Source organism: Hylobates moloch, unplaced genomic scaffold, assembly GCF_009828535.3.
Source record: "Hylobates moloch isolate HMO894 unplaced genomic scaffold, HMol_V3 SCAFFOLD_3, whole genome shotgun sequence".
NCBI lineage: Eukaryota > Metazoa > Chordata > Mammalia > Primates > Hylobatidae > Hylobates > Hylobates moloch.
Window position 1 is genome coordinate 96,781,896 of NW_026652278.1, and position 106,662 is coordinate 96,888,557.

Sequence of the window (106,662 nt, forward strand, 5' to 3'; positions counted from 1 at the left end):
ATTGTCCTCTACAGCTACTCAAGTGGTCATCTGATTCCTGTTGGAATCAGACGGGTTTGAATAACCCACAGAAAGTCGGCAGCAGAACCTAGAACGAAAACAACAGAAATCTTAACACTTGCTTAGCCCTGTTCCGTGGAAACTGTAGAGGTTGGTTTCTTCCTCTATTCTACAGCCATTTTTCATAGGTTTATTCCAGCCTGTCTATCGACAACCAACCAATTTTGAAACATTTAACGATCTTGGTTGGGAAAACACTGGTGCTTTAAAGAATTACTAGTGTTTTGATAATTGTTTTTATGGCATGTTTGGGCACACCACATAATTTACTTAAATAAACATCCCAATGTGAAGTTAATTAAGTTCTGAAGAGAGTTAACAAAACTCTCAAGAAATAGATTATTAAAAAAACTGCAACCAACTTGGTTCTTGGCTGTCACAACTTAGATTTAGATTGCTATAAGTATACTTAATCGTGCTTACTGCCAAATACTGTATTTCTGTGTTTGTTCATAAAAATTTAATTTGAAATGCATGTAAGGATGATACAGCCTTTTTATAAAAGGAAGTTATTATCTGTGATAAAAGCAGTTGTTGACATTAGAAATGCAGACACAAGGATCCAGACGGGAAATGTAATAAAAAGAAAACAAATGTAGCAGGGGAGGGGGGGTTAAAAATATGGCAAAACAAAGCCAGATGTTGGCTGCAAAAATCTGCCCACAGGCAAAGCTGGAACTCCTACCTTTCATATGGGCCATCGTTGGCCATTAGAAGTAAAATATCCACCCTGGCTAACACGGTGAAACCCCGTCTCTTCTAAAAATACAAAAAATTAGCTGGGCGTGGTGGCTCGCGCCTGTAGTCCCAGCTACTAGGGAAGCTGAGGCAGGAGAATCGCTTGAACCCAGGAGGCGGAGATTGCAGTGAGCCAAGATCACGCCACTGCACTCCAGTCTAGGAGACAAGGTGAGACTCTGTCTCAAAAAAAATAAAAATAAAAAAATAAAAAAGTAAAACGACCGCAGATCTAGAAAGCAAAGTGGACGATTCAATTCACAGCTGCCTGCTGAATGCAACCTCTGCAAGTAGAGGTTGAACATTTATTCAATGAGGAATGAACAAATGAACACTGCTTCTATTGTTTTCTAAACACTGCTTCTTCTTTCTTTCTGGAGACAAGGTCTCATTCAGTCACCCAGGCTGGAGTCCAGTGGTGCGATCATGGCTCACTGCAGCCTTGACCTTCCAGGCTTAAGCTGATCCTCCCACCTCAGCCTCCTGAATAGCTTGGACTACAGGCGTGTGCCATCACACCTGGTTAATTTTTTTACTTTTCTGTAAAAACAGGGGTCTTAGTATGTTGCCCAGGCTGGTCTTGAACTCCTGGGCTCAAGTGATCCTCCCGCCTTGGCCTCCCACTGCTTCTTTTAGTGTCTCAGGATAATTGACTGTGGATTTCCACACTGCTGAGCCTTCTTGTTTCCATTGCCGCTTCATCAGACGTTCTCCAGTGGGGCTCCCACACAGTAGTTTAATGAACAGACTTTAATACTATTCCTCACAGAGCTGTAAAGACATGAGGCTGTGTGGTAAAAACTGGTACTTCAACACATTTTACTTAGGCTCAGATAATCTGTTAAATGTTAGATTCTTTCAACGAAACCCATGGCAGGTTCTCCCCTCCCCACATCCATACAGTTGTCATCCTGGAAATTATTCTCACAGATCACCAGGATCCTGTAAGACTCCCCAGGTTCACCTTGATGTTCACCAAAGCAAGTTGTTAATGATGTAGTCAGTGGCAGGTGTCAGTGCTGGGTTTTGGCTAATGTTTTTAATCTTTCCTGTAAGACAAATGTGTTTTAAAACCTGTCTTTTACCAGCCCCTGCTCCCCGCCCCTCCCCTAGGCTGTCTAGAGTCGCTCCTTAATGTTCAAAATAATTCCATGCTTATGCAAATAATGGAAAACTCACAGATCTCCCAAAAAGGGTTTCTTAGGGCCCGGCACAGCGGCTCACCCCTGTAATTCCAGCACTTTGGGAGGCTGAGGCAGGCAGATCACTTGAGGCCAGGAGTTCCAGACCAGCCTGATCAACATGATGAAACCCTGTCTCCACTAAAAATACAAAACTTAGCCAGGCATGGTGGCGGACACCTGTAATCCCAGCTACTTGGGAGGCTGAGGTGGGAGAATTCCTTGAACCCGGGAGGCAGGGAGGTTGCAGTGAGCCAAGATTATGCCACTGCACTCCAGCCTGGGTGACAGAGCAAGACTCCATCTCAAGAAAAAAAAAAAAAATCCTATCACTCAAGACAGCCCACAATCTTGAATATCATGAAGCCCCTGCCTTTTCCTTCTTCTCTCCCTAAGTGAATTGCTGGAAGACTCAAATTTTAATGAAACTAAAAAGTATGAAAACTGTGGGAGGTGTAGAAATAAATACTTGGTCCTGCCTGAAACCCACAAAAATTCCAGAAGGGAGGCAGCACCCAAGGGTGTACACAGGACATTGTAGGAGAAGGACTGACCTCGAGACCCAGAATGATTTGCTAAATTTCCAGCATCTGTGCCTTCAATAGCACAGAAATGTTTCTAATAACTTGGTTCACAACAAGAACCAAACGTTTCTTCAAATATTGCCATGAATATTTTCTAAAACAACAATGGCCACATTAATAGAAATCAGACCTGGAAATACATACCCAGGTTGTTATAAGGATATCCAGATTAGAGAGTTTAAGAAAGTTCAGACCCTTAAGCAAAGTTTCCTGTGTGATATTAGGAATTGGCAATTGAGTCCCACAGCCTTCGAGTCTTGTGTTGAAACTCTCAATCCTAGAGAGCCTCTGTGTGGAAATCTGTGCCTTTCACTGTCTCCCCAGCCCTCCTTCTCCGCTGATGTGGGTAGACACACACACATACACATGGGCGGCTAGCTAGTTAGATTTTGGCCAAATAATGACCTTGAAATGGGCACTTTCAAATCTGGGTATGAACACATAATCATTTCTTCTTGTTTTTTTTGTTTGTTTCTGTCCTTTGTCTATACATAAACATGCTTATTTTTAAAACATGGAATTATTTTATATCTAGGATTTTAGCCTAATTTTGTTGTTGTTGTTGTTGTTGTTGTTGTTGAGATGGAGTCTCGCTCTGTCGCCCAGGCTGGAGTGCAGTGGCATGATCTCGGCTCACTGCAAGCTCCGCCTCCTGGGTTCACACCATTCTCCTCCCTCAGCCTCCCAAGCAGCTGAGACTACAGGCGCCCACTACCATGCCCAGCTAATTTTTTGTATTTTTAGTAGAGACAGGGTTTCACTGTGTTAGCCAGGATGGTCTCGATCTCCTGACCTCGTGATCCAACCGCCTTGGCCTCCCAAAGTGCTGGGATTACAGGCGTGAGCCACCACGCCCGGCCACCTAATTCTTAAATGTTAATTATAAAATGTTTATTATAAAACATTTAAAAATCAGGTTTTAAAATGGCATAAAATAGATGGAATAAAAGTGTTTTATTTCATCATCTATTTTGCACCCTTTTAATAGTTCTATATTATTTCATTCTATGTATGGATGTACCACAGCTTACTTAACCAAGCCATCATTGTCAAACACACATCTTTTACACAATTTTACAAGGTGCTATGCTAAGTGTAAATTTTTACACATATCTATGACGGTTTTGTGATATAAGCAGACCTACTACATCAAAGAATACAAAGGTTTCAGGACTTTTGAAATTTATTTGTAAATTAGCCACCACTTATGTTTTACATTCCCAGCAACAATATGTGATTTCTCACTCTTCCAAACACTAATCACTTTTTAAATTTTACTAACTTGTTAGGTTAAAAAACAACACCTTGTTTGGATTTGTAGTGTGTTTCATTATTAGGGAAATTGAACCTTGTCATTTGGTTAGTTGGTTGCTTCGGTCAATAATAAGACATTTATTGAATGCTTACTATGTTACTAGTTCTAAACTGGGGAAGACAAATGGTTTGCAAATCATGTAAAGAACAATAAAATACCAGGATATATAACAAGAAGAAAACAAGACTCAGAAAGGACAATTGTTTTAAGAGTTGAGCTCTAGAAAGGAAGTTAGACTGATGCATTTTTTTCTCCTTATAATCTTCTATTTTTGTTGTTGTTGTTATTTTGTCTTGTTTTTGTTTTTTGTTGTTTGAGACAGAGTCTCTCTCTGTCGCCCAGGCTGGAGTGCAGTGACACAATCTCAGCTCACTGCAACCTCTGCCTCCTGGATTCAAGCAATTCTCCTGCCTCAGCCTCCCAAGTAGTTGGGATTACAGGCATGGCCAATACACCTGGCTAATTTTTGTATTTTTTGTAGAGATGGGGTTTCGCCATGTTGCCCAGGCTGGTCTGGAACTCCTGGCCTCAAGTGCTCAAGTGATCCTCCAGCCTTGGCCTCCCAAAGTGCTGAGATTACAGGCGTTAGCCACCATGCCTGGCCAATCTACTCTGTTTTTAAACTTGTTTTCTATATACACTATACACCAAAAAACACCTACATACGTACATCTTAAAGAATTATAGAAATAAAAAAAACGACATTAAAGAAATGAAACATAAACCCATGTGCCAGTCTCCCAGCTTAAGAAAGAAAGGTAACTGATTATTCTGCAGCCTTATAAATACCTCCACCCAGAAACAGGTTCTCCTCTTTTTTTCTAAAAGATAAGTACTGAGCTTTATATAAACCCCCTCCTGAATTTTCTCTAGAGATTTTAACATATGTGAACATATCTCTGATTAACATATTGTTGAGTTTGGCCTGTTGTTGAATCATATATAAGTTCCGCAATTTAGGGCTTTTTTTGTTTTGCTTGGTTCTCTTTTTTCATACACTTTGTTCTTGACCTGTATCGAGTACAGGTTTTTCATTTTCAGTGATATAAAGTCTTCCATTACTTAGTATACATCAATATACTTATCCATCCTGCCATCACTGGACATTTGAGTTCAGGTTTTTTTCTTTTTAGAATTATCACAAGCAATATTGCTATGAAGAATCTTATGCATGTCTCCAGATCACAAGTGCAAGAGTGTCTTTAGGGTATATACTAGGTTGAACCACATGAAATTGTCATTTTTGTGTGTCACGGACAGTCTAATTACTCCCTTACAGGGTCTGCATGTGTTTGACTTAATTCCTAATAAATTATTTTATAAAATGGTTTTATCAACTTGCACAAACACAGCAGTGTTTGAAAGCTCCCTTTGTTCCACATTCCTGTCAATACTTGGCTTTGCAAGACATTTTGATTTGGGCCACTATAGAGGGTGTGTAGTGATGTCTCATAGTGGTTATCATCATCCTGATAACCAGTGAGGTCGAGCATTTTTCATTTGTGTATTAGTTATTTATGTCTTCCTCTATACCTGTTCATATTTTCTGCCTTTTTTTAAATTGGAGTGTTTATATTTTCCTTATTAATTTATAAACATTTAAACAGATGAGTATTCTGTATACATATTTTTATATAAAAGGTTGAGTATTCTGTGTACATAATATACAGAATATACTTTATATTACAGAATACTCATCCTTTGTCCTTTATGTGCTGAAATATCTCAGATTATGACTTGTCTTTTCAGTCTCTCATTGATGTCTTTTGAAGGACAGAAGACCTTGATTTTATTGTGATTGAATTTATTGATATTTTCCTTCATGATCTGTGCTCTCTGTGCTTGTTAAAGAAATTCTGCTCTATCCCCAGGGTCATAAAGATATTCTTTCTATATTTTTTTCCAAGTACTTTAAAATTTTACCTTTCACATTTTGGACTGTAATCCACCTTGCCCTCTGACTTCAGCATTGTCATCTGAAAACAGACTGTGAGACAGTTTTCGTGATTTTTCCCATACACATGACCAACTCTCCTGGTGCCACTTGTTGAATAATCTGCCATTTGTACACTGATCTGCAATTGTCAGCTCACTCGTGGATCAAGCTGCTATATTTGGCAGGCCTTTTCTTGGGCTCTGTGTTCCATTCCTGTTGTCTCTCTGGGCTAATAGGCACTATCTTAATTGCTAAAACTTTATAGTAAGTCTTGATATCTTGTAGACATCATGTATCTTGTAGATAATCTTGATATCTTGTGCATGTCCCACCTGGTTCTTTTCAAGATTGTCTTGGTTATTCCTATCAATTTACTCTTTTATTTAAATTTTATCACCATTGCGGTGGCTCACGCCTGTAATCCCAGCACTTTGGGAGGCCAAGGCAGGCAGATCACCTGAGGTCAGGAATTCAAAACCAGCCTGGCCAACATGGGGAAACCTCGTCTCTACTAAAAATACAAAAATTAGCCAGGCGTGGTGGCATACACCTGTAACCCCAGCTACTCAGGAGGGTGAGGCGGGAGAATCATTTGAACCTGGGAGGCAAAACTTGCAGTGAGCCGAGATTGTGCCACTGCACTTCAGCCTGGGTGACACAGCAAGACTCTGTCTCCAAAAAACAAATAAATAAAATAAATTAAGTTTAGAATTTGCTTACGAAGTTCTGCACAAAATATCCTTTTGGCACTCTTATTAAAATTGCATTAAATATCTTATCATTTTGGGTAGAATTGCCATTTTTATTATGTCTTTCTTCCATGAATATGGTTCTCTCTCCATTTATTTAGCATTTTTATTATAACTGAATACAATTGTGTGATTTTCTGCATGAAGGACCTGCACAGCGTTTGTCAGATGCATGCTGGGTTATCCTGCCTCTGCCTTCCAAGTGTACCCTCCATCCTTCCTACCATGTCATGTGCCCAGGAGACTGACTCTGTGGACAGCATCCACAGGCTCTCTGGATCCTGACTCCCTGGAATGTTGGAAGTAGAAAGCAATGGGTGGGAGATCAGAGGGCAGAAGAAGAGTGAATTGGAGGTCAGGCACGGTAGCTCATGCCTGTGATCCCAGCACTTTGGGAGGCCGAGCCGGGCAGATCACTTGAGGTATGCAGTTTGAGACCAGCCTGGCCAACATGGTGAAACCCCGTCTCTATTAAAAATACAAAAATTAGCCAGGTGTGGTGGCGCACGTCTGTAATCCCAGCTACTTGGGAGGCTGAGGCACAAGAATCACTTGAACCCAGGGGGCAGAGGTTGCAGTGAGTCAAGATCGCACCATTGCACTCCAGCCTGAGCGACAGAGCGAGACTCCATCTCAAAAACAAAAAACAAAACAATAAAATAGAAAAGCCATGCATAGTGGCTCACGCCTGTAATCCAGGTACTTTGGGAGGCTGAGGCGGGTGGATCACCTGAGGTCAGGAGTTCAAGACCAGCTTGGACAACATGGTGAAACCCCGTCTCCACTACAAATAACAAAAATTACCCGGGGAATGGTGGCAGGCACCTGTAGTCCCAGCTACTCCGGAGTCTGAGGCAGGAGAATCACTTTCAACCCAGGAAGCGGAGGTTGCAGTGAGCTAAGATTGCGCCACTGAACTCCAGCCTGGGTGAAAGAGGGAGAGACAAAGTCTCAATAAATAAATAAATAAGTAAATAAATAAAAAGAGTGAATCGGGTCTTACTTCCCAGCACCTTCTCTACCAGGCAGCCGGTAGGCAGTGACTGTGCTCTTCTCCTGAAACAAACACCTCCCGCTCGCAGCTCCAGCTAAAGCTGAAATTTGCTCCAGATTCTGCTTCCCATTCTTGCCTCCCAGGCCTGAGGGTCCCTGGCTGTTACTTCCCCGGGGGTTTGACCATCTTCGCTGGTATCCCTTCGCCCTGCCCAGACCTTTGCAGTCATTAAACTGCGTTGGAGTTGCCACCTATTTCTTGTAGAGACCCTGCCTGATACAACTGTGAGTGCATGAAATTTCTCATGCTTTGTAAATTCTTTCGCATTTTCCACATAGAAAATCATATCATCTGCAAATAGTAATTTTTTTTTTTTTCCTTTCTGATTCTTACACTTTCTACTTTCCTTACACCGGCTTGTGCTCCAGAGCACTGCTGGTCCGCAGTGGCAAGAGCAGCCACCCCTGTTTCATGCCTGATTTTTAAAGAGATGGCTTTTCATAATTCTCTACTCATAAGATGTTTGCTGTCGGTATAGGGATTTCCATGCTAAACTGTGCTTGCTAAGATTTTATCATGAATGGTTTATGAATTTCCTCAAATGCTTTTTCTGAATCTATTACGATCACAGGATTTTTCTCCTTAAGACTATTGATATGAGGTATGACATAGTACATTTTGTAACACTAAATCAATCATTCTAGAAATAAACACTACTTGTTCCTTGCTTGCTCTGGATTGCCATTTAGGATTCTTGCCTTTAGACTGGTCTGGGGATCTTTTTTCCTCCTAAATGTCCTTGTTTGCTATTGGAATCTGGATTACATTTGTCTCATAAAATAGGTGAAAATTGTTCTGTCTCTTTCTATTCTTTGAGTTTGTATAAGCTTGAAACTACCTGTTCCTTGAATATACAGTAGAAACTACTTATAAAAACATCTGGGATTGGTGTTTATTTTGTGGGAAGATTTTTAACTACTGACTCAAATTCTTTAAAAATTATAGGGCCCTTCAGGTGTTTATTACTTAAATCAGTTTTAAAATTTATACGTTTCTAGGAATTTTTCCACTTAACCTAAGTTTTTAAGTATTTGATATTTATTTGATATTTAAATACTTAAAAACCTAAGTTTTTAAGTATTTGACATTAAGTTGACATAGTTGACATAAGTTGATTCCCGTAAAATATAATCTCTGCTGCATTAGCAGTAGTGAACTTCATTCGTTCAGGTATTGTTTGTCATTTCTCTTTTTATTGATCTGTCTTACTAAAAGTTTGTCATTTTAAGCAGCTTTGGCTTTGATAATTTTGCATCTTTGTTTCTTATTTTATTTCTTATTTCTATCTTATTATTTCTTTCTTCTTATCTTCTTAAGATAGATACATAGCCTTTCTTCTTTTTCCAGTTAAGCATTTAAGGTTAGAAATTATACTCTAAAATATGACTTTAGCTATGTCTGCCAAGTTTCAACATATAATATTCCTGTTTCATTCAATTTTTACTATTTTCTAATTTCCACAATGGTTTCCTCTTTGAGCCATGGGTCCTTTTTATGTTTTATTTATTTATTTAGAGACAGAGTTTCGCTCTTGTTGCCCAGGCTGGAGTGCGATGGCACGATCTCGGCTCACTGCAACCTCTGCCTCCCGGGTTCAAGCCATTCTCCTGCCTCAGCCTCACGAGTAGCTGGGATTACAGGCGCCCATCACCGCACCCAGCTAATTTTTCTATTTTTAGTAGAGACGGGGTTTCACCATGTTGGCCAGACTGGTCTCGAACTCCCGACCTCAGGTGATCTGCCCACCTCAGCCTCCCAAAGTGATAGGATTACAGGCATGAGCCACCACGCCCAGCCCATGGGTCTTTTTTAACATTACATGATAAGAGATTTATTTTAAGTTTATCTTTTAAACACTAATTTCTGGTTTATTTGTATCGTGCTAGGGACTTTGAGATTTGTAAGCTTGCTTTATGACCGGTTAAGTATAGGTGTCCCTCAGGGGCATTGGTTCCAGGACCCCCGTGGATTCCAAAACCCAAAGATGCTCAAGCTCCTCATATAAAATGGGAGTAGTGTTTGATTATAACCTATACACATCCTCCTATATACTGTAAATCATTGCTAGATTACTTATGGTACCTAATATAATGTAAATACTACGTAAATAGTTGTTATACTATATTGTTTTTAATCAGTAGTTTTTCATTGTTTTTGTTTTGTTTTTATTTTATATTGTTTTGTTTTGTTTTCATTGTTTTATTGTTACTGTTCTTTTTTTTGTTTTTTCAAATCTTTTCAACTCAAGGTTGATTGAATCTAAAGTTGTGGAACCACAGATACAGAGGGCCAACTGTCATCAATTTATAAATTGGCCTATGCGTACTTAAAAAGAACGTGTATTGACCAGGAACTGGGCACATTTTACACACACACACACACACACACACACACACACATACATACATACATATATATGTATGTACATTTCTCAGTAGATTAATATTGGTAATTGTGCTGTTCAAATCATCTACGTCTCCAATGATTTTTTAGTGAATCTATCGCTAATTCCAAGAGAGAGATGTTTTAAAACCTCAATTTATCCTTAAAACTGTTAACTTAGGCTTTACATGTGATTCAGTGCCTATAAATTTAGAATTGTAACGTTGTTTAATTGAAATTTCTACCATTATGTTGAAACTGTAATAAATTATTTTTGCCCTTAGGCTACTTTGTCTTGACATGGTCCTATCTCCCAAGTCACTGAAGGCATCAGCATCCTGTGCTAGTTAAGTAATAACCGGAAATCTGGAATACAGAACCTGTCTTTTAGTAGTCACTAAATAAATTATTGTTGAAATAGTGAATGAATGGATGGATGAATACACCCAACTGACTGCCTGAATAGACAGTCAAAACAGCCTTCAGCTGAAGAGAGAAATTATATTCCCACCATTTGTTTTTCATCCTCAAGCAAAAACCACAATACTGTAGCCAACACGAGAGTCTGTCCAATCAGTGCATTTCGCTAGAGAAGCAATCTCCCTCTCCCTTGCAAAATGGTGATTTTAAGGAAAAACCTTAACACTCTTTCTTAAGGAAAGTGCTTGGATAGGTTGGAAATTGGGTAAAGCTGTCAGTGACTCCATAGGGGGAAAAAAAAGTTATATTTGCTGCCCCTGGTTGAAAATCAAAACAAACTTAGAACCAAACATTTTTATGGTCCGGAAAATGTGTGCTTGAGAAGATGCAGAGGAGTCCAGCAATTAAAAAGATATGAAAACATTTCATTTCTCTTGCATCGAATTAGTTTGCTGTCTGCAAATTTCAGAGACAAAATCACGTGGGTTTTCAGATCCTGTGTCTTATTGTAACAGATTTCAGGGGTGTGGGGTGGAGAAAGAGAAACAAAGACTAATGGAGAAGAGAAAAATAGAAGGAGTCAGACACAGAGAGGGAGAGAAACAGGAAGACAGAGAAAGAGAGAGAGAGTTAGAGGCAGAGAGAATCCGATGGTGTATGCCCACTAAGAAACGTGCTCCCAACTGGCAAAGGGAGGGAAGGAGAAAGAAACCCTCCACCACTGAAGTTTGTTTGCCTCACTTCTTTAGCTCTGGAAATAATAGATAAGGAGGAAACAGGGGGACTGGAAGGGGAGAGAGCAAAGGGAGGTTGTAAAACACTTTAATACATTAAGCTGAGGGAGGATTCCAGTGCTGTCGCTGAGGTTTCTTTCATTGATTAAGACCAGCGCCAGCTAAAAGGGACAACAGCACGATCCCACATCCTCTCCTTTCCCTCTATGACTCCCTGTCCGTCTTTCACCAGCTCTGTCAGCCTGCATGTAAAGAGGCCTTCATCATATCTCAGAGTCCCAGCCCAGGAAGCAGAATCAAGTGTTCATTGCCCCTCTGCCTGACAGGCCTCGCATTTCAGCAGTGTCAGGAAGCAGATGGAGATAATCTTTGCTTCTAGCAGAGAAGAGAGGAACCGGCAAATTTACATTAAGAGACCCATCTCATCCAACAGTCATCATGGGGATTCCATAACATTTGATTTCTACCCAAAGAGAGCACTCATCTCAGTCCTGCTCTGCTTACAGTAGGGATCGTTGTGCACTTGTCTTTGAAACCCCAGGCTCTCCACTCTGCTGGACCTATGCGGCATTGCCTGATTCATTCATTTCAGGCTCCTCTGAAGCCTGACCAACCAGAGTCTTGTTCATAGAGGAAGGACTCTGTAAATTTACAATCGAATTCAAACTGGGGCCAAGTAAGGGGTTGCGTAGCTCCCTAGAAGTAAAGCTTAGATCTCTGGGATCTCACTCCAGGGCTCTTTCAACCTGACCACACCCGTATCATTCAAAAAGGCAGCTAACTTTTTCCTTCTTCCAGACAGCAAGTGTCCACTAGCCTGGCGTCAATAACAATCTACTATTCAAATGACTCCCTGTTTTCCTATTTCCCTTGTTGTTCATTCTGGTCTCTTTCTTCCTACTTCATACTTTGCAATGTCTAGAAACTATTACTGAGTTTATGACACATAGAGGAGATCATCTCCTGAACTGATCAGGCTTGAATGGGTGCATGGACGAGACACACAGATCATCTTTATTGAGGGGGTTTGACTTTAAGAATACACAGGAAACTGAGACAGCCCAAAAGCAGGCTCAAGCAGCAGTACAGACAGGCAAATCGTGGTGCTTCCTAGTTCATGATGTACATCAGTCCCTGGGGAGAGCTGAAACAGTGCTGGCTTAATGCTGCTCAGAATCCAACCTGAGCTGTAGACCCATTTCACGTGATTTTCCTGGCCCAAGAAGCCAGGTCAGTTTGCCGCTGTCCAGTAAGGAGTCATCCCGTTGGGCAGGATGTTTTAGCTGTTAGGTCTCCCTTGTATGTATGTATGTATGTATGTATGTATGTATGTATGTATGTATTTATTTTTAGATACAGAGTCTCACTCTGTTGCCCAGGCTGGAGTGTGGTGGCACAACCATAGCTCATGGCAGCGTTGAACTCCTGGGCTCAAGCGACCCTCCCACCTTGGACTTCAGAGTAGCTGAGACTACAGGCATGTGCCACCATGCCTGGTTAATTTTTTTGTAAAGATAGGGGCTTGCTATGTTACCCAAACTGATCTTGAACTCCTGGCCTCAAGCGATCCTCCTACATCAGCCTCCCAAAGTGCTGGGATTACAGGCATGAGCCACTGTGCCCAGCCAATCTCCCTCATTTAGATCCTCAGGTTCTAAACCCGTATCAGTCTCTTGAGTCCCGGACAATCACTTGGTACCTGGGAAGGAAGGCTGGCACTTAAGCGTGCCTCACTCCTCTCCAGGACATCTCTCCTAACAAGTAGAAACTATTTTTCAACTTTCCCATAAGCATTATTAATCTGTTTTCTTCTCACTCTCTTTCAAGTCGTTATTCAACTCTTCTTTCCTCAAGCTACTCTGTCATTTACTCCTCAATAAAGTCGCTCAATTTACTTGCTCTCTATTCTGCCAATCAATTTCTAAAAGGTCCTTCCTCCCATTACAACAAAGTGGTACCCAGAAGCTCTGGTCCCTACTGTGTGCAGGAATCTCTCATGCCATGTCAATGTCCTCTTCCCATCATGCCAACCCCATCTCAGAGATCTGCAGATCTGAGTACACATGGCATAAAGATGGCAACAGCAGACACTGGGGACTACTAGAGGGAGGAAGAAGAGAAGGGGAACGGGTTAGGAAACTATACCTACTGGGGACTGTGCTTAATACCTGGGTGACGGGCTCAATCATTCCTCAAACCTCAGCATCACGCAGTATACTCATATAACAAACCTGCACGTACACCCCCTGACTCTAAAATAGAAGTTGTTTGCCAGGTGTCATGGCTCACACCTGTGATCCCAACACCTTGGATCGCTTGAGCCCAGAAGTTTGAGACCAGCCTGGGCAACAATAGGGAGACCCTGTCTCTACAAAAAAATTAAAAATTAGCTGAGCATAGTGACACACGCCTGAAGTCCCAGCTACCTGGGAGGCTGAGGTGGGAGGATTGCTTGAGCCCAGGAGTTCGAGGCTGCAGTAAGCTGTGATCACACCACAGCACTCCAGCCTGGATGATAGAGTGAGACCCTGTCTCAAAATAAATAAATAGATAAAATTAAATTTACTAGTTGAAATTTTTTTTTTAAATCACTAGTCATATGTTTTATATCCTTTTGATCTAACTTCTAAGGTAATTACTAAATAATTACATTATAATTTAATTAAATGATCAGTTTCACAATTATATTTTTATTAGAAATTAAGAATACTTAAATTATATATATAAAAAAGAAGTCTGCAGGTCGCTGCTGGCATAAAATTCCCAGCGAACGGTTCATGTTTTCAGTTGGCACGTTTGTTACCCCACCCCCTGTCTAATCGGGAACATACTCATCCTTCTACATAGGCAAAAATATTAGTAACCTGCTGAATATTACTTGTTCTCCATGTCAAAGCTGTCATGTTCAGCCAACCACATAGGATAGCTTCCTCCTCTCTGCACTGTCCTTCAATAGCCTGCCCAACGGGAGAACCACACCGACACAGGGAAGGCTATGTCTTCCCTGGGGAGACCACTTCCTCTCATCATCTACATCAGTCTCTGAAACAGGTTTCTATCTGACCTGCCTGGGTCTCACGCCCACCCTGTGGTGGGAGTGTTGTTGATTGCAAGCCATTAGTTGACTGACCCACCAGAATTATACAAATGCCAGAGTAGTAAATCCTAAAAGGGAGGAATAATCTGATTCAGACAAAATAGTAAGAGATGAGAACTTTTATCTGAGGAATACAAGTCATTTTAATTAACAAGTCCAGAGAGACATTAAAATTAGACAGCAATCATATTTTACTCCCCGCTTTGAGCTATGTATTCATCTCTTGAAACAACTTGCTATTGCCACAAGTAGCTATAAATTAACCTAATAATGCTGCACTGGACAGGTTCACAATGTATAGTCAATCACAAATCAATGTTATTTCTGTAAACCGATGAGAATTCCTGACAAGTAACTTCATATCAGGCTACTCCCTGTCCCCGCCTCCTTTTTATTTATTTATTTTTTTTGAGACAGAGTCTTGCTCTGTCACCCAGGCTGGAGTACAGCGGTGAGATCTTGGCTCACTGCAACCTCTGCCTCCTGGGTTCAAGTAATTCTCCTGCCTCAGCCTCCAGAGTAGCTGGGACTACAGGCGCACACCACCACACCAGCTAATTTTTGTATTTTTAGCAGAGATGGGGTTTCACCATGTTGGCCAAGATGGCCTCGATCTCTTGACCTCGTGATCTGCCCGCCTCCCAAAGTGCTGGGATTACAGGCATGAGCCACCTCACCAGGTCCTGTCCCCCTTTTTTTGCCTTTAAAAGTCTACTTGTAACTGCTGCAACCAGAGTATATATTCAGGGCAACTTGAATCTGAATCTATGCTCCTAGGTTGCAATTCTCAAGCTTGGCCCAAATTGTGTCTCTACTTATACCAATTTTGCCTCAGCTTCTCCCTTTTAAGTTGACAGAGAGATCCACTGTATAGGTCATTTGAAGGTAATAAAAATGATTTTCTCTGTAGTATACGATTGATATCATAATGCATCTGTACACAAATCCCCTAAAACCGTAACAGGTATTTTAACATATTTAAAGGAAGCTTCCCTCTTACATGTGCACATATACACACATACAAACTCCAGCAAAAGTGTTCATTTAAAAATTCACTGAAAAGCCTATTAAGAAGCATTTTCACAAGCAAGTAAATCAAATGTGACTTTATTGGATATCAAATCAGCTCACTCTTTGTTTTTTAACGACTTCTTGTGTAAACTGTAAGAGAAACACTCCTCGGGCTGGCAGAGGAGATGGGAGTTTGTTTAGGAGCTGTCTTGCTCAAGGGCTATTTTTTAGACACTAAACTCTTTCTTCTGCTTTGGGCACAGAAGCAGGGGGTTACATGAAATGAGTGAAGCACAAATAAATTTCTTAAAGGGGTGGGAAGGGGGAGAGGGAATAAAGTCTGTGGGTTTTGATATATAGTGTGGAGAGTACAGGTCAGGAGGAAAAAAAAGGGTCATTCAAACAAAGATCCCCAAGAGGCCTACAAATGTGTCTCATTTTTGAGCATTATCCATTTTGGGGAAGGGGGGTTGTCGGATGTTGATTTATGCACCAGGCCACCAAACGTAACGTTTTGCCAATTTTTTTTAAAGGAAATGTGGTCATTACCTTTGAATGAAATCCAGCTAGCCAGCTTTCAATCATGCAGGAACTAGCTGTCCTGGTGTGAGTTACCCAAATCCTTTTCCTAGCTGACCTGTTTGTATGATTACGTCACCCTGAGGAGAGCAGTGGAGGGGGAAGAACTTAAGAGTTTTAAAATCTCAGCTTGGGTAGTAAGGACGTAAATCCGTAGCTAAATGGGAGTTATGGGTCAAGGATTGAAGACCGTCCTCTCTCCCTGATCCTTCCACCACTTCAGAAACTATTAATATGGCCGGGCGCGGTGGCTCATGCCTATAATCTCAGCACTTTGGGAGGCCGAGGCGGGCGGATCACGAGGTCAGGAGATTGAGACCATCCTGGCTAACACGGTGAGACCCCGTCTCTACTAAAAATACAAAAAAATTAGCCGGGCTCCTGTAGTCCCAGCTACTCGGGAGGCTGAGGCAGGAGAATGGCGTGAACCTGAAAGGCGGAGCTTGCAGTGAGCAGAGATCGCGCCACTGCACTCCAGCTTGGGCGACAGAGCAAGACTCCGTCTCAAAAAAACAAACAGAGAGAGAGAGAAATAAAGAAACTATTAATACATCTCCTAGGAGCTTTTCTTACTGAAATTAAAAAGGGAGAAGGGCTCCGGGGTGCGATGGTTGGGCGAAGGGGGATCAGAGTTTAAGAAAATAAATCCTTCCAGAAAAGGAAGCCAAAAAAGACTCCATTTATCGCGATAATGATGAATTCCTGAATTCACTTGACTGTTTCCATATTTCTCCATCTTTCTATCTTTGCCCCTTTTTATTTATATGTATGAGCTCCTTATATATTATGAATAATAATCTTTATCAATCATGTAGCTTCAAATTTTTTACCTGAGACTGATCATATTTTTCTTATTTCACTGCATTAAACCTTTTACATTAACTAAATTTGGGTAAAATGTCTTTATGAAAAATGCATCAGCTCTTGATATATTGGTTTTAAAAAACAATGTTTAATGGCTTAATAATGAATATATTCTTTTAAGTTTTCATACAATATAGAAGTATATCGACTACAAAAAAGAGCCACTTTTACCTCCTCCCTCCCCTGGCCCCAATCACAACATGCACCCCCATAGAAAGCACTATTACAGTTTGGTATGTAAATTTTAGGCTTTTTTTCTATGCAGTTGTACATGTGCATCCATACATACACACAAACGCACAAACACACACATGGGAGGTATATAAATAGCATTAAACTGTACGTATTGCTCAATGTGCACTTTGTCACATAAAAATATGTCTTAATGGCCGGGCGCGGTGGCTCACGCTTGTAATCCCAGCACTTTGGGAGGCCGAGGCGGGCGGATCATGAGGTCAGGAGATCGAGACCACAGTGAAACCCCGTCTCTACTAAAAATACAAAAAATTAGCCGGGCGTGGTGGCGGGCGCCTGTAGTCCCAGCTACTCGGAGAGGCTGAGGCAGGAGAATGGCGTGAACCCGGGAGGCGGAGCTTGCAGCGAGCCGAGACTGCGCCACTGCACTCCAGCCTGGGCGACAGAGCGAGACTCCGTCTCAAAAAAAAATATGTCTTATTAATCTTTCCATGTCAGTACTAAAGTCTCTACCTTATCTACCTTAGCCTCTCTCTCACTGTCTCTCTTTTTTTTTTTTTTTTTGGTTGCCCAGGTTGGAGCGCAGTGGCGCGATCTCAGCTCACTGCAATCTTCACCCTGCGGATTCAAGTAATTCTCCTGCCTCAGCCTCCTGAGTAGCTGGGATTGCATGCGCCACCACGCCTGGCTAATTTTTTGTATTTTTGTAGAAACGGGATTTCACCATGTTGGCCAGGTTGGTCTCAAACTCCTGATCTCAAGTGATGAGGCTGAGGTAAGTGGATCACTATAGGTCTACCTTAGTTTTTACAGGTCTACCTTAGTCTCTCTCTCTCTGTCTTGTGTGTTTTTTTTTTTTTTTTTTTTTGGTTCACTCAGGTTGGAGTGCAGTGGCGCAATCTCAGCTCACTGCAACCTCTGCCTCCAAGTTTAAGCGATTCTTCTACCTCAGCCTCCCAAGTAGCTGGGATTACAGGCACACACCACCATGCCTGGCTAATTTTTTGTGTTTTTGTAGAGATGGGGTTTCACCATGTTGACTAGGCTGTTCCCAAACTCTTGACCTCAAGTAATCTGCCCACTTCGGCCTCCCAAAGTGCTGGGATTACAGGCGTGAGCCACTGTCCCCAGCCACTTACCTTAGTCTCTCTTACTGCTGCATAATGCTGTGTAGTGTTGGAAATATCACAATTTGTTTCCCTAATGATGGACATTTAAATTGAAAATTTTTTGCAATTATAAACAATGCTGCACTGAAAATCTTTATCCATGCCGCTTTGAACCTGTATACCTTTGTACATGTGCAAAGAATTCTCTTAGACAGAAATACAGAAGTGGAAGTGACAATGCAAATAAAATAGATATTTTTACTTTTAATAAACACTGCCAAATCAATCTTCAAAATGCTATACCAATGTATACTCCCCCAACATGGAATGCAACAGAATTTTTTTGAATTACCCAGCTAATGGGTGAAAAATAATCGATCTTCCTTACTTTGATCTGTGTTCACTGTTTACTAATGAGATTAAGAATGTTTTCACATGTAGATTGGTTTATTTAAGTGAATCACTTGACTGTTTCCATTTTTATCCATCTTTCTGCCTTTTTTCCTTTTTTTATTTGTATGAGCTCCTGACATATTATGAATAATAATCTTTATCAATCATGTAGCTTGCAAATGTTTTATCCAAGACTGTTGATCATATTTTATTTATATCACTGCATTAAACCTCAATTTCTTTTTTTTCTTGAGACAGAGTCTCACTCTGTCACCCAGGCTGGGGTGCAGTGGTGTGATCTCAGCTCACTGCAACCTCCGCCTCACAGGTTCAAGTGATTCTCATGCCTCAGCCTCCTGAGTAGCTGGGATTACAGGCATGCGCCACCACACCGGCTAATTTTTGTATTATTGGTAGAGACGGAGTTTCACCATGTTGGTCAGGCTGGTCTCGAATTCCTGACCTTGTGATCCACTTGCCTTGACCTCCCAAAGGGCTGAGATTACAGGTGTAAGCCACTATGCCCAGCCCAAATTTTTATTGTTGGCAACAAATTCAAATTTTATAAGTGGTGCCAATCTTTTTTATTGGCCAGGTGAGGTGGCCTATAATCCCAGCTCTTTGGGAGGCTAAGGCAGGGGGATCACTTGAGGCCAGAAGTTTGACACCAGCCTGAGCAACATAGTAAGACCCTGCCTCTACCAAAAAATAAAAATAAACATAAAATTTTTAATTAGCCAGATGTGGTGGTGTATGCCTATAGTTCCAGCTACTTGGGAGGGTGAAGCAGGAGGACTGATTGAGCCCAGGAGTTGGAGGCTGCAGTGAGCTATGATCATTGCCACTGCACTCCCACCTGGGTGACAAAGCAAGACCTTGTCCCTAGAAAAAAAAGAAATTTAAATCTATTTTATTAATCTGTGTATTTTCCATTCTATATAAACTAGCAGATCGGCTTGTCAAATTTCATAAAATACCCCTGTTATGGTCTGAATGTGGCCCCCCAAAGTTCATGTGTTGGAAACTTAATGCCCAATGCAACAATGTTGAGAGATGAGACCTTTAAGAGGTGATTAGGTCATGAGGGCACTACCTACATAAATGAATTAATGACCTTATTGCAGGAGTGGGTTAGTTACCTCAAGAGTGGATTCCTGATAAAAGAATACATTTGGATCACCTTCCCTGTCTTACGCTGGCCCTCTATCTTGTCCTTCCAACTCCTGCCATGGGATGATGCAGCACCAAGGCTCTCACCAAATGCTGGCACCATGCTCTTGGACTTCCCAGCCTCCAGAACTATGAGCCAAACAAATTTCTGCTTATTATAAATTACCCAGTCTGTGGTGGTGTTATAGCAACATAAAATGGACTAAAACAATCCCTTTGTAATTTTTCATTAGCTTGCATTGAATTAATAGATGATTTAGAAAAAAATTGACATTTTCGGAATTTTTATTCTTACCATCCAAAAACATGATATGTGTGCTCATTCGACTTTTCTTTTGTCCTCCAATAAAATTTTACATGTTTCTTTGCATTAGGTTTATGTCTAGAATTTTTCTCCCCACAGGTTTGAAATGAACTTTAATTAGCTTTTGTCTCCAGAATTCCCCATTGATGCCTGGGCTTTAGGGTTCTCCTCAGCCCCTCCAATTTGAAGGTCCAGTCTGGAAAGAAGAGACACAAGGGGGACAGAAGATTCCCTAGCACAAAGTTGCAGGGGGGTGTCTCCCTGGCAAGAGATCCCAGGGCCCAATGCCTCTCCAGCCCAGCCACAAGTACTCAGAGTGTCAGAACATATTTTTGTAATGAGAAGCGTGGGCCCTGCCTCTCCCAACTCATGGAGCAGGTGGGTGTCCTGCAGCCTTGGGGGCCACTTCAGTGGGGCAGTGAGCGTGGGCCCAGCAGAGGCACTGACAGCGAGAAGTGGTCAAACAGAGGGTTGCACACCACCATCTCCCTGTTCGGGGCCACGCCTGGACACCTGTACACCATAAAGTCACTGCTTTCATTCTGATCTGCAGAGTCCAGCTCCTCAGGAGGCTCTTTCTGCAGCTCCAGCCATGGTATCTGTTACCTCTGGTGCTGGTGGTGATACATTTGCATGCTGGGCACCAGCTGCTGGTTGCAGGCTGTGTGGAGGCGGAAGAAGAGCCAATTATTGTACCACCGTAACTAAAATCCTTCCTTCCTTCCTTCCTTCGTCCCTCCCTTCCTCCTTCCCTCCCTTTCTCCCTTCCTCTTTCTCCTTCCTTCCTTCTTGTCAATTCTTTTACCACCATAACTAAATTACTTTCTCTTTCTTTTCTTTTCTTTTTTGTTGACAGGGTCTTACTCTGGAGTTCAGTGATGTGATCATAGCTCACTGCAGCCTGGAACTACTGGCCTCAAGCTCTCCTCCCACATCAGGTCCCCCAAAGTCAGGTCTCCCAAAGTGATGGGATGACAGGCATGAACCACCACACCCCACTTAAAATATTTTCAAGACTTCCTCTAAGTGTTTATTGATGGTACATTGAATTACTAATTTTTCACCCATTCACTCAACAGGCGTTTGTTAAATGCTTACCATATGGGGTATTGCAATTCTGTTTCTAGAAAGGATGCTGAACTAAACCCCAAGAGAGAATTCTCAGGTCTCTCGCAAGAAAGAATTCAAGGCAAATCCAGAGTAAAGCGAAAAGCAAGTTTATTAGAGAAGTAAAGAAATAAAAGAATGGCTACCCAATAGGCAAAGCAGCCCCGAGGGCTGCTGGTCGGCTATTTGTATGGTTATTTCTTGATTTTATGCTAAACAAGGAGTGGATAATTAATGAGTTTTCCTGGAAAGGGGTGGGCAATTCCCAGAACTGAGGGCTCCTCCCCTTTTTAGACTATATAAGGTAGACATTGCCATGGTATTTGTAAACTCATGGCACTGGTGGGAGTGCCTTCTAGCAGGCTAATGCATTGTAATTGGCGTATAATGAGCAGTGAGGACGACCAGAGGTCACTTTTCTCTCCACCATGGTTTGGGTGGGTTTTGGCCAGCTTCTTTACCACATCCTTTTATCAGCAAGGTCTTTGTGACCTGTACTTTGTCCCAACCTCTTATCTCATCCTGTGACTTAGTCTTTATTTCTTAGAAAGACTTTATTTCTAGGAATGCAGCTCAGTAGGTGTCAGCCTTATTTTACCCAGTCTCTATTCAAGATGGAGTCGCTCTAGTTTAAGCACCTCTGACAATTTTGATTGTCTACTGTTGGCCGGGCAAGGTGGCTTAAGCCTGGAATCCCAGCACTTTGGGAGGCCAGGGCAGCTGGATCACTTGAGCTCAGGAATTTGAAACCAGCCTGGCCAACATCGTGAACTCCCGTCTCTATTACAAATACAAAAATTAGCCAGGCGTGGTGGCAGGCACCTCTAGTTCCAGCTACTTGGGAGGCTGAGGCAGGAGAATCAGTTGAACCCAGGAGGTGGAGGTTGCAGTGAGCTGAGATCGTGCCACTGCACTCCAGCCTGGGCAGTACAGCGAGACTCCATCTCCAAAAAAAAAAGTCTTTAGGGATACAGACAAATGCTTGAGTTTCTATGTTCATCTCTATACAAGAAGCTATAGGATGAAATATCAGAGAATAAATTTTAATAACCAAGGTTGAATGGACAGAGAAGGCCACAAAGTTTCAAGGAAAAGCAAAGCACTTAGAAACGTTTCCTAGTACATTTTCAACCACATTTCAAATGTCTCCTACATAAAGTAACACAGGAGAATTTTCTTTTGAGTGGTGGCCAAGGCTTTTCTCTTCCTGTGGTCATGCCATCTTCCTCACAAAGAACCAAAAATGCGCAACTGTGGGTCCCCTTCCTCCACTCACCTGCCAACCCACCCCCTTGTTTTGCATTTGATGCTGTGAAGTTCAGAGTTAACTTGCTTGGTCAACCATAGCAATCTTACAGTGCATTATCGGTATTCTCTTCCCACCTACCTGATTCGGTTTTCGCTTTTGTTCATGTTTTAAATTTGGTTTTCCTATAAACTCCCAGGAAGCAAGGCGAGGAGGGAGAAGAAAATATTCTAAGTATCTGGGACACTAGTTGGTACAAAACAGGTTCGAAGGAGATTGTTCCTTCACATTCCTGAGACTCCCAAGGACAAGGTCAATCAGGTCCGCTCCCCTTCTCCCTCCCCGCTCCTGCCCCCAGCCTAGGTTCAGTGGAGACCATGTTACACCTACTGACCGCCAGCCTTTCCGCTCTGGGGCTGCGCTTCTCTCCCTAAGTCACCTCTGACTTCCCAGCCAGCAACTATGTTCTTTCCGGCTGCCAGGGACAGACAGGACGTGAATCCTTTCATTGTAAAGACAGAAGTATTTTCTTGAGTTTCTTTTTTCTTTTTGAGTCTTTGGAAGGAGAAAAGCAAGGAACCTTCTTTCAAGGCCCGAAACAATTTTAAAAGTTTTGTGCTCATGGCAAACAGCATTTCTCATTCTGTTTATGTGTTTTCTGCCCCACAATTCTGAATGACTCAGATGACAAAAAAAAAAAATCCAGGCCTGGGGGAGGGGCACCCACAGGGGTGGTTGTTGCTTTTCATATTGTGAGGCATAAATGATACAAAATGCCAAAAGAAGCTGGAAACCAATTTTAACCTGAACTGCAGGTTTGCATTTTTGCCATTTCTCTGCCTTCTCTCTGTCACCTCCATCCCACCCCCACATCCAACTTAGCTTTTCTATTGCAAATAGCCGGGCCCAGGATTTGAATGAAAGCAGAAGCTGTTTCCTCTGCTTACGATCTGCAGACAACTGCATCACAATTTGGGTGACTTTTGCAGATGCGCCACCAATTGTGAAATAAATAACTTATCTGATTTATGCCATTTGAGTAGAAGAAAACTACGAAATAGTAGATAAATTATTATTGTTGTTCATTTATGCACAAGAAACCTCTTTATTTGTATCTATTATTTTGTGAAGGCCATAATTAGATGAATAGCTGGACTTTAGATTTTTGTATCTTTAGGCTCGAGCAAGAGTACAATAACAAAGAATTTACAAAAAATAAAAAGTAATCAGGACAACCTTGTAGTAGATTTTTGACCCTTGAATAATTCAGAACCCAAAATCTACGAGAGCCACATTCTATCTGAGACAAGGAGAAATGATTCTTTCACTGCAAGAATTTCTTAAAAAATCAACTGACAAACTTTCAGCTGAAAGGGAAATCTCCCATCGAGTTTATTGAATGACAGTCATTGTTACTTAAAACAGACTCTCGTGTTCGGTTCTGATTGCAAGGTTGTGCAGTTTTTCTGTTTTTAAAACTGATAGCATTCAACGTGGCAAAGGAAAGAATTCCCTCAGCCATTTTCATAGTTATCTACATTTAAGTTCTCCCCTTAATAAAGAAGTCCTTTTTTTTCTTCAGCATCATTATTCTTTAATAGCATTTTACCTGATTGCAAAAGTAACACCTGTGCATTGTAAACATTTTGGAAAATCCTGAAAATCACAGGGAAGAAATATACAAATCATTTGTTTCTCCAGCACCTACCAGTAACTATTCACATTTTAATGTTTAGTCTTCTAGTCTGTACTTCTCACTATGAATATATTCATATTCTTCACAAAAATAAGAATATGCCATTTTCGCTTTTTCACAAACCATTACAAATCTTCACCATCCTGGTTGCAGGTAGATGCCATCTGATGCTGCACCATAATTTTTTCCACCGATTTTTTCCTCCTAGGCATTTAGGCTTTTCCCGGTGGCTCCATGAACAATGGAGTTCATGGTTATAGTCATGAAGAACATAGAGTCTAATTCAACTCACCCTTTAGTGACACTTCTACCCCTGTGACCAAGAATTCTCCTGGCGAGGAAAACAGAACAGGAAAATATTTCACACACTTTTGGGTGAGGCTTGGCTAAACTAGATTTTAGTGCACTTATTAATATTTCAATGGCGAACTCCTCATTGGCTAGGTATACGTTCAAGCAGCCAACCAAGAAGGGGGAAGTTCTCTCTTGAGCTTTAAACATATATTCTCTATGAAGGTACGCCTTCCCTCATTCCCTAAAGAGTAAGGAAAGCTCATTTGAACTTTTATACTCCTGTTTTGCTCTGAACTCCATTATAATGTTTCTCTCAATTGTCCCCTTTTCCATAAAACTTTCACCCACTTCCCCCTCGACCATCTCGCTTGGCCCAGGCCCCCACAACACCAGATCTGCTCCTGTCCCGGGGTAACTATCATTATCTATTATCTTAGGGCTATTTTAAACAAACCCCTTTTATCTTTTCTCCCAGTTTTTTTTTTCCTCCATTAGAGTTTATGTCCAATTCAACTTGGTAGCCCCACGCAGTAGGCACTCAATAAATATTTGTCGAATGATTCTTTCAAGGCATCTCGGTCACAGCACTTTTTCTGCATTTAGGTCTCTCACAGGCTGGAGGCCACAGTTTAACAAAGCCAGGGCAAGGTCAGAGGGAGGCCGAGAAGGTGCTTTCAAGTTGAGTAATGAAAGGCGATGTTAATTACTGACATGGGCCATTTAGAAGGAAGAAAAATGCTATCTCTTATTAATTTTGCTGAAATGGACACACTCTTGTCAGTGGCTAATGGTTAACAAAGCCATTCTTTGCTAAAAGACAGGGCAGGAAAACCTCAGTTACAAAAGGACCAGAGCAGCCACAGTGGAGAAACTTCCTGCCCCTACACGCCTGCACCCGCCAGAGATAACGTCTTTCACCATTTTTTTCCCCATGTATAAAGTTAGACGGAAAACCATCAAGGAGAGGTTAAAAGTTGCATTTCTACCAAGATGTTTATGATGGGCTTACAGGGAAGCCAGGCTCCGGCAAAGGACAGAGGAATCACGTTTACATTTTAATGGAGGGAGGCGGGAGGTGGAAAGAGAAAAAAAAGTCAGCTTGTGGAGTGGGAAATCCTCATCCTGTTAGTGGCCAATACTAATTCAATCAAGAAGAAAGGGTTTGTTGAACAGACGCTCTCCCTGCGACTTCAGCCTGCCGGATCATCTTGGTGGAAGTTCATAAATGCGTCTCAAATGCTCCCAGCCTTTCAGTCTGAACACGCGGTTTTGGCAGTTGTGAACTTCAAGTGGAACTATTTAAGCTGATCAGAGGAAACAGGCTGACAGTGAGCTGATTAGAAACCTCTTAGAGACCCTTCTTTAAAGAGGGAAAGGAGTTCTTTTTTTCCATCATCTTTAGAGAGCCAGGGGTGGGTAATAAAAAAGAAAGGTTGCAAGTGGGGTGGGAGTGGGGGTTGTGGGGGAAAGGAAAACATCCATTTTAGGACACGAAGAAAAACAACTGCTTTGCCAGCCCTTTCCCAACCTCCTCGCTCTTGTCAATTTCTGCTTTGAGGGAATGTTTGAAGATAACAGGAAAGGAAATCATGAAATGATATGGCAAGGATGAGTGAGGCTTAAAGAGACGAACGCAAGCTGTTTCCTTGACCCAGGCTTATCTCAAGCCTGCCAAAAAAATAACCATCTATCACACACCCATAAATAGATTAGGAACATGGGAGTAAAATGCTGCTTTTAATGATAAAGCGATCGGTGAGTTAGTTTAGAAAACAACCATCTCAGACATCTTAGGCTTAACAGATGCACACAAAGGTATACGTTTGTCTCCAGGGGTGGGAGGTGGGGGTGAGTTCTTGAACAAGCTGAATGTGTTTTAGGAAGGAAGAGCTCCACTTGAGAAAAGTTATAAACATATGAACATTCAGAAAGAACATTTCAAAACCTCTCTGGGGAAAATAGGAGTTGCTGACAATAATAGACATGCAGGGAGCGATTCCACTGCAAAATCTAAAAAAGTGAGAAAGCTACCTCTTTGCTAGCCACAAAGCCCTTATCAGCAACAAAAAGTTGAGGTTAAGGATTTGCTTTCCAAACCGATACCCCACAGTTGACCTAAAATAGAGCAAGCAGTCAAGTTTCTCGTTGGGGCCCTTGAGAAAAAGTCTGCAAACCTGATCCCTGCTGAAATACTCCAGGAAGAACCAGATTCTCTGTGTTACAGCCCTTAAGATCACAATAGGAGTTTCGATTCCAGACCTTCAACTGAAAATGAAGTTTACAAATTAGCTTTGAATAAATATTATGCTTCCAGTCTCCAGTAAAGAGCCACAGCTCTGAGAGAAACCAAATTAGAAAAAGACGCGATTCAGCTCCTAAACACACAGAACCAAGCCCAAGCCAGCCTAGCCTGGCATGTTTCTCTTCTTGCTCTACCAAAATAGCATGGTGATGTCATGCTTTCATTCGTCCCCCAAAACCAGCCACCCTGCCCTCCTAAAAATGGCTTGATGCACTTCTAAAGGGAAAAAAAGGGGAGTCAAAAAATTTTTTGAAATAAACTTTTTTACTGTCAAGCAATAAAAGACAATCTTTTCTTTCCTGTTTACTTTGTCTCCCAGACTCTGTGTGTGTGTGTGTGTGTGTGTGTGTGTGTGTGTGTGTGTGTGTGTCCCAAAGTCCCTCTGAAAATCATACAAGAAGGAAAAGCCTTTTCCAAAATAATTTATGTAGTCTGACTTCTGAGGCCTTCTCGTGTTTGTAAATTTTCTCTTTGTTCTTTGCCAGTGAATGCACCAGACTCAGGATTAACCAAGGACTTATTTAGGAGTCCTCTGAAAAATATAAGCATATTTGTAGGGAAGAAGACCAACTTAAAGAGACTGCTAGACATCAGGGACATAGATCAGTGATTCTCAAGGCTGTTTGAGCCTCCAGATGAGAGGTGACAGCATGCTGGCAGTCCTCACAGCCCTCACTCGCTCTCGGCGCCTCCTCTGCCTGGGCTCCCACTTTGGCGGCACTTGAGGAGCCCTTCAGCCCACCGCTGCACTGTGGGAGCCCCTTTCTGGGCTGGCCAAGGCCAGAGCCGGCTCCCTCAGCTTGCAGGGAGGTGTGGAGGGAGAGGCGCCAGCGGGAACCAGGGCTGCCTGCGGCGCTTGCGGGCCAGCTGAAGTTCTGGGTGGGCGTGGGCTTGGCCGGCCCCAGACTCGGAGCAGCCGGCCGGCCCTGCCGGCCCCGGGCAATGAGGGGCTTAGCACCCAGGCCAGCGGCTGCGGAGGGTGTACTGGGTCCCCCAGCAGTGCCAGCCCACCGGGGCTGAGCTCGATTTCTCACCGGACCTTAGCTGCCTTACCACGGGGCAGGGCTCGGGACCTGCAGCCCGCCATGCCTGAGCCTCCCACCCCCTCCATGGGCTCCTGTGCGGCCGAGCCTCCCCGACGAGCGCCACCCGCTGCTCCACGGCGCCCAGTCCCATTGACCACCCAAGGGCTGAGGAGTGTGGGCGCACGGCACCGGGACTGGCAGGCAGCTCCACCTGCAGCCCTGGTGCAGGATCCACTGGGTGAAGCCAGCTGGGCTCCTGAGTCCGGTGGAGACATGGAGAACCTTTATGTCTAGCTCAGGGATTGTAAATACACCAATCAGCACCCTGTGTCTAGCTCAGGGTCTGTGAATGCACCAATCGACACTCTGTATCTAGCTACTCTGGTGGGGCCTTGGAGAACCTTTATGTCTAGCTCAGGGATTGTAAATACACCAATCAGCACCCTGTGTCTAACTCAGGGTCTGTGAATGCACCAATTGACACTCTGTATCTAGCTACTCTGGTGGGGCCTTGGAGAACCTTTGTGTCTAGCTCAGGGATTGTAAATACACCCATCAGCACCCTGTGTCTAGCTCAGGGTCTGTGAATGCACCAATCGACACTCTGTATCTAGCTACTCTGGTGGGGCCTTGGAGAACTTTTGTGTCTAGCTCAGGGATTGTAAATACACCAATCGGCACTCTGTATCTAGCTCAAGGTTTGTAAACACACCAGTCAGCACCCTGTGTCTAGCTCAGGGTTTGTGAATGCACCAATGGACACTCTGTATCTGGTTACTCTGGTGGGGCCTTGGAGAACCTTTGTGTCCACACTCTGTATCTAGTTAATCTAGTGGGGACGTGGAGAACCTTTATGTCTAGCTCAGGGATTGTAAACGCACCAATCAGTGCCCTGTCAAAACAGACCACTCGGCTCTACCAATCAGCAGGACGTGGGTGGGGCCAAATAAGAGAATAAAAGCAGGCTGCCCGAGCTAGCAGTGGCAACCCGCTCAGGTCCCCTTCCACACTCTTTTGTTCTTTGCAATAAATTTTGCTACTGCTCACTCTTTGGGTCCACACTGCTTTTATGAGCTGTAACACTCACCGTGAAGGTCTGCAGCTTCACTCCTGAAGCCAGCGAGACCACGAGCCCACCGGGAGGAACGAACAACTCCAGACCCGCCGCCTTAAGAGCTGTAACACCCACTGCGAAGGTCTGCAGCTTCACTCCTGAGCCAGTGAGACCATGAACCCACCAGAAGGAAGAAACTCCAAACACATCTGAACATCAGAAGGAACAAACTCCAGACGCGCCATCTTAAGAGCTGTAACACTCACCGCGAGGGTCCGTGGCTTCATTCTTGAAGTCAGTGAGACCAAGAACCCACCCATTCCAGACACACAGATACTTGTAACACTTTGAGATACAAAAGCTTTGGACTCACTAGGGACCTGTCGAATCATTTAAGTAAGCCCCAACCATCTGCATCATTCAAAAGAAAGCCAGGTAGCCATGTGTGGGGGCTCATACCTGTAATCCCAGCACGTTCAGAGGCTGAGGTGGGAAGATCCAGGTCAGGAGTCTGAGATCAGCCTGGGCGACATGGTGAAATCCTGTCTCTACTAAAAATACAAAAAAAGAAAAAAAAAAAAATTAGCCAGCCATGGTGGCAAGTGCCTATAATCTCAGCTACTCAAGAGGCTGAGGCAGGAGAATTGCTTGAACTCGGGAGGCAGAAGTTGCAGGGAGGCAGAAGTTGCAGGGAGGCAGAGGTTGCAGTGAGCCAAGATTTTGCACCACTGCACTCCAGCCTGGGCGACAGAGTGAGACTTCATCTCAAAAATAAAAAAAAAAATAAAAAAAGTTAGCTGGGCATGGTGGCATGCACCTGTAGTCTTAGCTACTCGGGAGGCTGAGGCAGGAGGATCACTTAAAGCCAGGAGTCCAAGGCTGCAGTGAGCCATGATCCTACACTCTAGCCTGGGCAACAGAGCAAGAAAAAGGAGTAGGGAGCTTGGAGAGAGGTGGCGATGGTTAATGGGCACCAAAAAAAAAAAAAAATGAATAAGACATACTATTTGATTGCACAACAGGGCAACTATAGTCAATAGCAACTAAATATACATTTCTAAATAACTAAAAGAGTGTAATTGGGTTGTTTGTAACACATAGGATAAATGTTTGAGAGGATGGATACCCCATTCTCCATGAATTGCCTGCCTGTATCAAAACATCTCATGTACCCTACAAATATGTACACCTACTATGTGCCCACAAAAATTTAAAAATATATTTTTAAATTAAAAGGAACCCAGGTGACTCCGAGGCTCATTCAGCATTAGGAAGCACCCATCAGACTTGGCATGAAGGCCCATGTTCCAAACAGCAAGCTCTCATGTCCGTCTCCCCACACCAAAAAGCAGTACCTTGTCCCAGCTCTTTTGGACACAGAGGACACCAGCTATTCCAGCTAGATTCATGATTTCAGAACACCCCCTAAAGTAACTTAGCATCTCTCCCACTTCCTTCATTTCTCATAAGTTGCTATAGGTTGCCTTTGATCTCGGAGTAGACTCCCTATAAAAAGGAGGCAAAGTAACTGAGATGAAAAACAAACTTTGCCCAAGAATCCAATAAAAGATAAGTGGAGAGGGTCGCTGCCAGAGATAGGAGATTTCATTCACTAAGTCTTAAGACAGAGGCAGGGTAATGGTTAATCACTTGTTTGAGTCAAACTTACCCCTAGTTAGGAAGGCTGGCTGTCATTTACCTGAGGGTTACATTAGAACAAAAACAAGTCCAAAAAAAAGATGGTTTCTAAGAATAAAAATATCTCTCTTTTTGGGGTCTTCTTAACTTTGTCAGAGTGCTTCCACATCTATTGTCTGTTTTTATAACTAATCCCATAAATAACTACATATTTGTTTGTTTTGTTTTCTTTTGAGACAGAGTCTCACTCTGTCTGCTGGGCTGGAGGGCAGTGGTGCGATCTTGGCTCCCTGCAACCTCCGCCTCCTGGGCTCAAGCAATTCTCATGCCCCAGCCTAATGAGTAACTTGGATTACAGGTGCAGGCCATCGTGCCAGCCTAATTTTTGTATTTTTGGTAGAGATGGTATCTCACCATGTTGCCCAGGCTGGTCTCGAACTCCTGGCCTCAAGTGATCCACCTGCCTCAGCCTCCCAAAATGCTGGGATTACAGGCGTGAGCCACCACATCCGGCGATATTTATATATAAGATCTATTAACCAGCCTGTAATCCCAGCACTTTGGGAGGCTGAGGCGGGCGGATCATGAGGTCAAGAGATCGAGACCATCCTAGCAAACACGGTGAAACCCCGTCTCTACTAAAAATACAAAAAAATTAGCTGGGCATGGTGGCGGGCGCCTATAGTCCCAGCTACTCGGGAGGCTGAGGCAGGAGAATGGCATGAACCCAGGGGGCGGAGCTTGCAGTGAGTGGAGATCGCGCCACTGCACTCTGCACTCTGGGCTACAGAGCAAGACTCCGTCTTAAAAAAAAAAAAAGAAAAAAACTATTAACCAAGCAAATTTTAATATTGTTGTCATTCCCCAGCTTAAGAGAAATGCAGGAAAATTTTCACGGGATTATGAAATTGGTTTCTAAATACCAGTATTTTTACAATTTATTTTTTAACTTATCAAGTGCAATATCACCAGTATGTTTGTTATTTATTTTTAACTTAATTTTTATTTTATTAAGTAGAATATCTGTCAGAGTTACTTTAAAAGCATTAAGACTTTGGCCTAAGTTGGACCATTGAGGTAGGGCATGTTTTCAAATTTCTGTCTTTGATCAGTGCTTTTCCTAAACCACTACAAGTAAATGAGAACCTCATCAACCTTAAAGATATGACAAAGTAAAGGACGTTTTAGTGCCTCCCCTGGTAAACCATTTCTATTTTCCTTGACTCACTGTCAGTGACAATGTAGACTTGATACCTAATTATACACTTAGATTCTTATGAAATTACTGAAATGGCTTCGTTGTCTGGAGTATCACCCGAGGTTCGTGGTCTCACAGCCAAGGAGAACAAGGACACAGGTGCACAAAAGAGTGAGGTTAAGAGCAGAAGTTTAATAGGCAAAAGAAAGAGAACAGTTCTTTGATGCAGAGAGGGGTCCTGGAGAAATGGTTTGCCAGTTCCGCGGCGAAATGCAGGGGGTTTTATAGCTGAGCTGGTGAGGAGGTGGTGTCTGATTTACATAGGGCAAGAAAGACTGGTTGGACCAGGCGTGCCATTTGCATAGGGTGCACATTTCTGGCCGCCCCACCCTAATCTTTTATTATGCCTGGCCTGCGCCATATTGCCCATTGCTTTACTGTACACATAGTAACAGTACACGTGGTAACAAAAAAAAAAGGGAAGATGGAGCTTCCATGTTAAACATTCCTGGTCCCCAGGTAGCCCTTTTCTGTTGGCACAGCTGCCGGCATTCCCCCATGCAAGTTTCCAGCTTGCTTATCTATTTTTGCAGCTGGATTTTTCAGGGTGCTCTTTGTTAGAAAAAAAAAATTTCTTGGGTTGCTTTTTTGTTAAAAGGGAAGTTCTGCCAAGGACTCTGTTGCCCTCACTCTCTGCCTAATTTCTTTCTACCTCCTATATCATTACCTTGCATGTGATCTCTGTCAAATGAAGTATGTCTACTTTCTGTGAACTTTCCCAGCAATCTTGGTTTCCAGCCTTTACTTCACACAAGTAAAGGGGGCGTTCCTCAAGCGCCCCCAAGTTCTCTCAGACTCCTCCAAGAATTTAGTGAAATGCCTAGTAGGAACAAGGGCAAGATAGTGTCTATAGTCTACAGCGACTCAGAAAACCAAAGGAAAGAGAGATCCCTCCAAAACAGGCTCACCAGGAAACCTTAATGGCAGAGCCAGGTTCTTTGTTGTTATTGATGTTGTTGAGATAGGTTCTCATTCTCTCGGTCACTCTGTCACCCAGGCTGGAGTGCAGTGGGGCAATCATAGCTCACTGCAACCTCCAACTCCTTGGCTCAAGTGATCCTCCCTCATCAGCCTCCCAGGTAACTGAGACTATAGGCATACACCACCATGCCCAGCTAAAAAAATTTTCTTTTTTTTTTGTTTTTATTTTTTGGGAGATGAGATCTTGCTATGCTGCCCAGGCTGGTCTTGAACTCCTGGGCTTAAGCCATTCTCCCACCTTGGCCTCCCACAGTGCTGGGATTATAGGCATGCGCCACTGTGCCTGGCCAAGGGAGACAGGTCTTGATCTGGGCTTTAAAGGATGGATCAGGATGCAGGGAGGAATCGATGACTTTGTATCAGAAAGCATTCGAGGTTTACCTGGAGCAAGAACAAGCATAGGGCGTGGTGGGGGGCACCTCTGGGAGGGAAAAAGCAGCTAGAAGATTGTTCTCATTTGAGAGACAGTTCTGTGGGAGACTCCTAGAAATACAGTTGGAAGGAAAAGGTGGCAGAAAACCCAATAAAGCCTGAATGCCAAGGTGAGGGCCTTGGAAATCATCAGAAAGGCCACTGAGAGCCACTCCTCACTTTTAAAGAGAGTGATATTTAAGAGGGTTAAGTTGGCAGCCATATGCAAGATGTGTCAGAATGAGGTAAATAAGCAAACTGGGTGAGAGGCAAAAGGGCCTCGACCAAGGTTTATTGATAAGTATGTTGCCCAAGACTGAGTCAAAAGTCTTGCTAAAGTCAATCTAGATTAAATCTGTGCCTTGCCTTTAACCTAGCAGGCCAGTCAAGATCTCCAAGGAAGAGATGAAATTCCTCAGAGCAGGTCGTGGTTACAAAGCCAAATGAGTTGTTATTCAGTTTGTGTCTCTGAGATGGGCACATACGCAGATGTGCTGATTATTTCCCTCTTTCCACTGCCTATCATTTCCTGGCCTAACTGTCTAAAAACAAGAGAATCACAGAGTCTTAGCACTGGATATAACCTCAGCAATCATGTGGTTCCTATCATGCACTGGTACATTATTTTGCACTGAGAGCCGACCATGTGACCAGAACTGTGCTGGAAGAGGGAAATGGAACATAGTAGTCTCAGGGGAGGCAGAAACACCTCATCACCAAGCACCCCAGCTAGTCCAACTCCTTCATTTTACAGATGGGTAAACTGAGACACAGACACATTAAGTGACATATCCACATTCACACAGGTATTTGCAGATCCAGGTTAAATATGCAGACAGGCCAGGCGCAGTGGCTCACGCCTATAAACCCAGCATTTGGGGAGGCCAAGGCAGGAGGGTCACTGGAGCCCAGGAGTTCAAGATCAGCCTGGGCAACATAGCAAGATCCCATCTCTACAAAAAGTAAAATACAATTAGCCAGTTATGGTGGTACATGCCTATAGTCCCAGCTACTCAGGAGGCCGAGGAGGGAGGATTGCTTGAGCCCAGGAGTTCGAGGCTACAGTGAGCTATGATCACACCACTGCACTCCAGCCTGGGCAACAAAACAACATCCTGACTCTTAAAAAAGAAAATACAGACAAATAGAAATATACACGGAGACTTTATATATATGTGATGTATGTGCAATATATACATATGTCTTTGTGGGTATGTATGTAAATATATATGTATATATGTAAAAGCTCTGTGGCTATTGTGCCTATCAAAGAGTTAATAAGTGGACACCGTAATCTGGCAAACACAATGCAGATAGCAAAGCTTCCCTTTGATTCAGTTACTTACAGGAAACATATTAATGATCTTTATCACTGGACTCCCTCAGGAGAAGTAACCTGGGAGCAGAAAGGGATAACTTTTGAGAAGCACAATCATTTATTAACACGCCCACCATCCCTTAAGTATCAGTAACTACAAAGCATTCCACTCTCAGAATATACTTTCCCATCTTGGGATGCTTTCACTTAAAACAGGCAAAAATTGGTTGCATTCTGCACCAAGGGGCAGCCCTGCCGAATTAGGTCCTGTGGTTTGTTTCCAAGGTATAGCCACCAAACCTCTCCATTCACAGGATTTTTGTAGATTTGGTTTTATCTCTGGACAAGGGACCAGACTCTGACAAGCTGCAGAAATCACCCCTTTCTCACAGAATAATGAGAAGATTGGAAAAGCCATTTAGTAATAATTTGATCAGCCAATTTTCCTCACCAGTGGGCCTTAGCACAATTGCCTTAATTTCTCCCCTGGGTTGGAGGGGTGTGTGACTGATGGGGACTCTGGTGGTGTCTGCGTGGCAGGACGCACACACATGCAGGGCTTACAGCCGACAGAGCTGGAGCAGTGGCCCTGAAAGGCTTAGGGAAAATAGTTATGTTTCAGCTACAAACAAGGCCAAACCTGGAGGTGAAAAGACAATCAACAAAGCCACAATGTTGATACTCCTGAAATGGAAACAGCTGTCTCTGAGGGAAATGTTGGCTATTCCTCTGTAGCACAGAGGCTGTATGGCAGCCACCCACCCCTCTGATTTCTCAGCAGAGGATTAGTGTTCATGAGAGAGAAGGAAACATGAGACAAACCGAGTGACAAACCAGGCAGAGTCTACCTGAGAGAAGAGCAAAGGGGAGGGAGAGTAAAAGGAAAAAGCACAAAGAAAGAAGAGTGAGCAATTCTGCAGGAGAAATACTCCCAAGTTAGCAGAATGAAACAACCACAGCACACTGCATGAAATAACAATCTGGAACTTGGTGATGGTGATCCCTCAAAAGATCTTGGAGGAATCGAATATGATTCCAGCCTTATTCTAAAGAAACTTGGTCAGTTAATGAAAAAAAAAAAAGGTCTTTGGCAGAGTGAGGCCAGTTGCAGGAGTATTCAACTGAAATGCATATGGTTTGGATGATTTTCAGCTAAAATGAAAATTTAGGATTTCAAGGTATACTTAAGAGGTTTCTTTTTTAAAAAAAACCCATCTCAAAAGATAGGTTAAAAGGAGAGGGAGTGAGAGGAAACCAATTGTACCAGTAGGGGTGGGGGTAAAGAAGAAAACAGAGAAGGAAGAACATGATGCAAAACTCAAGTGAGACCAGAACATTTTCACCGGGAAAGCCCTAGTTTTAGTTTTTAATATATATATATTTTTTGAGACAGAATCCCAGGCTGGAGTGCAGTGGCGTGATCGCGGCTCCCTGCAACCTCCGCCTCCCAGGTTCAAGAGATTCTCATGCCTCAGCCTCCCGAGTAGCTGGGATTACAGGTGCGCACCACCGTGCTCGGCTAATTTTTGTATTTTTAGTAAAGACAGGGTTTCACCAGGTTGGCCAGGCTTGTCTCAAACTCCTGACGTCAGGTGATCTGCCTGCCTTGGCCTCCCAAAGTGCTGGGATTACAAGCATGAGCCACCACACCCAGCCAGTTTTTAATATATAACAAAACTTATTTTTTTTTTTTTAAGAGACAGGATCTCGCTTTGTTGCCCAGGCTGGAGTGCAGTGGCGCAATCATGGCTCACTGCAGCCTCAACCACCTGGGCTCAAGCAATTCTCCCACTTCAACCTCCCAAGTAGCTGGGACTACAGATGCACACCACCACACCCGCTAATTTTTAAATGTTTTTGTAGAGATGGGGTCTCGCTATATTGCCCAGGCTGGGCTCAAGTGACCCTCCCACCTCCCTATGATACAGGCATGAGCCACTGCACCCAGGCCAACAAATGTTTCTATATAAAAAGAGCTCAGAGTACGAAAAGGTTGCAGAATCAAGAAGAGTTGAAGAGTTCTAGAAAGTAGTCTCCCATGTGGAGCTAGTCTTAGAAAAGAGAGGCTAAATCCTGGATGCAGACACATGGGCAGCCCAAGCTCACTATAAGGCCATATGTTAACCTCCAGTCCCAGAGGCAAGCGGTGAGCCCAAATGGGCGACGCCCTTGCAGAGCCAGGACATGCTCCTGAATTAGATTTTTGCATACACTTCCTTGATTGTTACCCATGATGTCCCAGGATGAGGGAGAACAAGAAGCATTTGTCCTTTTGTGACAGAGGGTCACAGAAACAAGAAGCCAGGGTGAGGAGGGAGTGGAGAAAAATTATATGTTTGAAGGAAGAAGATGGAGAGGCAGCAAGGATGAACATTAAAGGAGGAGGGGGGAGAGAATACAGATCTAGAATTTCTAAATTACCCTTGGCGCAAAGATCTGGTTTACCACTCAAACAGTATAATTATAAAGTTGGTGTAAAGGAGACCACGGATCTGGTTACTAATTTCTTACTAGCAATAGCATCAAAACCTTCTCTGCTGGTAGCTGGTCTCTTGACAAAAACCGTGTGTCTTGTACATGATGTGACCTATAGGGAGAACTGGTTTTAATCAGGCTGATCTATAAAATGGTATGCAGTTGTGGTTTTGCTTCTCAGATGTCAATCCGAGCAGAGGAGAAAGTGAGGGTTGGAATTGTCAAAGTAACCAAGGTTGGGGGGCGGGGGGGGAAACACTTTACATAAATGCTCCCTTGTCTTGTAGATGCAATGTATAGGCTAAGTTTGTCAGAAAATTCAGTGGGAACCCTCTGGTGGATTTGAGAAAAATTACCAGAAACATTCCTGTTGTTCATGGTTTTTGGACCAGATTCTGCCCAGCCTCAAAAAGGAAATTCTGGCTTGGTTACAGCCTTAAATGGGTGCTCAAATCCCCTGAACATTTGCTGCAAAAGTACTTTCATTTTTACTCCATTTTGGTTAATAAGAACACCAGGCATCAAAGTCACATCCTGGCCTTATCCCTGTTTACCTTGGCAGTGATAGATAAAGCCAGAGTTCCAAAGATTATTCATTTCTAAGGTACAAAATTCCCCTCTCCCCTCTGCCTTTTTTTTTCCCCCAGAGACAGGGTCTCATTCTGTCCCCCAGGCTGGAGTGCAGTGACTCAATCATAGCTCACTGCAGTCTCCAACTCTTGGGGGCAAGCGAGCCTCTCACCTCAACCTCCTGAGTAGCTGGGACTACAGACATATCCTACCATGCCTGATTGATTTTTTTTTTATTTTTTATTGTAGAGATGAAGGTCTCACTATATTGCTCAGGCAGGTCTTAAACTCCTGGCTTCAATTGATCCTCCCATCTCAGCCTCCGAAAGTGCTGGGATTACAGCTATAAGCCACTGCACCCAGCCCCATTTTTTTTTTTTTTTTTTTTTTTTTTTGAGACGGAGTCTTGCTCTGTCGCCCAGGCTGGAGTGCAGTGGCGCACTCTCGGCTCACTGCAAGCTCCGCCTCCCGGGTTCACGCCATTCTCCTGCCTCAGCCTCTCCGAGTAGCTGGGACTACAGGCGCCCGCCACTACGCCCGGCTAATTTTTCTGTATTTTTAGTAGAGACGGGGTTTCACCGTGGTCTCGATCTCCTGACCTCGTGATCCGCCCGCCTCGGCCTCCCAAAGTGCTGGGATTACAAGCGTGAGCCCCGCGCCTGGCCTTTTTTTTTTTTTTTTTTACAAATTTTACAGAATTTGTGCATGGCAGACTTTTTTTCTATGTAATTATTACTTTTGTTTCCTAGGGAAATGCTAAATTGCAAATGTAGGGTTTTATTTATTTATTTATTTATTTTGAGACAAGGTCTCACTCTGTCACCCAGGCTGGAGTGCAGTGACACCATCACAGCTCACTGCAGACTTGATTTCCTGGACTCAAGCCATCCGCCGACGTCAGCCCCGCAAAGTGCTTGGATTATACGCATGAGCCACCACACCAGACCCTGCAAATATAGATTTTTGAAAAAACAACTGCAACATTTTAGCCCTTTTTAAAATCAGGACCCCTAGGTCTTTCCCAATATAACTAACCAGCCAGTGATTCCTCACTCACCTACCTTTTTTTTTTTTTTTTTTTGATACGGAGTCGCACTCTGTCACCCAGGCTGGAGCGCAGTGGCACGATCTTGGCTCACTGCAACCTCCGCCTCCCGGATTCAAGCGATTCTTCTGCCTCAGCCTCCGGAGTAGCTGGGACTATAAGTACCCGTCACCACGCCCGGCTAATTTTTGTATGTTTAGTAGAAACGGGGTTTCACCATATTGGCCAGGCTGGTCTCCAACTCATGACCTCGCTATCCGCCCACCTCAGCCTCCCAAAGTGCTGGGATTAGAGGCATGAGCCACCGCGCCCAGCCCACTCCCTTTTAAATGCAAATCTTCTGTGGGAGGATTAAGTCACTGAGCCCACAGGGAACTGTGCTGGGAGGGGAAGTGGAGAGTGTGGAAAACCGGTGGAAAACAAATCTGTGGCTAGCTTGTAGGGCAGATGCCTGAGGCTTGGGGAGACTGGGAAAGCAGGTCTCTAAAAGGAACTTCATCCTTTTTCTCCTAGGCCTCAGATGATGCTAGAGTGCTGCCAGAAATTGCAAATAATTCTGGCTCACTTTTGTATTAGTGCAGCTGCGTAGACCAGAGTCTAGAAGAGCAAAAACAACGACAATAAAATTCGGTGTGTCCTTGAGGCACTCTCATGAGATAATATTAAATATACAATTAAATACTACTCATTGTTTTTTCTCACAAATATATACCCACCACCTACCAGGAACTGTCCCAGAACTTGATGAGGAAAAAATGATTTTTATGCCATAACTAATCATATCGTAATATGCACTAGAATAAGCAAAGAACGTAAAATAGGATATCATGGGGACATTCGAATTTATAATCCTAGGAGTGACATGTAAGCTGGGCTTGAAAGAATAACCATAATTTTGCTGAACTAATAAGTAAGTTGTGGAAGAGAGTGCTAGCTGATTAGGAAAACCTCTGTTCTCCTTCTAAGCACGCAGCTAAACTGTTTTCCATCCGTTTTTTGCCGTTAAGTGTGGTCATGTGACTGAGTTCTAACCAATTAGAATGAGACGGCAAGGGATGTGTAGCTTTTTCAATCCTGGCCATAACATTGTCCTTCGTGCGCTTGCTTCTCAATGTCCTTTCTCCTTTCGTTAGGTAAAATGGAGATGATCCCCAGGGCCATCTTGGAAGCAGTTTTTGAAGACGGTAGAGTCTCGGGCCGCGGCTGTTTAACTGCTGAAAGACTAGGAAGGGGTCCGTTTCATTAACACGTTCAACCAAAGAGCGCTGTTAGGTGAGCAAAAACAAACCAGTTGTGTCTGAGCCAACACCCGTTTGTCTATGGGTTGTAGCAGTTGGTCCACCTAATCAAGGAAGTGCTGAGAGCACAGGACATGAAAAGACACAGCGCTAAGGTACACGGCACATTCCCGAAGGTACAGGAGAGGCAAGAAATGAGACGGGAAAGGTGGCCTAGGACCAGGTCGTGAATGACATGATAACTAGTTTTGACTTTTTCTTGTAAGTCAGTGGTTCTCAACCAGCGGCAATTTTGCCTTCCAGGGAAGGGAACATTTGTCAAAATCTAGAGACATATTTGGTTGTCTTCACCAAGGGGAGGAGGAAGGGAAGTGCTACTGACATCCATGGGTTGAAGCCAAGGATGCTGCTAAACATCCTACAATGCACAGGACGGCCTCCCCCATCAAGGAATTACCTGGGCCAAGCAGTGGTACTGAGATTGAGAAACCCTGGTGTAGGCAGTGAGACACTAGCAACAATTCTTTTTTTTTTTTTAAGCTGGAGTCAGCGTCTCGTGCTGTTGCCCAGGCTGGTCTTGAACTCCTGGGCTCAAGTGATCCTCCCGCCCTGGCCTCCCAAAGTACTGGGATTACAGATGTGAGCCATCGAGCCCAGCTACAGCAGTTCTTAAAAGGAAAGTAACATAATCATATTTGTGTGCTAGATAATTATAACAACATAGAGGATTCATTGAAGAGAGAGACAGGAGATGAGAAAAACAATTTCATCCTTTGTTTATCAAGGACCTATTATGTATACTTGATCATGCCTCAGGCACTACAGATTCAAAGATGAATAAGAGTCCAGCAAGGGAAATAATAAGTACCTTTATGGGACTTGGGGAGACTCAAACTCTGGCCTCGGGTCTTCCATCTCCATGAACTTCTTAATTAAAACAAGAGAAGGGCCTCAACTAGAGCAGGGGTTGAGGACATCGAAAAGAGAACCTACTTGAGAAACATCTCAGAAATGAAATGAACCAGGCTGAGTTTTGGAGTGGATGTAGAAGTTGAGAGCAGTGAAAACCAAAACTGAAGTCTTTATACTGGGCAACTGCACAGATAGTGCTGCTAATAGGAAAATGCAGGAGAAGCAACTGACTTAGAGGACTGTCTTGCATGCTTTTCTTTCTGAGAGAGTAAATATCAAATTCCTATAGGACAGGTACAAGCAACTCACATAAAAATTGCCAACAGCCAATAAATTGTTTCTTTTTTTTTTGAGACAGACTTTCACTCTGTTGCCCAGGCTGGAGTGCAGCAGCAAGATCATAACTCACGGCAAACTTGACCCCCCCGGCTCAGATGATCTTCTGGCCTCAGCCTCCCAAGTAGGTAGGACTACAGATGCATGTCACCACGCCAAACTAATTTTTTAAATATTTTGCAGGCCGGGCGTGATGGCTCAGGCCGGGCGTGATGGCTCACATCTGTAATCCCAGCACTCTGGGAGGCTGAGGCGAGCAGATCACCTGAGGTCAGGAGTTCGAGACCAGCCTGGCCAACATGGTGAAACTCTTCTCTCTACTAAAAATACAAAAATTAACCAGGCATGGTGGTGGGCACCTGTAATCCATCTACTTGGGAGGCCGAGGCAGGAGAATTGCTTCAGCCCGGGAGGTGGGTGTTGCAGTGAGCCGAGATCATGCCATTGCACTCCAGCCTGGGTGACAGAGCAAGACTCTGTTTCAAAAATAAATGAATATACATATTGAATATGTCTATATTCAATATATTCAATATTCAATATATACATATTGAATATATATATAGAATATATATGTTCAATATATACATATTGAATATATCTATATTGAATATAGAAATATTCAATATGTATATATATTCGTACATATTTATATATAACATACATATATATTCAATATATATATTGAATATATATTTTTTTTTTTTTTTGGAGAGATGGGGTCTCACCTTGTTGTACAGGCTGGTCTTGAACTCCTGGCCTCAAGCAGTCCTGCCTTGGCCTCCCAAAGCGCCGGGATTGTAGATGCGAGCCATTGCACCTGACCCCAATAAATATTTTAAGAATGTTTGGTGGAAGCTAGGGGTGAGTTGCACCAGAGGTCTCATATCCAGAGGTCTGAGAACCAGGAGAGTCAATGGTGTCACCCTCAATTTGAAGCAGAAGGCCTGAGAATGAGAGGAGAATGGGGCTCAGGGGGCGCTGGAGCAAGTCTGGAGTCTGAAGGCCAGAAAACCTAGAGTTCTGATGTCCGAAGACGGGGGGAAAAGATGGATGTTCCAGCTGCAGAAGAGAGAGCAAATTTGCCCTTCCTTGACCTTTTTGTTGTATCAGGGCCCTAAAGTGGTTGGATGATGGCCATCTACACTGGTGAAGGCAAATCTTCCTCACTCGGTCTCCTGATTCAAATGCTAATCTCTTCCCAAAACACCCTGCAGACACACCCAGAAATAATATTTTACCAGCTATCTGGGTATCGTTTAACCCAGTTAGTTGACCCATAAAACTAACAATCACATTGGCATTTTAAATACATATAAAATCATTTACATTAAAATAGTAATACATACAAGTATATTTGTAATCAATATAAAACATGTATACGTATTTAGATATGTATGCTCTGTAATTCAGCAATTTCACTTCTAGGAATAAATTCTACAGAAATAAACAAATGAATATATTAAAAAGTGCTCTACACATTTAATGGAGTGTTGTTTATATTTCATTGGAAAAAAATGTCCATAAATTGGGGATCGGTTAAATAAATTATAGTACTTTTTGAACTAGATGGAATACTGTACAGCCTCTGAAAATAACATACTCATTGAATGCAAAGATATTCACATTAATAATATTAACAAATTAACATTAATTAAAGTGACCAAAAGCAGGCTATTAAGCAACCCATATGGTAGAATCACATCGATATAAAACTGTATACATCTAATAAGAATAGAAATTTTTAAATTGGTAAAAAACAGAAGGCAATCATGGTTGCCTCTGGGTGACAGGGTTGTATGTGATTTTCACTTCTTGGTGAACCCGCTAAAGATTCAGTTTTTTTGTTTGTTTTGCTTTTCAGATTTCCTGCACCACAAAGTTCCTTTCACTTAAAAAACATTTTTTTATATTACACCATCTTTATTTGTGCCTTAGAGTCTAAGGCTATCAATCAAAGTTCAGTAAGAACAGTTTGAGCATCAACTAATGAACAGTAGCTAAACCAGAGAGCAGTCAAAAGTGTTTTAAAGGGAGCAGCATCAACTGATGTTCTGCCAAGTCTCTGGGTGTTCAGGACCACGGTGCCCCGGCACTTCCAGGCCCCTGTGGGCTGCAGGTGGAGGCCGAGGAGCCAAAGGGCTGCTCAGGAAAGGGTGGAACTTGGCCTCGCAGTCAGCTGGCTTCTGCCTATTGTGGTCATCTTCTTTCCAGAGGTCTTGCTATCTCAGTGGACGTGGCGGTCATCCAGCCGTCCTGGGCTGTTTTCTCATAGAAGAGGACCTCCCTCTGAAAACTGTGTCATCCTTCAATTCCTGGGCCAAGTCTTGGGACACATCTTTTCTTAAAGCTTGCTGATGTGACAAGAGCAGTTCCATTTTCCTGCACTTTACGAAGTCTCTGAGGTGCAGGCAGTAGACACCCTTCTCCATGGACTCCCCCTGAGGCTCCTTCATGTGTTTTCAGGGCAGTTCAGGCAGAGTGGAAAGCGTTGGCTGCAGCTTCGGGAGGTCCCTCTCCAGCTGTGCCTTTGAACCCTGCAAAGAGACCTGCTCGCTGAGCAGACCTTGGACTTGTGCTGTGAGTTCTGTACTCGTCTGGGTTTCTTCTCACAATTGTATGTCTGCTTTACCAGTCTTTCCCTCGCGACATTCGAAGGAAGCAGCTAAATCACCGTTGTCCTTCATTCTTGCAGCAGGACTTGGGCCACGATGCTGGGGTACAACCCTGTTCTGCTTCCCTGTTCCTCTCCACTGCCAAGTCCTCATTTTCCATGTTGTCTTTCCTGGTGCAAATGAAGGGTGCTCAGCAGAGCGTGAGTCACGGAAGCTACTCGCCTACTCCAGTTCGAATATTCGGGACTTGAGGCCTTCTTGTCTTTTTTTTTTTTTTTTGTGGCGTCTGATTTACAACTTCTTGGTCGGCCAGCTCTGCGGGTTGCTGATGGTCCATGCTGTCATTCACATCGTCCGTGGTGTGCACTGGAAGATCTCCATGCTGTGAAGCATGCAGGATGTGCTTCACATCAGTCACTTGGGAAAGTTCAGGAGGCTGCTTTTTCATGCTTTTTTCAGAAGCTCACCTAGGTTAGGTCCTGATCGGAAGACCTGCTCATTTCCATTAGAACCTTCAAGCACAGTATTTGGAGCAATCAAGGACTGGCCCCAGCATGGCTAACAGGTAGCTACCACTGGTGTGGGCTGCTGGCTGCATCTTGGCACAGGCTTTCTGTGGGCCTCAACTTAGACTGAAGCCCTTTGGGCCAGCCCTTCCCTCCTTCTCACTGCATGTCGTCTCCTGACCAGAGAGGCCATCAGAGCAGTGCACGCCCAGCTCACCCAGAGTATCCCTAGGGTCACTGGCACTGGTCCCAGGATTCTGTATATCACTAATTACTGCTGCCCACAGGTGGGCCAGCAGCAGTTGAGGAGGCATTTCGTGGTGAGCAGCAGGTCCTCCGTGGCTCTTGAGGGCTCCACAGCTCTGCCTCTATTCTCCACTGGCAAGTGGGCCACAACTGACCACTCGGAACTCTGCAGAGTGTTCCACCTCTAACACAAACAAGGGCTCGCCAACCAGGGTAAACCATCCATTATGCTGGGGGAGGAAAGGCACTGCAAGTTCTAGAAAACTGTGTCCCTGATTTTGCTGTGCAAATAGAAAGTGACATTACTTAACACAGTGCCTTGGAAGAGTGGAAAGAGTTCACGGCAGCCCCCAGCTCAGGCCACTCCAGGTTCCACCTGGCCTTACAGCATAGCTAGAGGGTCAAAGCCAGTCAAAGCCCTGTGTCCACGCGCGATCCTCTCAGGGCAGCATGATGGCCCGTCCCTGGTGGGGCTCATTACCCTGATTTCAAGTTTCCTTCTGCTGCAGGGAAGCCTGGTCCCGCCTACAAAGAGACTGTCTACCTTGCTAGATTGAACTATAGGACTATGTTTTCTTCATCTCTGTAACCCTAGCAGCTCTCCAGATACCCTTATACACTAGTGGCATGGTCATTGCTTGTCTTGTTTTCTTGTTGACTCTACTCTGACTTAGGGCACGTCGATTTCCCCTCTAGATCTCCATATTCAGATCTGTGAATGAGAGTAAGTGGGTGAAGGCCCCTCTAGCTTTAAAACTCCTCCAATACAGACAGACCACTGAAACCGGAAGCAGAAGCTGAGTGTGGTGAGTGGAGCATTTTCCCTGGCATGATGGAGGGGACCTATGGATCTGGCTATGAGGGTGGCATCTGGCCACTTGAATGCCTCTGCAGAACTGGACCCTAGTTTTCAAATCAGACTCAAGAATGATCTTTAGTGTGGGTGGTTTTGTGGGGCATATATTTTTTGAGACTTTGTTATTGACACAACAGCTTCTGGAAGTCTTTTTGACAGAGAGTATGCACAGGTGCGGGCTCCATCTGCTTGGCAGCCGCTGTCTGGTGACGGTGAGGGCTGAGAGCTGGACGGTCCTGTTAGAAAAGCAGCATGCCAGCCTCTGGCAATGAGCAGAGTGACCCGACCTCGTCTCTCCTTCCCCGTGGAGCACTGCGAACTCTTCCCCAGACCGGCTTCTCGGCTTCCCTTCACCCGCTCCCACCAGGTGGCTGAGGCCACTCTAGGATTCCATTTTTAGTTGTACTTTTTTTTTTAATTGATCATTTTGTGAGCATTTTTCTCATGAATGCAACAGAAATAACACAAGTCCTTAAAAATGTAGGATCTCTCAGCTCCCACAAAAACAAAGAAGGACTTAGGAGAACTATGTAATTCTCTGCATATTTAAATTGTTAGCTCTAAAAATAGATTCGGAGAAAGGGTGGACACATGTTCCAATTTTCTCGTAACAGTCCTGGGTTATGCCTGTTATCCTGGCATAGTTATTAATCTTGTCCCCTTTCACTCTCAGACTCTCCTGGTTTGGAGGATAATTTCATTCTATTCAAAGAGGAATCTACAAAAAGGTGTCATCATCTAACCTGTATTCATATAAACATTTTCCAGTCTCACGGTTCTGTGTACCTCTCCAAACCCCTCAATCTTCTAATCATTTTGTGTATTATTTATAGGAAAAGAGCACCAGCTAAAATACCTTGCCCTTGGATTTCTTCAGCCAGCTGCTGAAGTAATTTGTCTTAGTCTTTACTGAAGACTGAATTGTATCATTAAGACTTTCTTCTAAGTCCTGTTGTTTTGACTTTTTGACTCTATGCCCTCTGATACATAAAGTAGCAATAATTTCTACAATGAACTGTTGTATTTGTTCACGAGAAATTCTTCCCGTTCCTCACGTTTCTATTCAGTTTCCTAAAGGTATGTATTTGAAAAGTTGAAAAATTGCCTGGCCCGGTTACAGTTTAATGGGAGCATTTAAACATACTTTTCCTACAAAGCTTATCAGTTAGTTACTTAACCTTTATGAATAGGTTAAATATTTTCCACAGTATTTATATAAATATGATACTTGGTTTCAAGTTAAATCTAATAAGAAGGAAGTTATTCTTGACTTAAATTACTCCCATTTCTTTTCATTTGTTTTTATCTTCCTCTTTTTTATGACCACTTGACTAAGAAAGAAATTCACAAAGCAGATGTGGAAATGTCGCTTCATAAATACAAGATTCAGCCAATACACTGTTGTTGTCCCTGTTTTAAGAAAAGAAAAGGTAACTATTCCTCCTGGATGTATGCTTTGGCCATGAAAGTGAGGTCTAAAATCAAGTCAAAGGGCTGTGTCAAGTTTAGAAAAGAAAAAAAAAAAGCCCTGGAAATGAAACGATCTCCGTGCTGAATTCAGAGTTATGGTGCAGAGGCTTGTGTGATGCACAGAAAGCATCCCAGTGTTCTTCAATCCCAACAAAACACTCCTTGTTCCCGCATCTCCCAGAGGCTCCAAGCACACATAGGCTCCTCACTCTCTGCCAATGGGGAAACACTCTGCTAAGTGCTTTATTCATTCCCAGATGCTCTATTTATTCATTTTTCAACAAAAAGTGGCACATTGAATATGTATTCCTGGAAATCACCTGAAATCTATTCATTAGGCTTTTAGCCAGTCTCTCATACACTTCCACATCCCAGGAGCCACCCCCAGTAAACCCAAGTCTCCCATCAGTTCCACAATCCAATGCCTTAGGATACAGCAGTGGGGCCAGAAAAAGATCTTTAAGCCAAGTCTGCATGGTTTTAAGAAATCAGCTAGCCCTACACATCACCTTTGACGCTCAGTAAAACAGTCCCCTATCTATGACACCACCCAAATTATTGCCCTAGTCTAGGGCCTTACGCCTCTGCTTTCTATTTTGCTGAATTCAGAACAGAAGATTTAACCAGCATGAGGCTGACATAATCTTGTGACCTGGGACAGCCCCTGAAAGTAGGCAGGTGTTTGGGCAAAGCTTCAGTACCAAGGAGTTACTAGTTTGCAGCCTGAAGCTGAATCATCTCACGACACCCTTGAGACAGTGTGACATTCAGAGTAAAGAGCACAGTAAAGACCACAACAGCTCAAGTGCCATATTGCACCCAGCACATTCTATTTTTAAAAGAAAGAGCCAAATTACCACTCTACCCATCAATCCCATTACTTGGTATATAGCCAAAAAAAAAAATAAATGGTTCTGCCAAAAAGCCACCTGTGCTTGCATGTGTATTGCAGCACTATTCATAATAGCAAAGACAGGGAATCAACCCAGGTGCCCATCAATGGTAGACTGGATAAAGAAAATGTGGTACGTATACACCATGGTATACTACAAAGCCATAAAAGAAAATGAAATCTTGTCCTTTGCAGCAACATGGATGCAGCTAGAAGCCATTATTATTATTATTATTTTATTGAGACAGGGTCTCACTTTGTCACCCAGGCTGGAGTGAAGTGGCACAATGTCAGCTCACTGCAGCCTCAACCTCCTGGGTTCAAGCGATCCTCCCACCTCAGCCCCTCAAGTAGCTGGGACTATAGGCACACACCACCATGCACGGCAAATTTTTTGTATTTTTTTGTAGAGATAGGATTTCCCCATGTTACCCACACTGGTCTCAAACTCCTGAGCTCAGGTAATCTGCCTGCCTTAGCCTCCCAACGTGCTGGGATTACAGGCATGAGCCACCACGACCAGAGGCCATTATCTTAAACTAATGCAGGAAAAGAAAACCAAATAACACATGTTCTCACTTATAAGTGGGACCTGAACACTGGGTACACATGGACAGAAGGATGGGAACAACAGACACTGAGGACTCCTACAGGAGGAGGAAGAACAGGAGGCAAAGTGAACCATTGGGTATTGTGCTCAGTACCTGAGTAATGAAATCAATTGTACGCCAAACCTTAGCATCACGCAGTCTACCCAGGTAATAAGCCTGTACATGTACCCCTGAACCTAAAACAAAAGTGGAAATTATTAAAAACAAGGTATTTATTTACATATCAAAATTCAAATAATTTTTTTTAAAAAAGAACTTACATAGAGTTCAACAAATGGAGAAAGAAACTCCCCAGGAAACACACCTAGAAGTGTCCAAAACCAGAACTGCAAACACAGACTATTATTATCCTTGTTTTCATTTTTAAAAGTTCTAGTTAGGAAAGATGACGGTTCTAGTGTTTCAATTTACTAATAAAATCAGAAATGCCACTAAATACGGTCAATAAAAATGTGACATCTCAAGGAGAACAGGTCATCTGAAGTCTGGAACATCCACAGGCACAAAGGAGTGTTTGGAAAAAAAGTTTGGAGACAACGAATTATCCAATGAACGAAGAGAAGAGGGGACAATGTAGACTTCGTTTTATTAATGCCTTCAGGTAAAAAGCATGCTATTAGGAGTCAGGGATGTAGGCTTCAAGTCTTGCTCTGGAAGTCATTCAATGTATGACCTTGAACAAGTAATTCAAGCCCCCTGTGTTTGTTTTTATTTCCACATCTATGAAATGAACTTTAGATTTGATCTTCTCTAAAATCCCCGTTCCGCTCAAAATTTCTATTGTCCTGAGAAACACTGGATTTTAAGTATAAATCTCAGGAAAATCCCGGTAGCATTTCAAAGACCTGTGAAGCTACAACGCTCAAGGAAACCTTTGTCCTGGTCTTCTGACCTGATCTCCCAGAGCTGTGTCTTACACTCTCTCTTCCAGGGGTTGGCAGTGGCAGAGTGGGCAAAACCTGGTGTCTCCAACATGATGGGTAAATGTCAGATGGAGAAAGCAGGGAATCCATAGATAAACACGGGAGGAAATGGCATGAGAGTCTAATCAGGCTTACAGGTATGAGCACTGCACCTGGATTTCTTCTTCTAATTTTGAAAGAAATTAAAACATTATTGCAGGTCCCTAAAAACCACTAGGGCCTTGGGCACTGTGCCTCCTAAAGGAGATGCGGGCTCTGGGCTCTGACTTCCGGTTGTGCAAAGGCTCCATTTGGTGGTTGGTCGCGGAGGAGGGGATGTTGTCTCCTATACATTAAGGAAAGCCTGATCCCAGAAACAGTGAAACTCCTCATCTACACTTTTAGGGAGCAGTGAGGGGTGAGACCATAAAACAACACAAACCCAAGTATTGTAACTCATATTCGCATGCTTCAACACATCCTTTGGTGATGCCTAAATAAAATGTACGTGTATATACAATTACTCCAGTTAGTGACACATGAGCTGATAGGCACAGTCGAAGCCCGGTGCTATCATCCAGTCCTGGGTAAGTGCATTAAAGTCTCTGTCTGTTTCCTCATTTGTAAAATGAGACGATGAACATCTGTAATCCAGAGGGCTCTTCTGAGGACTAAATGGAGTAATATAAATAAAGAACTTAGCCCCATAGCTGGCATATGGTAAACACCGGGTAAATAAACGTTAGCTAAAAATTGTTCAGACCGCCATCATCACTATCATCGCTGCTACCCATGAAGACGACAGAGCAAAATGGTTTAATTTAGAACCAACGTGGATAATCCAAGAGGTCTCTTGCCACATTCACATCATCTCAGATAAAGAGTTTAAGATCCAACTATAATTATCTGACTCTTATGTTTGGATAGATTCATAAGACAATCGGCTGATGATACAAAGAATAACACAATGTATGCAAACAATAAAGAACATAAAGAAAAACCCAGGCAACAGAGCTACTCTCTAAAGCAGCTATGGGAAAAAGAGAAAGTATTCTCTGTGGAAAACACTGCTGACTATTATTCAAATGGGGGTGATCACGCCCCCAAAACAGAGTTGTCTAAACAAGGACTAGACACAATATTATGTGCAACCTTCACCCCTGCCAAGCACAGCTGAAGAGAAACCACTTATATCCCCAAAACTCAGCAACAAATTTTTCATCAAGCAAAATAGCAAAAGAGAGGAAAGTCGAAAACTGAGTTTGCCGTCATGTATTTGGAGCATTTGAATGCATGCATGCTTATCAGACTGAGAAACGCACTATGGAGGAAGTAATTCAAGAAATTGCAATCAAGTATTTGAGAAGGAAACCAAAGTTAAGAGCGCATGAATTCTACCATAGGAACTGCAAGAAAAACAAACAAACAAAAAAAAGTATTCATGTCCTGGTGGGGAACAGATAACCCCCGAGGAGATGAAAGAGACTCTTGCAGAGAAATGAGACTCACAGATAAGGCAAGGGAGATGGGCCCGTGGAGCCAGGTCAGTAAATAGTGTAAGAAATCTAAGTGACAAGAAACATTCAAAGGGATGTACACACATCGCTGGGAGGCAGCCCTTTTCCCACAAGAAGGGAAGATGTAATCAGCATGAGCTAAGGATAAGAAATGACTTCACCCCTACCCAGAATCACTTTTGCCTTGCCTGCCTTTTACACCTGAAACGGGAGACTGTTCTTGGTGGCGAACAAAAGAAATGGGGTGGAAAGTATAACAGTTTTCACTCTGGGCAATTAGAATAAAGTTAGCTGGGGCTAAGAACTGGGGCTGGCAGATGCAGTCAAATGCTCTGTGCAGATGCTTATTTGAGAGAGAAAATGAGACTGTTTGACCCTAAGATGGGAGAGTCAGCGTATCTTAGCATGCAGACTGAGAAGGAGGCAGGACGCCAGGTCTCACCCAGGAGGCTGGCTGCAGAGAAGCTGGGCAGAGTGGGCCCATGGGAAAGGGGAGTCCTGCTCCAAGATCTTGGAGGGCTCAATGGGGTAGAGCCATGCCTGGAAAGAGGGGGCCTCAGCTAATGGTGCCCTTCCACCACTTGTCACCCCCACCCCAAATGGACAAGAAGACTGTCCCACGGGATTGGTGGGAAGGAGGAGGAGAGAGAGGTAACACCATTATATGTGCAAAGGCGTTCTCATTCTTTGCTGCAACCTCCCTTCAGCCCAGCTATCAAGAAGTTAGGTCACAGCCACCACCTGGTCCTGGTCCTCATTATTTTTCCCTGGACTGTTGCAATAACTTCCTTAGAGGTCTTCTTCTACATATGCCTAGCCCCTCGACTCATCCTACACCCCCAGTCTCTCTGCTGTACAGCTGCCACCAGAATGATCTTTCCAAAGCCCAAATCCGATCATGTCTATTTCCCTCTTAAAAATCTCCAGTGGTAGGCTGGGCGCGGTGGCTCACGCTTGTAATCCCAGCACTTTGGGAGGCCCAGGTGGGCAGATCACGAGGTCAGGAGATCGAGACCACAGTGAAACCCCGTCTCTACTAAAAAATACAAAAAATTAGCCGGGCATGGTGGCGGGCACCTGTAGTCCCAGCTACTCGGAGAGGCTGAGGCAGGAGAATGGCGTGAACCCAGGAGGTGGAGCTTGCAGTGAGCCGAGATCGTGCCACTGCACTCCAGCCTGGGCGACAGAGCAAGACTCCGTCTCAAAAAAAAAAAAAAAAAAAAAATCTCCAGTGGTTTCCCATCACCTGTGGCTGTCAGCAAACTATGACCCTATGGGCCAAATCTGGCCTGTGAACTAAGAATGGTTTTTACATGTCTAAAGGGTTGTAAAAAATTAAATTTAATTACAAAAAATTAGCCAAGCATGGTGGCAGCCGCCTGTAGTCCCAGCTACTCGGGAGGCTGAGGCAGGAGAATGGCGTGAACCTGGGAGGCGGAGCTTGCAGTGAGCTGAGATGGCACCACTGCACTCTAGCCTGGGTGACAGAGTGAGACTCTATCTCAAAAATAAAATTTTTAATTTAATTTAAAAAGAAATATGTGACCAGGCACAGTGGCTCACAACTATCATCTCAGCACTTTGGGAGGCTGAGGCAGGAGGATCACTTAAGACCAGGAGTTCAAGGCCAGACTGGGCAACATAGCAAGACCTCATCTCTATAAAAGAATAAATAAAATTAGCCTGGCAAGGGGGTATGCACCTGTGGTCCCAGCTATTTGGGAGGCTGAGGCAGGAGGATCACTAGAGCCCGGGAGTTCAAGTCTGCAGTGAGCTGTGATCCCACCACTGCACTGCAGCCTGGGCCACAGGAGAGACCCTGTCTCTAAATAAATAAGTAAATAACCGTATGTGACAGAGAGGTAGGTCACCCGCAAACCTTAAAATGTTTACTATTTGGCCCTTTTTAGAAAATTTGTCACCCCTATGATTTGGGTAGGGAACAAAAACAAAATCTAAACGTAAGAAGATATATGAGACATTTTTTGATCTTGACTGCCTGCCTCTCAGCTTTCTGTCCTCATCCTTCCTGCTGGAATTTTACCCTCAACAGCTATGGAACCACACATGGCTCCCAAAATATGCCAGGCATTCTCATTTCTCCTGCTGTCCTCTTCCTTTATCCTTGAATGCCATGCTCCTCGCAAACGTGAACTCATTAGTCAAGCTCCAGCTCACAGACTGCGTACTACGTGAGTCTTGTCATTTATTTACTTAAGAGCCTGGCCTCTCAAGCCAGGACACTGGGTCCACCCCTCTCAGTGGCAAGTGTCACTTGGTCTGCAAATGCCAGCTCAACTGGAAACTTCCTGGGAGCAGGCTGCAGCATCTTATCCTCCCTGTAGCCCAGCATGTGGCCTGAAACATTGTCAACGTGCAACAATAAATAAAGCAATCATTACCAAATTACAAAGAAATAATTATTTAATAATAAGTAAACACATATTGCATTTGTTGCCAAAGGTGACTTCTGTATTAATCATCTGTATCGGTCTCTAAGTCTCTGTATCATCTGTACGTCTGTAACAATCATCCATATCAATCTGTAACAATCATCTATATCCGTCTCTTTAGGTCTCAGTTTGCTCATCTTTAGGACAAATTTTAACCCAATGATTTTTAAGCCCTGAAGGTATATTATTCTATGAGAAGGAGAGTTTAAGATGGAATGCTAGCAGAAAATTTCTTGCCTATGTCTCCTCAAAGAATTTCAAGAAGCAGTACTGTCTCAGAGCTCAGGAGACAGTTGTCTTTGATTTCTGGTGAGTCTTTGCCAAGAGCTTTTTTTGAGAGCCTAAGCTAAGGTGCAGGGATAAGTTAGCAGAATCTCCTACAGAGGCCTGGCTGTGAAGGGCAAGTCAATGTTCAACTGGCCTGGTGCTGAAAAGCTAATCTGGGGATGAGCATTGAACCTGGTTTCTCTCCTGTCATTTGCATTCTCTCTTTTTCACACCATAGGCAAGAGTCTGCCAATCAAAACTCTTGTGAAGGTTTGGTAAGAAGGAAGGTGGTAGCATGGCTTAGCTTTTTGATGGTAGATATTTATTCTATTTTAAAAGGACAAAGGCCAGGAGTGGCAGGTCACATCTGTAAACCGAGTGCTCTGGAAAGCTGAGAAGGGAGGATGGCTTGAGGCCAGGAGTTTGAGACCAGCTGGGACAACATAGCAAGACCCTGTTTCCAGGAAAAAAAAAATTAAAAAATTTGCCAGGTGTGGTGGAATGCACCTGTAGTTCCAGCTACTCAGGAGGCTGAGGCAGAAGGATCACTTGAGCCTGGAAGTTGGAAGCTGCAATGAGCTATGATCATGCCACTGTTCCAGCCTGTGTGACAGAACCAGACCCTGTCTCAAAAACATAAAAAATAAATGACATAAAAGTAAAAACCAACATATAAATTCTTTTCCCATTCATAAACCCAGTCCACCTCAGAATCACTGTTTTTGGTGTTTTGTTTTGTTTTGTTTGAGATGGGGTCTCATTCTATCACCCAGGCTGGAGAGCAGTGGCACAATCTTAGCTCACTGCAACCTCTGCCTCCTGGGCTCAAGTGGTTCTCATTCCTCAACCTCCCAAGTAGCTGGGATTACAGGTGCACACAATCACTCCTGGCTAACTTTTTTTTTTTTTTTTTTGGTAGAGACAGGGTTTTGCCACGTTTCTCAGGCTGGTCTCGAACTCCTGGGCTCAGGAGATCCACCTACCTCGTCTCCCAAAGTGCTGAGATTACAGGCGTGAGCCACCACGCTTGACCAAAATCACTGTTACTGAGTTCCTGTGTCTCTTTCCAGAGATATTTTATGCATATAAGAACACATATTAGATATCTATCCTCCCCCCTGCCTTTTTTACACGAATGGTAGCATTCTATTCATGCTGTAATGTATTATGCTAGTGTAAAAGTAATTGCGATTTTTGCCATGGAAAGGAATGGCAAAACCGCAATTACTTTTGCACCAACCTCATACCTCGCTATGTTTGCCTAAAACTATATTCTAGACTGATACACTGAAGGGTGGCTCCCTAAAGGTGTTCACATCCTAATTCCTGGATCCCATGAGTCTTACGTGGGAAGAGGGACTTTGCAGTTGTGATTGAGTGAAGTATCAAGAGAAGGAGAGGTTATCCCGGATTATCTAGTGGCCCAATGTAATCACAAGGGTCCTTACAAAAGGGACGTGGAGAATGAGATATGATGATGGAAGCAGATGTCAGAGAACAAATCTTTGCTGCTGGCTTTGAAGACAGAGGAAGAAACTATGAGGAGGCAACCTTTAGAAGCAAGAAAAGACAAAGAAATGGATGCTTCCCTGTGATGGTTAATACTGAATGTCAACTTGATAGGATTAAAGGATGCAAAGTATTGTTCCTGGTTGTGTCTGTGAGAGTGTTGTCAAAGGAGATTAACATTTGAGTCAATGGACTGGGAGAGGCAGACCCACCCTCAATCTGGGTGGGCACCATGTAATCAGCTACCAGCTCAGCCAGAATAAAAGCAGGCAGAAGAACGTGGAAAGACTAGACTGATTTATTAGTCTTCTGGCCTACATCTTTCTCCCATGCTGGAGGCTTTTTAGAAAGCATTTCTGGGTTTGATACTTATAGAGGTGACTTTGAAGTCTAAAAAAAAAGTCAACTAATTCACTTCTTGCATGATGATTAGAAAACTAAAGTTTGGGGAGGTCAAGTGATTCGTTGAAGGCAATATACTTATTTAATAATAGAAATGATATTGTATACAGATATAGAGTTGCCTCGTAACCACCACAGGTTTGACCTGCAAGAGTCCTCTTATATGAGGATTTTCTTCCGCCTCTACCACCCCTGAGACAACAAAACCAACCCCTCCTCTTCCTCCCCAGCCTACTCATCATGAAGATGATGACGATAAAGACCTTTATGATCATCCACCTCCATTTAATGAATACTAAACATACATTCTCTTCCTCATGATTTTCTCAATACTATTTTCTTATCTCTAGCTTACTTTATTACACAAATACAATACAGAATACATATAACATACAAAATATGTGTTAATTGACCATCTGTGTTACTGGTTAAGGCTTCCAGCCAACAGGAGGCTATTAGTCATTAAGTTTTGAGGGAGTCAAAAGTTACATGTGCCAGGTGCAGTGGCTCATGCCTGTAATCCCAGCACTTTGGGAGGCCAAGGCTGGTGGATCACCTGAGGTCAGGAGTTTGAGACCATCCTGGCCAACATGGCGAAACCCCGTATCTACTAAAAATACAAAACTTAGCCGGGCGTGGTGGAAGGCGCCTGTAATCCCAGCTACATGGGAGGCTGAGGCAGGAGAATCGCTTGAACCTGGGAGGCGGAGGTTGCAGTGAGCCAAGGTGGCACCACTGCATTCCAGCCTAGGCAACAAGAGTGAGACTCCATCTCAAAAAAAAAAAAAAAAAATTACATGTAGGCCGGGTGCAGTGGCTCACATCTGTAATCCCAGCACTTTGGGAGGCCAAGGTGGGAAAATTGCTTTAGGTCAGGAGTTCGACACCAGCCTGGCCAACATGGCGAAACCCCGTCTCTACTAAAAGTACAAAAGATTGGCGGGCATGGTAGCTCAAGCCTGTAATCCAAGCTACTCGGGAGGCTGAGGCACAAGAATCGTGAATTCCTTGAACCCGGGAGGCAGAAGTTGCAGTGAGCCAAGATCACACCACTGCACTCTAGCCTGGATGCCAGGGCGAGACTTGGTCTCAAAAAAAAAAAAGTTATATGCAGATTTTCATGTGCACAGGAGTTCAGCACCCCTAGTTCCTGCATTGTTTAAGGATCAACTGTGTGTGTGTGTATATATGTGTATATATATACACACATACATATATATACATATACGTATATATGCATATATACACTATGTATATGTGTATATATACATACATATGTTTGTCTTCTTTTTACTTCAATCGTGTGTGTGTGTGTGTGTGTGTGTGTGTGTGTGTGTGTGTGTATGCTCAAATGATTCCTAAGCCATACCAGGCTGCCTTTCAGGAGGAGCTATGGATGAGTTTTCTCTAATATGCCTATTGGTAAAACTTTACTAAGGTATTAGGTCTCTCTCTCTGAGGATCTTAAATGAAACATGAACAATTTAAATGAGTGATGCTTTTTTATAAACTCATGAAATATCGACATCCCTGGTTATCCATTCTGTTGATGGAGATGTCAGTGAGAATAACTAAGAGCAAATGTTTCAAAGGACAGGCAATCACTTTGGTTGGACATGAGGAAAGATGGCCAATCTCAGGCTCAGGGAGGGATCATGCAGACCTACCTAGAAACAGGTAGGGCTCACCTGCAGTCATTGCTTGTGAAAATTACATACAATTAAGAAGTTGACACTGAAGTGCTTTTGTGGTTTTTATTCTAATCACCCCAGTCCTCCATCTACAAAAATGTCTAAAATCAAAGTTAATTTGCACAGCACAGAGAAGACAAAATGAACCCAAACTTTACAGCATTATTTTATGAAGACCACTCTAAGAAACAAGGTCTCCAGTAATCCTGTCTGGCTGTTAAGGCAATTAACTAGGAGTGGGGTGCTGGAGAGGGAGGCTGAAAACCAGATTATCTCCCAGGGAGAACGAGAAGTCACAGACATTTTTCATAAATTTTCTCTTCTGGCAATTTAAAAACCAGAAAGAGATAAATGAGTGACAGATCCAACCATGCCTGTCTTTGCCATGACGAATCCATGGCTACCATCCCTCTAATCAGCAGGAAGTAGTCTCCTTTTTCTTTTAATGAGGTCACAGTCATTAGTCACTCCAGTATTATCATCTGATGTCATTATGATTGTGTTTCAGGCAGAGATTGGGTGTGGCAGGGTCTCACTTTGCATCAAATATACAACCACCAGTGATTTTGGGGGTGAACATGCTTGAACTCAACTCCAAATTCCAGCTTTCAGATGGGCAGGAGCTCCTCCATCCCATAGTACAGGAAACAGTTTTCTTCGTTGTGCACACAGTCACAAGGAAGTGGATGGATCCATCATCATGTTCTCACTGGGCGCAGTGGGACACTCCTTAGTCCTAGCTACTTGGAAGCCTGAAGCAGGAGGATGGCTTGAGCCCAGGAGTTCGAGGCTGCAGTGAGCTGAGATCATGCCACTGTACTCCAGCCTTGGTAACAGAGTAAGACCCTGTCTCAAAAAAAAAAAAAAAAAAAAAAAAAAAAAAAAGACTGCTCTTCTCACTTGTTCCCTGCTGACCCTCAGGAAAAACTCCTGTTTAACCACAGTCTAAGTGATGAATACCTGCCCTCCCCAAGATCCAGGACCCGAAGCCAAGTTTCCCTGCACATCTCACTCCCTGGCCACAAATGTGGTCTGTCTCAGCCTTGTTGCCTTGAGAGGAAAAGATGAGGAAAATTCCTGTTCTGTCCAGCTCATCCCCTCTGATGACTTCAAGGTCAGAAGGTTTTCCATCCTGCATACAGAGTGCATTGAATCTGTTGACAGAGTTGTCAAAGTTAGCAGGTTTTTTAGCAGTCTCCCCATCAGTCACAATTATTGAACTTTACTTTAGCATTTTCAGTGCCACTTGCAAAATCAAAAACATTACAACATGCATACTTGAAAAACAGAGTTTGCTCTTCAAAGAGCTACTTGTCTGCATTGTTTTCAACAGTGACTTATTCCTCAACTTCTAGTTAAATTTAACTCATGCTGTGTTAATTTCATCTTCATACCTTTTTTTTTTTTTTTAGAGTCTTGCTTTGTCACCCAGGCTGGAGGTGCAGTAACATGATCAGGATTCACTGCAGCCTTGACCTCTCGGGCTCAAGTGATCCTCCCACCTCAGTCTCCAGAGTAGCTAAGACTACAGGTATGCACTACCACACCTGGCTAATTTTTGTATTTTTTGTACAGACAGGGTTTTACTGTGTGGCTCAAGCTGCTCTCCAACTCCTGGGTTCAATGGATCCTCCCATCTTGGCCTCCAAAAGTGCTAGGATTACTCCCAAAGTGAGCCACTGTGACTGGCCTCATCCTCATACCTTTTTAAAGCATGTTTTCTACTATGTGAGGATAGTAGGAAAGTGGGGGGCACTTTCCATCCATTCCCAAGCAATCCCACCTGATCATCAAGTGATCCTTGAATCTTCTATACTATTTGTGAATAATCTAATACAAATTTCCTATACAGCGTAGCTACACCCTGCCTGGGACTTCATGTCACTATTTCATGAAGGGCTATGTTATCTGAAATTAGAGTAGAAATTTCTTGAGAACAAAATATTCATTTTTCACCTCTTTCACATGCATGTGTCCCTGCTCATCCATAACTGCCTCCTATCAATTATCATGTTCCCTCTGTGCTGAGGGATAACAGCACAAAGTGAAAATGTGCTGAATTCAATTGATAAGCCGAGGCCTTGGAAAAGAGAGGCAAACCCAGATGTCATCTGTGAAAATTTCCACATTCCTTTTTAAACTTGAAATTACTCCAAATGAGAGCAATAAACATAAAAGTGCTCCTATAACCCTCTCTCTGCATCCATTTCAATTTGTACTTCATTCCTAGGAACATGTTTTTTTTCTTTTTTCAACAGAGTTGTCCAGGCTGGAGTGGGCTGGCGTGATCATGGCTCATTGCAGCCTCAACCCTCCCTGGGCTAAGGTGATCCTCCCACCTCAGCCTCTGGAGTAGGTGGGACTTCAGGTGCAGGCCACCACGCCCAGCTAATATTTGTACTTTTCGTAGAGATTGGCCACATTGCCCAGGCTTGTCTTGAACTCCTGGGCTCAAGTGATCCACCCGCCTGGCCTCCAAAAGTGCTGGGATTATAGGCATGAGCCACTGCACCAGGTGAGAAACATGATTTAAAGCTAGCTAGCTAGTTATTTTTCTCTGCTGGATTTTTATTTTCTCCGCAAGAATGAGATCTAGAAGAAATGATTAGAATCTTATTTTCCCAGCAGCTGACATTCTATCCCAGCCTCTCAGACCTGATGAGCCATTAGAAAAGTATGGTTTCATCATAATCACAGCAAACACTCATTGACTTCTATGTGCTAGACACTGTATTAAGTGTATTAATTGCATCTCATCTAATCTTCACAATAATTGAAAAAGACAGGAACTACAATAACTCTCATGTCATAGGTTGAACAAACCACAGGGCATAACAATTGAGTAACTTGCCCAAGCTCATACAGCCTGTAGTGGGTGAAGCCAAAATTCAAATCAGCTTTGTTTACCTCTTGCTACTCAAAGTGTGGTCCCTAGACCAGCAGCATTGGCACCACCTGGGGACTTGTTAAAAATGCAAAATACCCAGTCCCACCCCAGATTTACTGAATCAGAATCCCTGAAATTGGGGCCCAGCAATCTGTAGTTTAAAAAGGTCTTCAGAGGCTGGGCAACACTTTGGGAGGCTGTAATTACAACACTTTGGGAGGCTGAGGCAGGTGGATTGCTTGAGGCCAGGAGTTTGAGACCAGCCTGGGCAACATAGCAAGACCCCCATCTTATACGCTTTGGCTCTGTGTCGCCACTCAAATCTCATGTTGAATTGTAATCCCCAGTGTTGGAGGTGGGACCTGGTGGGAGGTGTTTGGATTATGGGGGTAGAGTTCTCATGAATGGTATAGCACCATCCCCTCTGTGCTCTTCTCATGACAGTGAGTGAGTTATCCTGGGATCTGGTTGTTTAAAAGTGTGTAGCACCTGCCTCTCTTCCTCCTGCTCCAGCCTTGTAAGATGTGCTTGCTTCCCTTCGCCTTCTGTCATGATCACAAGTTTCCTGAGGCCTCCCCAGCCGTGCTTGCTACAGAGCCTGTGCAACTGTGAACCAGTTAAACCTCTTTTCTTTATGAATTACCCAGTCTTCGGTATTTCTTTATAACAGTGAAATAACAACTAATACACCATCTCTATAAAAAATAGAAATAAAAATATTAGCCATGCCTGGTGGCTGGGAGGTCAAGAGTGCAGTGAGCCGTGATCATGCTACTGCACTCCAGCCTGGGTGACAAAGCGAGACCCTGTCTCAAAGAAAAAGTTCATGTTTTAATTATCAGGAGCTCTTCTTGTTCTCTGACTGTTCTTGGGTCACAACTTGTTCTTATTTTAGGAATGTAATGTCATCCATATCATCCTAAATTGTTCTGAGAACTCTAAAAAAAGGGGTTTTTTTAAGTTATTTTTAGTTTCCTGAGTTATATCTATTTTCTTCAGAATCTGTTGTTCTATTTGTTCATATTAATCCTTCCCTTTTCTGAAATTGGCATAATCAAATATCTAGTGTTATATCTGTATCAGTCCATCTCACACTGCTATAAAGAGCTACCTGAGACTGGGTAATTTATGAAGAAAAGAGGTTTGACTCACAGTTCTGCAGGCTGTACAGGAAGCATGACTGGGAGGCCTCAGGAAACTTACAGTCGTGGCAGACGGCGAAGGGGAAGCCAGCACCTTCTTCACACACAGCAGAAGAGAGACAGCGTGAAGGGGAAAGTGCCACACACTTTTAAAACCACCAGATCTCATGAGAACTCACTAACTATCACAAGAACAGCAAGGGGGAAATCTGCCCCCATGATCCAATCACCTCCCACCAAGTCCCTCCCCTATAATCCCCAGGGATTACAATTCAACAAGAGATTTTGGAGAGCCAAACAGAGCCAAACCATGTCAATATCTATGGCTCAAGACAAAGCTGATTAGTACAGATAGCATGGGTTTCTCTGGACTCTTTCTTAAGTGAGAGAGTTCTGTGCATACACTCGGTAAGTGAGTGGGAGTACTGTCAGGCAGCCTTCCCTATTGTATAGACCAGGCAACCTAGAGATCCCCAAGATTGTTAGGGAATAAAGAACTTTGGCGTAGTTCACACCTGAGCAAAGCTGCCTTACTTAGCCTTTGTTCCTCAGGCCCAGGGTTACCTCCAGCTTTTTTCTTTAGGCCCAGCACCTATATCCCCTTACTCTAAAGGGTTAGGGTTCTTTAGAGATTACTTGGTTTTATCCACTTGCCATAATTTGCCCATGTTTGCTTTGAAATTGCACAGTGGACTAGAGAAGGAAGAGAGGAGAACGAAAAGCTCTACTTGAAGAAGGGGGTTCCAAAGTCCTGAATTCAGAACTTTAAATAAACACTCTAATGGGTGCCCTCTGACCCATCCCTGTCCTTTGTGTTGGATGACTCTGAGCTTGGAGCTTCTCCAGCCCTCTCTTATCTCCAGAATCTCCTCCTCTGTTTTTACTTTTGTTTGCTTTTCATATTTGTCCATCTGCTTTCTTTCTACCAGCGTGTATTTCATGCTCTGTGATTCCTTTATTGATGTCCAGCACTGTGGTTTCATTGGATAGATTAATAGACAGACAGACAACAGATGGGTAATAGTTTCAGTCATTTCAGTGGGACCCTGAGAAAGCATGACGGTTGATATGTATGCTCACTCTCCCTTCTTGAACAAGAAGATACTCAGCAAAGATTGCGGCATATAGAATTTTTCATTTTAGAAGTCGTCTTTACCTTTTCCTCCTCCCACCCTATCAAATTATATGTTTAGAAAATTATCAGATAAATACATATATAATAAATACATTACCTAGTAAATACTTATTTTATTTTATTTATTAATATTTATTTATTTTGAGATAGGATCTCTGTCACCCAGGCTGGGTTTCAGTGGCATGATCCTAGCTCACTGCAGCCTCTAACTCCTAGGTTCAAATAATCGTCCCACCTCATCCTCCTGGGTAGCACTACAGGCACACACCACCATGCCTGGTATATTTGTCTGTTCTCACACTGCTAATAAAGACATACCTGAGACTGGGTAATTTATAATGAAAAAGAGGTTTAATGGGCTCACGGTTCCGTGTGACTAGGGAGGTCTCACAGTCATGGCAGAAGGCAAAGGAGGAGCAAAGTCACATCTTACATAGCGGCAGGCAAGAGAGGGAGCATGTGTAGGGGAACTCCCCTTTATAAAACCATCAGATCTCGTGAGACTTATTCACTATCACGAGAGCAATCTGGGAAGACCTGCCCCCATGATTCAATTACCTCCCACCGGGTCCCTCCCATGACACATGGGAATTATGGTAGCTACAATTTGAGATTTGGGTGGGGGCACAGTCAAACCATATCACCTGGGTAATTTTTTAAAAAATTTTTTTAGAAACAAGGGTCTCACTATGTTGACCATGCTGGTCTTGAACTTCTGGCCTCAGGTGTTCCTCCTATCTCAGCCTCCCAAAGTGCTGGGATTACAGACATAAGCCACCATGCCTGGCCTTAGTACTTCTTTAAGTATATACCTACGGACACACATGAACATAATGGGAAATGTTAGAAGCCAACTTGTAGTAGAAACAAAAGCCTAGCTTAAAAAAAATTACCATTTGAGAATTTCAGGTATCATGAAAGTACAAACATTCAAATATTTTATGGACATTTTCCTTTTATGGGGAATTTTATTGCATGAGGTCAATTAAGGTTGAATCTGAACATCTCTGAACCCTAATACATCTACCAATCAGATGAACTAATAACTTTCTGGTGATATTTGGTGACCAGCTGAGAAAGCAATGTGGTATTTTAAGAAAGGTGATAGACCAAACCAAACTAACCACATCAGGGTAATTCTATACATCTCATTTTTCAAAATGTCTATGACTGTAGGAATCTCTGAAAGTTTATAGAAAGGAAGTATTGATAAATCTATGTGTATTTCAAAGAAACTTCTAAATCAAACATTTTGCCTCGTCATAAATACTTTGTCCAGATGAAAAAAAAAAAAAGCAGAATGAGAACACATAGTTAAAATTGGAAAAGACAAAGGTGGGTAACACATGTAAACAAACAATCTAGGGTAATGACTAAAAGAAACATCATGTTTGGATTTTCAACTCTCACTATTATTCTAAACATTTAAGGCCGGGCGTGGTGGCTCATGCCTGTAATCCTAGCACTTTGGGAGGCCGAGGCGGGTGGATCACCTGAGGTCAGGAGTTCAAGACCAGCCTGGCCAACATGGTGAAACCCCATCTCTACTAAAAATACAAAAATTATCTGGGCATGGTAGTGGGCGCCTGTAATCCCAACTACTCGGGAGGCTGAGGCAGGAGAATCGCTTGAATGCAGGAGGCGGAGGTTGCAGTGAACCAAGATCGCACCATTGCACTCCAGCCTGGGCAACAAGAGTGAAACTCCATCTCAAAAAAAAAAATTTTTTTTTAAAACCAGATAGGCTAACACTAATTAGTTGAATTTCTATAAAGTCATTCATTACTCAAAATATCCAATTCATTTCATTGTAACAGATGTGTATTAGAATGCATGAGTATACATTATTATAAATGGCAATTGTAGAAAGATCATGGTATAGGAATCTTTTTAAAAGCTGGCATTTGGGCTGGGCGTAGTAGCTCACACCTGTCATCCCAGCGCTTTGGAAGGCAGAGGCAGGAGGATTGCTTGAGGCCAGAAGTTCAACACCAGCCTGGGCAACATAGCGAGACCTCCATCTCTACAAAATTTTAAAAATTAGCCAGGTGTCATGGCATCTGCCTGTAGTTCCAGCTACTCAAGAGGCTGAGGCAAGAGGATCACTTGAGCCCAGGAGTTCAATGCTACAGTGAACTATGGTCTTACCACTGCACTCCAGCCTGAGAGAGGGAGACTGTCTGTAAGAAAATAAAAATAAGGCCTGGCGCGGTGGCTTACACCTGTAATCCCAGCACTTTGGGAGGCCGAGGTGGGCGGATCATGAGGTCAGGAGTTCGAGACCGTCCTGGCTAACACACAGTGAAACCCCATCTCTACTAAAAATATGAAAAAATTAGCCAGGCGTGGTGGCGGGAGCCTGTAGTCCCAGCTTCTCAGGAGGCTGAGGCAGGAGAATCACTCGAACCCGGGAGGCAGAGCTTGCAGTGAGCCGAGATGGTCCACCGCACTCCAGCCTGGGCAACAGAGCGAGACTCCATCTCAAAAAATAGAATAGAATAGAATAGAATAGAATAGAATAGAATAGAATAGAATAGAATAGAATAGAATTGGTGCTCTTCACTTTGCAAATAAGTAGACAGAAAAAAATTTCTCAGCTCCCAAAGTTAGCTTGTACTCCAAATCCTTTTGACTTTGAAGCTGCTTGTCTCTCTTTTTCAAGCATGTGTGTGTACATGTGTGCATGTGTGTATGTATATATAGATGCACATGCGTGTACACACATAGCCCTTGCTTTTCATCTCAACGGTTGGATGGATGAGGCCTATGGCCAGATTCAGCCATGCCCTACAGTTATCAAGCATGACAGAGCTGGAAGAAAAACATCTGGTCCAAGGTTGCCGTTTGCCTTTGTAGCAGAGAATTTTCTTTGATCTCCAGCTGGAGTTCTCTATTGAGTCTAGCAGGTTAATTAGTTAATAGGCCATTCCCACTGGTAGCCCTACCAGCTGACTACCTAGGATAGAAATAAGTTCTATTTATCAATCCTTCCCTTCCCCTTCTACTTTAGGGAGATCCTTTTTTCCTCTTGAAATAACCTAATTATTAAACCACTTCAGTCACTTCTGTGGTTAATGATTTCCCTTCTTCTTCGGTTCCGCTCTCCTGCTGAAACCTCTTGGTGGGTTTTAAACACACCACTCCATGGCGACAGTTTCATTTTCTACTACAATTAAGGTTGGGAACAGCTTGCAGTACCAATATAAAAACCAACAGCTTGTCCAGGTTTTACTAGTTCCCTTGGGGAACTGAAACAATAATTTTTGTATCTATGTCTCCAAAAATTCAGAAGAGTGATATAACAATTACATTTTCACCTGGATTTCATTCTAGGAAGCTCGGTTCATTTTCCTTATATTATAAAGATCAGTTCCAGGAATTTAAACAAACATAAGAATTTTTTTATCCCGTTTACAATGATGTTGCTATCAGTGCTATTTAGAAAAGAATAATTATATGTCAGGGAATCGAACTGTCTTATTTTGGGACTGGCATGTAGAATTCCAATTAGTTTTAATAATTTTAGTGGGGTCAAGACATTTTGTCTGAACTCGGTGTTTCACCTGAACACAAAACCATTATTTTTTATTATATTTACCTATCAAAAAAGTGCTCTGAATTAGTTCTTTTTGGGAAAAAAAAAAAAAAAGGATTAGCTAAATAACTGGATGTTTTAGACACTCCAGTTAGACCAGCTATGCACAGAGGACAGTCAAGGACAACTTAATTCTCCAGTGAGGTGGAGTTTGATGCCCTGTTCAATGCGTTTTACAGCAAGAGACGCTAATCCGGTTTCTATGCTGGGACCGAGTCAAACTGCAGTACCAACACTAGCTCTGCCCAAAGTACTCCCCTGGAAGTGAAACACGGCGGCTGTCTTCCAGCACGCAGGGCATCCCAGGCTGTTAAAAGTACTTCATCCACATAAAATTGCGAAGGGAATTTTAGAAGTCAGAATGTAATTATCCCCTTTGGAGTTTGGCAATGGAACAGGAGGATTAAACAGAGCTGTCCTTTGTCCCCAAAATAAAAGATGCCAGCGGCTCCACAATAGACACAACCAAGGCATGAGGAAGGAGCCTGGAGTCTTGTTTGTTTTGGTGTCCGCTTTCTCACCTCTGTAGATCACGAATTCCATGTTCTCAAAAATCAGAGCAGGCCTCAAGGTGACCCCTTTTATGGCATCTTACTCCCACTTTCAGTGCTGTTTAGAAGAAGCTAGATATAAACATTCAATAAAGTCCCTGTGAGCTACTGCCCTTGTGGCTCAGTAAAAATGAAGAGCTACTTAAAATACAAGTCTCCAAGCTTTGCCTCGTAGAGAGCTAGAACAACCCCAGGACACCCTGGGCTTTGATGCAAAACCTTCCAAAGACCACATTAGATGGTAACTACCAGTATAAGTATTCTCAAAAACTCCAGTGTCTTATATCTCATTTCCATAAACTTTATAATAAAACACTTGTAATTAGGCTGGTAGGAAATGAACCACTGAGTATAAGTCTTGAGAGGTTCACCACTAGGTACCTTCAGAGAATTACTGAATGTAAGTTAGCTGCTTGATTTATGCCACATATATCCACAAGAACAGCAAAGCTAGGACAAAGCGGAAGTTGCTGTACAGCCTTATGATCTACACTTTCTCTCATTCCTTTGTTCAAAGCATCCTTGGCATGACTCTCCACTTTCTACTTCCTATTGACCCTTCTGAGAAGGTCACTATCCTAAATGACTTATCCCGGGATCTGACACTCACTCCTTCTAACATCTTTTGACAGGATCCAAGTAGAACTCCAGCAATACATTCCCAAGGCCCATGGCCCTGACTCAAGGCAGGCTGATGAAAGCTAAGATGCAGCATTCTAGAAACCCTGAGCTCAACTCTAGCCAATGCCGACATCCTGACTTTCAAACCCATCCGTTTCCAAATGGAAAAAACTTTTCAAGCTTTCCAATCATGATAAGTTCTGAGCCACCTAATACTGATGTTTTGTAGTTGATTGGGTGAAATAGAAGTCAAAGCTAGACTCAAGCTCTCTAAGGTGACATACTTTAGTGTTTGCTCTAGATGACAAATATCCTCTTGAGGGTAGAACCAGTGAACCTCTCTTTCCCAAGAGCCACAATTCATCAAGCAGCCCAGGTCAAATTTTACGATGTGCAAACTAGCTACAGAATAGACATTACCTAGAAGTCAGCACACTTCCTACTCATGCAATTTTGTTACCTTCAGTAAAAAATGTCTTGGGTCACTTTCATACAAGAAGAATAGAAATCAGTTCTTTGATGACTGTAAGTTAGCCCTAAGGTCTTGCTTTCTGGTCTTTTTCTCATCTCTTGGGTATATTTCTGTCCCATTTTGATTCTTTTTTTCCTAGCAAAAACTTTGAATTTTTGGCCAGGCATGGTGGCTCACACCTCTAATCCCAGCACTTTGGGAGGCCAAGGAGGGCAGATCATGAGGTCAGCAGATTGAGACCATCCTGGCTAACATGGTGAAATCCTGTCTCTACTAAAAATACAAAAAATTAGCCAGGTATGGTGCCACACGCCTATAGTTCCAGCTACTCGGGAGGCTGAGGCAGGAGAATCGCTTGAACCTGGGAGCCAGAGGTTGCAGTGAGCTGAGATTATGCCACTACACTCTAGCCTGGGTGACAGAGCAAGACTCTGTCTCAAAAAAAAAAACAACTTTGAATTTTTTTAATCCAGAAAATGAAGTGCCAATAATAGCAGCAAATAGGATGTTTTCTTTGTGACAGTCCCAAATCTGTTTTGACTCCTGCAATATACTGAATGTGTCCCCCAAAAACTCATATGTTAGAACCTAACCCCCAATGTGATGCTATTTGGACGTGGGGTCTTTGGAGGTCATTGGGTCATGAGGGTGGAGCCATCATAAATGGATTTGCATCCTTATAAAAGGGACCCCAGAGAAGCTCTTCACCCCTTCCACTTGTGAGGACACAGCAAGGAGATGAACATCCATGAAACAGGAAATAGCCCATCACTAGACACCACATATGTGAGTGCTGTGATCTGCGATTCCGAGCCACCAGATCCATAAGAAATAAATTTCTGTTGTGTGTAAGCCATGAGTCCATGGTCATTTGTTATAGCAGCCGGAATGGACTAAGACAAGTCCAATATCCAAGATATCTCACTCCCTCTCAATTAATTACCTGTTATTAGGAGGATTTTACTGCTTCCCATACACAGGGACAAAAGCAAGATTCCAAAAGTTTTAAACAACTTACTAGAGTCACAAAGTGAATGTGAAACAGCTATAGCCATGTGTTCTTTGTTCTGTAAAGTCATGATCACATGGAGCTCTTTAGGGAGACTGAAGGCAGGGCAGAAAGGATGATGAGAGCATCCCCCTCTGATGCAACAAGAGAAGCCCACAGCTCTAGCCCTCCCACTTTATGCCCTGAAGTCCCATCTCCACTCTCATTCCATTACCTCTGGGAGTCCGCCTCTAGTCAAGTCTGGGCTTCTGAACAACCATTTTCATTTCCTGTGTCTTGGGAACATTCTCCGTGTTGCTTATTTCTTGCAGACTTCACTGGATACTCTCAGCGTGTTGAGTTTCATCACATATGTACCCGGCTGAGCGACCCATTTAGCAAAACTCCCTTGGTTTATGGATCTGGAAAGCCCTCTGTGAAACCAGCCTACCATGAGTGGGACTCCTACTTTCTGCCCTGGCCAAAACCAAGCTCCCTTCCTCTTGGCAGCCATAGAAACATGGGTGTTTTTTTCACCCAAAGTTTACAATGGGTTAACTTTCTTTTTCAGACTTGCTCCAAATACTTGTCTGGTCTCTGGGTAGGACTTGTGATTTGATGACATGTAATCTAAGTAAACACATTCAACTCTAATTTATGGGTGAAGAGGGAGACTCAGAATTTAAAACAAGGCATTAAAAAAAGTAGAGGCTTCCCAATATGCATTCCCCAGGGTTTTGCTCTGACTGCCTCTGTTTTCCACATTTCTACAGGCCAACTCCTGCTGGACCTGAATAGACCTCCCATGGAACACAAGCATCAGGACGTTAATCTAAGATTAAAACACGCCTCCACACTGGCCAACTCATAGGCTACTCCCGACAGCACTGTTATTTATTGATTGATTGATAGGGTGCTGCTCCACCACCCAGGCTGGAAGGCAGTGGCACCATCACAGCTCACTGCAGCCTCAACCTCCCAGGCTCAAAGGACCCTCCAGCCTCAGCCTCCCAAGTAGCTGGAACCACAGGCACGCACCACCACGTCCAGCTAATTTTTGGATTTTTTGTAGAGATTAGGTTTCATCATGTTGCCCAGGCTCCAAAAGTAAATACTTTTAGGAGTAGGTGGTATCACTTGGCAAACAAGTTTCAAAGGATTAAATATTTTGCCTTCGAGGCCCTATACCCTGATGCTCTCAGATTCAAGAGAAACTTATAAATTATTTTCTTTTTTTTTTCTTTTTTTGAGACAGAGTCTTGCTTTATCACTCAGGCTGGAGTGCAGTGGTGCGATCTCATCTCACTGCAAATTCTGCCTCCTGGGTTCAAATGATTCTCGTGCCTCAGCCTCCTGAGTAGCTGGGACTACAGGGATGCACCACCACACCAGCTAATTTTTGTATTTTTAGTAGAGACAGGGTTTCTCCATGTTGGCCAGGCTGGTCTCAAGCTCCTGACCTCAAGTGATCCACCGCCTTGGCCTCCCAAAGTGCTGGGATTACAGGCGTGAGCCACCGCACGTAGCCATATAAATTAATTTATAATACTTTATTTTATACACATCAAGTATTTAGCCTGAGCCCATAACCTATGGAAAAGCATGGGGCTTCCAAGAAAATATGAACTTCTAGTCTCAACCATGATGCTAACTATAGGGGTTTCCTTGGAAACGTGACGTATCAATCTGGACTTCACTTTACTTATCTGCAAAGGTAGCCCTTCAACAGGATCATGTCCCAGGTGCCTAAACCCTTAGGAAAATTGAATGGCTGTGTGTCAGCTGTGACATTTGCCAACTCGTGCCCCATGCAAAGTTATGTCTCAGGCTCCACTGGAAAGGCACAGGCAGAACATAAACAAGAATGCCAGTGAGTCTTCACATAGCCACTTCATTTCTCCTCTCCATCATGAGATTGTGACAACCCTTTTGTAACAACAGCACCAACCCCAGAAACAGCAGGAAATCGAGAATGCTGGTCCTTAAATAAAAACATCCACATATAAAAGCCTGCCTTGGAAAAATTAAGGTAAACATCTTTTGGACTTGTTGCTATTGACAGTATGTTTTCAATTTGCAACGCAAATTCATCGGAAGCTTTTCTGCCAGGGAACCGGATGGCCCTGGGAATTGGTAATTGGTAATAAGTCGTGCAGCCTTTCAGGTCTCGGTTACCATTCTGAATGGAGCCCAGCTAATAGTGAATTACCTGATACTGTTGGAAACCTTTGCAACATGAGCCAGACCCCCGGATTTCTTCCCTAGCTTAAAACATGAGTTAAAACAGTGTCTGATTGGCATTTATAAAGAGAATTAGTAGAGAACACTGCATGGGGACAAAGGTGGACAAAGAGAGAGTAAGCTGGGGGTTCTGTCTCTGCGTCTGTGGTTTTTCCCCAGGATAATCCAAGGGAAATTTCCAAGGAATGTCAGGCCTAGAGAAGTGGAATTAATGTACACCTCACATTCTTGAAGGGTCAGAAATTCCAGTCTTGGAATTTTTATTTCTTCCTAATCACTCTCCCAGTCCAGAGGATCAAACTACTTTTGCAGCAACTTTCAAGGTGAACTAGATTTTACTACATATGATTTGTTCAGTGAGCCCACATTTAAAAAAAAAAAAAGGACAGTTATCATAAGGGCTTTAAAAGCAAACCAAAACAATGAATCTTCTTGGCTAAGAGTCACCAAACGAACTTCTACATTATGATTTGGTCTGCTGCATTTTATTTTTGGTATTTGCAGTCTTCCTAGGGGAACCATCTAACAGAAAAACAGAACTTTTACATCACTAGCTTTCCCTGCCCAATTCAGTTCCATATTTATATCACTACTTTTCCTTTACACTCTTTGGTTTATAGTAGCAATAATTTTCCCTCATATACAGTCCAACGAACAACCAATTAACAAATGCCCAGAGTGGTAAAACATTTTTGGCTGTCTTGCCCAGTTGGTCATTAATTTGGTGAAGGAAGGGCTAACAAACTCATAAAGGGGAACTTGAATTTTAGAAGTCAGTTCAATTTTACATTATTAAAAAGGAAAATGTAGTAAAAATAATAAGAGCTTTGCCAAAACTCTACAGCAAAGTCAATTAGTCTCACAAAGAGCCTAGGAGTCTGCGATATGGACTTGCATTTGGAATCACTTAGCCTATTAGAACAATTCCAAACATCTTCTCTCTGAAACCATATTTCAGTGCTCATGGCTGCAGCTTACTGAGTAAAATTCTTTCACCATCCTCAGTACAACACAATTTAAAGTATTCTTTGTGTCTGCATATTTCAAATATACAAATATGACTTCACGCATGCATATCTTCATACATATGTCCATCGCGATCACAAAAATTTCATACATTAAGTATGGTCTTCTCCAACATATACTAAAATGCATACTGTATTTTGTGTTGGTATGGTATATACTTTTAAGATGCCTTTAAAAGAAAAACCAATTTCGAAAAGAAAAATTGCAACACTGGCATTACAAGTCTGTGGCAAAAATAAATTGTATTTTACTCTGAAGAAAAATCACTTCTATCATTTTTCTACTTATTTCAGGTATAAGGGAATGCTGTTCCTTTAATCAAAAAATTTGGCAATTGATTAAAGACGTGTCATTTGTCCATCATCATCACTATAGGCATTTTGTTCATATAAATATTTTGTTTTGCTCTGATTGAGCAATGGGAAAAGGTTAAAATGCTAAGTGAGATTATTTTCATAGGCAATTGTTGCAAAATAGCGTTTTGCAATCAACTATATGAATTAACTGACAGGTTTTTTAAAAAGAAAAAATACATCCTATTTTGTTAAAATCTAACAAATATCCTCCAAACTCCTTAAGTGAAAATTATGTTGTATCTTTTCAGACTAGTGGCTCCCAACTCTCAGCCTCTGTAAAAATCCCAAGTGATTGCTATAGGTTTTCCAACGAAGATTCAGTTCTAATTAACTACAATTTTGTCCATATTTTGTTTTTCTACTGCATTGAAAGAATAGCAGGGGGTTAGCGCTGCAGAAAAGAAGATTATTAAAACTTTAATAACCTGAGCCTTTGAACCTTTTCAAATTCTTTACAATTTTCTCACATTTCCAGCCCAGATGTCTGCACGTAGTTATAGGGACAACATGAACTTTTTGTTTACAATTTTATTCAGCTTATTTATTACCTCCTTTAAAAAACAAACAAACAAAAAAAACAGGAAGAAGAACACACAGAAATGTTTTAGCTCTTCTAAGCAAAATAATTTAGCTATTAAAAAAATAAACTTGAAGAATGATTTTTATCCATTTTTAAGTTAAAAATTTCCAGCAACACAACTGTTTCCTCCCCACTGCTAGAGGTAAATTGTCAGGCAGCCTAGCAACGTGGCCAGCTGAATCACAGCATTCTTTTCAATCATCTACAAAGCTCCAAACGACTGAAAAAGAGAGTTCACTTTGGAAACTTGAACTCTTGAGATTGTTACAAAAGAAAGAGACCAAAAAGAAGGCATCCCTTAACATAATTAGCTGCTTGCTGTTTCACCAAAGACAGGGATATTTGCATACAACAATAGCCAGTAGAATTGCCTTTCATAGAATTCAATGTGGCAGTTGTATTATCCCAACTCCAGATGGTTGTAGCCCCTCAAGAGCAATTATTACCTTTCTTTCAATAACAGAACCCCAGTTATTCAGGCATTTCACAAACATCTTTGTTCTGTGATCGAGTGCTGGCAAATGAAATACCAGCAGATATGTTGAAAGGTACCTTCAGGAAGTCCCCAAAAAAGTGAGCCAGGGCACCTTCTTCTTCCTTTCCTCTTTCAGTGGGATGCAATTTTAGTGTGATGTCTGGAACCCGAGCAGCCATCTTGGACCTTAAGTCCAAGGAACAAAAAGCTAAGGAAGACAGAGCACTGAGCTAGCAGGAGTCTGGGTCCCTGCCCAGCAATGGCAGACTTACTTCCAGAATTATTTTCTATATGAAAGAGAGAAACATCTTTATTGTTTGAGCCACTGTTATTTTAGGATGTTGGTTTGCTTAATGTGACAAAATCTAGTCCTAACAAATGCCCTCATTTTGAGGGCTCTCCTTATAGCTACAGCTAGCTGAGAAAGAGAAAACCAGTGCTGGCAACCAGGAGCTGTCCTGGTACAATCGGCAATGCACAATGGCATTGTTAAAAGCTGTTCTGGTCTTCACAATTAGATCCTGATGTTGTCCAGTTGAACATAAACAACTGCACAAAATATCAGCATCAGACAAGGCCACTTTGTGACCATGAGAGTTCCTGACAAAAATAAGATCACTCTGTGCTCGCTTCAGCAATACATATACTAAAATTGGAATGATACAGAGAAGGTTAGCATGGCCTCTGTGCAAGGATGACACAAATTCATGAAACGTTCCATTTTAAAAAAAATAATATTATTCCATATCTTGTGTGAACACAGACAAAATATGAACATTGTCCAAGCCACAAAATACCAACTCCCCAACCATCCTAGCTAATACGAGTGACTGCTGATTTAGCAATTAAAGTTCTAACCTGGCTTCCTTCCTCTCGCTTTCTAGATAAGATGCCCAACTATAGAATTAATTCCACTTCCTGACAGCATCCAATTCAGACCAAAGTCCCGCTTCCTTGAATCCTTTCCCAAATCACCACACACAGCTTAAATCCTGTAAGTCCTTTTTGACACTCTTCTACAGAGACACTCCACTGTTTCCAATTGTGTGTTCTCTCTCATCGCAGTGAATAACACCAATTTGTTCAATTCCAGTTGTGTTCCTGGAGGTCTACATGGCATTCATGTTGCTATGCTGTGTCTCTCTACAATGAAAACTAAAAATAAATCTACTCAATGTATCAATCTGTAATTCAAATGATCCCACCCAAATGGAAAGCCCCTATTCTTCCACAGACTTCAATCATCAAGAAACCAAAACATTAATTTGTAGTAATCAGATTCATTGAAATTATCCCCTTGTGCTATTTCCATGGCCTGGAAAAGACCCAGTCAGAACCTTCACCTGGTGGCGAGTTTGCAGTAACTACAGCAAGTTCAACTCAATGTTTCTTCAAATAAGAAAAACCTGTGGTAAAATAGACAGCTCAAAGCTATACTCTATTTTTCTCCCTTTTTTTTTTTTTTTTTTTTTTGAGATGGAGTCTGGCTCTGGCCCCGAGGTTGGAGTGCAGTGGCACGATCTCAGCTCACTGCAACCTCTGCCTCCTGGGTTCAAGTGATTCCCTTGCCTCAGCCCCCTGGGTAGCTGGGATTACAGGCGCCCACCACCATATCCGGCTACTTTTTGTATTTTTGGTAGAGAAGGGGTTTCACCGTATTGCCCAGGCTGGACATGAACTCCTGATCTCAACTGGCCCACCCGCCTTGGCCTCCCAAAGTACTGAGATTACAGGCATCACCCACCGTGCCTGGCCAATTTTTCTCCCTTTCTTTTTTTCCTGCTTTTTGTTCCTATCCCTCCACTCCCTATCCTGCCTTCTCCCTTGTTAAACTTCCAACTTTTCAGTAGTTCCTGAGCTTCGTTCCCTAAGAGCTACTTTAAGTGGGACACTCTTGGACTAAGTTCATAAATTGGATTCTTAAATCACATCTGTCATTCATAGGCAGCTCTTGCAGCTATACTGCCTGCCATTTTTCCTTCTACTCTTTACCTGCTTAAAAAGGACGACAGCTTGCCTCATTTTCTCAAGAAAAACTCATAGGCCCTCTCAAATGCTCTAATAGGGAAAAGCAAGAGACAACTCAATTTCTATTCTAATTTCTACTTTTATCCTTTTTCTCCTCTCCTGATCCACAGCCTGCATTCAGAAGTAAATTTCTAGAGACAATGTCCTTGCTTTTATTGTCTAAATCAAAGGCATAACTCTCAAGATGGAAAAACAGAAGGGAAATTATAAGGCAGATACTTCAGGACAAGTAATGCCTTCAGATGTTTTTCCTCCTCATTCAAAATAAGCATTGATGCCAAAATTATAACTATACTTGGCTGGGTGTGGTGGCTCACGCCTGTAATCCCAGCACTTTGGGAGGCCAAGGCAGGCAGATCACGAGGTCAAGAGATCGAGACCATTCTGGCCAACATGGTGAAACCCCATCTCTACTAAAAATACGAAAATTAGCTGGGGGTGGTGGTGCATGCCTGTAGTCCCAGCTACTTGGGAAGCTGAGGCAGAAGAATTGCTTGAACCCAGGAGGAGGAGGTTGCAGTGAGCCAAGATCGCACCACTGCACTCCAGCCTGGCAACAGAGCAAGACTCTGTCTCAAAAAAAAAAAAAAAAAAAAAAAAAAAAAATATATATATATATATATATATATATACGATTCTTGAGAATAAGAACTTTAATATCTTTGGAATCTCTGGCTTCTATCTAAACACCTAGGGCAAAAGCAAATGATAAATAAACATTGTTTGAACGATTTAATTAATCACCTATAAAAAAAAATGTAGCATACATTAACCAAATAGGAGAAAAGTTCATAAGATGGACAAGGAAGAAGGTGACATGAACCAAAAACAAAGGGTTATTGTGAGCATTGTGTTTTCTTTAGGGCTTGCAAAAAATCACCTTGAAACTTGAGGCATAAAGAAACAAACAGTAAATTAGGAGTCAGGTCACCCAGGTTTTCAGAAGATCTGAAGCTTGTTTTTTCTATACTGTTTCTGTTTTAGTTTTTTTTTTTTCTTTTTTAAATAAACTTAAAGGTAGGCTCAGTGGCTCTCGCCTGAAATTCCAATGCTTTGAGAGGCCAAGGCAGGAAGATCACTTGAGTTTGAGACCAGCCTGGGCAATGTAGCAAGACCCCGCCTCCACACACACACAAAAATTTTAATTAGCAGGGCTTGGTGGCTAATATTACTTCGAAAGAACTTTTACATTGGTTACAGAATGTAATTGATCAGTCTCTCCTAGGTATTGATCACCACACAGTGTGACATCATTTGGGTCAGTATTATACCACACTCAGTTCTCAATAGGCTCAGGTGAGCTTAAGAGTTTGATTTTTTTCTAGTGTACCATTTTATTCCTCCTCATTTTCTTTTTCTTTTTTTTTTTTTTTTTTTCTAGACGTCTCAATCTGTCGCCCAGGCTGGAGTGCAGAGGCATGATCTCGGCTCACTGCAACCTCCATCTCCCAGATTCAAACAATTCTCCTTCCTCAGCCTTCCAAGTAGCTGGTACTACAGGCACATGCAACCACGCCCAGCTAATTTTTATATTTTTAGTAGAGACGGGGTTTCGCCACGTTGGCCAGGCAGGTCTTGAACTCCTGACCTCAAGTGATCTGCCCACCTCAGCCTCCCAAAGTGCTAGGATTACAGGCATGAGCCACTGCACCCAGCCCTCATTTTCTTTTCTATATTTTTTAGTTACATTCTCAGTGGCTACTGCTCTTGATATCCTACATTTATGATAATCTACTTTGAATGGTTACCAACTTAGCTTCAATAACAAAGAAAAACTTGCTTCTGTACAGATCTGCCCTCCTTTTCATTGTGAGTTCCTTGACATAGATTTATTTTATGCATTTACCTCTAAATCATATTGAAAACAAAGAAGATCTGTGTGTGTGTGTGTGTGTGTGTGTGTACACATATATATTTATATATATTGAGCTGCCTTCTTCATTAAGCATTCCTCTGGTTTCTATACATTTCTCATTAGATTCCACAGTTCCAAAAAAGTAGCTTCTGTCAGTTGTTCCCAGCTTAATGGTTGTTTCATTAGAGAGATTGATTATTTGAGTATCTTGCTCTGCCATGTTCCATGAAGTAATTTGTATATATGCTTTGTTGTCTTGCTTTTTTTTAATGTTTTAATTATTTATTTATTTATTTATTTTGAGACAGAGTTTTGCTCTTGTCGTCCGGGCTGGAGTGCAATGGCACGATCTCAGCTCACTGCAACCTCCACCTCCCAGGTTCAAGTGATTCTCCTGCCTCAGCCTCCGAGTAGCTGGGATTACAGGAGCCCGCTACCACGCCCAACTAATTTTTGTATTTTTAGTAGAGATGGGGTTTCGCCATGTTGGCCAGACTGGCCTCAAACTCCTGACCTCAGGTGATCCAACTGTCTCGGCCTCCCAAAGTGTTGGGATTACAGGCATGAGCCACAGTGCCCGGCTGCTGTTGCCTTGCTTTAAAAAAAAACTAAGCATTGTAAAATTTACTCGTTATTGTATATAGCCAGAATTGAATTTATGGGTTGGGTTTGTTTTGTTTTGTTTTGAGACAGGGTCTCACTTTATCACTCAGGCTGGAACACAGTGGTGCGATCTCAACTCACTGCAGCCTCAACCTCTCAAGCACAAGTGGTCCTCCCACCTCAGCCCCCCAAGTAGCTGAGATTCCAGGCACACACCACCATTCCCAGGTAATTTTTTGTATTTGCCTAGAGACAGGGTTTTGCCATGTTGTCCAGGATGGATTCAAACTCCTGAGCTCAAGTGATGCTCCCACCTCAGCCTCCCAAAGTGCTGGGATTACAGGCGTGACCCACAGCAACCAGCCGATAATGCCAATTTATACTACAACAAATGATGAATGAGAATTTGAGTTCCTTCATATCCTTGTCAGAATTTGGCATTGCCAGGCTTTTTAATGTTAGCCATTCTAGTGGATGTGGCTATTAGCAATTCTTGGATAAGTAATAGAAGAGCACCTTTATGTAAGTATGTTAACCACTTGGATATCCTCTTCTATAAAGTGCCTGTTCAAGTCTCTTACCATTTTTCTTCTACTGGATTGTTTGTTTTTTTTCTTAGTGATAAATACGAGCCCTTTATATTTTCCAGAATGAGTCATTTGCTTTTTGTGCCCTTTCTAATATACTTTGATAAATAGGAGTTCTTGATTTTCATGTTCAATGTATCAGTATTTTCCATTATACCCAGTACTGCTTGAGGGCTGGAGTATTGCAGAAATAAGATTGGCCATGAATTAATAATTATAGAAATTAGGTGATAAATACATCAGGGCACATTACATGATTAAAGGCTTTGGTACATATTTGAGATTTTCTATAATAAAAAGTTTTATTATTATTATTTTTAATCCAAGGGATAATTTAAGACAGGACCAATGGGATAAGCAGGAACACAATAACAGAAGCAGAAACAGAAAGGGGAAGGAGAAGGTGATAAGAAATGAAACATATGAATTTGGAGATTTAGAAATGGAATCTATGACTTGAACACACATCAGGAGTTTTTCACTTGGCAATCTTACTATACGATCCAAAGGAACTATAGCAAGAGTTAAATACATAGAAAAAAGATAAGGTCAAAACTGATACACTGGGAAAGCAAAGAGGTCTGAGCATGCATACAACTCAAAACTTCCAAGAGAGAGTAGGGTTAGAAGTGGCTTGTGGCCGGGCACGGTGGCTCATGCCTGTAATCCCAGCACTTTTGGAGGCTGAGATGGGTGGATCTCTGAGGTCAGGGGTTCGAGACTAGCCTGCCAAACATGGCGAAACCCTGTCTCTCCTAAAAATACAAAAAATGAGCCTGGCATGGTGGCGCATGACTGTAATCCCAGCTACTCAGGAGGCTGAGGCAGAAGAATCGCTTGAACCTGGGAGTTGGAGGTTGCGGTGAGCCAAGATCATGCCACTGCACTCCAGCCTGGGCAACACAGCAAGACTCTGTCTCAAAAAAAAAAGTGGCTAGTGACCTACTTACTAGTCATGTGGGACAAAGACAATTAAATGATACATTTTGAGTTAACCTGAATTACTGCCAATTCTCTTTTATATGCAAAAGCTAGGAAATGAGATGTCCTAGTTAAGCCAATTTCATATGCATAAATACCATATATTTAGTCACTTATTAAAGTACTAAACAGAACTCTCCCGGAGCCACTTCATCCTATTGTAGAGCCTTTGGCTTTCCTGAGAAAAATCTGTAGGATATTTTTGGAAGAGAAAGTTTTTGAGTCTCTACCATTCACATCATTTCATGTTATTATTCCAAATGCATAACTTTCATTTACAAGGAAAATACGGATCTTCCAAAGATATGAACTATTCTGGGACATTCATGTTTTTCAGCCAGGAAAGCATCTACGGAAATGAAAAAGCAGGACACTGTTATCAGACGTGGGGTTAAATAATCGTAATGAAAGACCACTCCTTAATCACTCCATAGCACATGAGCCCCTCTAGACAGCTGAATTTACTTACATCTGTCAAAAACATGGCTGATTTTGGAACCAAGTTGCAGGTTATTATAGTACAAAATTTCAGTTGACATTTAGCAAGCTTAACCCAAATAAAGATGACAGTTCAGGCTATAGTAGGGCTATTAAATTTGTCATTATAACTTCTAGCCAAGTATTTGTCAACTACGTATTCATTTGAACAAAACCATATGCATTTATAAGATGTCAGCCTCCTAAGTGTAGACATACATAGCCTAAAAATCATCCGAAGAACAGCTCAGTAATTCTCCTGCTGCAAAATTTAAGGACAGAGCCAACTCAGAGACACAGGAAGGTTTTCCGCAGCCTCTGAGGCAGAACTTCCAATTTGCCTAGGAACAAGTCATTTGCTTCTGTCTATTGTCTCAAGAATGCTGAGGTGCAGGCAGAAGGGAAGAAGGCAGTAGCAGAATCAGATGGTTTGCAAATATGAATCATAAGGCACTCACTCATTTCTGCCCTTGTCTGCTATCTTCCTTTCCACCCTTAAGTATTTATTTTAACCTAGTTTGATCTGTGTCAATGCACATGGAGGCAAGGATGAATAAAAATTACTGAGGATGGGCCAGGCACAGTGGCTCACACCTGTAATCCCAGCACTTTGGGAGGCCGAGGTGGGAGGATCACGAAGTCAGGAGTTCAAGACCAGCCTGGCCAATATGGTGAAACCCTGACTCTACTAAAAATACAAAAATTAGCCGGGCATGGTGGTGGGCACCTGTAATCCCAGCTACTCAGGAGGCTGAGCCAGGAGAATCGCTTCAAACCAGAAAGCAGAGGTAACAGTGGGCTGAGATCACACCACTGCACTCCAGCCTGGGCGAAAGAGCAAAATTCCTTCTTGTTGTTGAACTCTTGTTTCTCTGGGTCCATTTTTCTCATGTGGTTCAACAGAGGGACTTTTTATTTAGAACCAGGCCCCCCAAACAAAGAACCTAAATGAGGGATATAGGAATCTGCCATGATTCTCACATTATGCCAGTTCATGCTTCACTTAGTCTTCTGGTTCACTGTAATTCTCTGCCAGGTTTCAAGGTGCTTTCCTTGGCTAAAGCCAAACCTTAGCTGTACTCCAGCCCTGTGACAAACCATAAAGTCCCTCATCCTGCTGGACAAAGTCTACTTCAACGTACGGCGCGTGACAGACAATAGTTCTCCATTTCGGGAAATACTTTCTAGTAGACTACAAGTATTACCAACAGACTTGGGGGAAACCCACAGGCCAGATTCCCACCAATAATATTTCTAACATTATTGGAAATGTAGGAATTTCTAACATTATTGGAAATGATAATATTTATTATAATAATATAGATATAATAATTAAATATTTTATAAATTTATAAAATACATAATATAATTTACAAAATTTATAAGATAATTTATATTGAATTTTATCATTTATAAATATAAATTTGTATTTATAATTTATTATTAAAAATAATTTATAAAATGATATTATATAATATTATTGATGGAGATAATATTCCATCAGTAATATCAGTAATATTTCCAGGAAAAGAGGTTTCCTGAAGTTATTACTTGTACCAGATACCTTGGCTAGGTCAAGATGCCCCTTGGACACCACTCCACACCTGCTCAGCCTCACCTGTTTCTCTTTGCATCCATTGCTGTTGCGACTAGTACTGTGTAGGATCTGACCAGCAGGTGCAACCTAACAGCACCCAGACCAAGGCCCCCACTGCCAGCCCTGGTAGGGTAGTTGACACGTGGGAACCAGCTTGGTGTTCCCAGATGATGATAACTACTAAATTATCATCTTTCTAATAATCTCCATAGGATTTTAATATTTTAATCATTAATACTCTATAGGACAAACCTTTGATCATTGGAAAAATGGATCCAGTGGATAAAGGCATCCCCTCTGTTCTTTCCCTGGGCTTATGACTTCAAGACACATCTCAGGCAGCCCCACGAGATTGGACACAGGAGCTGTGCCCAGCTCAACAAAACAGCTCTGTAATCGACTCTCTTTCCTTCCTTGCTTCACTCCCATCCTTCACTCCTGCTCCTAGGTCATATGCTAAAATAAAGCATGTGAAGTATGACCTTAAGCCTTAACTATGTGGCCGTATCAGCTTTCCGGAGAACCCAGGCTAAGATACTAGTCAGCAGTCTCAGTGTGATGATGAGTAAATCATTGATTTCCCAACCTTTGAACATTTTATACAATAGAAATATAAACTCTACTAAGCCTTCTCAAATTCCACTTCTATCACATCATCTGCCTGAACAACAAACTACAACTTCTTCTGCCATCATTTCAACTCCTCAGCTGTTCCCTTTCCTTTTCTACTTTATTAACGTTTATTGGAAAGTCCCCTTGGGATTACATTCAAGGCTGTCCATCTTCTCCCTCCTTCCCTGCCCTTCACCAGCTATACCCCCTCCCCCAGACCCAAGCTTCCCTGTTGCTGTCACTCCACGTGCAAGGTGCTCATTCTGCCACCAGGACTTCCATTCATTAACTGTACCTAGTTAGGTTGCCTCCCATCACACCATTACTCCACCTCCCTTCAACAGGAAGATGTTGATGAACATGGTATACAACTGGCACTGTCAAATCCCCTTTACAAGCCAGATGTGGTGCTGTGCTTCTGTAATCTCAGCTACTCGGGAGGTTGAGGCAGGAGGATTGCTTGAGCCCCAGAGTTCAAGGCCAACCTGAGCAACATAACAAGACCTCATCTCTTAAAAAAAATTCCCCTTTACAGAAAAAGAGAGAAAAACTGTACAACTGTTATTTTGCTGTAATAAGTCTGCTATTTTAAAAGGATGTCCCAGCCTAGGAAACACGGAAAAACCCCATCTCTACAAAAAAATTAAAAATTAGCTGGGCATGGTGGCATGTGCCTATAGTCCCACTACTCAAGAAGCTAAGTAAGGCCTGAGGGTTGCTTGAGCCCAGAAGGTCGAGGCTGCAGTGAACCATGATCACACCACTGTGCTCCAGCCTGGATGACAGAGTGAGACCCTGTCTCAAATTAAAAAAAATAAATAAATAAACAAATAAATAAAAATAAAAAAACAGGATGTCATTTTGAGCTTAGATATTTTCAAAAAATACATGTTTGTAATGGTTTTTATCATCATAGTAGAATATTAGAATATTACCTACACATCATTTGGCAATTGAGGAAGTTGCTTTTTCCTTTTCTGTGGATATTTTGTCTCCACCCACAACTGAACTAGGACTTTATTTCTCTTGCTCTTTTCTACTCACAGCCTCAGATCATCAACCCAGTCTGCGCATCTAGAGTGGTGCATCACACAAGAAGGTACTTGCTCAGTGTGTTGGGAAGTGTGCAGGGGACCCAGCCACAGCTAAAGCCAAACAGGCATCTGAAAAACTGGCCTGGTCCCTCTTCCAACCACTGTTCTAGGATGCCATGTTCATCTCTCATCACTTGTGGGGATAAATAGTTGCTAATAAGATGAAATCATAACTCTGACTTTTAAGCCATAGGAAACATTTTCCAGACACACATATGCACACATATATATTTATGTATGTATGCATGTATTATATATATATATATTTTTTTTTCCCACCACTTTCCTGGAGGCAAAGGAGATGCCTGTGGATTAAACTCAGCTTTGTAGCCATTTAACAATTGCCTTAAGTGGGAGTTTTATAAAAACATCTAATTGAGGCCGGGTGCAGTGGCTCCTGCCTGTAATCCCATTGCTTTGAGGGACCAAGGCAGGAGGATTGCTTGAAGCCAGGAGTTTAAGACCACCCTGAACAACACAGCAAGACCCATCTCTTAAAAAAAAAAAAAAAGCTAAAAATTTTTAAAATCAAAATTTAAAAAATCTAATGATATTTACTAATTCTTCCCACTCCCTACTTGTCTGTCTCCTGTCATGTAAAGGCTGCCTCCTCTCTTTCAATTGTTTAGCCTCCAAAGCTGAAATCCTCCCCAGTTTCTCTTTCTCTCACATATCATGCCCATTCCATTAGCAAGTCCTATGAGTTGTAACTTCAAAGAGGCCTCAATATGACACTCCTCACCACCCTGGTCCAAACCACCATCATCCTTTCCCTGAACTGTATTTGAATCACTTTCTTTTTTTTGGTTTTTTTTTTTTTTGAGACGGAGTCTCGCTCTGTCGCCCAGGCTGGAGTGCAGTGGCGCAATCTTGGCTCACTGCAAGCTCCGCCTCCCGGGTTCAGGCCATTCTCCTGCCTCAGCCTCTCCAAGTAGCTGGGACTACAAGCGCCTGCCACCATGCCCAGCTAATTTTTTTTTTTTTTTGTATTTTTAGTAGAGACGGGGTTTCATCGTGGTCTCAATCTCCTGACCTCGTGATCCGCCTGCCTCGGCCTTCCAAAGTGCTGGGATTACAAGCGTGAGCCACCGCGCCTGGCCAAATCACTTTCTAAATATTCTCATTGCCTCTATCTTCACCTCCCTTTTAGCCCATTCTCAACATAGCAACTTGTACAATCTTATTAAAATAAAAGGCAGGCCAGGTGCAGGACTCATGCCAGTAATCCCAGCACTTTGGAAGACCAAGGCAGGAGAATTGCTTGAGCCCAAGAGTTTGAGACCAGCCTGGGCAACAAAGCAAGAACCCATCTCTACAAAAATAAAATAAAAATAAAGAATTAGCCAAGCATGGTGGCATGCACCTGTAGTCTCAGCTACTTGGGAGGCTGAAGCTGGTGGATTGCCTGAGCCCAGGAGTTTGAGGCTGCAGTAAGCTATGATCACACCACTGCACTCCAGCCTGGGCAACAGAGCAAGACCCTGTCTTTAAAAAACAAAACAAATTCACTGGGCAAGATGGCCGAATGGGAACAGCTCCGGTCTGCAGCTCCCAGTTAGACCAACATAGAAGGTGGATGATTTCTGCATTTCCAACCAAGCCTCCTCTGGTGATACCCAGGCAAACAGTGTCTGCAGTGGACCTCCAGCAAACTCCAGCAGACCTGCAGAAGAGGGTCCTAGTTTTCCTTCCTAGTTAGAAGGAAAACTAACAAAGAGAAAGCAATAACATCAACATCAACAAAAAACGCCCATGCAAAAATGTCATCCAAAGGTCATCAGCATCAAAGATCAAAGGTAGATAAATCCACGAAGATGAGGAAAAACCAGCACAAAAATGCTGAAAATCCCAAAAACCAGAATGCCTCTTCTCCTCCAGAAGATCACAACTCCTCACCAGCAAGGGAACAAAACTGGGGGAGAATGAGTTTGACGAATTGACAGAAGTAGGCTTCAGAAGGTGGGTAATAACAAACACCTCCAAGCTAAAGGAGCGTATTCTAATGCAATGCAAGGAGGCTAAGAACCTTGATAAAAGGTTACAGGAACTGCTAACTAGAATAACCAGTTTAGAGAAAAACATAAATTACCTAATTGAGAACATAAATGACCTGATGGAGCTGAGGAAACACAGCTCGAGAACTTCGTGAAGTATACACAAGTATCGATAGCCAAATCGATCAAGTGGAAGAAAGGATATCAGAGATTGAAAACCAACTTAATGAAATAAAGCATGAAGATAAGATTAGAGAAAAAGAATAAAAAGGAATGAACAAAGCCTCCAAGAAATATGGGACTATGTGAAAAGACCAAATCTACAATTGATTGGTGTACCTGAAAGTGATGGGGAGAATGGAAACAAGTTGGAAGACACACTTCAGGATAATATCCAGTAGAAATTCCCCAAACTAGCAAGACAGGCCAACATTCAAATTCAGGAAATACAGAGAACACCATTAAGATACTCCTTGAGAGGAGCAACCCCAAAATATGTAATCTTCAGATTCACCAAGGTTGAAACAAAGGAAAAAATGTTAAGGGCAGCCAGAGAGAAAGGTCAGGTTACCCACAAAGGGAAGCCCATCAGACTAACAGTGGATCTCTCTGCAGAAACCCTACAAGCCAGAAGAGAGTGGGGGCCAATATTCAACATTCCTAGAGAAAAGAATTTTCAACCCAGAATTTCATATCCAGCCAAACTAAGCTTCGTAAGCAAAGAAGAAATAAAATCCTTTACAGACAAGCAAATGCTGAGAGATTTTGTCACCACCAGGCCTGCCTTACAAGAGCTCCTGAAGGAAGCACTAAATATAGAAAGGAAAAACTGGTACCAGCCACTGCAAAAGCATACCAAACTATAAAGACCAATGACACTGTGAAGAAACTGCATCAACTAATGTGCAAAATAACCAGGTAGCATCATGATGACAGGATTAAATTCACATGCAACAATATTAACCTTAAATGTAAATGGGCAGCTGGGTGCAGTGGCTCATGCCTGAAATCCCAGCACTTTGGTAGGCCGAGGCAGGCAGATTGCCTGAGGTTAGGAGTTCGACACCAGCATGACCAACATGGTGAAACCTTGTCTCTACTAAAAATACAAAAATCAGCTGGGTGTGGTGGCAGGCACCTGCAATCTCAGCTACTTGGGAGGCTGAGGCAGGAGAATCACTTGAACCCAGGAGGTGGAGGTTGCAGTGAGCCGAGACTGGGCCATTGCACTCCAGCCTGGGCAACAAGAGTGAAACTCCATCTCAAAAAAATAAATAAATAAATAAATAATAAATGGGCTAAATGCCCCAAATTAAAAGACAGAGACTGGCAAATTAGGTAAAGAGTCAAGACCTATCAGTGTGCTGTATTCAGGAGACCCATCTCATGTGCAAAGACACACATAGGCTCAAAATAAAGGGATGGAGGAAGACTTACCAAGCAAATGGAAAGCAAAAAAAGGCAGGGGTTGCAATCCTAGTCTCTGATAAAACAGACTTTAAACCAACAAATATCAAAAGAGACAAACAAGGGCATTACATAATGGTAAGGGGATCAATGCAACAAGAAGAGCTAACTATCCTAAATATATATGCACCCAATACAGGAGCATGCAGGTTCATAAAGCAAGTCCTTAGAGACCTATGAAGAGACTTAGACTCCCACACAATAATAGTAGGGGAATTTAACACCCCACTGTCAATATTACAGATCAACAAGACAGAAAATTAACAAGGATATCAGCTGAACTCAGCTCTGGACTAAGTGGACCTAACAGACATCTACAGAACTCTCCACCCCAAATCAACAGAATATACATTCTTCTCAGCACCACATCACACTTTTTTCTAAAATTGACCAAATAATTGGAAATAAAACACTCCTCAGCAAATGTAAAAGAAGAGAAATCATAACAAACCATCTCTTAGACCACAATGCAATCAAATTAGAACTCAGGATTAGGAAACTCACTCAAAACCACACAACTACATGGAAACTGAACAACCTGCTCCTGTATCGGGTAACTAACAAAATCAAGGCAGAAATAAATAAGTTATTTGAAACCAATGAGAACAAAGACACAATGTACCAGAATCTCTGGGACACAGCTAAAGCAGTGTTTAGAGGGAAATTGATAGCACTAAATACCCACACAAGAAAGTGGGAAAGATCTAAAATTGACACCCTAACATCACAGTTAAAAGAACTAGAGAAGCAAGAGCAAACAAACTCAACAGCTAGCAGAAGACAAGAAATAACTAGTATCAGAGCAGAACTGAAGGAGATAGAGACATGAAAAACACTTCAAAAAATCAATGAATCCAGGAGCTGCTTGTTTGAAAAGATTAACAAACTAGATAGACTGCTAGCCAGACTAATAAAGAAGAGAGAAGAATCAAATAGACAAAATAAAAAATTATAAAGGGGATATCATCACTGATCCCACCAAAATATAAACTACCATCAGAGAATACTATAAACACCTCTATGCAAATAAACTAGAAAATCTAGAAGAAATGGATAAATTCCTGGACACATACACCCTGCCAAGACTAAACCAGGAAGAAGTTGAATCCTCGAATGGATCAAAAACAAGTTCTGAAATTGAGGCAGTAATTAATAGGCTACCAACCTAAAAAAAAAAACAAAAAACCCAGGACCAGACGGATTCATAGCAAAATTCTACCAGAGGTACAAAGAAGAGCTGGTACCATTCCTTCTGAAACTATTCCAAACAATAGAAAAAGAGGGACTCCTCCCTAACTCATTTTATGAGGCCAGCATCATCCTCATACCAAAACCTGGCAGAGACACAATAAAAAAAGAAAATTTCAGGCCAATATCCCTGATGAACATTGATGCAAAACTCCTCAATAAAATACTGGATAACCGAATCCGGCAGCACATTAAAAAGCTTATCCACCATGATCAAGTCAGCTTCATCCATGGGATGCAAGGCTGGTTCAACATACACAAATGAATAAACATAATCCATCACATAAAAAGAACCAATGACAAAAGCCACATGATTATCTCAATAGATGCAGAAAAGGCCTTGGATAAAATTCAACACCACTTCATGCTAAAAACACTCAATAAACTAGGCATTGATGGAACATATCTCAAAGTAATAAGAGCCATTTATGACAAACCCACAGCCAATATCATACTGAATGGGCAAAAGCTGGAAGCATTGCCTTTGAAAACCAGCACAAGGCAAGGGTGCACTCTCTCACCACTCCTATTCAACATAGTATTGGAAGTTCTGGCCAGGGCAATCAGGCAAGAGAAAGAATTAAAAGGTATTCAAACAGAAAGAGAGGAAGTCAAATTGTCTCTGTTTTCAGATGACATGATTGTATATTTAGAAAACCCCATCATCTCAGCCCAAAAACTCCTTAAGCTGATAAGCAAATTCAGCAAAGTCTCAGAATACAAAATAAATATGCAAAAATCACAAGCACTTCTATACACTAATAATAGACAGAGAGTCAAATCATGAGTGAACTCCCATTCACAATTGCTACAAAGAGAATAAAATACATAGGAATACAACTTACAAGGGATGTGAAGAACCTCTTTAATAAGAACTACAAACCACTGCTCAAGGAAATAAGAGAGGACACAAACAAATGGAAAAACATTCCATGCTCATAGATAGGAAGAATCAATATTGTGAAAATGGCCACACTGCCCAAAGTAATTTATAGATTCAATGCTATTCCCATCAAGCTACCATTAACTTTCTTCACAGAATTAGAAAAAACTACTTTAAATTTCATATGGAACCAAAAAACGAGCCCGTATAGCCAAGACAATCCTAAGCAAAAAGAACCAAACTTGAGGCATCATGCTATCTGACTTCAAGCTACACTACAAGCCTACAGTAACCAAAACAGCATGGTACTGGTACCAAAAAAGATATATAGACCAATGGAACAGAACAGAGGCCTCAGAAATAAGGTGTGTGCATCTACAACCATCTGATCTTTGACAAACCTGACAAAAATGAGCAATGGGGAAAGGATGCCCTTTTTAATAAATGGTGTTAGGAAAACTGGCTAGCCATGGGCAGAAAACTGAAACTGGACCCCTTTCTTACACCTTATACAAAAATTAACTTAAGATGGATTAAAGACTTAAATGTAAGACCTAAAACCATAAAAACCCTAGAAGAAAACCTAGGCAATATCATTCAGGACATAGGCGTGGGCAAAAGTTTCATGACTAAAACACAAAAAGCAATGGCAACAGAAGCCAAAATTGACAAATGGGATCTAATTAAACTATAGAGCTTCTGCACAGCAAAAGAAACTGTCATCAGAATGAACAAGCAACCTACAGAATGGGAGAAAATTTTTGCAATCTATCCATCTGACAAAGGGCTAATATCCAGAATCTACAAGGAACTTAAACAAATTTACAACAGAAAAACAAACAATCCCATTGAAAAGTAGGCAAAGGATATGAACAGGCACTTCTCAAAAGGATACATTTGCACTGCCAACAAACATGAAAAAAAGCTGATCATCACTGGTCATTAGAGAAATGCAAATCAAAACCACAATGAGACACTATCTCATGCCAGTTAGAATGGCGATCATTAAAACATCAGGAAACAACAGATCCTGGAGAGGATGTGGGGAAATAGGAATGCTTTTATACTGTTGATGGGAGTATAAATTATTTCAGCCATTGTGGAAGATAGTGTGGTGATTCCTCAAGGACCTAGAACCAGAAATACCATTTGACCCAGGAATCCCATTACTGGGTATATACCCAAAGGATTATAAATCATTCTACTATAAAGACACATATGCCAGCACCAGGCAAGGTGGTTGATGCCTGTAATCTCAGCACTTTGGGAGGCCGAGACAGACAGATCACGAGGTCAGGAGATCGAGACCATCCTGGCCAACATGGTGAAACCCCATCTCTACTAAAAATACAAAAATTAGCTGGGCATGGTAGCACATGCCTGTAATCCCAGCAACCCAGGAGGCTGAGGCAGGAGAATCACTTGAGCCAGGGAGTTGGAGGTTGCAATGAGCTGAGATCATGCCACTACACTCCAGCCTGGAGACTCCATCTCAAAAAAAAAAAAAAAAAGGAAGAAGAAGAGGAAGAGGAAGGGGAGGAAGAGGAGGAAGAGGAAGAAGAAGAAGAAGAAGAAGAAACACATGCACACATATGTTTATTGCAGCACTATTCACAATAGCAAAGACTTGGAACCAACCCAAATGCCCATCAGTGATGGACTGGATAAAGAAAATGTGGCACATATACACCATGGAATACTATGGAGCCATAAAAAATAATAATTTAATGTCCTTTGCAGAGACATGGATGAAGTTGGAAACCATCATTCTCAGCAAACTAACACAGGAACAGAAAACCAAACATCGCATGTTCTCACTCATAAGTGTGAGCTGACAATGAGAACACATGGACACAGGGAGGGGGACATCACACACTGGGGCCTGTCAACAGGATGGGGGGGCAAAAGGGAGGGATAGCATTCGGAGAAATACCTAATGTAGATGATGGGTTGATGGGTGCCGCAAACACCGTGGCACATGTACACCTATGTAACAAACCTGTGTGTTCTGCACGTGTATCCCAGAACTTTAAGTATAATAAAAAATATACATATATAGTCAGCTCACATCACTCCTCTGCTCAAAGCCTGCAAAACAATAGCCCTCAATTCACATAAAGTAAGAGCCAAAGTCCATAAGACATTGTATAAGCCTGTAAAGTTAGGAGGTAGTTCCAAGACAACTCTCACTTCTGACACCAATTGCAAGTTCTGGGGTCCTCAGACCTCAATTTTTGATAACTCATTGAAAATCTTCACAGAGCTCACTGACAGCTATTATACTCATGGTTATGGTTTCTTACAGGGAAAGGATACAGATTAAATTCACCAAGAGAAGAGATGCCTGGGGCCAAGTGCAAGAGCTCTTTCCCAGTGGAGCAACAGATAGCACTGACTTCTCCCAGCCTGATGCATGATGGTGCACACAGAGTATGGCCAACTGGGAAAGGTCATTTGAGCCTTGGTATCCAGAGCTTTTCTTGGGGCTCTCTACATAGATATGGTCGATTGTCTTCATGGCTGATGTTTTGTTTTCCTGCAGAAATCAAGCTGATATGATATGACCTAAGGCCCCCATCATAATTCACAATCCAGTGTACCCCAAGGCCCCAAGGTAAAAAAACACTTTTACCAAGCAGGACATTGCAAGGCCACAGAGATCACCTCCCAGGAGCAGAGAACCAAGGCCAGACCTCTCTTTGGGTAAGATTAACCCTTTACTACACAAGGCCCTTTGAGGTCAGGCTCTCTGTGGCCTCATTGGCCAACAGTCCCCCATTTTCTCTTTTCAAAGTTATCACTTTGAAACCAATCCCAGAGGTTTGACAAGAATTGCATGCCGTGGTTCTGGACAAAAATACAGTTACAATCAAGGATTCATCAGGGTGCACTCAGGCCCACTTCCTTGTTGCTAAAAGTCAGCTGGCACCACATCCTGCCCATTCGCATCCTCGTTGTTCCTATAGACAGGATGTCTAACATTAGAATCATAATGCTTTTGGTTAAGGATTGCTTAAGATGTTTTTCAGACCCCAAATTATAGCAGCCAGTTTGAAGACCCCCACAGAGGAACAGGGTCAGCCTGAGAACACAGCTTCTTCCTCTCCCTGTCTCGTGACTTCACCCTTCACTCTTCTACCAATCAACAATCTTGACACTTCAGCCCACTCCAAAACCTTTAAGAACCCTAACTTCCAAACTCCTTGGGGAGACGGACTTGAGATTTCCTCCTATCTTCTCGTTCAATGACCCTCGGATTGAACCCCTTTCTCTGCTGCAACCTGGCGACATGCTGTGTGCATGGGGCAATGAACTTATCAGTGTTAGAAGTTCTCTCCAGCCACACCAGCTTCCTTGCTAGTCCAACATATTCAGGACACCCCAATTTAGGGCTTTCATACTTGCTGTTCCCTCTGAGTGCCACCCCTATTCCGCCTGTGCGTACATGAGCTCCTCCAGACCTTCCAGGTCTCTGCTTAGGATTCCCCTGCTAGTGAGCCCCTTCCTCATCACCCTACTGAAAATAGCGACCCCACTCACACACACCAGCCTTCCCGAGCTGCTCTCAACTTCATGTTCTCCATGCCACTTAGCATTGCCAGTTAAGTATTTGTTTGCCATCCATCTCATCCATGCAGGGCAGGAAAAATAATTTTCTCCTCCACCCTTCCTGAGTTCTTAGCTGGGCTTCTCTGTAACAAAAGACAGATTAACAAGAGAAAAACAAACAGTAGTTTAATACAATATATACCTCTTGTATCCATGGGAGATAAATCAGAGAGATGAGTAATCTCTAGAATAGATCTCAAAGGGATAATTTACACTACAAAGAAAGAAAGTGTGGGGAAAGACCCAGTTAAGATGAGATGGCAAGAAAAATCATCATAAAACAAAGGTATGTTCTCTCCAGTCTGCAGACTGAAGTCCGTGCTTTCTCTGGCAAGAGACTTCTCTGATTTAGTCATCCTTCTCTTCCTAGTGCAGAGGAAGACACGCTTACAAATGGAGATTTCCTTTGTAGATGTAAATTTCTCTTCCAGAAGACTAACTTTTCAGGGCTTCTCCTGTGTCTGCAGTTTCTCAAAATAATCAAATCAACATAATCCTTTAAGCCAAAGGGCATATTTTGGGATGGCATGTGCTAATCTCCTACAGTCATAGCTTGGGATGGCATATCCTGAGCCCCCTCATGCAAGACACTGTAAACTCTGGCTGGCTAGGATCCTCCCTCACCTAATTTGTTCACCACTCTGAGCATCTAGAACAGTGCTCAGCACAGAGTAGATGCTCAGTAAATATTCAGTGAATGAACGATTCTACATGCCCCTGAAGGACAAATGAGGAACTAGCTGCCGTATGGGGTGAGGAAACAGCTCCTCCAGGAGTTGCCCTTGTCTCTGTTGGACATTAATCAGATAAAATCCATTTTAAGTGCTAAAGAAAGAAGTGCTGTAAGTTGATTTTATACTTACTTCCTGGTGGAGATTGCCTGTCTTTGGAGCCTGAAAGTCTCTGGTTCCCGGTGGATTTTGTTCTTTTCTTTTCTCCTTCATTTACCTGCTGGTGATTTTCCAGGGAATTATAAATGATGCCAGCGTTTGAGAGCCGGGAGAACTGGGCTGGAGGATCTGTCAGGTCCTGACCAGCTCTAAAAGTCCAGATCCAAGCGTACAAACAATTACTCTTGTAGTTTTCCCCCCTCTCACTGTCACTCTGCTTTCTTCCTCGCTTCCCGGTCCCAGCTGCCCTCTGACATCTCCCCTGAAGCAGTCCCTGGAGCCCTGTCTAAGGCATGGGAGAAAGGGGCCGGTCTCACACCTGCTTCATTGTGTCAGATTTCCCTTCGAGGACTCCGGACTCCGAGGACCTCTAAGAGGGAGGCACCGCTGATAACCACTATGCCCTGTGGAGGCCACCTTTGTGGTCCCACAGGAAAATTATGAGGTCACAGAGCTCTGAGGCCCCTTGCCACCCACTGTCCTCACTGCCTGCTAGGTCTCTCCCAGATCCTCAGGCAGCTGCTGACTGCCACCACAACAGCCCCCTCGCCTCCACTCTGATGGCAAAACTGCCCCCTGCCAATCCCGCTCCACCCCCCTTAAAACCTCACCTATCGCAGCAGCTGACATCAGCCAGTGTGAGACAAAGATGAGCTGGGTAACAAAGTCATGGCTGGGCACCATGGCTCACACCTGTAATCCCAGCACTTTGGGAGGCTGAGGTGGTAGGATCACTTGAGACCAGGAGTTTGAGACCAGCCTGGACTTGTGAGACCCCCATCTCTATTTTAATTATTTTAAAAAGAAAGGGAAAAAAAAGTCAGAAGACTTGCGTCACAGCCAAGTGCCAAACCTCCCCAGAAGGCTTATGCTCTTACCCTCCACAGGTTAATTGAAGTATAACTAACAAATGAGAACACGTGCAGTGGCTCATGTCTGTAATCCCAACATTTCAGGGAGCCAAGGTGGGAGGATCACTGGAGGTCAAGAGTTTGAGACCAGCCTGAGGAATATAGTGAGACCTCATCTCTACATAAAATACAAAAATTAACTGGCTCTGGTGATGCACACCTTAGCCACTCAGGAGCCTGGGGAGAAGGCTCACTTGAGCCCAGGGGCTCAAGGCTGCAGTAAGCTATGATGGCACCACTGCACTCCAGCCTGGGTGACAGAATGGGACCCATATCTCTAAAACAACAACAAAAGTATATAGTTAAGATACACAACATAATGTTTTGATATATGTATGCATTGTGAAATGATTATCACAATTAAGCTAATTAGCATATCCATCGCTTCACAGTTACCTTTGTGTGGTGTGTGTGTGTGTGTGTGTGTGTGTGTGTGGTGAGACAACTTAAGATCTAACCTCTTAGCAAATTTCAAACATAGAATACATTATTATTAATCCTATAGTCACCATGCTGTACCTTAGATCTCCAGAACTTATTCATCTTATAACTGAAAGTTTGCTCCCCTTAACCAATGTTCCTCATTTCCTCTACCTTCCCATTGGTCCAACCTCTGGTAACAACCCCCTACTTTCTGTTTCTATGAGTTTGACTCTTTTGGATTCCACATATAAGTGACATCAGCATTTGTCTCTCTGTGCCTGTCTTATTTCACTTCACAAAATGTCCTCCAGGTTCAATGTTGTCACAAATGATAAAATTTCTTTCTTTTAAACATTAAATAATAGGCCAGGCATGGTGGTTCACGCCTGTAATTCCAGCACTTTGGGAGGCCAAAGCAGGCGGATCATTTGAGGTCAGGAGTTCGAGAACAGCCTGGCCAACATGGTGAAACCCTGTCTCTACTAAAAATACAAAAACTAGCCAGGCGTGGTGGTGTGCGCCTGTAGTCTCAGCTACTTGGGAGGCGGAGGCAGGAGAACCGCTTGAAGCCGGGAGGCAGATGTTGTGGTGAGCTGAGATCATGCCACTAACTCCAGCCTGGGTGACAGAGTAAGACTCTGTCTCAAAAAATAATAATAGTAATAATAATAATAAATTAATTAATACTTCATAATGTGTGTGTGTTTATGACATTTTCTTTATCCACTCATCCATTGATGGACACACAGATTGTTTTTATCATGGCTATTGTGAATAATGCTGCAATGAACTTGGAAGTGCAAATATCTCTTTGAGATGGTAATTTTCTTTCTTTTGGATATATACTGAGATTTGAGATTGCTGGATCATATGGAAGTTCTATTTTGAGTGTGTTGAGGAACCTTCCTGTACTAATTGACATTCCCATCTAGACTGTGCACGTTTCCCTTTTCCACACATTCTTGCCAATGCTGATCTTTTGTCTTTTTGATGATAGTCACCGTAACATGTGTGAGGTGATAGCTCACTCTGGTTTTGATTTGCATTTTCCTGACGGTTAGTGATATTAATTAAGCACATTTCATGTGCTCGTTGGCCATTTGTATAAATTCTTTGGGGAAATGTTTTTATCATTTTTTAATGGGGTTATTTGTTTTTTGGCTTCTGAATTGTGTGAGTTCCTTATATATTGTGGCTATTCACCTCCTATCAGATGGATAATTTGCAAATATTTTCTCCCATTCCATACGTTGCCTTTTCACGTCAATGATTGTTTCCTTTGTTGTATAGGAAGGTTCATACCCTTTAAAAGCCCAAAAGAATAATCTAGAACTCAAAAATTCTTTGCCCTGGCCGCACTTGGGCAGCTTTTTAAAAACTCTGATACTTAGGCCTGTTCCAGACCAACAGAAGCACAAATCAGCGGCAGAGAGGAGGATGGGGCAGGTATGGGGGTCAGGCCTGGTGTTGTCTAAGCTCCCCAGGAGAGTCCAATTTACAGCCCAGGTGAGAACCCTGACCACTGCCACAAAGAAGCATCTATGACAGGCTCTCTGGGATTCCTGGGGATACAGCCACCTCCACCTATGAAGGATCAACGCTCTTGTTAATGACTCCAGTAAACCCCTTGTACCCCCAAACTCTCCTCCACTCTACATCTTGGCACCTCTGCTCTGCCCAGTGAACTAAAGGGCAATATAAGGGTAAGGAGGCTCCAAGCAACATCATTTCAGATAATTTGAGAGGACTCTAAGCCAGAAGATGTTACTTGTCGTTTGTCCTTTACTAGCCCCCCTCCATACCCACCACCCTACACCTCACCTCTCTTGGCTCAGGAGAATCTGGGCCTGCAGTCTTAGTAGTAAAATGATGTTGAAAACCATCTGAGTGGTGACACTAATCAACCGCTCCGTGTGTCTGTGTGGGCATCAGCAGCATCTTCCCATGTGACACCAGGAAGTGCCGTCACCTGAATGGCCCTGTGTTCATCAGTGCTGCTTCGGTGAACCAAAAATTAAAGCCCAGACAACTCTCAGAACTCTTAGAGATACCAAATTATTCAAAGCATCTTACAGGAGAAAGTGGCGCCCAGAGCAGTGTGGCTCACATCTGTAATCCCAGCACTTTGGGAGGCCAAGGTGGGAGGGTCACCTGAGGTCAGGAATTCGAGACCAGCCTGTCCAACATGGTGAAACCTCATCTCTACTAAAAATACAAAAATTAGCCAGGTGTGGTGGTATGCACCTGTTATCCCAGCAACTCGAGAGGCTGAGGCAGGATAATCACTTGAACCCAGGAGGCAGAGGTTGCAGTGAGCCAAGATTGCACCACTGCACTCCAGCCTGGGAGACAGAGTCAGAAGGGATAAAGAAAGAAAGAGAGAAAGAGAGAAAGGAGAGAAAGAGAGAAAGAGAGAAAGGAGAGAAAGGAGAGAAAGAAGGAAAGAAAGAAAGAAGAAAGAAAGAAAGAAGAAGAAAGAAAGAAGAAAGAAAGAAAGAAAGAAAGAAAGAAAGAAAGAAAGAAAGAAAGAAAGAAAGAAGGGAGGGAGGGAGGGAGGGAGGGAGGGAGGGAAGGAAGGAAGGAAGGAAGGAAGGAAGGAAGGAAGGAAGGAAGGGCCTGGCGTGGTGGCTCACGGCTGTAATCCCAGAACTTTTGGAGGCCGAGGCAGGCAGATCACGAGGTCAGGAGATCGAGACCACGGTGAAACCCCATCTGTACTAAAAATACAAAAATAAGCGGGGCGTGGTGGTGGGCGCCTGTAGTCCCAGCTACTCAGGAGGCTGAGGCAGGAGAATGGCACGAACCTGGGAGGTGGAGCTTGTAGTGAGCCAAGATCGCACCACTGCACTCCAGCCTGGGCGACAGAGTGAGACTCCGTCAAGCAAGCAAGGACGGAAGGAAGGAAGGAAGGGAGGGAGGGAGGGAAAGAAAGAAAGAAAGAAAGAAAGAAAGAAAGAAAGAAAGAAAGAAAGAAAGAAAGAAAGAAAGAAAGAAAGAAAGAAAAGAAAAGAAAAGAAAAGAAAGAAAAAGAGAGAGAGAGAGAGAAAGAAAGGAAGGGAGGTAGGTAGATTTTGGCCCCATCAACTGGGACTTTAACCAACAGCTCCTCATTTTCTCTGCAGATTAGGATCAAAGGTCAGACCCCTTGAGCTTCTACTGGTCTCTTGATGAGACCCCTGTGTTACATGTATGTAGAGAAGAAAATGAAAGAGCCAACCAAAATCTGCTCACTCTTTTCCTCTAGACTGGAGCAACCAGATGATGTATAATAGATACCATCTTTCTTGCCTAAAATATAACTCTAAAAAGGTGAGAGAGAGAGAGAAAGAGAGTGTGTGTGTGTGTGTGTGTGTGTGTGTGTGTGTAGCCATCAGGCATAAACTTATTCAAGCTTGAGTATCTACATCTCTCACTTACCCACGTCTGTACATATCCTCCTGGCAGTCAATTCCAGTGACTGGTCCTTCTTGGCCATTGGGCAGTGATAAAAGAAAAACTTCAGCCGAATTAAATTTAAAGGAGTTTAATTGAGCAATGAATGATTTGCGAATAGGGCAGCCCCCAGAATCACAGCGATTCACAGAGACTCCAGCACAGCCACGTGGTGGAAGAAGATTTATAGACAAAAAAGAGAGAAATGACGTACAGAAATAGGAAGTGAGGCACAGAGCGATTGGATTGGTTACAGGCTGGTGTTTGACTTATTTGAACAAAGTTTGAACACTCAGCAGTGTATGAATGGTTGAAGTATGGCCGCTTGGATTGGCTAAGACTTAGCTATTGTTACAGGTGCATACTATGCAGTTAGGTTTTCAATTTTGTCTGCCTATTAAGCTAGGTTACAGTTCATCCACAAGGACTCAAATATAGAAGTATGGAGTCCTTCTCAGGCCATATTTAGTTTGCACTAAAAGCAGGCTTTGACACAGTGACCATTCCCTTCTTGAACATACTCTCCCTTGGTCTCCATGATGTTGCTCTTCCCTGGCTCTCCTCTGAGCTCTTGGGCTGTTCCAACTCAGTCCTCTGCCTTTTCTGTCCCTGTTAAGGCTCTTCCATGTTCTGCCTTTAACTCTTTTCTATGCACATCTCCAGGAGATTTCACCTATATATCTATAGATTTCTTATTATCTATGCTGTGACGTTAAACCGTCTCTCTCCTGCCCTTTCCTGAGTACAACATGCCCCCCCAAACTCAACGTGCCACAAACTCATGATCTTCCCAGCCATCTAGATCTGCTGCCCCTCTTCTTGTGTCCTCAAGCTCAGTCAAGAACACAAGTGCCATCCATTCACTCTGGAGGAACCTGGGAATCATTCCAGCCTCCTTCATCTTCCCAAAATGCCCCATCCAATCAGGGACCTGATTCTGCCTCTTCTACATCTCTAGTGTCCCTTTCCTCCCTCTACTTCTGCAGTGAAACAATCTGACTTTATGCCCTTGTCCTCTCCCTCCTGGATCATTGCAATTGACTCTCAACAAATCTCATCTAGTCTCAGCATCCACCATCCTTCTCCACATGTTACTAAAGCAACAATTCTAAGGAGCAAACCTTGACCTGCTCCTTCATGGCCTGGGATCCAAATTTATGTCTGCATTGGGAAGCAATGAGTGGGTAGATATCTGTCATAAGAGAGTAGATCTTACTGAATTTGAGTGGGAGGGAAGGTGTTGAATCAGTCCAACCATGAAAATGAAAATTATTCTAGATATTTCAAACAGAGGGCATTTAATACAGAGAAGTGGCCGCAAAAGTGTTGGAAGACCTGGGGGCTCAGAAGACAGTGAGGAAGTCCAAAAAGTTGGCCTGAAGGAGACAGTGTTCCTAGAGTTCAAGATCTGGCAGAAGCTGGTGAAAATTGAAACCACCACAGGGACATCTCTTGGGATCAGGAACCTAGAAGAGACATGATTACTATTGGAGAGGCCAGAAAGACAGGACAAAACGTGCCTTGATCTCTTCCTACCACTTACCCTCCAATTTCATGCCAGTGCCTCCCATTGGCCAAACCCAGCCAGAAGGCAATTATGGAAATTCTGGAAAATGATTTTCCTATAATACAGACCAGAGCAAGGGAAGGGTAGAGAATGAATCTAACAGCAAACAGGCAAATGACTGGCATAAAAGTGTAGAACATTTATACATCCACAGGGTTTTTTCAAAGATAGAAAGCTCAGTAATCAGACCATCTGATTCCACACGTGATCTCTGGAAACCTTCAACTTCTTCGCTAGGCATGGCTTGCTCAAACTTAGCTTTTTAGAAACTCTTCAAATTAGTCAGCTCATATATTTGTCCCCTACATACAGAATGAATATTTCTTGGCTCAAATTGTTTCCTTCTGTCTAGAATAATGATCTTGCTCTTTCTACTTATTTAAATCAAACCCATCTTTGGAATCTCAATTTTTTCTTTTGCTTTTGTTTTTTGTTAGAGATGGCATCTTGCTCTGTCACCCATGCTGGAGTTCAGTGGCACAATCATAGCTCACTGCATCCTTGAACTCCTGGATTTAATTGATCCTCCTGCCTCAGCCTTCCTATTAGCTGGGACTACAGATGTGAGCCACCACGCTCGGCTAGAATGCTAGTTTAATTCCAAACTCTTTCACTAGCATTTCCTGACAACTACTATCGGGATAGGGTTGAAAAGTATTATCAATTCTAGTGAACCACGGTATAGCTGAAAAGTTACAGGATACACAGCTAAAATCCATTCACTATAAGATAAGGGGTGTCATGGATGAGTGGTGACAATCTAGACCAGTGGTGCCAGTGATAAAAGTGTTTACCAAGACAGTTGTAGGTAAAGAAAGGCAGATTTATTAGAGAAAGTAGAAAAATACATTGCAAGGGAGCAACAGGCAGGCCAGCAAAAACGAGCTGACTGTCAGGAGACAAAGGCTTGCTGGCGATTTTATACAATAGTGTTTTTGCTTGTGCTGAAGAGGGCTTCATGCAGTACTGATAATGCCAAGGTTGCAGTGAGCTAACTTGCATTTTTCTATCAGCTGAGGTTCTGGTGATAGCTGGGTGCAGGAAGATCGTAAGTTATTTGTGCAGGAGGGTTATGTGTCTTGGATCATGAAGAAGGGCAGATTTGTAGATTATCTGCTTCTTCTTTTTGCATTCCTTTGGTCCCACCAGCCCAACTCCTTTTCTCTAACTAGAACTCCACAAGGGGAACTTTGGTCCCACCAGCCCAACTCTTTTTCTCTAATTAGAACTCCACAAGGGGAACTTCTGGTGCTTCCACCATGAAAAGAATGACCATCAAGATATGAATATAACATCTGGCCTCTCACCATCTCTTATTCACTCTGTCTGAGAGAAGGTAGAAACACTTTTCTGAGAAGAATATACTGGGCATGAAACTATCATCACAGGGTTAACAAGAATTGCATGGCAGGTTCTGGACAGAAATAAGGTTACAATTAAGCATTCATCAGGCTGCACTTTGCCCACTTCCATGTAACTGAAAGTCACATAGTTGGCCGGGCGCGGTGGCTCACGCTTGTAATCCCAGCACTTTGGGAGGCCGAGGCGGGCGGATCATGACGTCAGGAGATCGAGACCACAGTGAAACCCTGTCTGTACTAAAAATACAAAAAATTAGCCGGGCATGGTGGCGGGCGCCTGTAGTCCCAGCTACTCGGAGAGGCTGAGGCAGGAGAATAGCGTGAACCTGGGAGGCGGAGCTTGTAGTGAGCCGAGATTGCGCCACTGCACTCCAGCCTGGGTGACAGAGCGAGACTCCGTCTCAAAAAAAAAAAAAAAGAAAGTCACATAGCACCAGATACAGACATTTTGCATCCCCACTGTTCCTGTAGATAGGATCTCTGATGATAGAATCATAAAGCTTTTGTTTAAGAATTGCTTAAGATGCTTTTCAGACCCTGCATTCTAGCGAAACGGCTGACACAAACCAGTTTGAAGACCCCACAGAGGAACCCAGTCCGCATGAAAATAGCTTCTTCATCACCCCATCCTATGACTTCACCTTGCACTCTTCGACCCATGAAAAATCCCTATACTCAATCCACTCTAAACCCGTTAAAATCCCTGGCCCCTCAGCCAGGACAACATAGTGAGACCTCTATCTCTACAAAAAATAAAAAATTAGCCAGACATGGTGGTACACACCTGTAGTCCCAGCTACTCGGGAGACTGAGGTGGGAGGAAGGCAAGACCTACAGAGAGAGAGAGAGTCCTAACTTCCATTTTTTTATATATAATATATATATTATACATATATGCAAATATAGGAATATAGAAATATACATAAATGCGAGTCCTATACTTGCATTTATATATATTCCTAGCCCCAAACTCCTTGGGGAGGTGGATTTGAGGTTTCCTCTTGTCTCCTTGTTCAGCAGCCTTATGATTAAACCTCTTTCTCTGCTGCAACCCTCAGTGTTGGTATACTGACTTGCTGCACATCAGACAATGTACTTCTTATGGTCGTAGGCATTCTTGGATCAGCTACACCGTTTTCCCTCTTGGAAGTGAACTCAACTGCAAGCACCAAGAGTTCTCTGTTTCTGCATGCTGTAAGTCTTACCTGGTCCAGTGCCTACATGAGTGTGGGGTAAGTATGTTGAATTTTGGAATTACTTCACAGGTCCATTTGGTTCTTGCAATGAGCTATGGCTTCCAATTTAACCTTGAACAAAAATAAAGGAAAACTGTGGCTCTATCTGCTACTCTGGACCTGTCAGGCTTTTCAGAACTTGAGCAGGAAAAACAGGTGCCATTTATCAGCACTCCTTCTCCCACAAGAAACTCTAACATGTGATTTTCATCTCAGGTTCTTATGCATAGATTCCTTGCTAGTCATGTTTTGGGTTTTGTTTGTTTGTCTGTTTGTTTTGTTTTGTTTTGTTTTGTTTTAGAGACAGGGTCTCACTCCGTCACACAGGTTGGAGTGCAGTCGCACAATCATGGCTTATGCATGCAGCCCCAAACTCCTGGGCTCAAGCGATCCTCCTGCCTCAGGATCCTGAGTAGTTGGGACAACAGGTGCATGCCAGCATGCCTGGCTAATATTTTCTTTGTAAAAATTGTTCATAGAGACGGGGTCTCATCATGTTGCCGAGGCTGGTCTCGAACTCCTGGCCTCAAGCAATCCTCCCAGTTTAGCCTCCCAAAGCACTGGGATTAGAGGCATGAGTCACCACACTTGGCCAATATCCACTTTTTGTTTCATAATAAGACACCCCTCTATCTCTGATCTGGTTCTTCCTGGACTTTTGCTATGACATGGCATTTCTCTATTCTGAAATGTCAGCAAAGTGGACCCTGATCTCCACCCCTGCTAAGTTTGCTGGATGCCTTCAGATTCTGCCTCCCTGCTCTTCACCAGAGCAACCAACACTATTGGGACGAGTCATCTCCAGCCCACAGCGATCTCTAATTCTTTTGAGCCCTTGATGAGGCATGATAGCATAGTTGCTAAGAACATGGGCTCTGTAGCCAGACTGCCTGCATTTGAACAGTTTCCCCGTTTAACAGCTGTCTAGCCTTGGGCAAGATACTTAAACTCCCTATAATATGCCATTACATAATAATTCATGCTCATAAGCATTACATGAATCATCAAGCAAAGTTTAAAATCTGTCCGGCATGCTCTGTTTAAGAAAGTGAAAAATATGTAACACATTCTACAAATATTTTTGTCTACAAAAGTTTACAAAATGGCGATGCTTAAAAGGCTAAGCTTTGATTATCTCAAAACATAATTTAGAAAGGATGCATCACTTCCTGACACAATTGTATAACTGAAGCATGAGTATTTTGGGGAGGTTGGCTGGGTGCGGTGGCTCACGCCTGTAATTCCAGCACTTTGGGAGGCCGAGGTGGGCAGATCACCTGAGGTCAGGAGTTCAAGACCAGCCTGGTTAACATGGTGAAACCCCGTCTCTATTAAAAAATACAAAAATTAGCCAGGGGTGGTGACACGCACCTATAGTCCCAGCTACTCAGGAGGCTAAGGCAGGAGAATAGCTTGAAATCGAGAGGCAGAGGTTGCACTGAGCCGAGATCAAACCACTCCAGCCTGGGCAACAAGAGTGAAACTCCATCTAAAAAAAAAAAACTTTTGGGGAGGCATCCTGGTAGAGTGGAAGAGGTCCAAATTTGAAAGCAGACCTGAGTTTGAATCCCTTTTCTGGTGCTTGCTGTGTCAATGCATGTAAGGTGTTTTATCTTCCTAAGTACCTGTGTTTGTCTGTGAAAACGGGATTGAAATTACTACCTTGCAAAATCATCATGAAGCTTAAATGAAATAGTAGGTGCAAGAGGATACATGGGCAGCAGCTCTAGGGGTGAGGAGGGGTTCTTCAACAGCCACTACCCCAATCCACTGGGATTTGGACCATGAGTGCTGTGAGTGGAGTTGGACAGAATTCTTCTGCCCACTCACCTATTTGCCCCAGGAATTTACATAGGAACAGGAAGACTCTTGCAGAGAAAGAGATCTTTTCCCCTTACAATTAAAAATCATTAAAATATATCTGATGGGCTTAAAAGCACCAACCAAGGCCTGATTACACAGAGTACAGGACAATGAGGTCCCTGAAAGAGAATTCTCCCTGAGGGTAGAAGGAGACGCACACAGGTAACTCCCCAGGTAAGGGCTAAGGAACAAGATGAGTATTGACCCTGGTTCATGACTTAAATCTGTCCTGATTTAGCCTGGTGACAGGGTCACGCCTCGAGAAGAGGCTTTGTGAATGATTCCAAAGAGCTAATGAAGCCATACGATATGCACAAAGGACATCCAAAGCAGTGCTGTGAGGGAAATGTGTAGCCTTAAATGCGTACAAGAAGAATTGAAATAAATAAAGCATCTAAATCAGGAAAAAGCAGGCAGAAGAAACAGTAAATAAAAGCAGGAATAAATTTGAAAGAAAGAATTATAAAACTAATAAGTATATCACAGAGCTAATCATAGGAAAAAGCAGGCAGAAGAAACAGCAAATAAAAGCAGAAATAAATTTGAAAGAAAGAATTATAAAACTAGTAAGTATATCAAAGCTAATCATAGGAAAAAATACCCTTCTTTTCCATACTTGTTGGGTGTGAATGGATTACATACTGAAAAATTAAGTTATGAGATGATAGATGATAGATAGATAGATAGATAGATAGATAATAGATAGATGATAGATAGATTAGATAGATAGATAGATAGATGATAGATAGATAGATATAGATAGATGATAGATAGATAGATAGATAGATAGATAGATAGATAGATAGATGAATGATAGAATAGTTGTAGAGTGGGGGACCCACCCTGTCTTAGCTCCCTAGAAAGAGGTCCATAGTAAGGAAGGTGAGTCCTGTCATTCCTGGGCACCATACTGCTGTCCCCTGGGCTCGCCAGCAGAAACTCATTTTGTCAGGAGAATGGCTCTCTTGGGTCCCCACTTAATGGGACAGCACACCCAACTTCCCTCCACTTTTTTTTCCTCTCATGCCCACATCCAATCTATCAGCAAATCTTTTTTTCTCTATATTAATAATAGATCAGGCTGGGCTCAGTGGCTCACACCTGTAATCCCAGCACTTTGGGAGGCCGAGGTGGGCGGATCACCTGAGGTCAGGACTTCGAGACCAGCCTGGCCAACATGACAAAACTCTGTCTCTACTAAAAATGCAAAAAATTAGTCCGGCATGATGGCGAGTGCCTGTAATCCCAGCTACTTGGGGGGCTGAGGCAGAAGAATTTCTTGAACTCAGGAGGCAGAGGTTGCAGTGAGCCAAGATCGAACCACTGCACTCCAGCCTGGGCGACAGAGCGAGACTCTGTCCCCCCCCCAAAAAAAGAATAGATCGGAATCCAACACTTCTCACACCTCCACCCCAGCCACGCTGATCTAAGCCTTCTCATCTCTCACCCGGATTATTAACAGCCTCCTAACCAATCTCTCCATCACCTCTTGCAATTTTTCTCTCAACACAGCAGCCAGAGTGGTCTTTTTATAACAGGTCAGTCATGGCATTCCTCTATCCAAAATCCCCCAGAGGCTTCCCACCTCCTTCAGAGTAAATGTCCAAGCCCTTTCGAGGCCTACAAGGCCTTTGATAATCTACCTCGCAACACACAAGCATCCCACACCAACAGCGTCTCCTACTCCTCTCCTAAGCACTCACCGAGCTCTGAACACCGGCCCCCCTCACATGTTCCCACGTAAATGCCTGTGCCTTTGGGGTTTCTCCTGCCTGGAACTGTTTCACCCCAGACATCACACAACTCCCTCACATCCTTCGGCTCTTGGTGAGACATAGGTTATCAGTGAGGCCTTTCCTGACCACCTACTTAAAATAGCAACCTCACTCTCCCGGCTACACACACGCCCAGCCAGTCAACACTTTCTCTGCCTATTTCCCTCTGCGGGACTTATAGACTTACCAGTTACTGCATTTGCTCACTCATTTTTTAGCTCCTTCCATTAGAATATAATTTCCTAGAGGCAGAGATTAGATGTGTCTTGGTCACTGTGTCCCCAGTGCCTAGAACCATTTCTGGCACATTTGAGATACTTAGTAAATTAAGAGAGTAAATGAACAAATGAATGAATCAATGAATGAATGAACGAATGTATCTGTGGTGCTGAAAGCAAGAATACCACTGAGGCTGAGCAAGGTTGCTCACGCCTGTAATTCCAGCACTTAAGGAGACCCAGGCAAGAGGATCATTTGAGCTCAGAAGTTTGAGATCAGCCTGGGCAACATGGCGAGACCCCTGTCTCGACAAAAAAATGCAAAAATTAGCAGGCGTGATGGTGTGCGCCTGTAACCCCAGCTACTTGGGAGGCAGAGGTGGGAGGATCGCTTCAACCCAGGAGGCAGAGGTTGCAGTGAGCTGAGATCCATGCCACTGCACTCCTGCCTGGGTGACAGAGAAAGATTCTGTCACAAAATAAATAAATAAATAAATACAACGGAAAGGGAAAAACAAAACAGATCTTAAGCAAAGTCCTTACCCTTCAAGATGAGCCTTGTAACAATAGAAACAAGAAGGCCGGGAGCGGTGGCTCACGCCTGTTATCCCAGCACTTTGGGAGGCCAAGGCTCCTAGATCCCTTAAGGCCAGGAGTTTGAGACCAGCCTGGCCAACATGGAGAAACTCCGTCTCTAAAAAAAATACAGAAATTAGCCGAGCATGCTGGTGCAGACCTGTAATCCCAGCTACTCGGGAGGCTGACACACAAGAATTGCTTTAATCTGGGAAGAAGAGGTTGCAGTGAGCCAAGATTATGCCACTGCACTACACCCTGGGCGACAGAGTGAAACTCTGTCTAGAAAGAGAGGAAAAGAAAAGAGAGAGAGAAACAGAGAAAGAGAGAAAGAAAGAAGAGAAAGAAAGAAAAGAAAGAAGAAAGAAAGGAGGGAGGGAGGGAAGGAAGGAAGGGAGAGAGAGAGAGAAAAAGAAAGAAAGAGAAAGAAAGAGAGAGAGAGAAAGAAAGAAAGAAGAAAGAAAGAAAGAAACAAAGAAAGAAAGAAAGAAGAAAGAAAGAAAAAAACGAAAGAAAGAAAGAAAGAAAGAAAGAAAGAAAGAAAGAAAGAAAGAAAGAAAGAAAGAAAGAAAGAAGGGAGGGAGGGAGG

General features: G+C 42.8%; 1 long non-coding RNA gene and 1 other non-coding gene across 3 annotated transcripts; one reads left to right on the plus strand and one right to left on the minus strand.

Annotated features, from left to right (window-relative positions):
* Positions 1-25,192: 25,192 nt before the first annotated feature.
* LOC116479656 (uncharacterized) lies at positions 25,193-93,087 on the minus strand. 2 transcript variants are annotated; one of them, XR_009212867.1, is made up of 5 exons: positions 92,771-93,087; positions 91,754-91,905; positions 29,059-29,150; positions 26,393-26,483; positions 25,267-25,522 (listed from the first exon to the last, which is right to left on the minus strand). It is a non-coding gene; the product is annotated as an uncharacterized LOC116479656 (long non-coding RNA). The 2 variants fall into 2 exon arrangements; XR_009212866.1 differs by lacking the exon at positions 26,393-26,483 and having other exon boundaries at positions 25,193-25,522.
* LOC116466124 (U6 spliceosomal RNA) lies at positions 73,410-73,514 on the plus strand. Its single transcript, XR_004247379.1, has one exon. It is a non-coding gene; the product is annotated as a U6 spliceosomal RNA (small nuclear RNA).
* Positions 93,088-106,662: the final 13,575 nt, after the last annotated feature.